The sequence below is a fragment of the Coccinella septempunctata genome, chromosome 3 (assembly GCF_907165205.1).
Source record: "Coccinella septempunctata chromosome 3, icCocSept1.1, whole genome shotgun sequence".
Lineage (NCBI taxonomy): Eukaryota > Metazoa > Arthropoda > Insecta > Coleoptera > Coccinellidae > Coccinella > Coccinella septempunctata.
In genome coordinates this window covers 22114138-22245886 of record NC_058191.1, presented here as the reverse complement: position 1 = coordinate 22245886, position 131749 = coordinate 22114138, and the positions used below count along the sequence as shown (strand labels likewise).

Below are 131749 nucleotides of genomic sequence, written 5' to 3'. Positions count from 1 at the left end.
TTAAATATTAATTTGAGGGCCATTTGCAGAAACATGAAATTTTGTAAGATTTCAGATGGCCATTTTGATCAAAAAGGTTTTGAATGTTTTTATTCTCGTAGCGCTTATTTTGTATCTAGCTCCTTCTTGTTGCTGAATATTAAATTTTTTGGTCTAAGTTCTTGGAGAAAACTCCAAAATATCGTTCGAAAGTTATTGCATGGTAAAAAACTGGATCGAATAAAACGGATTCTTCGAAATTGAGTTTTTTACTCTACTGAGGAAAATGGAAATGTAAGTTTGTATTACAACTTGTAACATATGACTCGGTCATTCATTGATTTTTATCTCTTTTAAATACAGACAAAGAAATACTGGGCACAAAACGCTCCCGAAAATCCCCAGACTGGTTCGCCGACAGCGAAACTCATATCACACCCCTTTTGGAGGCAAAACACGAAGAATGAAAACAGCAATTAACAAGTCTGGCGATATTGTAGCCGAAAACAGTCTTATAAACATAAAACGCGAGGTCCGTCAAGAAATAAGAAAAATCAAGGATAGTGGAGAGAAAAAGCTAGGGAAATACACGCTTACGCCGATAACCATGAAAACAAGCGTTTTTTCGAAGCTATTAGAACTGTTTATGGTTCAAGCAGAAAAGCTAACTTTTCTATAAGAGATGCTAATGGAGTTATCCTAACTGATGATTGAAAAATTCTCGAAGATGGAAGGAGCATTTTAGACCGGCTCCCCGCGTATAGACCAAGACATCGCTTGATGACGAAATCTCAATGTCGGAAAACATACATAAGTGTGATAAAAAATATGAAAAATAATAAAATCACCAGGTCTAGACGGCGTTCCAGCGGAGATATTCAAAGCCCTAGATGAAGACATTGTCAATAGTCTCCTAACACTATTCCGCAAGATCTGGCAACAAGGAGATGTGCCACAAGACTTCAGAGACGCTTTAGTTATCAACCTCTATAAGAACGAAGGCGATACGTCATATTGCAACAATTACATGGGCATATCGTTGCTTAGTGTAGCCGGTAAAATTATCTCGAAGATTATGGCTAATCGTCTGATTCCACTCTCAAAAAAGCTGTAGCCTGAATCCCAGTGCGGCTTTCGACCCAATCGAGGTACGGTGGACCTAATTTTTACACTGCGACAGCTGCAAGAGAAGATATCAGCCTGGAGGATGAAAATCTGGATCAGGTCGAGCAGTTCAAATATTTGGGAAGCTTCATAAATACTAGGGCTAACCTGGACACAGAAATACACAACCATATCAATTCGGCATCACGGGCATTCTGGAAGTTAAAGGATAGAGTGTTTCAAAATCACGACCTCAATTTGAAGACCAAGACAGCTGTTAACAAAGTAGTGGTCGTCACAACGCTTCTTTACGGAAGCGAAAGATGAACGCCCTACAGAACACATATTACACAGCTTGAATAAACGCAACAACGTCATCTAAGACAAATAATGCACATCAGAAAACAAAGTTTCAAATGCAGAAGTTTTCCAGCGCGCTAGTTGTATAACAATTGAGACTCAAATAACGGAGCCCGACTCAGATGGAGAGGCCACATTCTGAGGATGCAAGACACAATGCTCCCTAAAAGAGAGCTGTATGGCGAATTCACAGGGGGAGCTCCGAAACCAGGAGGCCAGTATAAGCGGTTTGAGGATATACTACATCAATCCCTAAAATCAATTAATGCCAATCATAACTGGGAACAACTAGCGCTAGACAGGTCACAGTGGAGGTCTTTTGTACATAGTTATAATGGAGACTCGAGAAGGATATAGTGGCGGCCAGATCTGGTTGGTGACTATCCATGCCCGTAGTGTGGAAGGATCTGTAGGTCACGGCTGGGTCTCTTCAGTCACAGGAGGGCACACAGTCGCAAGTAGCCCTAAGAAATTATAAGTTTGATCGGACAGTGTTTGAGTCTGTAGATTTATTCTCAGTAACGGGATACAGCAATGACGATAACTATTATTTTTATTTTCAGTCCTGCGAAGTGGATAAAATTTTCAGACAATGACTTCAGCAAACACTACTGACTACACTATGTGAGTGAACATTTTACTGCAAGTCAATTGAGAACTGTTCATCCACGTTAATTGTTGTATGCAGGAAGCATCCCTTGCATGAAGGATCCATTTAGGGGAAATTATGTCCTTTATTCGTCTATCCAATAATTCTCATCGCAAAAACAAAACATAAACATATGGCTGGACAATGAATGGTTCAGTACCAAGTTCATCGGATTAGATGCATCAGGTCACTGTTGATAAAATCATAATTGTTGTATCGTGGAATTTAGGCCATTTAGGGTGAGAAAAAATGTAGAAAATCGAGGCAGTGCTATGAGGTTTCCCCATTTCATCCCATTTTTACGACGATTGTTGAAATGTTCGAACAAGAAGATTGTGATGTCCACTGTGAAAAAATTAGTTAATAACTTAGAAATTTAGACAAATTTTACTGGTGAGATTTTGAAGTATTATTCTATTTTTTACACTTGTGTCCTAGAGGTCTCTTCTGTCACTTGGCATCGAAATGAGCCATTTCATAAAATCGTGTAAGTCCTTAGTTTTCATTACCATGTAAATATCGAACGAGCCAATATCCTAAACGAAACTACATGGTCGAATCAGGAGCTAAGTTTTTTCCCACTGCTTTGCTAAAATTCAGCCAACAAACGGTCTAGGGTCGTATTAGGATCTATTTCAGTAATCATTTTCAATTTTTTTTCAACTTTGTTATTTTGAAAGTTTTGTATAGGTGATTTTTGGTGGAACGCTTTTTTCACCAGTTCTACCTTCTGTTGAAAAAAAAGCCTCCCCTTCAAATGCACCCTGTATATATTTTTCTGATATTTACTATTTATTAAAATAAAATAAGAACTGTCCTTTCGTGGACATAATGAAGGAAGCTACTCTTTCAATGCCGGCAATTTCAAAGAAACTCTCAATCTATTAGCTATTAGTTGAGTGTGATTCAGAGATACAACAGCATTCGAAACGGCGTTAACGCACCTCACGGGCCGCCCCGGGCTTGCACAGGTAAGAACCAAAGGTTATAGTTATATAGTCTTTGGTAATAACCTCATTTTTGTTTCTATATGAAGATTGTATCATGCACTTATGCCACCACAGATACAGTAAGCTCAGAGACAACTGGTCTCTGGTATGCTGTTAATCTAAATGACAGAATTCATGTCATGCATCTGAGTATACATCAGTTTTCTGGTTTCACAGTCTATGGATTCGAGCACTTCATGGACAGATCCATATCTATTCGTTTTATGGCATATTATTTTTTGATCATTCTAAATTTCCTTTCGAAATAGAGCAGTGATCTATAAACTTCCACCGAACAATTTTCAATTTACCCCCTTCAACTAAAAACAGTCAAATAGTTGATAGAGCAATCAAAATTTTGTCAATCCCATCTTAAGAAAGGAACAATAATTAACACTTTAATTACTTTCAAAGAAGTTATTCTTAAGTAGGATTTATAATTATGGAGGTTGATATTCTGTGTCTAAACATAGTGCTTAGACAACGCAGAGTAATATGTTATATGAAAACTTTTTAAGAAAAATTTCTAGCAGATTCTCGCAAAACACGCACTTATTTCACACAAATAAAAGATATCAATCTTCAAAATTTCACACCCATTTTATTACTTTTTTTTAAGAAATGCAATTCATTACAAAGCACACTACCTATATTTATTTCTGTTACACATTTTTAATTATTTTCATGTTTCCTGTTTCCTTCCAAATGGGTTGATTTTTTGCAGCCAAGATGATGGTGAATCACTGTGAATATCAATTAATTATATATATAAACAATATTATTGATAAGAATTTTACTCTGTTTTGAAAGGATTGTTACCTAAGTCTTAAATTTGCAAATTAGAGCTTACCTGACTTTAATTCCTTCAGGGTCATTTTCCTTCGAAATTTTTTCAGCTTTAAGCTTCTCAAAAAGTTCCATCCTATAAATATTTTTCAATGGAACTGGTTTGTTTTGTTCAGCTAGTATAGCTTCCATTTTCTTGCAAGCTTCCGGAAAGGTATAACCATACCACTCTACTTCTTCCCTGGTAAACTGAAAGAATTTTTGTTTTATTTTGATTTTTAATGATAAATATGACAACTTACAGAGGATAAATATTTCCCATATTCTTGCATGATACGCTTTTGTTTTTCAGAACCTTTTTCATAGGCAGGACATTCATTATAAAGGTCTTTCAATATCCTTCTCTTCAATCTTAATGCCAAAAGTGATTTCAGGTCACAGGCAGAAGTCTAAAAACATGCTAATTATTTTTGATCCAAGAAGTTGAAATGAACTACCTTCAGTAAGTAATGATCAAATCCATAATTGGAATTTATTAGATTTATTGCTCTATCAGTAACCACAACTGACATATATTTATCAAGTACTTCACTATAAACAACTGATCTTCTCAATGTGGGTACCCAAAAATGGGGGACTCTCCTTTTTAATTCTGACCTTTTTTGAAAGCCTTGAACAATACCTTCTCCACCCCATAATTGATTGTTATACTCTACAGGAAATATTAGTGGAATAGGATTATCCTGGACAGGCTTCCTAGAAGAGGTGTATCAATCGAAATATACAGGGTTAGAACTATTTAGAGGGGGACTGCAGGGATATCAAAAACCGTTAGAAATACAGGGTAGCTAAAATTACAAAAAAGTTGCGTTATTTAAGGATGAGTGGGTTGGTATAAACAGTTTCAGAATATCTCTGATTGTTCCTGAGATATCTTGAAAAAACTGAAAATTAAGATTATCATTTTTCTTCATTACTCATTTGTTTTTGGACATAACTACACGAAATTTGGTGTGTAATCATAATTCTATATAGCGATTATACTGGTGTACTACTTTTTTGTAATTTAAGCCATTCCTATAGTCAGTGTCTAAATAGTTCTAACCCTGTATAATAAAATTATAAATGATGAAATTCAACCAGCATTCCATTTATTGAATTTTGTGAATAATCTGTATATTTCATATTATATACTACTTCAGTGAAAAATCGTTTGAACACTCCCTTAATACTTACACTTCCCCAGTTAATTCATTCCGTTTCCATTTTTCAACTTCTGGTATATAGTGAACTGAAGCAGGCTTTTGAATAATCCATTCTTTAAAGAATTTTTTATAAGCTTCAGGAAGGAGAGCACCAGTACCTTTCTCAAAGACTGCTAGTGTATTGAGTTTTCCCAAGGATTTGAAGACCTACCAAATGAAATGTCAACAATAAATAATGGAATTCCATTTATGGCTTACTCTAGAATTCATTTGATCACAATTTTCGTAAATATCAACAAGGATTCCTCTTTGGTATCAAATTCAAATTATTGTCATATAACCTAAAAACGTGTATTTCCATAGAAATTGAAACTTGTTAGGTTAGTATATCCAAAGAGGATCCTCTATGCGTATTTCATAGCTATCATCCTTGTTTATATAACCCTATGTCTATAAACAAGGCTATCATCACAGAACACTAATATACATCTATCATCATGTGGTACTACATGATGAATTCTAGTAGGCTCATAGCCTACAAGAACTAAAACTTCTAGTAGGCTATGGCTAGGCTCAGATCAATAAATTTATTATTGATCTGAGGCTGAGGGTCGTACTAAAAAGGTGTCTCCAAAAACGGTGAAAATAGAAGTCGCTGCGATCGCTAGATTGATCGATAAAGGGTGTGGATTTAAGCGAATGAACAGCCTTCATTTTATTTTAGGTTATAGCCAAAAAGTTATAGTTCCTATATCTCCTTGGTTGCGTTCACAAAATTACTCTGAGCATGCCACATAGTTATATACACTATTACCGGAAATTATGGAACAAAGTCATTTTAGCTGAACAGACCGTTTTAAGAAATAATCCTGAAACACGTCGATTTTTGATTTTAATTTATCGTATTTTGAAATAATAATCTAAATATACAGGGCTGCAGTTCGAACATTTATAAAGTCATGTATTCCATCAATAATATTACTATTATCATAATATTGTATTTTTGCCCACTCTGTACCAATTGGAATCAACATGTGATACATTTTTGGAATCAGCTCAGCTAGAGTAATCCGAAAATTGAAAAATTGAGACAAAATGGGGGTGTTCCATTTAAAAAAAATACGGTGACGTCATTACTCGGAAGTAATTCACCCTGTATATTAGAATTATTATTTTAAAATACGGTAAATTAAAATAAAAAATCAAAGTGTTTCTGAACTATTTCTTAAAACTGTCTGTTCAGCTGAAAATGACTTTGTTTCATACTTTACGGACACAGTGTAGTTATAGTTATAGTGAGAAGCGATCTTAAGGTTTATTGTGCCCCCTAACAGAGCTGTTTTCATCGCGCCCTTTACAGCTCGCCTTCCAGTTTCAGCGATCTGATGATCTGGGACGGCTTCAACGAGGATAATTCCACACTCCTACAAGTTTCTTGTCCAAAGCACTCTTTCCTTTGGTTTGAAATGGCATAGTGTTCCGTAAACAGGTGAATAGGAGTTTCTTCCTCCTCCCCACAGAATCTACACTCGTCAGTGTCCGACAAACCCATTCTCAACAGATGCTTCTTTAGGCGACAATGTCCTGTGGGAAAGCCAGTGAGTAGGTGTAGTTGGTTCTTACTGAGATCCAGATATTTTTTGAATCTAGCAGTTTCAAAGTTCTGAAGGAACTTTTTGGCGTGATCCATCCCTGGCAGATTTCGCCAGAGTATTTTCCTTTCGGCATTTTCCTGCATTTTCCTATACCACAGAATGGTTCTGGGCCAGTGAGTGGCGTTTGTGCGTTCTCTCTAGCAAGTGTATTGGCCTTCTCGTTTCCTGCTATTCCCGAATGACCGGGAACCCAGATTAAAGAGACCTTATTTTTCTTGCCTTCCTCATTGAGTTTGTTCCGGCACTCCAAAATCAGCTTTGAATCAATGACATAGGAGCTCAGTGCTTTAACGGCAGCTTGACTATGTGTATGATTAGCTATGTCACACTTCTGATAGTTTCTTTCTAGATTTACGGGTACATATCTTCCGATTGCTAGTATTTCCGTTTGAAGGACGCTTGTACAGGAGACTAACGATAGTGCACACTTGGTACTTGCCCCGTAGGCCCGTAAATCCCAGCGCTAGCTCCTGTAGCGGCTTTAGGGCCATCTGTATACCATTTCAATGTATTTTCTTTAAGATTGTAGTCGGTGTACTCCCGTTCCCAATCTTTTCTTTTACTTAGCATTGTACTGAATGCGTGTTTTCGTTTGTTTTTTTCGGTTTTATTTACCTTGGAAATCTGAATATAAACAATTTTGTTTCTAATTGTAGATCACTAAATTCACGAATGAGGCTAATTTCCTCAATCTGTTTCCATATTAGAGTATATCAAAGTTGAGCCAATTTTCAGAGATATTTTGTCCATGACCAAGAAATGGTCTAGGTCCTATGACATGACGTTTTAAAACTGAAAAATTAAATGGAACACTACACATTACACTATTTGTGTAATGAGACAAATTCAAGTTTTTCATTAGTCCAAATTAATTCAGGGTTCTCTAGTATGGTGCTAAAAAGAAATGAACGCGTGCTTTCAATCGATGTGAAAATCAATGCTTTACAACTTTTTTATGTGACACTCCTACTTCATTCACTTTTATTTTTGCACTCGGTTGGCCATGGAATAATTTCCTCAAGCTATTGTAACTAGAATATGGAGTAAGGTTGCATGGCATTAAGATGTCTAAAACATTGGGTGTGTGCACTTGTCACTTTTTGCAAGCATCAACATTTCAGCAAATCGGGGATATGATAACAGTTTCGTTGCGGCGCCACCATATCATTTGCTTCGTTCTATCCTTGTTCTACCAAAGGAAGAATTTCAAATTGTTTTTTCTCGATTTTTTCAAATGTAACAACCTGTATTTTTTCCATGATGATGTATACAGTTTAAAACCTTAAATTTTTTTAGAAGTAACCAAAGGGCTATTTTCAATTTCGTCTGTAAACAAAGAATAATTATTATTGTTTTTTATTCACCATATCTGGGGTGAAGTCTTGCAACGCGGGGGTTGTACAACAATTGAGACTCAAGTAACGAGGGCCTGACTCAGATGGAGCGGCCACATTCTGAGGATGCAAGACACAAGACTCCCCAAAATAGCTCTGTATGGCGAATTGGCAGAGGGAACCCGGAAACCAGGAGGCCAGTATAAGCGGTTTAAGGATACACTACATCAATCCCTAAAATCAATAAATGCCAATCATAACTGGGAACAACTAGCGTTAGACAGGTCACAGTGGAGATCTATGGTGCACAGATATGATATGGAGACTCGAGAAGAATTCAGCGGCGGCCAGATCTGGTTGGTGTCTATCCATGCCTGGAGTGTGGAAGGATCTGTAGGTCACGATTGGGTCTCTTCAGTCACAGGAGGGCACACAGTCGCAATTATCCCTAAGAAATTATAAGTCTGTTCTTTTTTTATGTCTTTTTGTAGATTAATTCCAGCTAACGGGATACAGCAATGAATGAATGAATGATTGCCTTGTTCGCAATTACCCCAAATGACATTTCAAAAATAATAAAACAAATTTGAGTCTAGTTTAATATTTTGGTGAATGTTATTTGAGCATCACCTCTTTTGAAACAAAACAATCGATAGAAATTATAAACTATTCGATATACACCACAAGCGAAATAAAAAATCCTCAAAATTAGATCATGAGTCACAAAATTTTTTGAAATGACTTATCTTGAAAACTATGAATGATCACCGGTAGTAACTGTGTAACGTGGTTACCTCGGAGAAAACTTATCTCTAGCGCCAGCTATTCTTTTCACTAGGAAGAATAGCAAACCTACCAGAGTAGCTGCTAGTCGGAGACAGAGTTCGCTGTTATCTAAGGTGGTAGCGATAACGAAGTAGTTAAAATCAAATTATGTATTAGTTTATTCACACCTTCGGAAACTGATTATATGTACAACGGAGATATGTGTAGGTATGAAATATGCGCGAATCTATCAGCAAACATACATTCGGGAAATTCTATCCGGTCACGAGCACTTTATAAAGTTTAGACCGGGCACAATGAAAAATCAAAGGTTGTTCAATAAAATGCGCCAACCAGAACTGACGAAATGAATACTAAGTGCGAAGTGAAATGACTTGCTATACGGTATTGGGATGTAATTGTATTTCTCCAGAATGAAAGAAACACAACCAGGGCGGATCTATTCGAGACTTTTATTTGCTACCCCAAGGGCTATAACGCTCCATGACTGATACCGAAGAAAAGGTCTATTTTTAGCGCAACTACGGGATTTCACTGACGACGAGCGGTATCTCTTATTCTCTACCCCAAGGGCTTACGCGCCATGACTGATAGAAAAGAAGAGATTTCGGATTCAACACTTATGACGCGGAACACGGACAGGGGGTGGCCGGGACTTTCCCTTCAGTACCCCAAGGGCTTACGCGCCATGACTGATAGCGAAGGGAAAAGTCAGACTCGCGAAACAGGGTAAAGAACGATAAAATATAACAGAAAGCGATACAGTACAGCAGTGTCAAAGAAGTAACCGGTGTAGGTCTAATTAAGAAACTGAACGGTAAAGACGGGGACCTACCTCCTTTATTTCAGGCACTCGCGGAAAACAAATGAAAAATTAAAAATTAATTCCTATAATAGCACTGATACTAGCAACACAAAATTATTCTTAAAATTATTGAACGGCTTGTCGGGCACACAATTAACTTCGAATCGCAGAAAGCACGGAGCGTAAACTAACTAAAGAGACTGAAGTAAAAGAGCAGAAAAAGCAAAAGCGACTGAAGTAACAGAGAATCAAAAGTCAAAAGTGACCGTCGCGGGGGAAAATCTGCTTTTATAGGCAAATCCCCCCACACGCTAAAAATCTGAAAATTCCAGAATGCGACAAGAATGAAAAACGTCGTCAGCTCCGGTTTATCGCATATCAACATCAGAAAAACGTCGAAATCTTCAACGGCACGCAAGAAAAACAACGTTAAACACAGATAAACGGTTTTTTACATTTACTCTGCCTATCGGAATGAATGTACTGAATATTTGAGAATTAAATATTTTCAAAGGCGGAAATATGAAATGAAAGAAATGCACTAAAATGAACTCCAATTTTCCTCAGAAAACTGGGATTCATTACAACTGTTTTTCTTCGCACTAAAGATGATTGAAACTAGATTACTTGGTCATGATAACTGAGCGCATGTAGAAGGATCTAGTAGATATTCCTGTGTCCGCTTTTACCCCGCGTCCGCAATTACCCCATTGTCCCCTACTCTTATAAGTTTTCGAAAAGGTTAACTACTGTTAATCTTTTTGAAAATTCTCGTTATCTTATGTGACAATCCAGGTATAAAGGGAAACCTACAATACAATGTAGGTTCAAAACCACTTTGGAAATCCTCTCGTTTGTTAGTTACTTTCTGTTTTGCCTTTGATAATATTTCGTAAATATTGACAGCAGATTTTGCCGTAGGTCGAACCGCAAATCGCTTGTCATCATATCGCGATGTGAAGATTCCAAAACTATTCATTCTGCCGAAGAACTAGTGACGTCCCACAGAATATACAGGGTGTCTGTAAACAAATGCGAAAGACTTTAGGAGATGATTCCGCGATGAAAATAAGCAGGGGTAGTTCCTATAAATTTTTTTCGAAATCCACCTCCCTTCCTAGTATTGATACAGCCTTTGGAAGGCGATGACTAGTTGACAGTTTTTAATTTTTTTACGGGTTATAAAAAACACCAAGTCATAAAACTATACATAATATGAAGCACTAAGTAGATTTAACTCACACAAGTTTTTCAGATCTCATAACTTTATTACTAGGGGTTGAAAATAACAACCCCTTATGATTTTCCTTCAAAAATTGTTTTCGTGGGATAGATTTTCGAAAAATAAATTCTCTTATGGTTTTCCATTCAATTCTGGAGAAAAAAATATTTTGCTCTTGCAAAATTTCGATACAGCCGATACTTTTCTCGGAATAAATAAAAACTTCTCCTAGGGAGTTCTGATCATTGTTCATACCATTTCATCGTATAAGTGTTCCATAGAATCACTACCTCCGTCTAAAATACATGCATAATAGACCTTAGTATACTGCTTGTAAGTTTTTATTTATTCCGAGAAAAGTATCAACTGTATCGAAATTTTGCCACAGACCTTTATTCTTCAGAATTGAATGGGAAATCATAAGAGAATTTTATTTTTCGAAAATCTATCCCATGAAAACAATTTTTGAGGAAACTCATAAGATGTTGTTATTTTCAACCCCTAATAATGAAGTTATGAGATCTAAAAAAATTGTGTGAGTATAACATCTACATACTGCTTTATAGTATGTATAGTTTTATGACACAGTGTTTTTAGAACTCGTAAAAATGATTAAAAACAAACAAAAAGGAACGGAAGGGAGGTCGATTTTGAAAAAAATTTATAGGAACTACCCCTGCTTATTTTCATCGAGGAATCATCTCCTAAAGTCCTTCGCATTTGTTTACAGACACCCTATATTTTGAAAATAGTTCGTAGACCTAATAATATATTATTAGGTCCATAGACATAGAGACATGGACTGAACAACTCCAACGCAAGCATGAAATTGGTTATTTTATAGAAAGACAGAAATGATCGTCGGGCCATTATCTGTCTCTTTTGTGTTCACATAGAGGTGAGTGCGGACCAATCAAAATTCTAGAAAAAGACAATTAGCATGCCCGGAGTTCAGTTTCTGTCTGTCACTTTTTTTGACCGTATTTCATGCATAGATAGAAAGGAAAGGCACAGTCGATGTCTCTATGTCTATGATTAGGTCTAATTTAATAACGCACTCCATTGCGTGACCACAGATCGAATGAATTTCGATACTCATCTGGGTGGTGGTAAATACTCCCATTACAGATTCAAAACTTATTAATATTCAGCTCGTTTAATTACTACGTTGTTTCAAGATCTGACCAAAGGGGTCTTTGATCTAACAAACTTACTAGGTCCTTCGTGCTTGGCTTCGATTTTTGTAACCACAGACCACTCGTCAATCATCGAGGAAAGCATATATTTCAGTTATTTTTTCTTGTTCCTATACAGAGTGGAATGCCTCAAATTTCCATGGCCAACCGCAGTGCGGGTTTAAGGTTCTTTCGGGCCCTGGGCGCAGGAGATCTACGGGCCCCTTTGGCATTGACGAATCTCTTGAATGCGAACATATCAACAAAAATAAACCAATATATTTTTATGTTCAGATTTGAATGTAAAAATAAATATATGAGAAGAAATAGCATTTTTATGGAAAATAAATGAAAAATTGAAAATTCTGAAATAGGTATATATATGTATATCACAAGAAACAAATCATATACTTGTTCTCTGAGCACGATTAATATTTCTTACTTATTCAAGCCTAGAAATATAGTATATGTCGGAAGCCGGAATATTATAATACCTAAGGAGGATAAATACCTTTTTTCACTACTAGCTCTTCGCCGTCCAAAAAAATTTTCATTTGTCCGGCATTCTTCAATGTTTGTGAAGTTGGCCCAGCACTTTTTGATTTTGGAAATAAAAATTTCTCCTTAATTGGGCTTGGTTGTACGTATACCATTTATTCCGTTGAAATTTTTTCTATTCCACACGGTTCTCTTCTATACAACTTATGTCGTTTGACTGTACCTCTTATTTCCTGGAATATGTAAAATTAAAAAAAAAACTGAGCTAAGCATTCTTGTTGTACGCAAAGGCGTAGATGTGGGATATGCAAATTATTATTTGAAAAAATTGTCAGCTATCGAAGTAATGAAATTTTTGTTAGACCTAGGTCCTTTTGGGCCCCTCTCTGCTCCGGGCCCCTGGGCTCCCGCCCCAAGCGGCCAGTGGATAAACCGGCACTGGGCAGCCGAGTGCTTTTACAAAAATGAATGGATATGCGTCTAAACTCGTTTCCTGTTTCAGATTCAAGATCGTCCACATTCAACTTACTTACATATACCATTTTGGATTCAAATTATAGTGTTTCATCATCGATTCCAATAGCGAAAAACGACTGTATTTTTGTTAATTTTCCAACAGCCGGTAGGAAACATATTTTTATATTTTTTTTTGAATTACCATTTTATGGGAACTTCAATATGAAAGCTATACGATAAAAAATATTAAAAAAATTTTTTCATTGCTCTTTTTTATAGTTTTAGACATGAAAAATGTTCAGGGAAAATTTCTTGCCCATACATACTCACAAAATTCGAAACGATGAAACTCAATAATTTTATAAAATTTTGAAGATGAAAAAAAAAATTTTTGTAGAAGTAGAAGCCAAGTATTACGTTCAAGCATTGAATATCAACCTTTAAAATTCAATAGGTTTTTCGAATCGCTTAAAGAATATTAATTTTCACGGGAACGAGGACAAATCAAAACGTTGACGTTTCGTCTGTATTTTCATACTTAAAAGGAGACATAAAGTAAAGTCAGACTAGAACAAGAAATATCACAGATTCAGCAGACTTACCCTGAATAAATATCGTGAAAATTAGATGTATATGTTACGGCTAAAGATAGGTGTGAGCATAAACTTAAGATTAGCCGGCTTTGGTTTATATTCGAGGATCGGCTAAAGTTCGATAAAATATTCAACTGCGTCAGGGCATTTCATCTTTAGCCGGCTAATGTGCACATTACCCAAAACGGAACGGCTAAAAATGTATTCGATGGACACGCGGAGAGGTGATGTCCCATGAATGGTCGGATGGGAGAGGACGAACGCACACGGCCACTTTTTTGTTTAAATTTTTAGAATTGAAATATGCAAAAGAGCATCGAATGTATTAGGGTTGTATTACATAACTCCCATGGATTTTGAATTCAACATTTAACGAGTTATTTTCATCTGTTTAGGACATTAATGCTCTTCAAACCGAGCCTAATTTGTGAAAAACCATAATATGACCTCACAAAAAATGAGATATTAGACATAGAAATTTTTTTCCGTAAGCAAAAGTATATTTTCCCTACCATTCAATAATTGGGTTTATGGAAAAATTACGAAATAGGAACTATAGTTCCTAACGTTGCAATTTCTTTCCAACCAATTCTTTCGCAAAAAAGAACAAAAAAAAAACTATGAACATGAACATAGTTGAAAACACTTTCTCTAGCAGATTTTGTTAAATTTCTTCACGAGTCATTGAACATACGGGTTCCAAAATATGGCCTGTCGCCACCCTTGATGAATCATCCCAGGGGATACAAGTGCATTCATCGTAAAGCTTATCAGCCAAATCAAAGATTATAGAGTTAACTCTATAATCTTTGAGCCAAATAGTCCGGTTAACTACAAACAAGATTGGGTACTCCTACTTATATTTTTCTAGAATTTAACCTTTGGTATTTTGATGAAGAAGTTTGCGGCATCATTCTTGTCTTCATTATCTCCTTCTGCTCATTCAATTTCCCTCAAATTATGAATAATAACAAGATGAAAAATATTCATTAACACTACAGTTTTCCCTCACACTCAAAATAGTATGTCATGAATTTTGTCATCAAGCGTTTAGATTTTTAGATTCGTCAATAAGAATTCGTTGAGACACAGTTATGTTCATTCTCCAATTTCTCAACTGCTTAACAGAATGCTTTTCTGCTATTGAAATATGTGAAATTCATACAAAAAATGCATTGCATTAATAGTTTGATTATACTCGTATTACTATTTCTTTACATTCTCTTAATTGCCGAAAATTTTCGCCCCTTAAGCGTTCTACATTTTTAGCCATTAGCAAATACCCAAAGCTAAACCTAAGTTTAGCTGGCTAATCTTAAGTTTATGTTCACACCTATCATATACATAAAATCAGTGCAATACATGAAGATATAGGAAGAGAATATACAACTTTATATCTTCTTTAGAGTCCTGATATGAAGTCTGACGAAACGTCGACTTTTAAATAACGTTTTGTTAACATTTTGATTTGTTCTCGTTCCCGTAAAATCCCCATATCTATTAATTAAGGACGTGATCTATTATGAATTAATTATGATATCCAAATCATTTTCATTTTAAAATTCGATAACTTTCATAAGCGTCTCTCTTGGAAATCTCAATAAAAACAGGTGCCTACAGATTACAACATTTAAGTGTAGAAATCGAATCACTTGGAATGAAAAACGTTTTCCATTTGTTCTTTCATCAATTCTAGGTATGAACACTGTGCATTCGTATTTGTATTTTCCATTATCCACCAACAAAAAATAAAATGAATCCCATCAGGGAAACAATGATAATTCTTGCGTGCCGTTTGACATCCAACAACGACGATTTGCGTCATTGCATTATTTGAAAGCAGACAGAAGGTTTGGAGATTGCGCTAATTAGGAAATAAATACGACTGATCGGATAACCGACACTTTGACCTCATCCTTCTGTTCCGCTTGCATTAAAGGTGTCCATGGAATATCATTTTAGGTGACTTTTTATATGCGGTTGAAGGAAACCTTCTACGTGTTTTTCAGATTCCCTGTGCACAATACCAGAACGGAAAATTATTTAGCTATAATAGATGTTGCAAGAACGTGCAAATTTTTACTGGTTGAAGAAATAATCAAGAGGTTTCATTTATTCATTGCTGTATCCCGTAACCGGAAATAAATCTACAAAAAGACAAAAAAAGAAAAAAGAAAAAAAATTAAGGTGCGAATAGACTTACAATTTCTTAGGGCCAATTGCGTCTGTGTGCCCTCCTGTGACTGTGGAACCATCTGATGTGCATTATCTCAAAGATTATAGAGTGAGATCAGCTCTATGATCTTTGCATTATCTGTCTTAGATGACGTTGTTGCGTTTGTTCGAGTTGTTTAATATGTCGCCTGTAGGGCGTTATTCAGCTTTCGCTTCCGTAAAGAAGCGTTGGGAGGACCACTGCTTTGTAAACAGCTTTGGTCTTCAGATTGAGGTCGTGATTTTGAAATACTCTGTCCTTTAGCCTCCAGAATGCCTGCGATGCCGAATTGATACGGTTGTGTATTTCCGTGTCTAGGTTAGCCCTAGTGTTTATGAAGCTTCCCAAGCATAATATTTGAACTGCTCGACCTGTTCTAGAGTTTCATTCTCCAGGCTGCTATCTGTTTGAAGGCTTTCTGGCGTACTTACCAAGAGGTTTAGGTACTACACACAATACATAAAAAGAGAATTTCACTTTCGATTCGTTCTGCTGCTTTTACTGTTCATTTTTATTTGATGGTTGGAAAACGCTTGAAATCAATGAGGTATCGGTGCCTAATTTATTATTTTCTCCGGAGAAATGTGGAAAATAATTTTCTTTCACCTTTCCGATTGGCCTTGCCAATCATATTAAATTCATGTATCATGAACTATATCCTTGAAAATCACGTATCGATAGGAAGACTGCAGCGGGAGAAAAATTTAAAATTTCATGGGGTGTGGGTTGCAATACCCTCTTAAGGTGCGTTCCCCTCGAGATCATTATCACTGATGTCCTCTATAACGATAGTCCTGTGAAGCACACAAGTAGTGCTTCATGGCCGTCATTGGAGGACAGTCGTCTCAAAGAAAACTCACGTTTAGGCCTTAAAAATCGAAAACTCGAAACTTCTGGTATACTTAATTTCCAGATTAAGATCCAACAAACGCTAAAGGTATGGATTAGGTAATGTGTCGGATTCAAGCAGTGGCTGCAGAATGTGACTGCTGCGTCTGTTGCACTATAACATGCCATGGGCGTAGCCAGGGTTGAGTTTCGGGGGGAAGTTTTAAATGAAATTTTTCTGATTTTGACATATAAAGTGAGACTTTTTGAAAATGATATTATGTATACCTACCTATATAATTTGGGGGGGGCGGGGTTTGAATGCTTGAAGTAACATCAGAATTAACTCAAATATCAAGTCGGCGCGGCGGTACAGTGAGATGATAAAATTCTCAAGATATCAGTAAAAACCGATACAATTTTACTACGAAAAAAATATGCCAAAATTATTGAGATAACATCATACTTGTGATATTATAAATATTGCCGGATTGGCAAATTTCTTCAGATTCTGTATGCAAAACGTCTTCAAATCTGATCTTGACAAAAGCCTCTTCAAATAAGTCCTATCCCAATAATATTCTATATTCGGAAAGGAAAACGTTCAGTTGAACGTATGTGAACACTGGTGGAATTTAAGATCTGGGGAAGTGTAAGTATTAAGGGTGTGTTCAAACGATTTTTCACTGAACAAGATCATATTTCAACTAGACGATCGTATTATTTCTCCGTTAGTTTTCATTGCTTTGCCTTTCAATTAATTGATAGTAAACTGAGGATTTTTGAAACTCCTGTTCAACTGCTCCTGTAAGTGCTTCTGTACTGATTATCCGACTCTTGATCTATTATTCATAAAAAAAGTTGCACGAACGATTTAATCGAATATAATATAGTTTTTCATTGATGTGATGAATCTTGACCAAACACAAGGTTTCACCCACATCACTCAGATTCTTCATTCGCCACGTACCATAAAAATATCAAAAATTCAAACAAACCAACTCTTGAATGTAAGTGGAACGCTCACTAATAAGTATTTGACCACTTATAAAAGTAATTCTTCATATTTTCTCGCATAATAATGCGTCGTTTTCGAGTATTTAATATTCATAGAGCATTATATTATTTAATTACAGATGTGCGGTGCGTATAGCGTCCATTAGCTTCATATTTGTTATTCTGAAGAGAATTTTGTTGTTGTTGCAACATTTGAACGTCAAGAAAAAATATCATTTATTCATTCATATGAAAATATTGAAAATGAAAGAATAATAATGAGTTATGTTTGAATCTGGTAACTCTGGTAGGAAATGAAAAAATAACTATAATTTAATATGTTTATCTACATATTGGAGATTAATATCAGAGCTAATAGATATGGGTGGTTGCAAGCTGAATTCGTTATTATTATCGAAAAAAATTTTAAATAAGAGAAAAATATTCAAACATTTTTCACCAACGAAATTGCGGAAACTCATTTATTTTATTACAAATTGAACTTCGTTCACCAAATAAAATGAAATTATTTATTTGTTATTTATTTATTATTTGTTCTTCTAATATAGTGGCTTATTTCCAAGGTTGAAATGGTTATATCTAAACTTCAGTGTCAAGTTTCCATAGCCCATTATGAAAACATAAAATGGCTATATCTTCTTATCTAGGCCAAATCGAAATTTATTTAAGAAAAAACAGGAAAATTGGGGTCCATCAAGTCACTCGTTCAACTATTTAAACGTTCTAAGGAATTATATGACTTGTACAGGGTGACAATTTGAAAACTTGCCAGGCCAATTAGGTCTCGACAAGGATGTTTTCAAAAAATAAGCTGGAACAGGTCAATTTTTATAGAGAGGGGGACATATTTTGAGCAGAATTGTAAGCCGAAATCTCCTCAACCCCCAAATTCTCAATAGGGAATAGGGGGTGAGCTATAATACCTCAATTGAAAAATCACTTGACCCTCTACATGAATACAATGGTTTGCAAATTTTTATTGAGTCCTTGAAGTAGTTACAAGGGCTTACAATTTGAAAACTTGCCAGGCCAATTATGTCACGACAAGGATGTTTTCGAAGAAATTGCCGGAAGAGATCAATTTTTAAAGGGAGGGGGACATATTATGAGCAACATTGTAAGCCGAAATCTCCTCAATCTTAGGTGTAGGGGTTGTCACCCCTAAATTCTCAGCAGGGAATAGAGGGTGAGCTATACCTCAATTGGAAGACAATAGTATTATGTAGAGGGACATATTGTCTTTAGCTCACCCTCTATTCCCTATGAAGAATTTAGGGGTGATAGCCCCTACACCTAGCTTTAAGGAGATTTCGGCTTACAATTTTGCTCAAAATATGCCCCCCCCTTTAAAAATTGACCTGTTCCGGCTTTTCCTTTGAAAACATCCTTGTCGAGACATAATTGGCCTGGCAAGTTTTCAAATTGCCACCTCCTGTAACTACTTCAAGGAATCAATAAAAATTTGCAAACCACAGTATTCATGTAGAGGGAAAAGTGACCTTTCAATTGAGGTAAATCTCACCCCCTATTCTCTTTTAAGAATCTAGGGGCGCTAGCCTCTACACCTAGGGTTGAGGAGTTTTCGGCTTACAATTCTGCTCAAAATATGTCCACCTCCGAATAACAATTGACCTGTTCCGGCATTTTCTCTGAAAACATCCTTGTCGCGACATAATTGGCCTGGCAAGTGTATAAATTGTCACCCTGTATATATACACTGTGTTGCAGTGATGGGTCTCATCATTTTTAATTTTTGATTAACCACCTTATGGCATGAAAAATTTTACTTATGACGTCATTCATTTTTACAGAATAACATTTTTTTTCAATTGACTACCCGAATTTTTTTTGCCGCTTTATTAGAACTTACTTAAATGATGATGTGAACAATGCGTATCGCCGATAATAAAATTTCTTTGGAAAAATAAAATTAATTCAATGAAGTCATAAGGACAATTTTTAAGCCATAAGGTGGTTCATTAAAAACTAAAATTGACCTGTCCAAGCATTTTGCTTGACAATATTCAATAACGCAGTTATTGATTTGGTTCCTCACTTTAACCACACACTGTATATACATATTTACCTGGCGCTAAAACGTTTAGTTCGTGGTCCGCTTCAGCAAGGACAGGATTCGCTGGAAGTAGTGGCTCAAAACCAGCGCCGCTGACAAAGCGGTGAGACGGCAACGTCGCATCAATTTCCCATTTCAGGATTTTCAGGCAGAGTTTCGTAGGGGAAATGTTCGCGTTTTCAGTGGCTATCACAGTCGCTTTTCAGACACGGTCGCGAGGAGCCGAATCGGAAAAGCGCTTGGTTCGTCTCCGTTCCTGATAATGCCAAAAAGATAGATATCTGGCATGTCCGCTTATTAGTAGGAATCCGACGGTGCTTTCGTGGGATCCTGGTGGTATTTTGGGGGTGTGTTTAAGTCATCACATCAGTGAAAATGGGGGAAAGAGAGAGGTGCACGAAAACGGCGATCCGTGTGGGTTTCTACGATATCGAACGGACTATTGGAAAAGGAAATTTTGCCGTTGTTAAGTTAGCCAGACACAGGATAACCAAGACGGAGGTAGGAATTTTCACGATCAATCCAAATTATTTTATTTATACGATAATCTTTATTTTATATTATAAATTAATTTATTACAATCAACAAAATCGTAACTTATGAAACAAAAAACAATAAAAAAAATACGTGACTTTTCTCAAAAAATATTCTGACTGACTATCCTCCATAATTTTTTTTGTTTCCATGCCATCCAAAATTTCCTAACACAACAGCATCAATGATGAATAAATTTTCTTTAAATTAACAAAAAATTTCTTCTAGTTCCTAATACTCATTGAGCAAACTGAACTAAACAATATTATTTTGGGAAAACTCAAACCATAACAGTACCTACTCACTCTGTAAAACGGAAAATCCTTATGACATGTTCAAGCAATTATTCTCTCAACTGTATAGAATACAATTTTCCCCCCGTTTGGATCTTTCATGCTGAATGAATATCAACTCAGTTGGACCAATTTGAATCTGAATTAAACAATTTTGTCATTGCAGTGCTGAATTTGTTCGAGACAGTGAAAAATCATCTACGAAAAAAACATTACTTTTATTTTGTGCTTTTCTTTCTTTGAGTACTTTGAACTGAAAATAATGTGAATTCATTTCAGTCATTATACTTAAATATGCACCAGAAATCATAATATTTATCTTCTAGATGTTTTCAATTTGGTTTGTGAGTGCGAAAATAGATCACATCAGGTGTTAAATGAAGACTATACAGTCCCTGGCCATATTATTAGACGCATTGATTCGATGCAAAATCTCAATATTGAATTATTAAATTGAATGTATATTTTACATATACTTCATCTGTAAATGGTTTCCACATATAATATATCATATTCAATAAAAAATTTTGATTTATTGATGATTAAACATGGAATTCTAAAATTTTGCTGAGCCACCCTGTGTAGCTATGAGAGCTTCATACTATCAATACAGAATTGTTCGGTTTGCTGCATTCGAAGATAATGATTTCATATGTGGATTATCGAAATAACGTCCGAACCTGCAGAATGCAAGACGTCCACTGGAAGACATAGTACTGATTCATACTTAAGTACTAATACTACAACATCAAAAATAAATGCCAAATAGAACAATTTAATGAGAGTCGTAGATGAAACTAACATTCTGTGGAAATGAAATTCAAATATTCTGCTTTTTCCTCGAGCAATACCAGTAAATATAAAAAAAATCCTCAGTGCGTCTAATAAACTGGCCAGGGACTGTATACGATCATTTCTCAATGTTTGGCAAATTTAATGTTATTTCATAATTCGGTTTACTCTTCCGAGACCTGTCTATTTTGATGAAAATCGTCTTTCAGTTTTAAACCTTATAACTACCATTTGCTTTGTCATTTCAAAATATTTGACGGCATTCACGCAGAATATGTGTTCATATCCACAGAGCCAATTCAATATTAAATATTCAAAGATAATAAATCTGTTCACTATTGAGTGAGATATCCTCGTTGCGATACGATACGAAAATGTGAGGTTATGACGCTTGTCAAAACGTTTTTTTGATTTTAAATCAGCGCTATGTTGTCCGTTCTACATGAAAGTCTCAGTAGTTACGTATTTCTCACAATGTGAAATCCGAGGTGAAATCTACTTCAGAAAATATGAATTCGAAAATATATGTGATAAAAATAACTATGTAACGTTTATATATATATATGTGATTCAATGGATTCTTTATCTAGTTATTTGCATAGATAGTTTATTTTTGTTATGAAAGAAAAATAAATTATTGACACACAATATGCACATGCTGGAAAAGAGGACTAAAAGTTGGAGACGTTACCTACATTAGTTTTGATGAAACTTTCATCTAATTCATTTAATATTGTGAAAATTTTCGCAAGAAAGTGATTTTGACTGCAATAACATACTTTTGTTCGCAAAAAATTTTGCGTTCTTTCATCCTTTTGTATTTATAATCCATAGATTTAAAAATTGTGAAAAGTGATCCGTTTCCCCTTATATTTCAATTTATCTTTCGCATAATTAAGTAGTGCGCCAATACTGAAGTATCCACATTTCAAATTATAATTCCAATATTTGTCATTGCTAATCGTTCATAAAATAAAATTCTCAACTGTTACCACCTTTTTGAATATTGTTGTATGATGAAGCGGAATTATACTATAAATAATTTCCCCTGGAAATGATGAAAAAAAAACACGGAATTATTACTAAAGAGTGATAATGAAATATGAACATATCCGATAAAAATGCCTAATTTTCTAAATTTATTGGTGAGGCACTGCCGCACCTCTGCCGCATACGACGAGCCGCCTCTGGTTGAACTGGCGGAAACTGGCGGATTTTTCGAACGATCTGTCAACATGTAATAAGGGTTACAAGAAAGTTTAGTCCAGTTATTACGAATATTATTTGTGATCACGTTCAAATCTGTTTTTTTCAATTTGAACCAAAACCTTCGCTAGTGAGTAATCTCTGGTTTTGCTCTGATAGCAAATAGTCAGAATGATTGAACAATTTTTTCCTGTGAAAGTGGTATGAAGGAATAGTTTTTTGTTTTGAAGAAGTGAAAATATGGAGTGTGCGAAATATGTAGTTCGAATGATTTATTAAAGATAATCAATTCTGAATTTTCATCATAACAATATTTTGAAACGAATGCCCATTTGCATATTCTCTGTATTAAGTTAGGTGTCTACATATGGTTAACTTGCCCTTACCTGTAGGTAAACAAGACTGCTTTAGAACATAGTAGAGATATAAATAAAAAAAAGATTCTAACTGGTGAAGTCTGCAGGCGTAATAAAAGAATCTTCCGTTACAAACACCTTGAAATCGAGGCAAACCCAAATGACAGGGCCGTCGTTTGGGACTAGGTCAACCAAAAATTCACATGCGCAGTAAGTTCAAGGATATACTCGCTGAATCTTTCATACAGGTGTAATAATTTCTATAGAGATTTCTTGTTGTTAAATATTTTCGCCTTGTTATTAATATTCCTTAATTTCTTTATCGTTCCATCTGCATTCTGCAGAGTTGACTTCTGTTAGGTTGCGAATTAGGGGTTTGACGAAGCGCCATTGTGGCAAACGACGACCCTGTCTATAGAGTTGCCTTTTTTGAGCGCATTCTAGGGCGCCAGAAATGCTATTGGCGTTCCTAGGTTTACCAAGTAGCCTCCCTAGCTCTCGTAGTGCTCAATCAATGAGAGTTTGAGGAACGTTTTTCCAAATGCCCGTCAAAACAGTAGCGTGCAATTGTAATGTCGAAAGGGTAAAGGGTGAAGGCGTCTGAATTTAAGAATTTAAAATAAATTTAAATCATTTCAAATGTTATGAATCGTTCGTTGTTTATTTCAACAGAGTTCTTCCTGGGAAAAAGTGTCAAATATCAATTTTCATGATTTCCCTCAAGCTGATGATATCGTGTTCGTTAGAAGATGATTGAAGAGTAAATAGTTGTGTCATCGACAAAAATAATGAAAATAATAATAATAATTTTCATTAGTTGATCAACTATTTACAACCTGTAAAGTGAATGAAAGAAAAACTCAAAAATGCCCCTTAACGTGAGAAATCAACAATCTCTTGAATGTGATCTTGTCAACACACTCCAAATTACATACAATAGATATTCCCTAGATTTAATCCATTTTTATTTTTATCGAAGTAAGCGCGAATTACCTATGAGATATTTGGTTTGTATTTATTGAAATAATTCTTTACAGTTCCAATAACCCATTTTTTTTTCAAAAGAACAGTTTGAATCGGTTATCCTCGAATGTTTTAGTAGTAGAGTCAAAATTGGGGGAAATTTCTAGTCAATCGCGGGTGCCCGGCGAATCTTCTCGATACATTGCCGGAATTATATTATTAGCTATTAATTCGGGATGCTGCGAAGAAGGTCCTGCAGTTAACCACATAAGCCGCTCTTCTGCGAAGGTTGCAGCTTCTGCTCTTCCAACACCGATGGTATATGCACTATTTGCACCAGTATGATAGAGATTCCACGTTCTTCTAAATAATAATAATAATAATTTATTTTCGAAAATCCTACATATAACAAAACTCCATACACATAATCAGAAAGAAAATACAGTCAATAACATGAAAAAATATTCTCAAAAGTAGGCATTTAGGAATTCTTGCAATGTATAGGGCTCAAGAGCAATCAAAATCCTGTGTATTTCTTTTTTGAAGACATTTAGGCCCAGTTGCAGGAACGTCCATCAAGATTTGATGTCCTATAAAAATTTTTGAAGGGGAAAATGGAGGATTAAGATTTTAATGAAGTATTAAATTTTAATGGACTTTCCTGCAACTGGACGTGTACCTATTTATTTGTCTTAATTTTAAGGGCAGTTTATTGAAAAGTTTCATACATACATACACTTTGCGAAACCCGGAAACGGTTAGCAACTTCTTGTTGAGTTGAACCTTCGTTTAACCAACACACTATTTGTGTTATACTCGCGACAATCCACAATTGATACTACAAAACACCAGATGAGTTGAAATGAAATGGCCCATTATCATGTTTCATGAGGACCATATTTTGTGTGTGTGTAATACATACGCCTCACCACTTGGTATGTGTACTAATACTGAAAATTTGATTTTAGTGAAAAAAAAAAAGTTTTCTCTCGAATATTCACTTAAAATTTTCGAACAGGTTATTTCCATTTTCCAATTTGGCGCCGAGTAAAATGTTCTCGAACAACTACTTCCAATACAACCACAAGCAAAGATCGTTCGTCGTGAATGAAATATGGTCACATCATCCGTGACGTATCAATGCCAACGGAACGATCGTGATTTCTAATCTCTGGTGGGTTTTGGTACGTTGTGAGATGTTGACGTCTGCAACATGACTCCTGGATGTCTTCCAGAAATTCTTTTGTCTAATCAGGCAAAAAATTAAACTGTTTCTTTCGAACCTTCTAGGATAACTGGTGCCTACCTATATACAGCTCGTAATACAATGTTATCAAAACGAATTCTGTAAATTTCAACTGATGATTGTTGAGTGTTTTCAGTCACTAATTGTTGAACGAATGAGAATGATCTATAGTTGGACATGAAGACATCGATTGACATTATGAAGTAAAGTAAATTATAAGGGTGTTTTTTAAGGTGAGGCTTTTTTTTTGACAGGTGGTAGAATTCATTAAAAGTGATCATTTCTCCAGCAGCTGCTCATATAAAATATTCAATATAAAAAAAAAATTTGAAAGCCTAGGGCATCAATATTTTGATAGGACTGTGGATCGTAGTATCTGTCTGTTAGAATATATCCCCTGTGATGAATCACGATGACACGATGCCATATGGATTCAGTCAGAATGTTTTCATCAAATAAATAAGGTGCTCCGCTTCCTTTGCGATCTCTTCTCGACACAAGAATTTATAGCAAATTTGTATATTTTTTTTTTCAAAATTTATTAGGTGATTTTTTCTGAAAGGTATAATCATGAAAGTTTAAACTAAGCATAGGAAAAATACCTCAATGGAAAGGCAGTATAAGAAAAAAAAAATAAGGCAGTTCATAAATTCACCGATAAAATTGCTCCGGATTCTTCACACAAATTGTTCGAAGTGATCACCATTCGTTTGATGATCACAAAGTCTTACCCGGTGTAATAACGAATGGTTACATGCAGTAACAAATGGTTACATCAGTTTGCCCACGAATAATTTCACAAGCATTTTCAATGCGTTGTCTTATGGTAAGTGTCCACCTGAGATAAAATCTCGAGAGAAAGTTTCGAGATTAATCTCAAGGCGTTGTTCATCTAAGCACTTGAGACACGTTTAGTCTCGGAGACTAATATTGACTTGTGTCGGAGAGTGCTTGAGACTGCTCTCGAGACTATTTTGTCGCAGGTGGACAGGTACCATTAGTTTGTCCGCACTATCCACCTCACCCTCACTGTACACTAATGTTTACAAATGACCCCAAAGGAAGAAATCACAGGGGCTGAGATCCGGGGATCGTAAAGGCCAAGAAATGGATCCACCACGTCCTATCCACCTATTTGGGAACACATTATTTAAATAGTTTCGAACGTTTCTTCGAAAGTGGGGTGGTGCTCCCCAGAGAAATAATAATGGAATGACCACGCCTAAAGGCAATGAATACAATGAATTAAAGAAAATATGGGACATATGCTATTGTCTTCGTCTTGGTTTCTATCTGGAGGGGATTGAATCGGACACCGTTCCCTATTGGGTGGCGCTCTGGGTAAATGTATAGTACCCAGTAGCGCGTGCCAATATTGAATAAGGTTCCACCAATTCCAAACGTTCTCCATCGGAGAAAAATGCTATGTTGCTTTGAGGTCAAATAAGACCGAAACCACGGTCAGCATCTGCTTTTCTTCGATGGGGCGTACTCCATTTGGGGCCTTGACGATGGCAAATTGGCTAGCTCGATTCAGATCGTAACACTTGTGGATATTCATATCGGCGGGTGGTATGCATCTGAATTTATCCTTATTATTGAGAGAAATCTTCTAGTAATCCTGACAAATGTTCTGGAGAAAATGAGGAAAGTCTTCACCTTACATTCGTGGTGGTAAAAAAACTATCCCAATGAGCATTCCACACAGGAGTCCAATCCAGACAATTAAGGAAAACCTTTGCTGAAAATCTGTTCTTCTGATAGCGTGAGGATTTTCTGTAAACCATATATATTCATTGTGGAAATTGTTTACTACATCTCTTCTGAAAGTGGCTTCTTTAGTAAACATAATAGATGCTGTGAGATATTGGTGATTTAAAAGCCACAGCCAGAATTCTTTCCTTCGAGGATGGTCTTCTGGTTGGAGTGCTTGAGCTTTGTGGAAATGGTAGGGGTACAATTACTCTTGTCTTAGTGTCTTCCAAACTCTAATGTGGCTCACTCCGACGAGGCTGGTTATGGATCTAGTACTAGTACTTGTTGTCGGTTTCGGTTGTTCCTCATCTATGTCCAGAATTTGCTCCTCGATTTCTGCCATTTGCGATGTTACAGCCTTCCAACATTTGCTCCCCGGGATTCGTGCAAACGACCAGTATCCCTTCATCTCTGCACCAAGTTTATGAACATCCTAGGAGTTGGGTGATTTCTTAAAAGAAATCGTCTTCTGTACAACCTGCACGCCGCACCGGAACTCTGTTTGGATTCACCAAAAATTAAAATCATGTCAACAAGTTCATTGTTTGAGTAAACGTGAGACATTTTTCAACTACTTTGCGACACTCCGAAAATTCACTAAAATCATACGCTGACTCTGATGGTTTCCAGTATACTGACCTTTCGCGGGTATAAGCCTACGCATAAAGGAATGATTTCGGTAGTGCGTAGGATGTATGCAGTGGCTGCAGGCTGCAGAATGTGACTACGCATATACAATTACCAGGCTGCACACATTCTGTAGAATTACATGCGAAGAACTACGAACCATACCTTGCATAGGCATGGAGCGGAGAATTTCTCAGATTTTCGAGTAACTTTGGTTTCGAAATACTCAGCCCTGGTGAATATTTTATATAAACGATTTTTGGTACCATGACTTATTTTGAGGGGTTCTATTACCTGTCAAAAAAAAACCTCACCTTTGAGAACACCCTATATTAAGCATGCAACCATCAACAGAGCAAATTTTCTCCATGAGACATCTATTCGCACGGTTATTTGATAATGTATTTAATATAAGGTGACGATCCGTCAACCACTGTCAAGTATTCAAACTAAGGACAAGCCTTTTTGACGTTTCGTATTGAAATACACCACACATTTTCTGATGGATTTCAACAATCCTTTTTTGTCATCCAAGTTTCTGAAGTCTCAGATTTATTCAATTAAAATCGTTGTGGTTTCAGTTCAGTATCGGATTTTAAAGAAGAGTAGCTGCGTCAAGCTGCAGATTCGGCCATCAAGAAGGGAAAACCTATTGAAAGTATTGCATGAGAATTTGAAATTTGCCACATATCCTTACATCGATTTTTGCTAAATTGAAAGTTTAAAAGGTTCCTTCAAGGTTATAGGTAAGCCAAGGTTGTGTTTACCTTGGAACAGGAAAAAGAGTAAACAGGATTGGAGAGTGCTGTGCTGATTGGCTCATCCCTATAAACCCGGAGAAGTGAGCTGTCCTACATCTCCGAGTGAACAAACCCGCCTCCCATATGCCATATGTGGCATACCGTAAGGCATAGCAGTGACAACTTCTTTGAAAGAGTTTTGGGTCGCTGTCACTGCTGTATTTCAACGTTATTTCATCTGATCAAGTGCTATACTAGACGAATTCTTGAGTACTCCTTAAGTCGGATCAGTGTGGGATACTCGTTTCCGCAGAGACTCCGACAGTGTGGAGAGGATACAGAAGAGAGGCGAATGCACTATGAATACAGTAAACCTGGAATACCAAGGAACTGAATACGAATATAGGCTGTACAATCAGTCGAGGTAGTAGATGAGAATCAAATTATTTAGATATACTGCCGAAGTGACCCGAGTATCCTCTCCTATTGCACCTTCACTGCTAAAATTATCTTCTGGTCTAACAGCAGGACAGTTGTCTCTGCCTAATAAGAAGTATAAGCTACAGAAGCGTAGCTGGGTTCAGCTTGTATGTTATAAAATTAAACCAATCGAAAAAAAGTAATTCGACTATAGAATAACTATCATTGCATTAATTACGACAACCTTCTCGTGATTATTTCATCCGCAGTACATCACATTGAAGCCACAGCCGCCTATAGAGAGTATTTGAGAAGGCTCTGTTGAAGCTAAATCAGATTTACTTTATTTGTCAGGGGACATAAATCACTTCCGAATTCGAAGTTATTACAATATAACAATCGATATAAAACGTTCTATCACATTCGTTCATAATTAAGTTAATGAGTTTTATGATTCTTGCGGGTCCATCTTTGACGTCAATGTCTAATTTGTAGATTGATGATTTCCTAACTTCGAAATCATAATCGTTCCATTAGATACTCATGTGTGGAGACCAACTCACTTTTGCTTACTCTGGTGAATGGTGAAAGTATTTACGTGTTTGTTCGTTTGGATGTTTGGATTGTTTTGGATAGGAACCAGGGTTTATAATCGATTAATTTTTTTCTGATAACATATTGGATTTTCGTTTTGTATTAGAATACGATAGCAACAGATATTCAAGGGTAAAAAAGTAGTTTTACTGATGAACTATTGTAAGCACCTCGATCTATTTCTTGTGCTGTATCGTCCATAAAATAAATCTGTAAAAATTTGTTGTCTTCAACTCGTGGTGGCAGTACCTTATGAGCCTCCTCTATGAAATAATTGACCCTGGAACTGTAATGGTAAATGTATGCATTAGGAATGTGCTGAATTGGTCAATGATGTAAAACATCATCTCAATTGAAGTTTGAGGAATATAACAGTATGATTGGTTTTCATTCAAATACATTATCATTCTCTCTGTGAACCGTTTCATATCTAGAATAGGGGTTGGGTACAGTTGAAATTTTTTTCGTGGGTACGGTTTTAAACAGTTTTTTCATCGAATTTTTGTGTTTCTTAGATGCCAAGAGTAAGCCAAAGGAAAACCATGACGATCGGCCAGTTTATCAACTTATGCCTATGCTTATATTCGTTAAAAACGTCGGCAGAACCACTTTTTCCTACTTTTTAGGTAGTACTTGAAGGAGATGCGGCTGGTGCTGATGAAAATCAAGAGATTGGGATATACGGCTCACAATCGAGAGTTTTACCCCAGAAGCAAAAGCGTGGGCAAACTAGATATTCAATTAGTTGAGGAGATATATATATATTTTAACTCAGCTAAAAAAAATTGAAACTTATCAAAGCAAAGAATGACTTAGAATAAGGAAAGAATAAAATAAATGCTAACAGAAAAAAACTAACAGGCAACATGAACCATCATCATCAGAAAAAGAGTGGCTGTTGCCTTGTTTGTATGTTAGTATATTAAGGCTATAGACCAAAGTGAAAATGGATACAACGATAACAATGCAAGTATGTAAAAAGTGAGCTCATGAGGAGTGCACACAAGGAGAACCTATAGTTATATCGATTCCAAATGTTCTCAAACCGCATGTTCACTTGAGCATTTTCGTAAAAAAATTGATTCTCATAGATTTTTCAGTTTATTCTTAATTGGTTTTATATATGAAGTTCTAAAGTTTTTTTTTGAAACTGTCGTTTTGTTTGATCATTCATCTATATATCAAAATGATGCGTGTTTATATAGAAATGTTTTGGAATTTTATTCTAAGTGTTTTGTCACCTTAAATATATTTTATAATGATTAATAGGACATGTCCATTTATTTGATTATGTATGATTTCCATGTGTTTCAAGTGACCCCAGACACTGTCCCCATGTCAGGGTCGGTTGAAACAAACTAGATTTTTTTTAAATTTGATATTACACATGAAATACAATACATTGAAATCAAATAACATTCCCAGTAGTAGACAGATAAATGGTCTTTTGTTTAATATATTTTCGACATCGCTCACTTGAGTATTCCCGATGCTATGGACGATAAACGCAAAAGTGTTTTAACCATACCCAGTCTCCCCTAATCAAAGATGGCAATATTACCTTGCCACTTTACAACAGAATACAAGGGCTTCATGTTTGTATTTTGAATCTCTACAATATGAATATAGAACGTCCATTTCCCATTGGTCCGATAAACACTAACCGAAGTGCACATTGTAGTTGAATGCGGTGTAATTCAACCATAGACTTCCTTTATTGGTCTATGAATTCAACACAATCGCAACATTTGCACGTCCTTAATGAGGGCTACCGCGTGTGAATTCGCCGCTAGATGTGCAGCGCGGCAGCGTCAGGTCCACATCACAGACTCAACTATATGATTAATATTAAGTTTATGGTCTCCACATATCTATTATTCCTATATTGATATTACGTGTTGTGTGCTATGGAAGAAATGAAGCCAAATCGTTTTCAGAAAGAGACTTACATGCTCTAATTAAAAAACCACAGCTATAAAGAGGCATGGCAATTTTTGCTTCATAACAAATCGTGTGGCATATCTCAACGAAGACTCTAGCCACTTGAGATAACACACGAACAGGGGTTCATGGAACCTCTGTCATCATATGTTGAACATTGCTGAATAACTAACTTAACGCTAAGATTTACGTTCAGATACTGAATATCGGCGTTCAAAATTGCATAGCCTACTTGACGACGAATTTTTTCGAACGCACGTTATATGTAGCTTTGTCAAAGCTGCAGAATTAATGTATTGTTGTATTTTTCTAGTTCCTTGTTAGAGAATTCAATGTTTGCTTCATCACAATCCCGATATTATGAATGGAAAGCTGGGTCTATTTATCTTCCTTTGTCATTGGCATGAAAGATTTCATAAAAAATGATTTTTCGTTTGAAATATCTCAGGGGCGTACCATTATATTATATGTTCTTTAAAAATTGAGATCATTATTACCACTATGGGCGTCAGTTTTTAATGAAAACACCACAGAAAACGGACCATTTTCGAACAAAAGTTGTATATAGAATACTGCCATTATTTTTTCATGTATAATCGCCCTTGAAGTTATTTGCACTTATTCTTGAACTTTCTGTATAATAAGCAACAGGGAAACATGAATTATCAAAAAATAATCCATAAAAAAAGACCTCAAATAAAAAATATTCTTGTGTGTCAGTATGAACCGTGTACCTAATAAATTGCATAAAGTGCAATACAACTTCCCCAGATAATGACGATCATATTTTCAGTTGCTCATTTCCATTTGACATTGAGAACATAAGTGCGTGTATTGTTTCGAAACAAATAAACCGATATATCAACTCATCTGAGAGTTCCTTTGTTTTCCGCGCGAATATCAGAGCGAGCACGTGGTCACGATGCCTAACGTAGATTTATCTCAGCAATTTTTACATTTTTGACTGATCTTCCGATTTACGTCATGACATGACTGTATGACGTCAATGCCGGTCATACTGACTCGGTCAGTTTAGATTATTTATATTGCGTGAAATGGGATAGCCTTCTATGAAACGTATATTAAACCTGAGTGATTCATGTTCGATTTTCAATTGCATTTATTCGGAGAGATTAACAAGATAATGAATATGCAGGAAATTCTTATTAGATTTCATTTAGAATTAGACGTAACTTTGAATAAACAAAAATCTTTTGAGAATTTGCGTTGGAAAGGATTTCGTGTGGGTAAAAGTGATTTTGCTTTATATAAATATCTAGTGGCATATACCGAATACATACTTGAGGATGTTGAACATTTAGGTACTTGAGAACGCATAAGTATAATTTCAGCATAATTTCAACATTGACAGAAGAAGTGAATGATAATTTTATTTATTATTAAGGATAGTGAAACACGAGGTAATCCGAGCCACAAGGTAATAAGAACAACTGAAGTTTGTTCTGAATATCAGTGGCGGATCAACCTAACCACAGCCGTCTTTATCTAGTTTAAGAAGGCTGTGACCTAACTAGGGGCCCCAATCGCAAAACAAATCTTTATGATATACGCACAGTGTGTCAATTTGTAAAGGTACCACCCCTAATATCTCGGCCTTCATGCAGAAATCAGAGAAATTGCAAAATGATATGAACTTTGGTACGTAGGGAGACATTTATACGGTTGGTTACAATCCATTTGTGTCAAAAGTGTGTGCTTGATGTCAGCAACCCTTAAAATCTCAAATGGGAAGGAAGGTTAAGTGATACCTTGTTTGAAAGAGAATTCGGTTGCCTACACTTGACCTTCTTTGTACTTCCGAAAAAAATTATAGAAAGAATAGTTACGATAGCAAGCGTTGCAATGAAACATGCAAATAATAAAAAATTTTTACTATAAAAGATTTTCTAAATGCTGTCCATTATTCCTCAGACAAAAATATAACCTATTTTAAAATTCGGCAGTTATCTTTTCGAAAACTTCAACTTGAATTTCTCAGCATGCTGTGTTTCAATTCTTCTACATCTCGGGCTGTGTTTAAAACAGAACAGACTTTCAATGTCTCCAGAGGTGTCAAGTCTGGGTAGCGTGGTGGCCATTCAATCGGCACTCTTCTACCATACGTTTGTTTTTCAAATGATCTGTGTGCCATTGTCACCAAATTTACTACCATATTTACATCCTCATCAAGTTGATCTTCTTCACAACGCTTGATTGAAGGATAAAGAACATTTTGTTTTAAGTCGATAATTGTTATTCAGAATATCATTCTCGAAACAAATTATGATCCATATACCCCATTCACTTCTATAAAAGCTCTCGGTTGGCCATCAGATAATTTTCTATAATAGTTTTTGTAACTAGAATGGAGTAAGGTTGGCACTCATGAAATGTCGTTAATATCAACAGGACGTTGCCACAGCTAATAAATTGATAGAAGCAAAATGCCGACGCGATCGAATGTAAAAGTTTCAGTGATTTCATTTTGGAAACCGAGTGAATGTTAAATAGTTGATCGCGCAATCAAAGATTCGTGAAATATGCTGGCAGTGTTGTTAGCGGGTCTTTTACTACTTCAAGCAGACTTGAGTATTTCTAGAAGTCCACCTCACTGGTAACATCTATTTAAATCTGCTCGAAGAAATACTAGATTCGGCATTTTTCATTAAATTGAATTTTAAACATCTCTTCATTACAATGTGAATATACTCTTCATTACAATGTGAATATAAACTGTCAACATGGAATTGATTGAAATTGAAATTGATTTATTGAAATCAAATGAATACATAAAACAAATAAAAATCGACGTGGCGAAGTCTAAACACATCCTAATATCCCACAAATCACCAAAAATTAATGCACCTAGACCTAGATGTAATTTAAATGAATGAACATATTTCTTTAGCTGAAAATGAAAAACACAGTCGAAACGGATGGAACTATCCAGTATTAACAAACAAAAATCGTTTCCTGTGTTATACCTAATATTCTTTTCCTAAATTTTCTTCCGGTTCCACCTATATAAAAAGAAGAACACGTAATTTTATAAACTCCACATTTTAATCTACCTCATTCATTTGATCTTTATTATTCTTGTAGTGTCTATCTGTTTTTTCCTTTTAAAAGCTGAAAGACTTCCTTCCACTTTCAAAATTGAAGAAATACACAAATTTTCGAAATCGGAAATAATAGGTTCATATTCATAATTATCATTCATTATCTTCTATATAAAGATATACGAAAAACGTCATGAAAATTATAATAACATATGCATATGTATGAAAATTACAATACAAGTACAACATCATAGACTAGCTTCAACAGAAACCATATGAAAATATCACTTTCCAAGAAGTCCTGCACTCTATAGAAAGCAGTACTCAATATCTCAATCCTTCTCATCTCCAGACTGAATAGCATTTTATCTAACCTCTTCGGTTGGAACTCCCTTATAAAAAAACAGTCGATGGTAACTCCAAAGCAGATTTATTTCTTGTATTGAAGGCATGTCTGCTCGTTTTTCTTGGAAATTGTTCAATTTTTTTGTGAAAATAGTTCAAACAGACTAGTATACATGGTGAGACTGCGATTCATACAAATATTTTAACAGTTGATTCTTGAAGTTAAAAGCAACACTATTTTTACACCATTTTTTCCGATTCTGCCCTGATGAAAAGATATAGACATTTTAAGTTTCATCATGAGCTGTGCCACTCTTGGAAAAACAAAATTACCCCCAGAATAACTAGCTAAATCTGTGACACTACACATCTGTGTATCTTTTAAACAGAGTTGTATTCATTCAGTCAAGTATCCAATTCTTCAAATTCCACACACATAAAATTATTCTAAAAAAGCGTATATTATACGAGAAAATATAAAGAATACTTTTACTTCACACAACGTTCGAACATTCATTAGATAGCGTTCAACTTAGTTTCAAGAGTTGGGTTCTTTGAATTTTTGGTATTTTTATGGTACACGTAATGGTCATAAATGAGTAAACTGAAGACGTGGGTGATATCTTGTGTTTGAAAAAGATTCATCACATGAATGAATAACTGAATTCGTAAATTTATTTCATTCGATAAAACCGTTTGTGGGGCAATAATAAAATAACATTTTTTTAATTATTTTTAACAGCCTGTATCTTCTAAACCGATCCGATTCGGAAAAAATGGTAGAAGAAAAAAAATGTGTTCGTTCTCACCTCAAGAATATACTGTTAAAATATTTGTGCAAGTCAGAGACTCACCCTATATACCTGCTTGGTATTGTTAGAATTTCTCTTAATACAAATGAGCTCCTGCAACAGTATCTGCCCCGAAGGCTGCAAAATGTTCTGATTGCCCTCTCTTGCAGAATTAAAACTCTACATGCCTCCGACTTTTCTCCCCAAAAAATTATCTCATATGAGGCTAGGGAATAAAAATGAGCGAAATATGCTAACCTAGCGATATCATGTGGAGGGCACGGATCGATAAAACCGCTGCTGACAACTTTCTGGTTAATATATCTCGATGAGTTCGCCAAACCAACTTACTCTCAAGATGTAGTCCGAGTAACTTCATTAAGGATGCTTGATGTTTTGCATGTGAAAGCGAAACTTGTTGAGTTTTCGAGTTATTCATTTTCAGCCTATTTGTCCGAAACATAGACATATTATCGGGGTAATAAGTATTAAGTCTATGGCACGAAACCATTTATCAAGCTGCTCCAACACAATTTCTAGCATCGATCCTTCACCAACACAGCGGTATTATCAGCATACAAGGTGATCCCATAACATTCCATACTATCCAGGATATTATTGATGGAAATAAGGAATAGTATTCTACCCAGAACAGAACCTTGCTGTACTCCCTAACCGATGTTTCCAGTAACTGATATTCGATCCTTCCCCGCAACCCTTTGCTTTCTGTTTGTAAAATACGAGGATATCAGATCGAGTAATACCTCTCTAATACCAGAATATTTCAGTTTCGAGTAAAATTTCAGGATCGACTTTGTCAAAAGCCTTTAAGTCAACACAGATTAATAGTGCCTTAATAACCTGCTCAATATCATTTCCATCCGTACTTACTAGAAAGTTTTAATTCTTTGTTCATCATACATACATACACAATTGAGATACTCATATACTACGACGCGGAAATATTGTGTTTAGCGAAAAATACTATTAAATTTTGATGTTAATTGATATTTGACAAGAAATGATTATTTATTATTGCCTATTGAAAGTAGTATTTCTATGTCCCATGTTGGTTATCCATATTATGTTCGCAAGAATGGATGTACAAGGGATATCCGTGCAAGAATAACACATATAATGCAGGTCCAAGAGACCTCCGTTTCTGGTCTATATACATATATCCTTATGTACCAAATATGGACCTTAAATAGATTTACTTTTTATGTTTTTTATTTCAATAACCAATCAAGATTGATCACGCCTAAACGGGGAGGCAATCAATACAATAATAAGGATCAATTCTGATGCATACCACCCGATACTGGATAGTACTCAGTAGCGCTTGACAGTATTGAATAGGAGTCCATCAATTCCAAACTTTCTCCATCGGAGAAGAAGCTATTTTGCTCTGACCAAATGTCAAATGAGACCGAAACCATGGTCAGTCAGCATCTGCTCTTCTTCTATGGAGAGTACTCCATTTAGAGCCCTGACAATGACAAATTGACTAGTTCAATTAAGATCGTAAAGCTATGTCCTAGTTGGTAAACGATCGTTCGAGCAGGCGATCGCGTTGGTCGGTCGCATGGCGTCTTGATCGCGCGATGAAAAATGATTGTCCTAATTCGGAACGCCTATTCGAGCAAATAGACGTGGTCGGTCCGATCAACTCACTATCGCGCGATCACCTCACACTGCGCAGTTGCTGTTTTTCAAGTTAAAATGACTTCTAGAAACGAAGATCCTGAATTTTTGCTAGGAAATTTGCACTTTCCTATAATTCTCGCATAATCGGCTCTTTCAAATAAGAGGAAAAAACTAATGAAATTAGTTAAAACCTGATCCGAATTAGATGAATTTCATCATCTTTACCGCGAGCTGAGAAGTCATGAAGATTTGTTTTTTCATTACACGAAAATGCCAACTTCAACATTTGACTACATTTGCAAGGAAATTGAGCGAGAGTGCCGTCATAAAGTTACTAATTTTAAAATACCAGAATGAAATTTTGTTCGTCGTTAGTTACATGTATGCATTTATTTCTCAACTAACTTCTAAAATTTCAACCCAATGAGCATAGTTTCTGTAAAAAATTTCTTGAAATTTATTGAACCTTTTTCATGCAAACACATCATATTGATGATGATACCTTATTTATCCAAATTGGAATATTTTGACAAAAACGAATATATTATATTCAGCTTGTTTGTATATTCAAATATAATAACAATAATATTTATGAAAGGTTTCAAGGATCAAGCTACAAGAAGAATAGGATATTTCATCTGCGATGAGGTTTTCGATTTTGCTCCTAAACCTCAGTTTTTGGACAGCTTCCATTCCCTTGAAATATGAAGCCAACGATTTTAAGAAAAGGGTATCCTCATCGACAGCAGTTGCGTTTTCATATTTCATCTTGAAAGCAGCACTCCATTAATTAGATTTTCCTCAAAGTCCATCCTGTCGAACGTTCGATAGCGCGATCAAAAACAAACTTGCTTGTTCTAGAGCGATCAATCGCATTGACCGCTCGAAGTCGGTAACCAATTCAGTCACAACCCTTCATACGTATAGGTTTGTATCTAGGCGTTGAGGCGATGTACTACACGCAATATCGAAACAAACAAGTGCGAGCGTCCTCCTCTCTCGCGCGAGTCAATTTGGTGGTGTATTAGGACCATAGACATAGAGACATGGACTGAGCAATGCCAGCATGAAATTGGCTATTTATTAGAAAGAGAGAAAAGCTCGTCGGGACATACCTTTCTCTTTTTTGTTCACATAGAGGTGAGTGTAGACCAATCAAAATTCTAGAAAAAGACAACTGCATTCCCGACGTGTTTTTCTCTCTGTCACTTTTTTTGACCGTATTTCATGCATAGATATAAAGGGAAAGCACAGTCCATGTCTCTATGTCTATGATTAGGACATCCAGCTTTATTTGTTCACGTTTGATTTTTTCATCGCGCGATCCAACTACCAACGTCATCGCCTGATCGCGCCATCCTTTGCCAATTAGGACATAGGGTAACACTTGTTGATATTCATATCAGCGGGTGATCAAGGACAATATTAGGACTATGATATGGACCTATATGATTTAGTCTGTATGTATTTTGTCAATCACGAGATATCTGATATGGAGATTTTTTTGACATTACCTATATCAGGTCGGTCAGGTTTAAGGACAATATGGTCCGTATTGTGCCCATCACGGGCACATACTGGATATCCGGTATGGACAGTGTACATTTATGGGACAAACAATGGATATATAACGTGGACGTCCTAACACTGTCCGAAAACAAAAGTCCAAAGGACATACCAAACAATTCCTTGGACGTTCCGACGATAGATGGATATGAATTGTACGTCCCAGGGACGTTGTGTGCTATTAGGAGTAGAACTGGAAGAGATTATATTCCAAATTAACTGAAGTATGCCTTATTTATTTATTTATTTTTTCATCTTCACTTTACATATACCAAGGGTAATTACATGTAAAGATTATCAGCCATAGACTGATATAATATAAGCAACAAAATCAATAAAACAAACAAGTAAAATAAAAGAGGATGAAAATAAGTATAAAGCAGCGAATAGCATATCACATTAAATTGGGTTTACATCTTGATGCAGCAATAAATTGAGCATCTTTTCCCCCATGCCAGTGTTAAAGAAATCAAGTACTATACCATCCGACAGCACCCTATTGCAAACGCTCAGCAGGTGACTATGAGGTGACGGACTCCCTCTGTCAACGCAAAATTAGTCATTCGATTTGTCACCCTTATATTGATTTTTGGTACTCTGAACTTAATGACAATCACAATACTTTTGGTCACTTATAATATGTATTATACACAAATAACACACATTGGGTCCTTCTCCAGGCACCAAGAGAGCAGGGGTGAAATTCTGACAACATAGACCGATTAGAAACCATGAATGGGTGACTGCCATTTCTTTTAACTACATATATCGCAGGAACCGCTTTTGAACCTTCTCAATCGCATTGCAGTGGGTGCAGCAAGTCGGTGACCAGATATTAGCAGCATATTCGAGATGGGGTCTCACAAGGGTTGTATGTTGTTGTTACGATCATAAAAATAGACGATACCAAGGCCCAAGGCGGGACTTAACGTTTCATCAGCGAGATGAGACGAGACTTTAACAAAATATCGTGGGCATCACTATTATGGAGCGACGAAGAATGATTTAAAGCTCACTGCTGCAATGATTTATGAAGATCCCGTATATCGCTTATACATATATCAGATTTACATCTTTTGCCACAATGTAATAGTGATTTTCTTTTTCAGGTCGCTATAAAAATTATAGACAAGTCAAAACTAGACGCTAGCAACTTGCAGAAAGTGTACAGGGAAGTTGACATTATGAAAAGACTTGATCATCCTCACATAGTTAAATTATACCAGGTAAGTTAGTTCCATTGAGCTAGCTCTACTCTGAATTTCATAATATTCTCACAAAAGTCAGAGTTATGAAATGTTGGAATATGAGTTATTATGTTGTGATAAAAAAATGAAACAGTGATTTGATGAAAATAACGGTATAATGTGGTTGTTTAATTCATTGATGTGAAAAAACATGATCATTATATTGGATTCGCGAAATATGATTAAATATCAGTTCATCAATTATTAACAATTAACAATACCCAACATAATCGCATATTATGGCAGTTAAACCCATAGAAACCATGATATACATGTATAATCTTACTTCAGAATTCTCATTCAATAGATAAGAAATGAGACAAAATATTGACAGCTGTCTGTAATGCCAATGCGCACCATTGATTCGATTTCGTTGCCTTGATCAAAGATTATAGAGAAGAAAGATAGGAAATGCCCTCATATCCCTAGAACAAAAAAAACCGACTACATTTTGGCTTGTGTTTGCCACATTTGACAATGAGTTTAGGCGCTGAAATCGCCAAAACAGAAAAACTGTTTAATAACAGTTTTCAGTTTCATAATTGAAGGGCGCGAAATTCGAATTCTATTCTTTGTATTGATTTTCGATATCGACTTTGTTGAGAACAGGAAACAAACATCCTGAGCTCCAATACAAAAGTATGGTTTTGTTTTGTGATCAGGATGTTAATTTCCTTCTGAACATTGTTTGGAATCAATTTAAATCAATGAAATACGCTGTCCGATGTGCTATATTTTTATTTGCAATCTATAAAAAATTCACAAAAATTCAAAATTGTGGACAACAAATAGAGCGTTGAATAGGATAAAAAGTATATGGTGATCTGTTATACGTCAAAGGTGTTATTTCTGTGCAACACATCGTTTTGAATTGATAAACTTTGTCGCATTTCTTCATTTTAAATATCAGTAGAATTTATCAGTTCTTTATATATAAATATAAGTTACAGAATTTTCAGAACCACAATTGAAAAAACCTAAACAGAGGTATAGAGCAAGTCCTATATGTTAGACCTTCACCATAATTTTGCCGTCGTAGCAGCAAAATTTAGGTTTAGAGTTTCTTTATGCTTTTTTTATAATTCCTTTATGATATGGTCTCTTTATGACACAATATACAATTTGATTAATGAACGAACAAAACACTCACAGCAGGTTTCATGAAATTTTGACTATCCAATCACAATCACTCAATTCCCAAAACAAGTCAGTGTCAGGTGAAGTTAGTAGTGTTTGCTCGAGTCATTGTCTTTGCGCTCTGAAAATTTTATCCACTTCGGAGCACTGAAAATAAAACTCAATGAATGACCGAGTCACATGTTGCGAGTTTTAGTACTTATATTTTCATTTTCCTCAGTAAAGTAAAAACTTAATTTCGGAAAATCCATTTTATTTGATCCACACAGTTCTTCATAATGCAATAATTTTCGATATTTTGAGGTTTTTACCAAGAAATAAGAAGAAGAAAAATTTAATAATCATCAACTAGAGGGAGCTAGATAAACAAAAAGCGGTACGAGAATCAAAACATTCAAAACCTCTTTGATCTGAAATCTTAAAAAATGTAACATGTTTCCACAAATGGCCCTCAAATTAATATTTTAACCAGTCTTAGGGTCTTAGTAATACATTTGTAACACAGATAGCTCTCAAATCACTTTTGTCGCTGCGTTTCCCATCTTTCTATTCTCTTATCTTTGGCCGAGATTTCCTCAATCTTATGGTAGGTACCTGTCCACTTGCGACCAAAGCAGTCTCCGACACAAGACAATACTAGTCTCCGAGACTGAATGTGTCTCAAGTGCTCAGATGAGCAATGCCCTGAGATTAATCTAGACTCTTTCCCTCGAGATTTTATCTCAGGTAGACACTCACCATCAAGTCAATTGAACACTCTCGAGTTGATGAGGATAGATAAATAATTTGTCGGATGATGTTCACCGTTCCAATATCACTACTTCCTACATCCAGAAGATGGCATTTTGAGGCAGATTCAGTTCTTTAGGGTGTTTCATGGTTTTTCGATGAATAAGCCCGTTGACGCTTATGAATAGAGCTATTGCTTTGAGATACTGCCATATGTCCCTTATTCGCCTGGCCAATGCCCCATATTTACCGATCTGATAACTTTTAGATAGATTTTTGTCTTGTGGCACCGCAAAGTCGACAATTACAGCAGAATCTTCTTGTTTGTTTCATTTCACCCTGTCAGAGGTTTGTTATGGTCAACACTTTGGTCTGTTATCACAGTCCAGTCCCAATAGAGACATGCACCTAGAAGTCAATGTTTCGCCGATTCCCCGCATAGCCACAGAGGGGTCCTTTCTTCTAGGACCATGGACCATCACTAGCCAGATCAATTGGGTAACATTTCTTTCCTCTTGATTCTTGCAGGGCATTAAATTGACCTCAACACAATTTCAACAGAAAAACAAAACGCAGCTTGGGATGTTCATGTTCAATTCAATTAAAGTTGATCGAACCATAAGTATACTCCATTCACATTTATAAAAGCACTATGAAATAGTTTTCTTGAGTTTTTTTAACTAGAACGATGTAAGGTTGACACTCATGAAATGTCATTAATGTCAAAACTACGTAGCCACAACTAATATTAATCAACACTACAAAAATGACGAAAGTGGTTGAAAAAGAGAGAAAACAGATAATCAGGAAGTGCTATTTAGAATTGAGGGCCGCTTATTCAACATTCAAATAGTAACCCAGATATTCTAAAATCTGCAATAACCCAGACCGTATCGAACATATTCAGTAAGTTTATATTTTGTTTCATCTGAATCCAAATGACTTATATTTTAACCGAATATTTACACAATCAGAAAGATTGTGGAAGAAGGGGATGAAGAGAGAATTTGCTTCTATTGGGAGACCCATAAAGGGGGTGGCATTTGAAGAATTAATTTTCAGAAAAGACCCCCCAACTGCAAATTTGGAATTAAAATTTGAAAAATGAACATTTCAGTAATGAAAAAGTACTTAATTATGCTAATGGGTGTGGAATAAGTAGCACAGAAAACTTTGAGTTCCCTTTGCCTCCGAAATCCCTTTAACTATTTTGACTTCCATTAATGCAAGATGATTTTTCTTGAAGAATTCACTATTCTTGTAATTACCCATAAATTCCCTTGAGAGATACCCATTTCCTACCACTACATCGAATGCATTTCATCTTTGGATTGATTTTTTTGAATTCAAAAACTGATGTATCTTCTTCAACCTTTAGCCAAAGAAGATAACCAACATTAACTCTTCTCAAGCGATTACATATTATGTGTCAATAATTTTCTTCCATGGTGAGAATGAATATATTTAAAAACTGATCTCTTATCCTTTAAATGCGAATAACTGGATTAGGAATCCTTTCAATCAGTTTGTATAAACGTTATGTTCATCACAGATTTTCGAATTTCATTCACTTTCTGACGTAAATTCACATTGCGAGAAATATGTAATTAGTGAGACTTTTACTTGGAACGAATAACATAGCGCTGATTTGAAACACAAAAATGTTTTGACAAGCGTCATAACCTCAAATTTCCATAACCGACCGTGTGCATTCATAGAAGTGAATGGAGTATATAAACATAATATAATACTGTAGGATATTAGGTTTAAAATTAAGTACATAATAACTTCAATTTGTTATTTCAGTGCATCCCAATTCCTACTAGTAGTGATCGTCTGTTTCCATTTCCAACTCGGAAAACTTCTGCTGGGTTTTTTCAAATTACCTCTCCTCATTTTCAGTTTTTTCTCGTTGGTCTCCATATATTTGTAGCGGGAAATGTCCTAGACAGGCGTTTTCCAGGAAATCTGGACATAATAGGACAGACCGTTCGATTTTCCGACGTCGACTATGAAGTTCCTAGACTTGTAGATGTCAGCCAGGCATCGATGGCTTGCAGTTGCCACGCAACGGCCTGTGACGTCATTGTGAAAGGTTAGTCAAGTTGAAGGTGGTGTTAACGAACCTTCTCAGTTTGTCGAGGCGGCTAGACGAGATTGATTACCCAATAGCTCTAACGGATGAGGTTGAAAATCGTTGTACTATTTTGGCCGTCTGCATATGCAGCTGTATGACAAATGATTGAAATAGAATCAAAACTCAACAATTGGATATCGATTTTCTTGGTATTTGATTTACAGTATTTAAGCAGCATGGCTCCTTGGAGATACAACATAGTAGAGTCTGTAGGCTTAAAAAAAGGTTCCTTCTGTTACCAACAGCTTGAAATCAAGGTTTAATATCGAGTTGGTATCTTTGGTAGTGCCCTTAATTTATTCGGCAATGAGGTTATCGATAACTTTGAGCATTGTTTGGACAAGTTTCCGCGAAAGCATCGACGAGTTGTAATACTGTCTGCGGTGGGCTAGGTAAGCGATGTAATTGCTGTGGCATACAGCAATTACATCGCTGTAGCATACCAGACCATACATGCTCAATACAATTTTGGCCAGCAGGGGTAGCGGCCCAACCCATTCGATTAATGCCACTCATTCAATTTAGGTTAGTAAGATTTTTGCGCCCATTAAAACAAATGCCTCTCCAAACGCACACAGAGCTACCGCCTATAAGAGTTTTGGCGTCATGAAATGTTCATTACACCGTGGACCCTGTTCTCGCCACACGAACATTCGCACATCAGACTCATAGATGAAATCTAGACTCATCCGTGAACAGGCAGGATCTTCATCTATATGCATTTCTCTCTCATGTTAGGGAGCCCAACAATATCTTAGAGGCTGGGCTCCGTTGGCTACTTACCGGGTTCATTTCAATTTAAAGCTGCGTTCACACTAGCGAAATTTCCCTCGCGAAATAATTGCGCGAGGAAATTTCGCCTAGTGTAGACGCTTCCCTCACCGCGAGGAATTGCGGGGCGAGGGCCCTCGCTGCGAGCCACAGGTCTGTCGGTTTTTGTCCGCGCATCAAAGGGTTTCGCTCATCGAATTTCGCATAGTGTAAACGTGGTACACAATCTCCGTACTGACTGCGAAACAAAAATTAAAGGCGGCTCGCTCCACTCGCGAAAGATTTCGCTCTTAGTTGCGCTCTGTTTTGGGAACTGCAAAATTTCACTCGATGGGAGTAATTGATGCCCGAGTGATTTTCGCGAGGAAATTTCGCTAATGTAAACGCAGCTTAACGGCTTTCAGGTGAACTCGAATTCTGGATTCTTTATGATTTATGTTTCGACGAAGACTGGATCCAGCGTTGTGCTCGAGCAAAGACAAACAAGGTTGATTCTGGTTGTGAGTGTAATGGATGGGTCTATGAGGGTTATGAGTCATGCTCTGACGTAGAAATGGGTCATACGTAATACAGGTGTGATTATTGTTGAAATTTAGCTTTTTTCAGCAGTATCTACAATTTTTTTTCGTGTCCGATGTTACCCTCAAGTCTTGAAGAAATTTAAAATATTCACTTCATTTTCTTTGAACGATATATGTTTATTTTATGAAGTGTATGTTTGTACCTTTTCAGGACATGTGAAGTATATGTGGAATAACTATTTCATACTAAGTTTGTTGGAAAACTTCCAGAATAAATTTATGTTTTATTATTTTTTCGTATCATGTCCGGTACTACCCGACTTTCCCCTACATGTCATATCTATTAGGACGTCAAATCTACACCTAAAACGGAAAATGGTCGCAATTTCCCCGTAAGACGCAGATGAACAAGAACAAAAAGTCGGTAAAAAGATTTGGTGTGCACCTAATAATCAAAAAGAGGAAAGTTGAAGGTGAATTGTGGACATTATAGAAGAAATTGATCCATATACATATCATGGCTATTTTAAAATGAACAGGAAATCCATTCGATTATATCCTGAATGAAATTTCGCCACTGAAAAAAAAATACTACATTCAAAGAAGCTATACACAAAGAAAAGAAAAGCCGGCGATTGACTGAGTGGAACTCAGAGGTAGTATTCTGGAAGAATAACATCCGACGGCCGCAAGCGTGCCGATAGGTGTCGAAAGGTCGGAGACGGATAGTGTTAATTAGTCCATATACCTAAAACAAATTGAAAGATATTCTGGCGCGGCTGACCTCAACCGAGACGGACCGAAAATATGAACTGGCCTTTATCCGTGTCAGCCTATATTGTGCGACTGTTGCAGCTCTTGCTCTTCCGCCCCAAAGAGTATATGCATTACTTCCACTAGTAAGTAAGCAGTGGTTGAGTGACAACTTCGTTTGATTAATCAGTAATTTTTTTCAATCAAGCCATTAAGTGTCACCAGGACCATATTTTGTTTGTGTAATACACAAGCATACGCCTTTCCATTTGGTATGCATATATACAAATCTCTCTCAAATATCCACATCGATTTTTGAGCAGCGTAGACAAGGTGCGATTAGTTTTCCGGTCATTTTACTAGATCTCATTGGATTAGGTTAATAAAATTCAAAAATCTGAAAATCACTGGTTCGAGATTGCCGTTACCTGAACCCGATTCGGAGCATCTAATTCATAAGTTTATTTTTGATAAACGTGAATTGAAGTATATTTTTCACTCGATCCTGACGTCAAGATACACTTTCTAGCCAAAACAAATATATTTTTGTTTATACGTGGCGCTATTTCCAAGCTGCACGGACTTTTGAGCCTGACACGAAGCTAGCAATCCAACAGGCACTTTGTCCTTTTCCGGAAAATTCAACGTTTCCCAATTATTATTTTCCTGCCTTTTTAAACTATGAAACTTTGTACAGAAATTCAGTGAAGTGAATTTTGAGGTGGCACAGAACGCACGAAGCGCTTTCCAATCGAAAGACGAAAGTTTTCCTCATTATCTCAATTTTTGTTTTGTTCGTGCGAAATGATGGTATCCTAATCAAATTACATAACTCGATATATTTGATGGAGGAATTTTGGTGAATATGTGTTACTCACACACATCTCAACATCTCCTGGTATGAAAAAGCACTCCGGAATCCAGGCAAACCTCAGTAAAATCACATAAGACGGAAACATAAAAGCGGAATGAACTCACTTCTTGATTGCAATGGATGGAATTTTTGAATTATTTCATGAAAATGGTCGTTCTGTGCGATATTGGTGCTGGGAGTGATAGTGTTGCAGCTGACACCTCAATTTCAGGACGTTTACAACAATTGGGACTTTCTAAGTCAACTGTATGGAGTATTAGGCGAAGCGCAGAAGTTGAAAGCTCACAAAGTCCAATTGATAGGCAATTCTGCCACAATATCATTCCACTCCACTTGGATACTGGTACTAGAAGACGATTTTTCAGTGACGTGATTTGACACCATTAGACTCCTTTCTCTGGGGCTATGTGCATGGATAGTCCTCGAAACGTTGGAAGTATTGAAAACAAATTATTCGAGTTATTAGTGAGAAAGAGCCGCAACTATGCTAGAATGCAATTTTTATGAAATAATCAGATACTGTAACGATGCGGTGGTCACTTGGAAGATATTTTTGAGTGTAAATCATAAAGATTGTATTAATTGAAACTTTATCAGTTTCAATTCAAATTCTATGTCTTGGAATATTTTGAAAATACAATTAGAAAGACCTTTTGTTTTACAAAAAAATGCCCTCATATGTATATTTTTGAGGGGAATCAAAGATTCAATATTTAAAGAAGTACACTGGATATATTTTCGGCTCTTTTCCCATGAGGAGGTTCTAACTATTGAATTAGGATCATATAAAGCATGTTTGAATAAACCTCTTGATAGAAAACAGTAGAAGATCCTCAAAAAAACCCTGGAAACATAATATTCCTAATCGATTTTAATATTGTGGACATGAAAACCTGTATATCGGGAAATGATCGAAGTCGTCATAGAACAGCCTATATAAGAAGGTTTCCATAACGTCATTATGATATCTTCATAGAAGAAAACTTGAAAATTATTACAGAACCAAAACCTTTTATTAATCCCTTTGTAAATCGGGAAATAATCCATGTCTTTATAGAACACCCTGAACCTGTATCGGATTTAAATTAAATAAAATTCCTACTTTAAAATGGGAAGTAAGCGAAAAATATATTAAAAATATTACCCTGCCCTTCTACGCATTCGTGTTACTTTCTCCGCCAGCTCTCATCAATTTTTCTGGTGTTTAGACTGTCTCCTCTTATTATCTTCGGAAGTGGAAGTAGCGCTGTTTCGATAATGTTATTTTAATCACACTTTGAAATTTGCTCTGCCGCGCCGTTTCCTGAGCTGTCATCTGCAGCAGCAAAATCTCGCTAAGGAACGAACGTATATTCATGGCCGTATATTGCCTTAATTGCCAAGTCACGGAGAAGGAGGCGGAGGCCTAAATGAAAACGTCGGAGGCGAGGAAACGTAACTACTCCAAGATGAATTCTGTGAAAGATTTCACGCCTTTGGAATATTTGCCTGCAGAATTGATGGTTTTTGGGGTTTGAAAAACCGAGGTGTTCTAATAGAAGAAGAAGGACAGATATTGGTTGACTATTGTCAATATTGATGTTCTGGAAATGATGAGAAGTAGGGATATGAGTTCATTAAATTTTCATGGTACATGAAGAATACAAGACCCATTGAAGGAAGAATAGATGTATAACTTTGGATTTACAAAGCAATCTACGGCGAAGTTTTTGCGTATCTACAGTATATACGTATATGCCTTATTTCGAGTGGGAAAAAAGTTGAAAATGTTAGAATTCGATTTTTCAAGAGGTTACCGTGCCCCGTTACCTCTGTTACCCCAACTTCTGTTAACAGTCATTATTATTCCTAAGAGCCGCTTCTCATTTCGTGCTTATTTCAATAGTGAAAATTGAATGTTAACGAAACACATGCGCGAATCGTTGCGACAGTCGAATAAACAGTAAGAAAATCAGATGAACACACTGGAACCAGTGTGTTCATCTTTTCTTACTATAATCTACACGCGGATGGAGAAATACATCAATGGGGGCTACCGTTTTTTTGCTCACCAGTTGGCGCCTTTGTAGAGTGAGGTCCTGAACATAGACAAACTAATGCAAGATTTGTTTATCTACGATGACGGGAACTTGTCATTTCACAGATCAAAATATTGGAGAAATTGAATATATAAATATTTGGTTACTAATCAATATCTTGTTCGTCATGTGTGTAAGTCCCTTTCTGACAATGATTTGGCTTCACTTATTTTATAGCATTAAACACGTAATATCAATAAAAGTATTATAGATATATGAAAACCATAAACTTAATATTAATCATATAGTTGAGTCTATGATTTGGACCTCACGCTACACTAGCACATCTAGCGGCGAATTCACACGCGGTAGCCCTCATTTCAATCGAATAAACAGTTTTTTCAGTACCACCAGGAGCATAAAAAAAATTTCTCCAGTTCTATCGGTAGCAGATTTCATCAGACTGTCGTGAGCATACTCATATATCATTTAATACTCATATATCATTTAAAAGCGGAATACTACTTGAAATTCGTTATTTCAATCAATTATATTGAGTTTCGCGTCTCATCTATTGATTGAATGGGGCGAGCATTGGATTAGGTGAAATTCTGCCTTACTTAATACCTTCAATTCGTATCTGAGCTTTGTTGTGAATTTATTCGCTAATCTTCATAATTACTAGGGTTTTTATTTATCATTTTCGTATTTGTTCCACGAATGCATAGGACAAGGCGCTTGGTAAACTCGTTGCAATGCAGTAGTAAAATGAACTTCAAATGTACATACAAGTAAACAATAGTTGGATGTCTGTCAAATTGCTTCGTTACTGCTTTCATAACGCCCCATTTGGTATTGAGTAACTTCATCGTGGGGATTCTGCGATCCAACTTCAACCTTATCCTTGAATGCAGATATATTTGATGGTTAAATCGAAATGGCAAAATTATACATTTATGTCCAATTTAAACGTTTCAGACAGTAAAAGCGAATACGGGATTATCCAACGAATAACAACTTCTACGTCATGTTGTTTGACTCTGACAATTAATGATCTACCTGCATCTACTTTCATTTCCGGTAATAATTTCAGCAACCGCTATCAAAGAGTAGCGTTTCGAACACTTTCCAGAAGAAAAATTCTGATTGAATATAACATATGTGTCATGAATCATATTTTTCCAACGAACCAAATGAGAATATGTGCATGTGCCACTACACGTTTCTGCCAGTCAACTAATAATATTAAGCAAGGGCGTTGCCAATAAATTCCATAAGCAACTTAAATTTTTAAGTAAATAATATTTAGACGCATAACAGCTGCCTATTTAAAAATCTGCAAATGTTACGATCTTAATTGAACTAGCTCTCCACCATTACTGAAGGTGCCCAAAGAAAGACCGTCTTATCAAGGAAATGTAGATGCTAACCATGGTATCGATCTGGTTTGATCTCGTCAGAGCAACACAATCCCATCCTTGATGAGAATAGTAACGAAACTTCTTGACTATATTAAATGCTGGCAAGTTCTACATAGTATCAACATCCTCGAGGGCCATCCAGCAGCCAACGAGCTAAGATTGAATCTTGTCTTGTTTCAATCTTGACGTAGACATTGACGGCTTATTGTTGAAATAGACGTCAACATTTCAAAATGTGGGGTGAATTTTTTGCCTCTTTCGGCTCTCAAATGAATAAATAAGGAGTAAAATTAATACGGCAAAGTAAAAAAAATGTGCATAAAGTTATGAAGTATTCCAGATTTTTCACAGGATATAGGAAACGTGGATGGTCCAAAAACTAAACCCAACTAATGCCGACGTTTCGCAGATATATTTCCACTTCTTCAGGGCTACAAAAGATACAATTTTTCAAAGATCTTGTCTTACATAAATCTAATCACATAAAATCCATCAACACAGAATGCAATAAAGGCTGAAATAACATTTAAAATTTCCAAGAGTACGAAATAAAATTCAAAAAATTTTTGAATTTTTATTGCATTCTGTGTTGATGGATTTTATATGATTAGATTTATGTAAGATAAGATCTTTGAAAAATAGTATCTTTTGTAGCCCTGAAGAAGTGGAAATATATCCGCGAAACGTCGGCATTAGTTGGGTTTAGTTTTTGGACCATCTTGAGAGAAAAGTGTTATCACGTTTTCACCTCGCCAAAATAAAATAGGGTACTGTAGAGTATCATATAAACTGTGTGTTTCATACACTTGCTGCATCTGATCGTTTCGCCGATAAGAAACAATATCACGGGACTCCAAGTTATCACTCACGACAATTATAGCAACTTCATCAATTTTCGGCGCCTTAATGCCCACGAAGTGTTCTTCAACAGTTTTTCAGTCACCATACGGTTTACGATCTATCGCATTTTCGAATAAATAAACTGATTCATATTGTGTTGGTGGAAACAAGTTTTTCCAAAATCGGCCGCTTTACTGAACTATTGTAAGCACAACGTTAATATTCCCATCGTGCTGAATCGCCCATGGAATGAATCTGCATCTGAATAATGATGTTGCAATCATTTGGAAAGTACTTCTTGTATTATATCGATCGCACGCGAAAGCAACTAATCGAGATATTTTATAACAGGAAAATTTTTAGTAGTTGAAAACTGGAAACAGACATTAGTTAAATCTTTGATCATGCATGGAACAACAAGAAAAGACACCTTTTCAATTACATATACAACTTTCACACCCTACACGACTAGTTTCCGACAGAGGCCATCTTCAGTTCAGTTGAAAGGACGAACAGAGCCCATCATACAAACAAATAAAAAGACGGACATTAGGTAAAAGCTGATCTTCTGTTGAAACTTTTTCGAGCGAAACAAGGAGAGCAGCGAGCATAACTGGACAAAGTACAGGGCATTCGAATGCACAAGAGAGAGATCGTTTAATTTTCATATGACATCGCTAGTTCAGATTTTCAAATGTATGCCCTGTTTTTTGTGAGGTTATGTGCTCGCCCTAATACTTATTTCTGTCAATGAAAAAATGTTCTAAGTTTCAAACGAGGATCAGCCTTTAGTCTATGTATTTTATGTATGTTATAACATCTGTTCATCTTTCCAGCTAACCTAAGGATGGCCACCAGTCGAAACTAATAGTGCATAAGTATTGTATAATTAAAACAACGGTATTTCTCTGTTCCCTGTAAGATCGGAGCTTCAAGCCTCTGGCCGAAACTAGTCGTGTATTTTCTTGCTGTTCATGATTGGATAGTTTTTCTAACGGGTTTTTTTGCATTCTGGGGATGTGTAAAACAAACGCTATAAGCTCCGAAGGAGCTAATGTTTGTTAACAAGAGAATCCGAAAAGTTAGACAGCACAATGCAAAATGATGGAAATTGCCTAATGAATCCTTACTATGCTCGAAGATATAATAATCATAAACTTTGAATATTTCATGAGATTTTTCGGTAACCATTGACAAAGGTCCATTATTGATTAGTCAAAACCTATTTTCTTCCAATCCTCCGAGATCGATTTATTCACAACCGAAATTAGTTCTCCAACATAATTCATTCTAATTTAGTGTTCTCTATTCGTTGCAGGTCATGGAGACAAAAAACATGATCTATTTGGTTTCGGAATATGCCAGCCAGGGAGAAATTTTTGGTGAGTGTGAATCAGGCTCGTATTATCAATCAATATTTATGCCATACCGAATAGCGTATTAAACTTTATGTTTTCACCTAAAAAGCTTCGAAAAAATAATTAAAGCTCGACTTGAAAGTTCAATTGGCTAGAACATACCCCCTTCACTATTTCGATTCAAGAAAAATCATTCAACCGTCCACAGATTAGTAGCTTTAATGGCAAATGTACAAACTACAATGAGAAAGAAAGAGTCACAAGTCAGCAGACATATTTAAGGACAAAAAAACATTCGATATTGTGTGGCACGATGGTCTTCTACACAAACTGCAGCAATTGGATAGGAGCATGATCATGAAAATCAACAAGAATCTCTTTCTCCCCAACAAGGTGTAACACAAGGCAAGTTACTTAGGAGTAACTGTAATGTTACATCCTCTAATACGCTGATGATACTGCACTCATAACGCACAACAAGAATCTGAAAGATACTATGGGGAAATTACAAAACTACCACAAAATATTAGACAACTCACCAACAGTCAAAATGCTTGAACACAATTCAAAACCACTTCAATCAACTTCAATAATTGCTGGTTCAGGGCACTTCAAACCAATCACCTATAAAAACCGCGGCATAAACCATGCTACAGCTTCAAGAATCTATCAAACCATATGGAGACCGATATTAAAATATGAACATCTAATATACAGTGTGATCTAACGAAAATTTAACAACGGATGTTGATATACCTCATGTTGAAGATCTTATCGAATGGGTACTATCTGCTCTTGAAATTTCGCTTCAAAATTTTCATCGATAACGAAATGATAGGTAAAATAGTGGAAGAGTACTTTTGTGATTAGTTTATTAAATGCTGGAAATGGGCACTAGCCACTTCCATGGAGTAATATAAGTTTTACTGAAAACGTTCACGTACATTACTCAAGATTTCTGATGTTATTTGACGGCATTCCGTAATGATCCGAGTTCACAAATCATCCAGTGACTCAGGCTGGGTAGCGTAAGGCTAGCTACACATTGAGGGCAGTCCAGCACAGTACAGCAGAGTCTAGCCTAGTAGAGGATTTTGCAACAAATATAATTAAATAGAACGCCGCATATTGAACGTAGCAGCGCGGAGGCCTACGCGACGTAGTAACAGTGTACTCTGTCCATCCTGCGTCGGTTGTGGAGTTCGCACAGTTTCCTCTGCAGAGTGACCACGTTTTTCCAAATGTAATGGTTAAATTTTATGAAAATGGAAAATTCAATACGAGTAACGACTACATGCATACAAAGTAAAAATATGTAATCTGGGAGGAGATTAGCAGAAATTTGGACAAACTAGGTATATAAAAACAAAATATTTTCTGAATCTGATTTCGAATCCAAAAGTAGGTTCAGCTGAGCGGCTGGATCCACATTTTTGTAAGAAACTAGCTAAGGACACAGAAATAACTAACTATTTAAAGGCAATATGAGCGCATCGCTCATATGGATCACATAATTAGTTTTTCTCTATAGTTCCATGGTACCTCCCCTATGCTGTGCTAGGCTACGCTACTCTCAATATGCGGTCGTCGTTCAGGCAGGGCACAGTAATAGTTTTCCTATGTAGTTACTCCGCTGTGCTGTGCTAGGCTACACTGGCTTCAATGTGAGGCTAGCCTTAATCTTGGATTTCAGGTGACCCCATATTATAATTGTTATTTGAACCGGCGTCGTTGTAGCTCGATTAGCCTTTCGGGAACTACGACCATTTAGATCTTTTATTCTCTACCCTACTCATTCATAGGAACCCAAGGAGGTCGTCAATGATGTTGATAAGGTGACCCAAGAGAAAAAAGTACAGTCGAGCCAGATCAAGTGATCTGTGTGGTCCCTCATTATGTCCCCTTCTTCCGATCTCGGCGTGAGGAAATTTTTCATCATAGAACTAACGCACCTTTTGAACGAAATGAGCCATCTTATTGCAAAATGATCGTTTGAGGGTCTTCTGCATTCTCCAATAATTGCACGAGGGCTGGATTAATAGTGTTTTCCAATAGATCTAAATAAATTTGGCCAGTGGGAACCGGGTATAAAAAAGGGCCGATTATGTGATTTCCATAAACATTTAATTTTTGGGGAAGCTGAGTATGCACCTCATGAAATAATCTTGGATTTTCATCTTACTAATACCGACAGTTATAGCGGTTTTCAATGTCCTTAAGGTAAAATGAACACTCAGCAGAGAAACATATATCGAACATGTAGTTTTGATTAGCGTTGAACATTACACCACTTCACAGAACTGAAGTCGGTGATCGGGGCCATCCCCATTCAGTTCCTGAACCAATCCCATCTTGTAAGGGTAGAATTCATGTTGTTTGAGGATTCTCATGATTGTTGTGCGTGAAACACCAGATACCTTGGATAATTTCCAAGTACTAAAGGTTGAATCCATTGCTACATGAACTAAGAGCGGCACGTCCCTCGCTTCGTCTCTTTCATGCACCTGCTTTTTGTTTCCGACTGAACCAGCAGCGTCAAATTTGGCAACCAGTTGCACAACGTAAGCAGTGGATACATTTTTTCAAGGCTGTCGTTAAATAAAGACGCTTTTGTTCGCGCAGAGTCGTAATTTCTAAAAAATTATTTTATCATTTCCACATTTCCTTCTACGGAATACACCATTTCAATTCTACTACAAATTTACAATCGCTTTGACACACTGAAACGTTCTTAAAAATTCACGATAGACTGGGGTAAACCAAAAATATGATCCGTTTACTTTTTTGGACGACAGATTAACTACTAAATACCTTCGAAATGTGTTAGATAGGATTGATAGGAATAATATTCTCGAGATAAATTCCACAATGCCACTTTCACTATTTTCGGTGTTATTTCATTATGGATATGGCTATTTTGAAGCAAAATTTTACGGTTAGATAGTACTAGTACGATCTTCAAAATCAATTATCGCAACACCCCTCATACTTATTCAGAATCAAGGGGTTGTGCTCCCCCGTTAGTTGGTTGAAGTTACGGGGATGAAAAAGCGGAAAAGTTGTTCCACTCGAATCAGAAATTGACGGGTCCTAGCGATTTTCCACATTTTTATTTCAATATCGGAAAATCTAGGTGTTAAGCTTTCGTTGGACCACTCTGTATATGGTATGTAATATTTGATTTCATATTATGAATTATTTCATTACCTTTTGTTGAAAAAAATGAATTTCTATTATAGTTTGTAATAAAAAGTATTTTAATACATATTTATTTTGTTGACTATCATTTCTGAAAGCAAGAATTACAAGAAAAAAATCTCGTTGAAGATTGATTTTTATTCAACATTTAAATAGGGAATATTCCTTCTGACGAAAATGATGTAGTTTTGATGAAATATCTTTGGAATGTCACATTTAGAAATAGCCATTTCAACCGTTTCCCAAAAAAAAAAATTATTTTAAGCACTTAATAATGAAAAATAAAAATGGGTATTTAAAATTTAAAGCGTTTCATTTCGATTGCACAAGTTGGCAACATCGACTGAAATATGCCTTGATAATAAAGGACAACAAATACATTATCTTGATGAGATAGGCAAAGATGGCTGTCTATGAAGTCTGCGACGAACGAGGAAGGTCGTAAAATTTTATGGGATTTTTATGGCCGGTTGCAGTTAAGGCTCGCCAGTAAGTAAGCACCTGTAAATCAACAGCTGTAATTTTATAAACAAGCTGATCGGACATTGTTTGGTTCATTGTCTAGTAGGCGCTGTTGGCATATCGTAAACTCGAAACCAAGCGATTTAAATTTTAAAACCCATATTTGAAAAATGATTTCGAATAGTTTCTGCGGTGCATTTGAAAAAATCATGAATGAAACTCATAATTATTCAGTTTAAACTTGCATATGCAGTGATAACCCAAAGTGAGGAGAATTCCCCATTGTTTCAAAATATTATTTGAGGCGCCAAACTACGAACTCAAAACGAGCAATCGCCACCTGGTGTCAATATTCATAACACCTGATAAGTATTTTTGTTGGAATCGTTGAGAATTCATCAACAATTCATGAAATGTCAAAAATATTCATGGGAACATCGAATTTCACCATTTTCTATGGTTTATAGAAGTCAAAGAATAATCAAGTCTGTTTTCCCTTATTTCAAGTCTCTCTTTGATATTTCTGAAAGTCAAAACTAACTACCATGTTTAAATCACTTATAAAGATCCAGTATAGAATAAGACAATTTTCTCAGTTACGTAATTCCGGAGTATTACGCACTGCCTACGCAGAAAGCAGAAAGCAGTTACCTCCCACCTGACTTTCCACAATCCCAAAGGCCGAAACCACCAGATAACGTAACGTTCAATCACTTAGTGCTAACCCGGAAAGTCCTTGAAGCGCCGGAAGCATCCGGAGCAGCGCCAGATCCAGGTTCGGGCCGGGCAGGGTCAGGCCAGGGTCGACGTCGCGAAAACCCGAATTTCGATGGCTTTCTCTCTCTTTTCATTGTGCTCGTAGTTCACGCTGTGACGTCAGAGCGGCAAGGTCTTGAACGGCAACGCGTGGGCGTCCCGAAATAAATATCCGTCGCAGTAATATCGAGTTCTCAGAGATTTGAAGACCGCTCCCGAATGACGAGGAGAAGCGTCCTAAGATTTTTTTATTCTGTCCTTGTCTCCTATTACCATTCAACAATTCCTTGATGCTAAATCCGTGAGGTTTAATAGAAAATGTATACCTATTATGTTCACTATTTAGAATTTTGTTTGTTATCGAGCTTTGTTATTTACTCAAAAACACTGCTCGAAAAGTGAATGATAATACATTTTTTCAATCAACTGATGTATTATGTTAGGTGTCTACATAAGGTTAACACGTCTGTAACGGCAACAGTAACCAAGGCTGCTTTAGAGAGAAATGAACACAAAGAAGATCCTCCCTGGTGGAGCCTGTAGGCTTAAAATTGAAAAAAGTTGCTTTTGTTTCAATATTTTGAATCACATGCCAATTTTGTCAATTCCCCTGTTATAAGAATGCCGCAATCTATCGTACACTCATATACAAGAAGCAACAGAGGAATTCAATAAATTTTTCGCTAATGCAGCACCATCATTTTTAAAAAATCACCCAAAGAAACCACAGAATAGAAAAATAAAGCAGGAAAACATAAAAAATTCCTTTTTTGCATTTGACATTACTGAGGCAGAATTGATGTCATCATTGAAAAAATTGAAGAACACTAATGCATGTTATGACGACATTCCTATCAGCTTGTTAAAAGCTTGCATCTTTCAGATACTATATACATTAACTCATATCTTGAATTGTTTTCTAAAGTAAGGTATTTTTCCGGATGCTCTGAAGGTAGCTATTGGGAGATCTATATTCAAGGAAAGTGAGGAGGAATTTGGGAATTACAGACCCATACTTAGTTCCTTTTCAAAGATTATTGAAAAGGTTATAGCAGTGAGGTTAATAAAGTTCTTCAGGAAATTCAATCATTTCATTTCAAACTTTCAACATGGCTATATAGGAAATATGAACGCAGAAACCTGCTAAGATAGCTAACATTAGCTATCTTAGACGCTTTGTAGGGGGGAGAGGTGGCCTTGGGCTTGTTTCTTGATCTCTCTAAAGCCTTTGATTGTGTAGACCATCAACTGCTTTTGGACGAGCTTGAGAGATCTGGTATTAGGGGCAAACAACTTATCCTAATGAGAAGTTATCTGCAAAATAGGAAACAGAGAGTGGTCATATCCAGAAATGGTGAAAAGTATAACTCAGAAGACATTGACGTGTCCATAGGCATCCCACAGGGCAGCATACTAGGGCCTTTACTTTTTCTAGTGTATATTAACGACATAGGACGAGCACTACCTGAAAAATGTGATCTCGTGAATTTTGCTGATAACACTAACATCTTGATAACGTGTAACAGCCTCCAAGCATCTATGGCTTTGTTCAACTCAATGCTGGATGAGTTATGAGGTTGGTGTTGTGAAAACAAGCTAATCTTGAATATGCAGGAACTGTTTGCACCTACTCCTGTACTGATCGATCTACACAAGTCTTTCCGAACGAAGATAGTGATGCTTATGTCAGGGATGTGGTGTCTTTCCTAGGAGTTGCAGTGGATCAAAATTTGGACTGGAAAGATCAGGTGGACCAGCTGGGTAAGAGGCTGAACTCGGTCATTTATTCTCTGGATGCTTTGAGGAGACTCGTTGATGATGAGGTGCTGAGAATGGTATACTTCTACAATTTTCAGTCGTTAAAAACTTACAGCATCTTATTTTGGGGTTGTTCCACAGTAATAAATGAAATCTTCTTAAAACAAAAATGGGCGATAAGAGTAATGTATGGTGGAAAATATCGAGAGAGTTTGTTGTATTATTAGAATATGAAATACAGAGAAAACATACAATACTTCAGTGTGACTTTTATATATTTTTTTATCAATTGTTTTTTAACACATAGGTGATAATTTAAATTCTAATTATTTACATAGAACTAAAAACTATATCTATGTTTCGACCACAAAACTGTCACAATTATATTATGCCTCTACATTACTCCCCTCCCAGGAGCTGCAATAAATTTGAAAGAATGAATTGCAAGTGACGAGATACTAATGTTAATGTCGAATATACAAAAATGCTAATTACAATAAATGAACAAATGACACTTTTTACAACAACATTTGCTCATATACTTTTTGTAGACACCATATCACTATAACGAGCCGGAAAATGTACATGTCGTCCACTTCGCGTAGTCTTAAATGATATTGACAGAAATCTAGCAAAATCTTTAGAAATATCAGGATATAAATGACTGTCTGATTCAGTAGTGACGTCCGTATCATCTGTCATTAAATATGCTGGCTTAAGTCTGTCGATTGAAATAGTATCTTGTTTATCTTTCATTTGAATTTTGAAATATTTGTCCGTACGTTCGATCACCAAAAATGGACCTTCATAAACAGGCTCGAGAGGCTTTTTAACCCTATCTATTTTAACAAAAACATGGGAGCATACGGACAAATCTTTATGAACAAAAATACGTGCCTTAGTCTTTTGTTGAATGCTACACGGTCTTAATGTACGCATTTTCTTTTGTAAATCTGTCACAAACGTTTCCGAGTATACTTTTGTTTTGGAATTTTCAAAGAATTCACCTGGCATTCGTATTGACGTCCCGTAGACCATCTGTGCTGTAGTGAAGTTGGAATCTGCTTTCAAAGAAGCTCGAATACCTAGCAACACTGTTGGCAGTGTATCGGTCCATTTGGTGGAATTATGCGCCCGTATGGCTGCTTTTATTGTACGGTGTTGTCGTTCAATTTTTCCATTGCATTGTGGGTGATAAGCAGTGGTATGACAGAGTTTCACTCCACAAAAGGAAGTGAGGTGATGAAAAAGTGAGGATGTGAATTGACTTCCTCGATCGGTTATGACACAGGATGGTGTTCCAAACCTAGTAATCCAATTTTGATAGAAAGCACGAGCAACTGTTTCTGCAGATATGTCTCCTAAGGGAATTGCCTCAACCCAATTAGTAAATCGGTCTATACAAGTTAAAATGTATTTTTTACCATCTGAAACAGGTAAAGGGCCAACAAGATCTATATGAACTATAGAAAAACGTTCATCTGGATCAGAGAATTTGGATATCTCAGATTTTGTATGCTTCGAAATTTTATTTTTTTGGCAATTTATGCATGATCGCGTCCAATTCTTAACATCTCCTTTGATTCCAGGCCAAACATATCTGGCAGACATGTTTTTTACAGTTGCTTTCACCCCTTGATGAGCACAACCATGAACGTGTTCAAAAACTGATTTCCGAAATTTTTTGGGAATGTATGGTCTAATACGATCCGTTGAAGTATCGCACCATAAAACTATCCCGGATTGAAGCTGGTGTTGTTTCAGTTGCAGAGCAGTATTGCTCTCCTTAAGTTCTGCCAATTCAGTGTCAGTCTTTTGTGCCTCTGCAATTCTTTTAAAATCAATAGCTTCGATGCTATCAATTCGGGACAACGCATCTGCAACGACGTTAGCGTTGCCGCTGATATGTTGAATATCAGTGGTAAACTCTGATATGTATTGGAGCTGCCGTAATTGCCTGAAATTTGCCTTTCCATTTTTTTGTCGGAAGGCATAAGTCAGGGGTTTATGGTCTGTATATATGACAAATTCTCTACCTTGAAGTAAATGTTTGAAATATTTGACTGCCAAATACACACCTAACAGTTCACGATCGTATGTACTATAAACCTTCTGCGCTGAATTTAATTTTTTTGAAAAAAACGCTAAGGGTTTCCACTCTGATCCGTCATACTGCTGCAAAGCTGCGCCTACTGCACAATCTGATGCATCAGTAAATAATGCTATCGGCAATTCTGGATCAGGAATAGTAAGTAATGCTGCATTAGCTAGATCCGCTTTGCATTTTTCGAAATCTTCTTCTAATTTCGGTGTCCAGATAATCGGTCTATTATCTTTTTTACGCGCACCCTTTAGTAGTTCATTTAAGCCTGCTTGGGTGTGAGCTGCATTTTTAATGAAAGGTCTATAAAAATTTATTATGCCTAAAAACTGTCGCAACTCATGAATTGTTTTTGGTCGTTGCAAGTCAACAATAGTATGTACTTTATCTGGCAGTGGTTTTGATCCTTCTGGAGTAATAAAATATCCCAAAAATTCAATTGCGTGGACACCAAATTGTGATTTTGCAACATTGATTCTAAGACCGTATTTCAAAAGTCTATCTAAAACCAATTTTAAATGTAGAATATGTTCTTCTTCAGAGGTAGACGCTATAAGTATATCATCAATATAAGAAAATACAAATTCTAAACCTGCCAAAATGAATAAACCGTTGAAATGTTGAAGGGGCATTTTGTAGTCCGAATGGCATAGCTATAAATTCAAATAATCCGAATGGAGTTGTAATGGCGGTTTTATGTCTATCTTCTTCGGCTATTGGTATATGGAAATAAGCCTTATGAAGGTCAATTTTTGAAAAAAATTGTTTTTTACCCAATATATGATTGAAATCTTCGATTCGAGGAATAGGATATCGATCGGGAAGAGTTCTTTCGTTCAATCGCCTATAGTCTCCACATGGACGCCAGGAACCGTCTTTCTTCTTGACTAAATGTAAAGGACTAGCCCATTGTGACTTTGATGGTTGAATAATACCATTCTCCAACATAAACTGAAATTCTTTCTTAGCTATAGTCAATTTTTGGTTATCAAGACGTCTAGGTTTCGAAAATACTGGCTGTCCTGTTGTAACGATATGGTGTTTAAATTTGGTCGAGTTAACTCAGAATAATTGTTCAATAGTACACTGAATTTATCAAGTTTTTCACTGACTAAAGTACTCACTACATCTTCTGATGTGATGGACGCCAATTCACCTTTTCTGCAAAGCTTAGTGTCGCCATCCACCAACTGTTGTCTCTTCAGATCGACGAGTAGGTTGAATTTTTTCAAAAAGTCAGCACCCAGAATGCCTCTTGATGTTTTGGCGATGATGAAAGGCCATCTAAATGCACGCCTTAGACCTAAATCGATTTCCATAATTATGATGCCATAGGTGGGTATCCGAGTACCATTAGCAGCATACAAGATGAAGTCATTGTTCGAATTTACCTGTGCTGAAGTTTTCTGACCATATGGAATAATTGATACGTCAGCACCGCTGTCCACTAAAAATTGCAAACCCGTGTTCCTGTCTAACATGAATAAACGAGAGTTGCAGCAAGTAACTGAATCAGTAGTAGATGTTGCTGCACTTTCCACTACTGACTGGAGTTTTCCGGCTTTTTCCAAGCACAAGGACCAGTACATTTTTCAGGGCGGCATTTTTTACCATATCTGTAGTGAAAATAACAGTATTTTCCTTCTGGATTGAATTTTTGTCTTGATTTCGATCTATCTCGGCCTCTCCCAGGGGTTAGACTTCGCCTAGTAGGTCTTTTTTCATAACTTATACTGAACTGTTTGATAGTTCCGCTACTTCTGTTCTCAATTCTTCAAGTTCATTGGAAGTACTTTTAGTTGCATTGGAACCTGAACCTTTAATACCATACAATTTATTTGGTGGGTTTAACTCATAAATTTTATCAGCCATGATTGCAAGACGATTAACACCTTCTTCACTTGTGATCACTACATTTTTTATATTGATTGGTAGATTTTCCAACCACAAGGTTTTTATTACTCTTTCTGATATATCAGTACCTGCTAGAGTTTTCAATTTCCTTAACAGTTGACTTGGTTTCAGATCACCAAGGTTTTGCCCTGTTAATAATCTCTTTATTCGTTTTTCTTCACTTTCTGCGAATATGCTCGTCAATCTTTCTTTGGCAAGCTGATATTTATTATCATCTGAACCGGTTGCTATATCCCAAATATTGTCTATTAAGGAAGGTTCCAGCTGGGATATTAAATAGTCGAATTTCAGTGAGTCCTTTCTGATACCATTAATTCTAAATTGAGCATCTATTTGATAATACCAACGTTCCGGTTTCTCTGACCAAAAAGGTGGAATTTTAACTGAGATTTTGTTGATTTCTGGTAGATTGTTTTCTGGAACTTGATTTTCTTCCACACTTGGGGATTCAGCTTGCGACATTTCAGCGAGTTTACTTCGCACCTCGGGGTCACCAATGTTGTATTATTAGAATATGAAATACAGAGAAAACATACAATACTTCAGTGTGACTTTTATATATTTTTTTATCAATTGTTTTTTAACACATAGGTGATAATTTAAATTCTAATTATTTACATAGAACTAAAAACTATATCTATGTTTCGACCACAAAACTGTCACAATTATATTATGCCTCTACAAGTTGTAGATCTCTTTTCAAGAAAAACAATATATTAACTGTTCCAGGTCTATATTTATATCGATTAATGTTTGTATTCCATAAGCATAATGACTATTATTTTAAATTCAAAAAACACAATAATACAAGACGTATGTGTCCTTGGTTCTTTCCAGAGCCCAATTTAACATCGCTTGAGAAGTATCCATTATATATGGCAATTAAGGTCTTTAACGTGTTACCAAGAAGATTGCAGAAAATTCAAGATTATAATGTATTCAGAAAGGAGATGTATAAACTTATAATGAATTGTGAACCTTATGATATTGAATAGTTTTTTAGTTTTGTAGTTAGCTGAGGCTAATTTGAATTGTTTCAGTCTTTGTAACATGTAATTGTTTTCAGTTATTGAAATACACTGCGCAAAAATTAACGCACATTCTGAAAATGTCAATTTTAATGAAAGTTAACTCTACATTGACTTTATAACTTATTTTGTATGTTCTCTCGGAAGGTTTTGAACGAAACAAGACACAGAGTGATCTTAAAATGTTCTGATCTAATCCTTCCCAGATTTCTCCGAGTTGGATTCCTGAGTCATTAAGAGTAGCTGTATTATTTTCTGAACTTCTCAGCCATCTATTGAGGTTGTCCCAAACCTGCTCAATCGGATTGAGATCTGGACTTCTTGCTGGCCATTCTATTCGAGAGACTTCAACCTCTTCAGGTACTCCTGAACGATGCGCGCACGATGGGGTCTGGCATTATCGTCCATAATTCTATACGCCTCTGTAATAAAATTGGACAAATTGAAACCTCTATTGGTAACGATTTGGATGTCAAATAATGAATCAGAGCTAAGTTAGATTTGAAATATTGGCTACTTTGGCTGAAGACAACTCTGTGTAAAAGATCCACAGATGTGTAGTGTCACAGATTAAGTTAGTTATTCTGAAGGTTGAAGTTTTGCTTTTTCAGGGGTGGTACAGCTCATTATGAAAACATAACATGGATATATATTTTTATCAGGCCCGAATCGGAAAATATGAAAATATGGTTTGAGAAAAAAATGTTTCTTTTGACCTCAAGAATCTACTGTTAAAAAATTTGTACGAGTCAAAGACTCGTTTGTATAATAGAAGGCGACAGTCGCTCGACTCTTAGTTCATTCATTGATTTCGGCATTATACTATTCGAACTAATAAGATTGATTAAAGTCTAGTCTATCATTAAAGTACTATTATCCGTTTCAAGTTTAGCAAACATTTTCAACAGAACGAAAAAAACTCGTTTTTATTCGAGAGAAATAGCTATTCTAGCTCATTTTTTTTCCAGACTACATAGCAAGGTATGGCCGTATGTCCGAAGATCAAGCTAGGCAGAAATTTTGGCAGATATTGTCAGCAGTAGAATACTGCCACAATCGTAACATAGTACATCGAGATTTAAAGGTAAGAATACTCTATGTACAAATGCACGTGTATTATACGTTGATATCCGTTAGGGATATTGATTAGAAGTTAATCGTTAAATTTATTAACTAGTATTTCGGATGTTAATTCAACATTGATTTCGCCTTTAATCATCGTATTTGATAGGACTCTTTACTATAGCCAGCAATAAAAACGCCTCCTCATCATGCCTCCGCAACGTATAGTCAACAAGAAGTTAGAAACGATACATCAACATTGAATAAGAAATCATTATCACCAACAAAAAACCTTATCGAGCTTGCTCCACCTATATTCAATAAAAAGTAAGAAATATTACATCAATTAGATAAAATTAAACGACAACTTCCACAAAATATTTTATTTCAATAATTTCACAACAATTGTTTCGCTAACACTGTAGCTTCATCAGGTTATTACAAAAATAATATTTCTTATACATCAAATTTCGAATATACAGGCAGAGGGGACAGTACAAAGTAGGTAAAAGAATTGGGGTAGTATGCTGGAAATTCCAAAATTACAAGAAGATATTCAAGAGAGGAGACCTATCTATGTCGGTTTGTTCGTTCAAAAGGATTTCCCTAGAATTGAACCTATTGATTTCAAGTGCTTCTAGGAGTGTTAGTCTCATGCTTTTATGATTCATTATTATTTACGAATCAATCAAATATTACATCAGCATTCATTGAATACGGAACTATTTCCACAACTCCTTACTGAAGTAACCATTATAAAATTGAGTTATCGTTGTCATGTATCCTCAACGTTTATTCAATAAGATGTAAAAAACGTATTATCAACGTATTGTATTTGCACAACAGTAATTGTGCTAGCTTCTACTATACCATATTAGAGTTTGTTCAATTATGTGCCTCCATTCATTGAAGTCGGAGGCTCATTAAAGCTGACGAAACGTACACACTACATTTCATCAAAATCTATCCTGCCTTTGAGAAACTATGCTTTTGTTCATTGAAGTGGCGTATGTCGAGTTATATAAGGTTTTTTTTCAAACACCTGGGACGATTTTTTTGCAAAATGGAATTTGTTTGACACTTAACTGAAAATGCAATGTGTGTAACCTGTCAAAGAATTGTGGAATGGCGAAAACATTTCACAGGAATGCAAATTAATCATGTGGAATGAATGTACGATGGCACATCAAAAAATTTGGAAGTGATCCTGTTGCAGCTTTAACGGACTATAATTAGCAGCATTACACACTACTCGATGGAGTTTTGATGAAGCAGCCTTATTCAGGGAATATTCTCGAAGTCCTTCAATTTTCTGAGACATGCAGTTAGACAAATCAACGATTCCTGGACCTCCAAGATGTCGTGGCAGCTCTGTTCGTTCAATCTAGCTTTTAGAATGTTTATGGTGTTTCGTCAGCATTGTTCATATTTTGCTCTGTAGGCTCTACATGAATGATGTTCATTGTTCCAAGATATTATACCGAATGAGTAGCTCAGTGCTGAGGAAGCGTAGTGTTAATTACTTCGATCAGATTATTGCTGTTAATATCAGTTGTCATTATCCTTCTCAATTTCTAGTGAAGTCCTTCGTTAATTCTCACTTCATCTGGCTCTGATTGATTCTTCTAGCCTGTTTGATCTCTAGATACTTGTACGTATCTCCTTCCCTTAAGATGGGTCTGCACCGTTTTGGTGGTCAGTTCAAAAAGAGAAAATGAATATTTTACGTCAGAAACCACTAATTTATATGGGGTTTTCATTGTAATTCAATTCAATCAGTTCGTCATCTCAGAAAGTCAGAAATTTTTTTATTCCTCAAACGGAAAAAAATATTTTTTTTTTCATTGAAGAACGAGTATTCATTCATGTTATTAACTTTCCGATGTGCAATTATCTCTTCTATGAATTTCTACATGAAAAAATTTCTCAAAAAGTTTCGCCATTGGCTACAATTTGTATCCTGGTAATATTGAAAGAAGACGATTGTTAAGTGCTTGATCTGCCTCCGCTGCTGATAGCAAATCCGTAGTCTCAGAATTCAATCTATGAGACAAGGGATTCTGAGCCAGAACCTTAGTGGGTTAAGCGAGTCTTATTGAAAAATTCCGCGTTTTATTGGGATAGGTCCAGTTGTGATGGAGGAGCCACCTGCTGCTTTCATTTGTAGACTGGTGCGCCAGGATGACATGACTTAAAATACTGGGATCCACTTTGTAAATCCTTAAGACCTTAAGAACATCAAGAGCCATTCCTGGGGAATGGAATCGAATGCTTTTTTGTAGTCTACATACGAAGCGTAAAGATTCCTCCGTTTGAAAATGCTTGATTGCAGATAACTGAATTTATTATGAGTTGTTGTTTGCATCCTTGGCTGTCTTTGGTGCATCCAACATTATGTGTTGTGTGGCGATAATGTGTTGTGAATACGATTTGACTGCACGATGTTATTAATTTATAGCGTTGGAAGGCATGTGATTCGTCGATATTTGGTTGGATCTATATATTCCTTTGGTCTTCAGGTGAAAGGGATGTTGTGCCATGTGTTAAAAATATTGGCATCCTTCCAGGGTTTATTATGAGATCGTTCATTGCGAGGGTTAATTTTTTATGCATGAATCAAAATTTCTTGATCCAGAAGTTTTGTTAACCATCAGGTCAAGGTGTTTGTCAGTTGAGTAGTTCTTGGATATCTGATTTCACTTCTTGAATTTCGATTATGTCATGCTGCATAACAATCCATACCATTAAAAATACGCTTTCGCAATTTGGGTGTGTTGTCCAGAAAATGCACCGAAAAACTCATTTTTCCATATCTGTCAAACGGTGCCTGGACAGAAGAAAAGAAAGGGTGGACAAACAAGGACTTATAATAGGATCGACAAAAAACGACTCTGAAATTTTGGTTTCAAAATTCGAATTTGGGGGTACCAACTTCCAGTTTCCAAAATTTTCAAAGATTGATTTCTACGCTTCTGTATGTGGATAAATGATATAATTGGGTGGACAAAAGTAGACTTAAGTTGGACAAACGATCTATACCATTCGAAATACGTTTTCGGAATTTGGGGGTGCTGCTCAGAAGTTGCACCGAAAAAACTACTTCTTCCATATCTCTCAAACGAAGCCTGGACAATTGAAAAAATAAGGGATGACCTTCTGTGCCAGTGAGTGTGTTTGTGTTGGCCTTTTCGTTTTCTTTGATTATGTGGTCATCAAGAATCCAGACTGAAGAGACCTTGTTGTTCTTGCCTATTTCATTAAAATTCTTTCAGCAGTCCCATCTTAGCTTTGGGAACATAGGACATTAGTGCTTTGATAATGGATCACGGATCAGTATGTTTCTTTCCAGGTTTATTTCTACGCATCTTTCGATTGCAAGTAGATTATCGCACAAATGGACCACAAAAAATCATCATGTACCTGCAAGAAATGAGTTTCTTGCAATTTTTTTTTTAAATTAAGCCATTAAGTGTCAGTAGGACCATATTTTATGTGTGTGTAATACGTATTTATGCATAGTCCTCTCCACATGGTATGTAGAGCAACACAACAACACAAAATTTGACACAAGTGGATAATTAGGCACCTCAATTTTTCAGTACCTAGTTACTAGTGTATAATTCTCGAATGAAGTATTGTTGAAAAACTTCTGATGCGAACCTCGTATGGAGTAAATTACCGTGAGTACCGAGAATTTTCTCTATTTCCGTTTGTTTTCTGACAAATTCGTATTACCTTCGATTTCTCCGAAGACTTTCTTTGCGGCACGTGAAACGAATAATGAATCACATTTCGCGAGGTCCCGGGTTGACCCTCGAAGTTAGCGTCGTCTTTGCTTAGCGGCATCCTTATCACTCCGAAAACTGTTTCCCTCAGGCTATTCGGTGGCGCCGTACCATATATCTCATAGAGCCCATTCTTGTGCTCGAGTGTTGAGCCTGAATAGAGCACTTGAAAAAGTGGATAGAAGAAGTTTCACGGAATTCAGTCGAGCACACTTCTGGGATTTCTAGTGGACGCTTTCGTTAGCTGGATAGGATTCGTGCATCTCCTTATGCACCCGAACGAAAGTTTTGTAAAATTTACAGCCTTTTGCCATCTCATTGAACGAATGAACTGATCAGAATATTTTTGACAGAATAGAAAAGGGCATTATAGAGTGGTATAGGATAGTTTTATCTTCTGTGTGGTAAGTCTCCAGGGCCGTAGGCCCGTAGCTCGGTGTAGGGCGGTTGCCTAGCCATATATTTTGGGACAACCAAAAATTCACATATTTTATGTAGCAATTATTCAAAGAACCCAACTGCAGTGTGCTCTTTTTATTTTTTTTTTACAAATTACTTATAGCTTTGCAAGCTGGTTGGCTCGTATTTGATAAACGTCACCCTCTGTTGTTCGGTTTTTACAGCAGATTCTATGATATTTTAGAAGACAGGTGCGAAATATTTGAGAAACAATTCTTTCTCATTTTCATATATTCTTATTCTGCAGGAATCAAGAGATCAATTTATATTACCATAACGTTCGTTTTTTCTGCGAAATGTGAAATGAATATTATTAAATATTCTTATTCTTTTTTTATATGGAAATTTCATGTTTCAAGTCGAGCTATTAGTCTGAGAGCCAGTGGCCGGCAAACCACAAATATTTTAGGTGATCCTGGAATTTCTTCAGTTAGTTTATTGTACCTACCATTCATAAAACGCAGTCTATCTAAGTCTAGTTGCTAAGCCCAATTCAGCGAAAAAAAAGGTATTTTAGGAAAGCAGCCGTTTGTGCCACTACTGTACAAGATAGTTTGCCTAGAATGGTGCGACTAGTGAGACTTCTGTCGTTTCTGGCGATCAGCCCGACATATCCTATTCTGTAAGAAGGATGCTTTGTGGTCACTCTTTTGGGTTCTTCCCGTTTGTGTCCCGAAGTAAAAATGAATAAACAAATCTGGCAACAAATCGCCATCCCAGCACAACAACATCGACATTAAGTTTGTGAGTGGTATCGTCACTATAGTCCAGGTCCAAACCAATTTTACAAACCTGAATTGAAGAAAAATTCTTAGCAGTTTGTGGTTGGTCGGAGTATTTAGTAGAAGTTATAAGTGAATTGATATAAAAGAACGAGGAGGTGGTTTTAAGGCGTGAAAAATAATTTTTACGATTTCCGGCTAAACTAAACCTCATATCGAAAATTTTTGAGGGTGAGAGTTGTAAATAACTGTTATATCTACAACATTTTCATTTACTAATTTTTATACATGGTGAAAAATGCAAAAAATTGATTTTTCATTTTCAATAAAATTTGAATGAAAAACACTGAAAATATAGCTTTCCATATTTTTAATGCTTTAATGATTTTTTGTAAACGACATATAAGTTTTTCTCTTCTTAACGACTTGAAATAAAATGAAGAACATGAAAAATTTGGGTAGAGATTTTGAAAAATCTCTTTACCAAGCCAAAAACTATAAGCGAGAAAAATTTCAGTCAGAATTGATAAACCATCCTGTATTGGCGAGGAAGAGAAAACATCTCTTGAACGGACCCTATATACAGGATGTATTTATAGGTGAGTTTTTTTAACAGAAAGTAGAACTAGTCAAAATAAAGAGTTTCACCAAATATCACCTAAGTAGGTATACAAAACTGATCATTATTTGTCATCTGAATTATCGCGAAGCAATAGGAGAAACTTATCTCGTGATGACAGCATCAAACCAAATGGTTTCGTTTTCGTATTGGTCTCTTCGATTCTTACGTGGGAATGAAAATGGAAACTCAGGATTGCCGAATTTTTCTCATTATTTAGTATCTAGCTTAAACGATTTTATGAAATGGCTCACTTCGATAACAACTGACAGAAAGATACGTAGGACTAAGAGCGAGTTTCATAAAACTTTGATTGTCCGACACACGATTTGACAGTCACTCGATTTCTAAAACGAAATCACTGCAACCTTATCATTTCTGAATATATTGGAGAAGTAGCAATTGAGAATAATAGAATGGACGTATAAACTTCATAATTTGATGCGAGAATTATATTCTGAATGATCATGACTGAATTATAGATTGAAAACAAATTGTGGTCTATTCGTCAATCAAGCGTGGATTTCACGATCAAGCTTGATGAAACCCGCGGTAAGTGTAAAAAATAGAATATATTAGTTCAAAATAACACCAATTAAATTCGTCTAAATTATTTATAATTCTTAATAATAATAATAATAAAAGTGGTTTATTGTAAACATTGTTACAAATGGCCATCGACCGAGGTCCTTCAGCCTGTTAGTCAATTATACTTTTTTTTTAACAATTAATTGAGTGAAATTACAACCTTAGATATAATATAGAAAGTTTTTGTTGCTAATTTGTGGTGTCTTCGTTGTTGATCTGTTGCAGTGTCTCCCATAGAGTCATAGCGGGGTATCTGAATCTGTTGTGATTTTCTTCGCGTTGAATGCAGAACTGTTTTAAAATGCTGAAGTTTTTCTTATTCCTGCAGAATTTCTTAGCTAGTAGTTGTAGTCTTTGATCTATAGGAGTAATTTTGGTAGTCTGATATAAGAGGTTGTTGGACGGATTATAGAGAGGGTTTGATGGGTGCCTCAGCTTTGTGAGTTTTCTCAGTGCTGTTGTTTCTGTCACTTGTAACTTTTTTTGTACTGGATTTCTGCTGTTGAGGAATAATATGTGTCCATATTCAACAAGAGGTCTACAGATCATTTTATATATTTTGCTAGCTGTATTATGGTTTATGCCCTTTTGTTTATACGTAAGTCCTCTGAATTGGGTTGCTCTGGAAACCGTGGCTTTTTTGATTAATCCTGTGTGGAGGTTGAAATTGAGTTTACTGTCGAGATTGATTCCAAGATATTTTACACTATTTTTGGGTTGGATTGTTTGATTGTATAGTGTTATATTCGGAGAGGTACTTCTTAATCTATGATTGCAGATCAGGAAATGGCTTTTTGATGGATTGGGACGGAGTCTCCATTTATTAAACCATAAGGATGTCTTGTCTGTTAAAGCTTGTAGTTGTTCCATGGCATCTTTTATATTGTTGGCATGACTTACCAACACTGTATCAACTGCAAATTGTAACATATAGCATCTTCGGTTAATATATTTGGGATCGCTGTTGAAAATATCAGCACAGTATAAGTTGTAGAGAGTAGGGGATAATGGAGAACCTTGTGGTAGTCCTCTTTCTGGTGTGAACTCGCCTGATAGTTGGTCGTCGATCTTCACTCTCAGAGATCTATTCTCAAGCATATTCATTATTATACGTGTGAGGTAGTCAGGGGCATCGAAGGTATAGAGTTTGTAAATCAGACCTGAATGCCATACGCTGTCGAATGCTTTGTTGATGTCCAAAAAGAGTGCTGCACTTTTCCCTCCTTTTTGTCTCGTTGCTTGTAGATTGTTACTTAGGACTATCAAAGGGTGTATGGTTGAGTGATGGTCTTTAAAGCCGAACTGATAGTCAGGAATTTTATTGCCCATTGTTGTTTTCAATCTATCTAAAATTATTTTTTCTAAGTTTTTGCCCAAGTTCGAAAGTAGAGTGATTGGTCTGTAGTTTGATAATTTGGTTTGATCAGATTGTTTCTTAGGTATTGTGATGATAGTCCCTGTCTTCCATTCCTTTGGAAAGTAGTGATTTGAAAGGCAGTACTCGTATATTTTGATGATGAAATCGTGTACTTCTTGGTCTAGTTTTCTCAGTATGTCTTTTGTTATATGGTCATGACCAGGAGATGTGTTTTTGCCCCTTTTCAAGATTCTGAAGTATGTGTCGGGATCTATAGTTTGCTCTTGTTTTACCACTTTCTGATTTTTAAAAATTTCCATCCATTTTTCTATGTTGTTGTAGTGTTCTAGTGAAAAGTTGGGGTCGTTTTCCTTGGTATATTGTTTCTGATAGTATTTGGCAAAAGCCGCTAGTTTCTCTTCAGTAGTTTGGTATCTGATACCATTTTCTACAAGGTCTGTTTTTGGTCTGTTCTCATTGTTTTTATATTTGCTCAACTTCCTAATCTCGTTCCAAAAATTCTTGCCCTTTTGTCTGTTAATTTGTTCACATGCTGCAACCCATGTGTGAGCTTTGTAGTCTTGAATCATTCGCTGTATGTTTTTGTTGTAGTGGTTAATATTCTTCTTAATTTGGTCATCTCCTTGTGCTAAGTATTCCCTGTACATTCTTCTTTTTTTCTTTATAAGCTCAATTATATATGGTGGGAGTTCTTGGGTGCAATAAGTTTTGTAATATGTAGGTGAATTTCGTAATATCCCTTCAGAAAATAGGTTGTTGAACTTGTTTATGCATTCTTCATCTATAGTATCTACCTGTTCTATAAAGCTTCTCAGTTCCTTGTTGACCTTTTTCACATCACATTTTTTTAAATTGTATCTTGGTGGTTTTACAGTATTTCTCGGTGGTGTTCCAAGATCAAATCTGATATCTACAGCAAGATGTTCTCCTCCTAGGTCCGGAATAAGATTTATATTTTTGAAGTTGTGACTTATATTCTCCGTGCACAATATTATATCTGGTGTGCTATCTATGCCGTTGGCCCTTAGAAATGTGGGTGGTGTATTTTTCTGTATGAATGTTGAATTTTGTAGAAAGCTGGAAATTTGTTTTTTTTTCTGTCTGTTCATGTTGAAATCACCTATAATGATAGTAAATTTGTATAAGGATGCCATTGTGAGAATAGTTTCTTCTATTTTTGCGGAAGGGTGGATATAAACTAAGAAGATGTGTAAACGATCATTTTGAAATGGCACTGTGATATGTAGACATTCATTAAGCTTTTCACAATGGTCATCACAATCTTTTTCCTTTTCGAACACTAGAATAATTGTCTTAAAATGGGATGAAATAGGGTAACAATAATAGTACAATGTCAACATAAGCACTTCAAATACACTGTCCCAATTTTCTACACTGTTTTCACCCCAAATCGCACGATATAACAGTTTTTTCAAGTGACCTGATGCAACTAATCAGGTAGACTCAGATCTACTGAACCATGTTTTGTTTCGTTATTCCGATACCAGAGTCACCTTCCACAGTCCCGTACTTGACATCTAATGAAATTTATTTTTTCGAAATTCTAGAGGTAGTAGCCCAGCCATCTTGAATATTTTATATAGAAATTTTTTGGTGAAATGACCTATTTTGACGACTTCTACTTTTTGTCAAAATAAACCTCACCTTTGAGAACACTCTATATCGTAAGAGTCCGTAAAGTTTTTTTTTTTGCCATCCTGTATAAGATTAATAACTCAGTAAAAATCTCTTGATTCGTATTTTTTTCAGGCTGAGAATCTACTTTTGGATTCAAACAATAATATTAAGATAGCAGATTTCGGTTTTTCGAATTTTTATTCAACCACTGGACAACTATCAACTTGGTGTGGATCGCCCCCTTACGCAGCGCCTGAAGTATTTGAGGGCAAGAAGTATGTTGGTCCTGAAATTGATATATGGGTAAGTATACTGAAACTGGTTCTGAGTTTAATAGGATCAGAAACTTTCGAGAGGAAATTATGAATACATGTGTTTCAGAGCCTTGGGGTTGTCCTGTACGTGTTGGTTTGTGGTGCTTTGCCCTTCGATGGCAGTTCCCTTCAGGCGTTGAGAGACAGGGTGTTGTCTGGAAGGTTTAGGATACCATACTTTATGAGCTCTGGTAAGATAATTGATTTTTCAGTTTCACATGCTATGAATTCCTTCTTATCCTTTGAATAATGGAAGATATACAGTGGCCGCGATCCATAATATGTACAAGCGCCAGATTCACTTGTGAATCATTAGAAGAGTTCAATATTTCTTGAAATGTCGAAACATTCACAACGGCTGAATAGGCTTTATCCTTTATCTCGTCTAGTTTCAAACGAACTCCCGAAAGGTAGTATATCTTTAGGAAGGACATGACCTCACCTACTTTCAAACCAACAGAATTGTTCGAAAAAAATATTGTGAAAATATTAGCATTTTCGACGGCTACCTACCATGACCCTTTTAAAAAACAGAGGAAGAATTGCAAACAAGACCTTTCTGGAGCCAAATCTTATCAGTCTGGCATTTGATGGTAGATGTGCTAGCGTGATGTGAAGATTGATGACGTAATTAATTCTTCAACGATAGTGGTGCACACCGTCTGGGTTCCAGTGTATAACAACTCGAATTCGCTGTCAGTAGTGACTTATACCCGTTTGCACCGACTTATTAACGCAGGCTCAACGTTTCGGTAATTACCATGCTAGAAAATTCAGAGAAACAAGTAAGCCTTAACGTTGAGCCTGCCATCAGTTGGTGCAAACGAGCACAAATCACTCAAATTTTATTAATTGCTTCATGCTAATTCGTTTGTACCAACCTCAATTCCGATTGACTAACCTAAGTATCGAATTTTGGACGCAAAGCTGAACAAAAAGTTCGAAAGATCACATGATGAAAACTTATATGTTTCCTCAGAAAATTCATTATCTCCGAACTGCCAAATGACGGCATAGAGGGGGTAGTCAAATGCATTCAATAAAGCAAACTCTTATTGAATATAGAAAAAAAAAATAAATTTATATTGCGTTCTCGATCACTTACTCAACTAGACCTTTAGGTCTACATGAGCAGTTCAATTATTGAATCAAAAAGCACGAAATATCTTGGTTATACTATAATACTATTGTTTACAATCTCAGATGTGACGACCAAACAGGGTGTTCCTGAATTTCAGGTACATACGAAAAGAGGTGTTTCCTTGAGTTATTTTAAGGAAAAAAAGTCTCATGAATATGAGACCCCAAACGATTCGTTTTCGAGAAACAGGGTCTTACACTTAGAAGTTTTTCTCTTATGGTATCTACACTTCATATGATTTTCAACTGAAATTTGGCATAAATATTATAATTTATTGATAGTTCACACCATGTGACATGCCAATTTCGACAGCAAATCCACAGGTTGATATTTTTTCTAGAACACTGTCGCCTGTTTTCCTCAAGAATTTTTTTTGGTGAGCCACTGTTTATTTGAAAAAATTTGAAAAAAGCTTTGTCATAAAAATTCAGTGAGTAAACTGTGGTGAATGAATCATTCATCAAATCAAACTCGGTATTTAAGATAATAAATGTTTTTTCAGAATTCGTTTTGATACCAATCCCAAACACCTGTATCTCGAAAACGAAACGTTTGCTATCCCATGTTTAGGGGATTATTTTTGTTGAAATTACTTAAGGAATGTCCCCTCTTCGTTTTACCTTCAATTTAGGAACACCCTGTGACCATGTTTATCAGACTCGACAAAAAGTCACGAGTCTTGTAGGTATATAAGTACATAATATATAAGGAGACTTTGTATATGAGTTCTTCATTTTGCGCTGCTTTCTCGATAAGAAAATCCTCGCTATTGCATAAAATTCTTTGGTAGTATCAATAACATGCTAGGGAATGCTATAAAACAATTGAACGTAGCACATAATTATATTCTAAAGGTATTCAACACCAAAGGAAAATTATCTGCGGCGAGCAGACTTCTGAACGAAGATATCTTCAATTGCGAATTGCAAATTCATATTCGAACGCAGAAGACAAAATACAACATTTATAACAAACCGGGAATAAAGCATTATACCATTTATCACAAAGGATGCTAGTAACAAATTTCCAACAATAAATACTCACAAAATATGTAGGTAACAGTTTGCTTGAGTACTAGAGGCGTGCTCAGAATAACAAGGCTTTCATAAGCGAATGTGAATTTTCACCAATGCATGCATGCATTTATAGGAGTGAATTTTCGTTTTTTGGAGGCAAAGAAAGTTTATCAACCTTTTTGGAAAATTGAAAGATCTAGAATACATGTTTGTCTCTTTCTGTGCAGAGGTATGCCAGCATCTAGGTGCATTATGAGTATGACTTTAGCTTTACGGCTTTACAGTCCTTTCCAGAGGAACATTCACTTTTCCCAGATAACAAAAGGATTAATCTCTGTTGGAGCCCTTTCCCGGTTTTCGGGATGTCGATATAGTCCTTCCTCCTCCCCTTGTCCCTGGTTTTCGTTGGGTTCCTTATTTCTCTGCATCTCTTGACGAAGTGGATGGTGTTCTTTTTCATGTTCTGCACTCCTCAGGAACTTGCGGTCCGTTCTCGCCGTTCCTAGCAGTACCGCTTTCTGCATGACCCTATAGATAGTATCGTTTCATCAGATTCTCTGTCAGTTCCTTCGGTATCAGGCCTGTTGATGAAATGACAATAGGTTATAGTCTTGATATCTTTCAAATTCCACTACCTCCTGGTTTGTTCCTTGAGGTCTCTGTATTTTGAAATTTTTTCGCTGTGCCTATCTAGTAGCTTGTTGTTATTTGGAATCGCCACGTCGATGAACAGTGCTCTATTCTCATCTTCATTCAGTAATATGAGGTCAGGTCTATTGTGCGTGATTTTCCGGTCTGTGAGATTCCAGTAGAGCTTGTAGTGATCATTGTCCACTACAGAATCTGTATGGTTATTGTAATAAGGAACCTTTTTTTGACGTTAGAAGTTTGTATTTTATAGCCAATTCTTGGTGTGAAATCTTGGCAACAGCATCATGCCATGTATATTCTTGTACTCCGTACCTGTGAACTTCTGGCATCCCCCGATGATGTGCAGAATAGTTTCATATGTCGCACAGCCATAACTACAGCTATCGTCCGCCACTGAGGTATCCTTGGAATCACATGATCTTGGATGGCAATGATGAATCCCTCTGTTTCAGGAAACAACTTTCCAGAAGTCAACCAGTAGTTCGACGCAGATATGTCGACATAATCATGAGTGGTCTCGTTCTGGTGTCTCCCATGTAAAGGTTTGCCAATCAGCAAGGCATTTTGCCTTCTGCAGAGTGTTCTCGATTTCTAGGTGATCCTGTTGCAGCTTCAATTAAGTAGAATTATGACAAACTGCTTGATGAAGTTTCGATGTAGAAGTTTCGTTCAGGAAATATTCCCGTCCTTCAATTTCTTGGGACATACAAATCAATAATTCCTCGATGTCTTGGTAGCTCTGTTCGTTTTATTGAGCTTTTGGGGTGATATTTTTGATGCATTCTTCATATTTCTCTAGCCCTACAGAGGGCTGCCATATCGGTGGTGGTCCAAGTGATGATACCGAATGAGTAGGTAGTTCAGTGCTGAGCAAGGTATCAATCGCTTTGATCAGATTTTTGCTGTTTAGAACATTATTATTCTCAGTCTCCTAGTTAACTCCTCAGTGTCTTTAGCCAAAAGGCTTAAGCTCTGTAGGAGCCCTTTCCAGGTTTTCGGGCTCGTGGAGGTGGTCGGGTTGGGGCCGCTCCTCGGCTCCTTGTTGTTGGTTGGATTCCTGATCCACCCGCACTTCCTGTCGAAGCAGACGGTCGGTGTTCCTCTGTAAGCATTCCCCATGTACTTGCGTACAGTTCTCGCCGTTCCCAGCAGTACCGCCTTCTGCATAACTCTATTTTCATCCAACTGAAGTTTCCGCAAGCTCTCTGGTAGTTTTTTTGGTATCAGGCCTGTAGATGAAATGGCAATAGGAGGGTCTTGATCTCTTTTAACTTCCACTGTCCCTGGTTTGATCCTCTAGATCTGTGTATTTTGAAATTGTTTCGGTGTGCCTATCTAGAAGATTGTTATTATTTGGAATCGCCACGTCGATGAATAGTGCTCTGTTCTCATCCTTACTCAGCAATACGAGGGCAGGTCTAGTGTGAGTTATTTTCCGGTCTGTGAGCACCGTGCGTTCCCAGTAGAGCTTGTGATGATCACTTTCCAATACAGCATCCGGATGATAATTTTAATGGGGAACATTTTCTGACGTTAGAAGTTGGTATTTTATAGCCAATTCTATGTGAAGAATCTTGGGAACAGCATCGTGTCTACTTTTGTACTCCGTGCCTGCGAACTTCTGACATCCTCCAGTGATGTGCTGGATAGTTTCATGTGTCGCATAGCCATAACGACAGCTATTGTTTTTCACTGAGGCATATTTGGCGATATATTTCATGTAGTTCCTTGTCGGATTGTCGGATTCCCTCTCGTTATGTTCAGCAGTCGACATTTTTCTAGTCCAAGCTTCATTTTGATGTTTCCCAAGAATCCTTCCACCATTTTCAGCATCTGTTGCATTTGTTTTTTGGTAGATGCGAAGAGTTTCAAATCGTCCATTTAAAGGAGATGATTCAGTTTCATCATAGTTCTACTGCCGCTCTTGATGCCAAATCAGTAGTCCGTAGAATTCAATCTATGAGACAAGGGATTCAGGGCCACGCAGAACCAAGAGGGCTCAGCGAATCTCCTTGGAAAATTCCGCGTCTTATTGGAATAGGTCCTGTTGTAATGGAGCCACCTGCTGCTTTCATTTGAAGACTAGTACGCCAGGTTGACAAGGCGTTTTTCAGGAACTTAATAATATTGGGATCCAACTTGTAAATCTTCAGGATCGTCAAGAGCCATTCGTGAGGTATGGAATCGAGTGCTTTTTTTTTATCTATGTACGCAGCGTAAAAATTCCTTCGCTTGGAGTTATTATTATTAATGAAAATAGGAGCTGAGGCAAAACCTATAAACTCAATACAAAATAAAAATATGAATTCTCGAAACTTGAACATAAAACAATGAAATTCAACACATATCTATTTTGACTTGTGTTGTTTCTGTAGTCTTGTTATATCTATATAATCTTATGTTATTATATAATTTTGTGATAATCATACGAAAACTAGAAAATTCATAGCTTACGTTTTTATGTGAAATAGTGTGATGGAGACGGAGTGATGATCGAGTGAAGAGACCGAGTGTATTACTTGAATTTAGAAAATCTTCTAACATGTTCATCTCGATTACAAAGAGCGCTACAGATTCCTTTTCAATTTAATTTTGTCCCAAGTTAGTACCCAATTGTACCTGTATGAAGACAAAACTCGTTAACCACAGAAAATGATTGATAGCAGCAGTGTATCATCTATGTAGGTAAAATTGCAGCATTTTTGCATTCAGTATAGAAATAGAGATAAAAAATCTGTTTTGGTGTCTTTGTTCTCGTTCACCTGCTAAACAAGTAAATCTGAATAACATAACGTCTCTCCTGGCCATGAACTCGATATTCATCACTGGTATCTATGGAGTGTTTACTCTTTGCTCCCTGTTAGTCTCGCAATCATAGAACTGCCTATTTTTAACTCTCCCGATCTACATCCTTTCATCTCCAAGACCTAATGGCTAAATTTCACGGTCACATTTATAACGGTGTCAATAAAGTAGGGGGTTATTTTCTCGTTCAAGTGATCATTTATTTGTTGCGTGCATAAGATGACGCACGGGAGAGGTGTATGACGTCAATCCTTTGATTTCTGAGCCGCCGTGATCCTTTTTTAATTATTTATTATATACCCGAAGGAAACATAATTGGCCAGTCGGAGAATTTCATATGCCATCAATTCAAACTGAATTCAATGCGCAGAAAGGATTCGCTTCTCCGAATCTATATACAGGGTGTCCTTTATTAAACAGTCCAGCCGAATATTTGCATACGAGTTTTTTCGGGAAACACCAAGACGGTTTCTATTTTTCTTTGCAGAGGGATATCCTTTGATTTTAAATTTTTTAATGTTTCTAAATTTTAATTTTCATTCGTCTAAACGGAGTAGCAACCACCTCTAATCACTGAAATGGCGATTGGAACCGACTGAAGGTATTGTAATTATTTTTATAAATATGTTGGATACATATGTTAGAAATTTTCTCTTCAAAGAAAAACGATGTCCTATTGGTTCTGGTGTAAAAAAATCGGTTTTAGTGAACTGCATTAATTTTGTTTTTTAAATGGAATGATCAATAAATTTTCACTTTTTGGGATTTTTCATCTAATTTCGATGTGATGTCGATCATGATATGACCTTGGAACATAGATACAAGGAATGGAAAATAAACATTTGTTGTTGTCCGAAGACCAAAGTCCAAAGACATCCGAGTGATAGTTGCTTAGTGTCGCCAATCACAATTGAGATCATTCAATCTGACATCATTGTCACGTCAATTTTCCGTAAAAGTAGGTAGGAGCTATATAAATGTATTTATTTTACGCCACTGCCTTAGTGGCGCGCTAGACAGAGAAGCATCGAATGTTTGTACCCCAACAAATACATTGTACATGTATTTATGTTCTAAGGATATGACTGATATTCCAGATATATTTCGGCTGTTAGACAAATATTCTATGTTTCATATTTGATATTTTTGTGACAATATTTCTTGTATTCTTGAATACTCAGAGATAAATAAATTCTATTCTATTCTATTCTCGAGTCAGTATCACAAGCATGGTCATGGCAAGCGCTTTTGACATCAGACGAATTAAACTTGCAGGAATTATTATTGAAACCGTTTTTGCCTTAGATTTCGATGATGAATTTTCATAGGTAATTCACAAACAGGCCGAATTTCGATTTGAATTTTCATTAAAAAAATCATCAAATGGGAACTCACATTTTTCATAGAAATATGACTAAAAACAGTCCCATCACCACATGTCTAAAATTAACCATAGAGATATTCCATAAATAATAATAACTCTTCAGTAACGCGTTTAATCATCACAAAATTACAGTTACTTATTGCATCTCTTCGAAGAAAACTCAGAAATGATTTCAGTGATGATGATTACGATCAAGGAATCAATTAGAAAATTTATCTATCTATCTTTATCACAGAGCTGGCATTACTGGATTCCGAATTTGAATCATGAATATGTTGTGAAAAAAATAGAAAAATTTCCATATTTCTGTCTATTTTCAAGAGACAACAGCTCCCCTACTTAGTATTTCTGTAAACATGTCAAATTTAACTTTGTGTCTTAGTTTTACCTGGGGCATGGCCCCCTAAAACAAAGAAACAATTTCCACGGACGCCCTGACAGAGTGTCTCAAGTTCAGGTGCCAATTAGACGTTTCTGGAGAACTGGATATTTGAAATCTGAAAATTGGGATCATGATATTGTTCGAAGTTCTTTAGTGAGCTGAAATATTTTTGGAGCCTGAGCACTTTCAGTTATACAAGGAGTGTATTCTGTGTGTGTTTCTGATAACATTCAACGCCGAATACATTTCTGTTAAAACCATTTAATTCATTGAAATAGTTTTCGAAATATCGAAAAAAAACTGAAAAGAGAAGGAAGATATGCTTACACCAGTATTATGTTTGTTATTCCTATTCTAAATATCTTAATCACAAACCGTTTTCACATTTGCAGTCGAAAAATGTGCAGAAATATTGTACATTTCCTGTAATTAAAAAAAAATTGTCACAAGGTTTTTCCAATGTTGTTTCGAAAAACTTCGTTTTAAAATTTTTTTTATTATTGCGTTTAATTCTGCGAAGAAAAATAATAATATGTGTTCTAACACGTTAATTCTCCTAAAATGAACAATTCCCCAGTTATTTAGGATTTTCTGAATTTATGTCGTGCGTAGAGTCAAAAATTAATAAAATCTGCCTCTTATCAATAATCTATGATCATAGAAGATAAATTATCCAAATAAATCATAAGTGACAGATCTAATAATCTTATCTGAAAATTTCGTGTCATTCATTCAAATTCTGCATTTTGCGTTTTTTTTTTCCAAATAAATAAACTCGGAAAGAAGATCTGTCACTTTATTGTGACAGGTTATTGGGAAAATTTATCTTCTATGACCATAGATTATTGATATGAAACAGATTCCATGAATTATTGTACTCTACGTACGACATAAATTCAGAAAATTCCAAATAACTTTAATTATTTTTTTTCTGATCGAACCAATATTGAGCTATATCGCCTTAGTTACCATGTGTCATAACACACTCATATTTCCCTAGGGAAATATGGAATGTCAGTTCATATTTCCCTAGGGAAATATGAAACGTCAAATCATATTTCTTTCAAAACGTCAAATCATATTTTATTTCTTTATTTAGTAACAAAATGGAAACTGCAATTGTTGAAATTTCCACTGAAAGTTTTTCCACCAGATACAAAGGAAGAAGAAATATCTTGTTCATAATTATTCGTCGACGAGACTACAGTTTTCTTGAGAACATTCCGTGCAGCAGCAGTCTCGGACGATTCTCCCAAAACGGTCTTCAAAGACTGTGATGCTGCAGATGGCTCTCCCTCCACACCTGCTATCATCTTCGCTACCTTATTTTTGTGCAGCATACTGTCAGCCAGATAGCCTTCTGCAACAGACGAACTTTTCCAACCACCATGTCTCTTGAGTGTTGTCATTGAGGCTCCCGCATCGGCAACCAAAGTCGCGGATGTTCGTCTTCCACAATGGCCTGTATACATTTTCGGATTATATAATCCCAACCATTCAGCAACCTTACTCGGAATTTTTCCGAAGGTATTTTTGCCGACAGGCTGAAGAGTACACTTCTTATCTCTATAAGCTACGAAGAACCTAAGAACGCCTTGCGGACGCAACGCCGAATACTCCCGCACCAAACGAGCAGCACCCAGATCTTCTTCATCAATTATAGTGAATATTCTGTTTATATCACTCTTAGTTTTTGAGACTTTAATTATGATTACCGACCCACGATCTTCGATATCTGAAGATAGCATATTCACCAGCTCTTGTGTTCTGCAGGCGCCAAAGATTTCCATTATTAAAACAACCTTCAAAATTGTGAATGTGAAAATCTTATAAACAGAGGAAATCAAAATTAAACTTTTACCTTATACATCAAAAAAACGTCATTAGGAGCTTCACTCAAGAATGTCTTGAGCTGCTCCCGGGACAACACTGCTGATTTTTTAGGAACGTATCCTTTATTTTTGTTCTTAACAAATGCTTCGACTTCATCGAATAATTTGACATCAGTTTTTTCCTTCAAATGTAGCATTGATCTTAACATCGATAGTTTCGGCCATAACGTGTTTGGTGAATATTTCTGCGACTGGGGATCGAATGAATTAATCATACATCAAGAATAACAAGAATCAGAGCAACATACCAAATCTTGGAAATATGCTAACAAAATATTATCGCTCACACCGTCCACCAAATTTTTTCTTTTCCACTCCTGAAAGCAATCGTACTCTCTACTGTAGGCAGCTTGAGATTTGGCCGGAACCAAAGATTCACGGGCTTTTGCCGATTGAGTTTCGACGTAGTTCGACATTATTTCAATAATTTTATTTCTGACAAGACGTCAAAATGAAACCAGTCAACCATGATTTTCAGAAACATGGCCCATAGCAACGTTAAAAATTTAATTATTACAAACATATACAATCTAACAATGATTTCCCCATAACAGATTATTTCAATCAGAAAAAAACTATTGATTACACCACGGGAAATATGAATATATTTCCCTCGGTTGTCTATACATCCCTCGGGCTCCGCCCTCGGGATGTAACTTTGACAACCTCGGGAAATATACTGTTCATATTTCCCTAGTTGTAATAATAGCTATATTTCGAGAGTATTGACTTATTAGAACACTATCATTATTTTTCTTCGCAGACGCCAATACAATCATAAGAAATTTGATTTCTAATTTGAAAAACGAAAGTTATTGGCAAATCTTGATCCCAATTTTTGACGCGCAACATTTGCAACAGCCTGTTAAAGTTTTCCAAAATTCAGAAAATATTCCCACATTTTTCGACTTCAAAAATGTGAAAACGGGTTGTGCCTAAGATATTTAGAATAGGAATAATAACGCATATAATACTGAATGAGTATATCTCCTTTTTTTTAAGTTTTTTTCGATATTTTGAAAACTATTTTAATGAATACAATAGTTTCAAAAGAAATTTATTCTGTATTGAATACTCATTCATATCAGAAACGAAAAAATGATAAAAAAATTTTAACAAATTTATTTTCACTCTTCGTATTACCGGAAGTGCTCAGACTTCTCCTTCTCTTCACGTCTAATAGGCACTGGAACTTGGGACAGCCTGTATTTGCAAAAACATCTTTGACCTCTGAATTGGCGTCTCATAATAAAACGCCTCAGTTCAATCATAAAACTCGAATCGTCCGCGTATGAGAAGCTAATAAACTGAAAATCCCCATGTCTATAATAAAATCGCCTGAGATTGAAAACGTAAGCAGCGTTAAGCGCCTCCCCTTCTTGTCGTGACGTCAACCGACGATGGCGGTAAATGACGTCAATCAGAGGATCTAGAGGTCGGGGGCCGAAATTTCCCTCCTGCACCAGGGTTATTTTCCCCAATGACGGAAACTGAAATGGCGTTATTTTTACGGATAGGATGAAAATAATTTATTGCGTCTATCCCAATCTCAAAAAGTCACTTCGCAACCAACATGCAAGTTAGCAGCAGCGAGTTAGCATATTTTCTTGAACGCAAAGCAAAACAGATTTAAGTTCAATTATGGATTTTCAATTATCGGCCACATCAATTCAATCATATTTTTTTCGATTCGTCCCTGAGAAAAAGATATAACCATTTTAAGTTTTCATATTGAGCTGTGCCACCCCTGGAGAAACAAAATTACCATTAGAATAACTACCTACTTTTAAGTAGTTCATTGAATAATCAATAATGCGTTACTGATGAGCCCAGATAAAAGCGAAACCGGTCTATCGCTACTCTTAATCGATTTCTGCACCTTCTCTATTATATACTCTGAATGAAGATTACTTCTAGTCCAATTCCTTTCATAAAAAATAAACCTCAATAATATATCTTCAACAATTATGTATTGAAATCACTTATATTTCTGCTACAGACTGTGAATCACTCATACGAAAAATGTTGGTGTTAGAACCAACCAAACGGTACTCCGTGGCTCAGATGAAAAAGCACCGATGGATGCAAATAGCTGTACCGCCAACTGTCACTCCCATCATCCTTGCTTCTAACAAGCAACCGAATGAACAGATACTGAGACTTATGCAGAGTTTGGGGATAGATAGCTCGAAGACAAGAGAGGTCAGTATATCCACGGTACAAAATAGTCTTTTTTACAAAAAAACCGTTATCAATTCTATATGAAAAGTTCATGGATTGCCAATTTCAAAATTGAGACCAAGAGGAATATCCTATTTTTGGTGCTATTCTTCTTCAGTACAAATTAATTTGTGTGAGATTATTAATAATGGCCTTCCTGTTGATATCCGAGTGATGGTGGGTGGCTAATTTGGTTTAGATTCAATTTTTAATTTAAACAATATGCAGTTCCTACAAACTCAGAGTTTGGATCCAATGGATAATATTCGCTGCCATCGTCACTCTGAGAGCTAGGCGCTGGGGTATATTCATATATCAAATCGTCTGTTGGCATCGAATAAAAGGATTAGGATTAATTCGTTCGATTTCCGTCGAGAATTGAGTTGCGCTGCTCTAACCGACCAAAAAAGATCGAAACCCAGCTCAGCATATTTTCTTCCCCGACGGAATGGTCTTTCTGTTGAAGGCATGATTCTATTTCTGATCAGTAGTAACTCTGGATAGTACATGAATTTTTCAAAATGATATTAATATTTTTTTCTGTATAATTCTTATATTTATCTGAATTTGCAGTCGATAAGACAAGGAAGTTACGATCATCATGCAGCAATCTACTTCTTACTACTTGATAAGCTTAGGATTCAGCTAGCTGGAGTCGAAAATCAAGTAGCGGTGAGGGAAGTTCAAAGAAGGCGGCCTTCAAATATCGCAGAGCAAGCCATGAGAAAAATTGGCAGAGCCAACACTAGCGAAGATTGTAGGTAGGCCAGTTTTACACAGATATCTTGGTTAATATAACGGAACTTCAAATAAACCATTTTATGGCACATTTGTGGCGTACCTCGCTCGAACTCCCTCATTTTTGTAGATTATATTTTATTGTATATTGTTGAATGAAGGTGGGATATCTTTTTTACAGGAGGTACAAAATGAATATTTCACCAAAAATCATGTATATAAAACATTCAAGATGGCGGAGCTATCACCCCCTGAATTAAAAAGGGATGTAATGAAATTTCGAATGCGGGATTGATCATTCCCAAGATAAACTCCGCGCCGCGCTAGCTTACTTTACTACGCCTTCTTCGAAATGAGTTTGCGCAAGCGCAGTGTAACTCTTTTACCGCACGCCGTTGCGGCGTGCGCAACATTCAACTTAAGATAGTCGCTCAGGCATATTTACTGCTCCTTTCATCTCAGTGATACCGTAACCGTACCTACTCAGGAATAACAATAATGAAAATCAGGTCAGGTAAACTAGAAAAGGTTCTCAGGACAATTACAAGCAGCTTTGAATATAATAGTACCTACGTGCCGATGATGCTAAATTTGTTCATTTTTTTAGATTTGAACACCGAAAAATAGTTATTTACTACAAATGACAATGAGTTATTGGACATCGATCCTAATGAGCCAACAGCTGCAAGTTCAACTTTCGACTGAATCGAATAATAATAATAAATGTTTATTCATAATAAAATCACCAATTATAATATATCAAGTCTATGCGAATAAACAGTATCCCACTAAAGTGCGCTTCAGTTACTGTCTTAGGCTTAGTACACATGAGGGCGTTAGACGCCGCGTTGAGCGCGCGTACATCTGTACGCTCCAATGCCCAGTCTAGTAACTCGAATCGCGCTGCAAACGCGACGGTCCAAGTAAAAACTACAAACGCGGCGTCTAACGCGCTCATGTGGACTAAGCCTCAGCCCAAGAAATTTTACTGAGTTACATATCTCTACTGAGAATTCGTCCATGTCCGCGAATGTTCATTACTTTTCTAAGTTTAGCCACACTTCCATTACAAAAAAAAATAATTTCATGAAATCAAATTTGTTTGTTTTAGGCATCGAGAAGGCTACTAGTTTGCCCATTTAACCCAATTCGTAGCCTCAATAATAACGGAGTCGGCAATGGTGCCGACTTATTTGAACACCCTGATATTTTCGAGCGCTTGTAGAAAAAGTGTCTTTCCGCACGGAAAATAACTATTTCCCATGCTCTTGATTCACAAAATCACAAATGTTATCCAGAACAGAATAAACATGGAAAATTCAAAGTGGCCTAACTTTGGAACCACTTTTTTTTCAACTAGGCTCGTCGCAAAACTTAAGCACAGAAAAAATTGCCTTCCTTTGAACTTTAGACGAACCTTCATCGTTCGTCGTATTGTCATGAGCAATATAAACCTTCTCAAAAACGAAAAGGGATAAAACTTCTCGCAGGCATAAAACAAAAAAATGTAATTTTTATTGATGTATGTCTTGTGATGAGCATTAATGGAATCTGTAGGTATATAGCGATGAGCTTATGTACAATCGACCATAAGAAGAACTTTGATGTTTTCAAAACAGCTAAGAATATTTGGAAGGATACAAAGCCTAGAGCTTAGTTCTAATATCGGTACAATAGCTCTTATTCACTGTGTTTCTTAAAGATATAGTAGATACCATTTTAGTCAATATGTCAGGAGGATTTTGTATATGCTTTTCGACCTAAACTATTCATTTTGTTTTTTTATTCAATTCTTGTCTCAAAAGAGCAGAAACAATTAAAATACCATAAAGTTACAAGTACCGCAATTTTCTTGCAAAGAAAACTCATAGCACAACTCCGTTGTCAAATTTGTTGAGATTTCAATATTCCAGTCAATTACTGCCTTTCGAACGCCAATTTCACCAAAGATATAAATCGAAATTAGACGAAAGTGGCGTTAAGTGTGTCTTTGTTTTGTGACCTCTTTATCTTCCTTGCTTCACTTCATAGATAAAGCAGATGTCAATGTTAGAAAGACGATTATCGTATATTCGAGGCGAGAATCTCTCCCCGTGTAAATGACACCTTTAATCCTATCTAATATATTTATCGTTTGAAACGGAGTGAAACAGTTTGTGATTGGAAGGTTCGAAGTTCGATTGCTGTTTTTGAAACACCCTGTATAATGACAAGAACATTTCAAAATCTATATATAATAGGTAGTTATTCACACCACTTAAAAATTGAATATTTTATCGGGAGTGCTTCTTCATAGACAATAATTGTGAATATTTTTGCAAATTATTTATCGAATCTGGATAGATACATTAATTAAATTCCTCTTGTAGACGCCTTTTGCAACAGTGCTCATCTGCGACTCCTACAGCGAGCAACAGCAAAATAAGCTCCGGATCCTGCATCAATAGAACTTGTGAATCCTCCCCAATTCATGGTATCGATTCAGCCAAGCTGTTAGCCGCTACTAATCCTGAAGATGCGTTAAAAATCCTGAATCAGGCTTCCACCACCACCTTCAGTATGTGCAACGAGGCTACAAAGCTGATGTCCACGCTGCAAATGAGTGCCGTACCTTGCCCGTCTGTGGTTTCTTCTGCCTCTGGAGAATCAACCCCTTCTACATTTCGAGACCCTCTCAACTTATATACTTACACTCATAATGCGATCAACCCACAGCCTTTCGAGGTAATGGGCAGCAAGGGATCTCTGAACAGGTTTTCAGCAAGGTGAGCTAGTACTAGATATTGCTAACTTCAAAATCTGGAAAATCCTAAAATTATTAATTCCGTATTCATTTAGTGGTTTCAGAAGTGGAGAGATCCAAACTCAATATTCAAGTTCTACAGACGAAGGGGTCGAAACTGATTTAGAGGACCATATTCCTAGGCTAAGTTACGCATCATCGAGTTCTTCCAGTGGGATGGCCGGAACTTTCAACGCTTCTAAGAGCCTCAGTCAGAATTTGAGCTGTGATAGTAATTTCGAAAGTTTAGAATATTCTTTGACTGATTCCAACGATCTGGCGAGCAGTTTACCTAGTTGCACAGCCAGTGATCAGAAATCGGATATGAGGGGAGGCAGCATTGTTACTTCAAATCATTCAATGATACCAAGGTATGTAGTACCCACGTGAGGGGAATTCTAATACTTTTACCGATTTTTTTTATGTTGTTTAATATTCAGGTTAGTTACAACGAAGCACAACCCTTTAGTGCATATGTCGAGTTATAAGACAACCCAAAGAGGACTAACAAGATCACCTATCGATTTTCGAGAAGGAAGAAGAGCCAGTGATGGTTTGGTAGCACAACAATGCGCTGAAGGAGGAACGAATAACGTCATTGCCTTTAATTCCCAGAAGTTCAGTGAAAACTGCAAAACTAAAGGAGTTTTGGACATGAATTTAGTACAAAGGTGAATGAACCGTTGTTAGAACCTTGATTGAATCCATTGTGTTTCAGTATATTAGTAGTTTTCATTTATCTTTAGCATCATGGTCTCAATACTCACTGAGTGATTTGAATTCCTATAGAGAAGCTCAACGTTTGCAGTCGAAATATCAATCCAAAGAACCGGCAGAAGAATCCAACCAAAAGCAGAAACAACACATTCAATATCTTCAACCCCGTGCTAGTAAAAGAATTAGTCTACCCGACAATTTCAGCTATACACCTAATGTACAGGAGCCACTACACCTTCAAACGGCTATGCAGCACAGGTTATTGCAGCAGAAAAGGCAAATATTACAAAAACAATGCGCAATGACACATCAAGCCAGTAATAATGTTGGAGTTTCATCAGATAACCACAGTTTGAGTAGGAGACAAATGTTGAGGCAAGCTAGTTACAAGATCGCTCAACAACAGCCGGTCCTACCTCCTCTTCCACTCAACGAAACTGAAAACAAAGACTTGCTAACATTTCAAGTGAGTGTAATTTCGAAAAGAAGTTAATGAATCAATGTCTGAGATTGCATTTTTAGACGATTGTAGAGAATCCATCTGAAGCAGCTTGGACTACACTACCGGGAAACTTGCAGAATTCTTGCCAAATAGGAGATACTAGTACTGCACCACTACACTGGCAAACTCCTTCAACTTGGAGTCAACAGGTACCAGCCCCATATTTGTAGATTTCTTTGGCTTAGTCTTATAAGCAGAGAACTATTTGTTTTCGATGTTGTATAAAAACCTCAGAAGGGGGATCTTTTCCTACCATCAATTGGTACATCTACTACTATTCAGAAGCGGGTTTGATTATAACCGTACACTGTCTAAACTTTTTTTGAGGTTGTTCTTATTTAGTTTTATTATTTATTGAATTAATGTAACTTAGACTGATTGGCATCTGAAAGAAATGTGTTTGCACTCACTAATGCAGATGAAAACAGCTAGAGCTTGAAGCAGCTTCTCCTGTTTTGTTAGTATTATTTTTCTAGTCCTTCAAGTTCTTCAAGTTCAAGCTTTATGTAATTACATATATATTTATATTCATATTTCATAAAAATAAACTTTTTTAATTTCGCTTTTTATTTTTTTTTTTGTTGTGCATGTTTTTTGGTTTGTAGTTATTCGGGAAAGAAATACATAGGTTTTTCTAAGCAGGCAACACAGTTTCTTGTAAATCCTTGGCCACCATTACTTCCGCTGAGCGAAAGTCCACTTTTGGAGCTCACAGAGCAAATGGAGTCAATGTGAATAATTTTAACAGTGGGTGATTTCAAGTGGATTTTTTCCATGGAAGAAACAATATATTAAGTAGAGGTTTGTAAATGAACTATGTGATTGTTTTTGGGTCACGGATATCTGTTTATGAATATTCTCAGTCCAAGAGAATTAATGAAATATAAGAAGTAAGTTATATTATGTATTTGAGTCCCATATTATAATTAGTTGCTGTGATAATTCTTGAAGAGAATGTTTTTCTGTTACGAATGCTCAGTTGTAAATCTAAAAATGAACGGATTGAAATAAAATTATTATATTAATTTTATTACTGATCACGTTCGGAAATAAATTTAATATGAAAAGCATATCAGGGAATAATGGATTAATAATTTATTCGAACTAGGAATGAATCAAATGTTAGGTGGAAAATACTTAAGTAGAATTTTTCTTCGAGTTCTTGATCATCACGAAATCCATATGACAAAATTAAATAGTTTTGATGACATTTTTTGATTGAAGTTCTGGATGGTTCAGACAATGTTCAAAAAACATACAATAATCATTCAATAGTTTTTCTCTGACATGATTCTTTATATAACTGTTACGTTCGGCTAAATCCTGGTAATGAATTTCATTCCGTCAGGCCCGGGTTAGGCCGCACTACGCTTTTCATGAGCAAGCTGTGTTAACCTATATACCTCCAGAACGTTCGAAAAGGTCGAAACGCACACATAACGATTAAAATCCGTGAAACTGCCTAAGATTTGAAGATGTATTCAAAGACAGTAGTGTAAGGATGTTACCAAATAGAAAGTTTTAGGGGATTAAAATCCCAGGGGTAAAGTTACACGCATTCGCAAATGAGTAAAAAAATTTTATTATTTCAAGTGCTGGAAAGTTGAAGAAATGGCATTTTGTAGGCATATACTACCAATAAAAAGGCTACCTATGAGTATTTTTCACATTTTTTGTGATCTTGCATTATGCCCTTATAAAAGCAATAGTTTCCTGATAAAAGAATGAAATATAACATTTTGAATGCAACGGATATATTCTAGTATATGTGGCTGTCAAGTTACTTTGATTTCTATTGTAACCTTCCATGCAAAGTTTGTCCAAAAAAATTCTTATTTTGCAACACTTTCGAGGAGAAATAACGCTAATTTTTGACAGTGTGCAGCTTTTCCAGATTTTCCAGGATAGATCGAAGAGCTTTAGTTTACATTAAAGACCCCCTTGGATTTGAATCACCCTTTCGCACTTATTTGGCAACACCCTGTATATTCTATGACTAATTAAAACGGAAAATCTCCATCAACTCGCTATCCGTAGGTTTTTTCAAGAAATACTGAAACTTTAAACTCATTTCCATGGATTGCGAATTAGGAGTTTTTCTTGCGAACCATTTGAAATTCACAGTATTAAAATCAGGAGGAAGAAAAAACTGCAAATGTGGCAGCTTGTCGTCTCGTTAGACCCCTCGGCAGCTTAGCCGTAGTGCGGCCTGAGAAAACTATACGATATCTTTGAAACTCGCGAATAGGCTTAGGCAATATTTTCTTAGTGATCACTAGAATAGAAAACCGATATTTTTAGATTAGTGTGTAAACATGCGAAACCGGATTGAATGGCTCACTTTGCTATTGGTGTTAGGAGTTGTATCTTTCACATTGTAAGGTAGAGATGATATTCAACTGCCAAAATGTTGTTCAATATATTGTAATATTGATTTGTTGATAGGAAAGAGAAAATGTTTTACTCCTACATAACATTATGGAAGCTTTTCTCTCTTCTTTGTGAGAAATCCCAAAAGGAACGTTGAAATTGTCGAACACTAAAGAGAGAAAAATTAATGAAGGTTGATTCTCACTATACATTCCTTCCCCTTTCCGCACCCCCCCCCCCCATTGCATCTTCATAAAATATTGTTTTCAGTGGCGTAGCATGCCTTAGAGGGGCCCTGTATCAAAATGTGTTGAGGGGCCCTAAGGAAGGGTGAAGTAAAAATAAAAGTAGCAAAAAATGTTCGATTAGTATCGAAATGATTATATAATTAAAAGTTCTAACTCATACTTGGTGCTGGGAGCGAAATAATACACAAACAAATAACATACAAACAATAAAAAATAATATACAAACAACATAAAATGAGAAACAAACAAATAATAAACAAAAAATACCAAAAATTAAAGATACGCTTTTCTAGCATTTATTTCAGCAAAATCTATTTATCAAATCAGCCATAGCTGATGACGATTTCAGTTTTTTAAGTTGTTGTTTCCCCTCTATTGACAATAACGACATGTCTGACAGCCGTTCCTGTCCCATAGCGAAGTCCTCAGATAATTTTTTATGAGTTTTAATTTTGAAAAACTCCTTTCAGCGATTGCAGTTGTAACCGGAAGGGTCTAAAATAAAAGGCATGCAGTAATATCGTCCGGAAAACTGGATGCAAGCCTATTGAATTTTATCAGGACTAATTCTAAAAGTTCTCTGATGGCGCGAATTTTCTGAATTTCAGATTTTAAGTATTCGTATCTATATGAATGATCGATTCGGTGTAATGAACGGGATTTTGAAATTAATGGTTGTCTTAGCAGTTATTCTCAAAAATGCTATTGTAAAACCTGTAAAAGGTTTTGGATAACATTTTTAGGAATTTTTTGCTTACAGACATTCGGGTGCCCCTAAAGCCTGGGGCCCCCGTATCGCACTGATACCGCTGATACCGCGGTAGCTACGCCCCTGATTGTTTTCTATGAATGAATGGATGTATGCATACTGTCCCCCAACACGATGCGGCGTATCGGCGGATAGAGTCAGAAGACTATTCGTACTATTAGTTACGGTTCATTCCTTCTCAGCCTTTCCTTCAAAAGGTGAAGAAACCAAAAAATATTTTTATACAATCTACCGGTGCAACCACACCCACATATGTAGGGGAGACTTCCTTTGAATTGGACAGCCCATGAACCGGACGCTACAGTTTTCTACTACACTCGATAGTAAGCTCCCCTAGCTTCTTACTCTGTTTATTTCTTTTGACAAATTTCAAAGGCAATTCTAACCTGCTGATAGGAAGCCAAAATAGCATTACAGATATACCGATTGACCTGACAAAACCGCTAATTCATTTTTCTTGTCGTTCCGAAGATATTGGCATTGATAAAATGACAATATCAATGCCACCAACTGATTCTGGTCACCACCCATAATGAATCACCTGATATGTATTCAAAAGATATACTGTTATATGTTCGGCGAATGACTGTACAAACTTATACGACAAATACAACTCATCAAATCAAGAGGAACTAACTTGTTAACTGTCTATCCTGATTAAAATATCATGCTATTTGGTTCCGTATAATATTATGGCAATATTTTCAGTTTTCTATTTAAATGGTGTCACAAAAATGTAATAAGCACCACCTTTAAAAGCAGAACATTCAAAATATCATAGGTGTTCTGACCATGAAATTTTTCGAACGCACGTTATATTCAAATTTTATCTGATCCGACTTTTATTTAGCCTCAGCCTACAGCGTAGGCGAACGAGACTGATCGATGATAGAGAATAGTGGGATTATGGTTATGGAAGTGAGACGGCAGGTATGGTGAGAATCAACCCCTCGTTTCATGAAATATTGACATCTCGACACAGATCACGAATAATCTCGGTCGGCTGAGGAAAATCGAAATTAAAGATTATAGAGTTAACTCTATAATATGAGTATTTCTTCAGTTCCACTACTTTTATAGATCAAATTCATGTTAATTATTTCTATAATTGAAATTACAGAACTTATTAGTCATCTTTTGTAATCACATAAAACTTCGTCGGCACTTGCAAGGCCTGTTTCGATGTCAATAATTCTTGGAGCCAGTATTGTGTCATCTCTCAGTGGTTTCAACCAATATCTAATTTCGGTGTCATAATATGCAACGTGATAAAAAAGCTGTGAAATGCTGAAACTTTTATTCCACAGATGGATTCTATGAACTATAAATTCATCTCCATATGAACTCAAATGAAACAAGATTTCTTTGTATGGGGTTTTCCAATAAATGATTTCATTTTGGAATGAAATATGGAAATAAATTTAAATAATATTTCATATTCACCCAGATGCGGAAGAAAATTATAAGGAATAAACAAACAAAAAATTGTTTGCAATAGTTAGAGTGTGCCCTGTGCTCACTGAACTGATAAAACGAAGACCATTGAAAATTGAAGTCGATAAAGAAATGGAAGGGACTCTCGGGTCAGGGAAAGTGAGGAGTGAGGCCTGAAATAGACCAATAATTGGTCTTACTTTAATTATTGAAGTATGAAGTATCCCTGCTATCGCACTCTGACTCACTGCGTAAACAGTGTAGAGAAGATATCGCATTGCGCAGCTACGAAGGAGAATTTTCTGTATCCAACATCAACATGTTTTGTCATTTTTTTCAGCATATTTGCCACAAATTAGACAATTTCCAAGCTTGTCGACAACGAAATTATCGTCTTACGTCTTAAAACGAACGAAACACTATTACAATGTTTGTTTATGGAGTAGATGTAAACATAAACATAGAGATGTTGGAGATGGAGATGTTGTTGTTTACGTTATCTTTCCATTCCTCTTTGTAGTAACTGATTGCAGAACGAATTTGTCAGACAGCTGATCTCATAAACCCATTGAACTCTAACAGAACTTTTAGAGTTCGATGCATAAACCCAATGCTCAAGAAAGAGACCGTGATACTCCAATGTGTCTATTTCAGTCCCACACTTTTGGAATTTAAATTTAAATAAAAACAAAATACGCTGTACAGTGTATGGCAACGTGTAATTACCACAGGAAGAAACGTAATACATATTTGGGTATATTGTGTCCCAGAATTATTAGTCTATATGGACCTACATTAGGTATTAACCATTCTACTCTGATATCAAAAATATTGTCCGAGGTTCAATCAATTTTTTTTCGAAAAATGCTTCTCGACGGAGCTGCAGCTCTGCGGAGGTACCTTTATTCAGAGGCCCTCTCTATCGAGAAAGCATATTAAAAAAAATTCGAACTTCCCTGAAAAAATTTTATCGTAGAATACGGTGATGACTTATTGAACCCTAATTCTGGTATACCTCATATATAATTTTTGTTGAATTGACTAGCTGACTACATATTTTTCCGGAAGGAAGGCGCTGATAGGCCAATAATAAGTTTTGGAACCTCTAGTCTACACCTACAGCCTAGTCAAATTCAGAATATCAAACTTCTGAATTGCTCTAATACGGTTTTCTTGAAATTCTCTATAAATAAAGCCGTTATTACTGCTTACTACAAAAAATTTGCCGACGTTTCGAGGAAATGTATCCTCTTTTTCAAGGCTGTAAAAATACAATTATTCTTAGACTATCAGTATATATTAAACTATTACCAATATTTTGTGCTATTTAATGCAGTCTAAACTAAGAAGATCCGAGAACATCACTACGAAATCTCGAAACTCTACCAAGAATATTCCCAATGTCAAAACGATCTTCTTAGTTTACACTGCATTAAATAGCACAAAATATTGGTAATCGTCTCAAATAGTTTAGCATATACTGATAGTCTAAGAATAATTGTATTTTTACAGCCTTGAAAAAGAGGATAGATTTCTTCGAAACGTCGCAAATTTTTTGTAGTAAGCAGTAATAAAATAAAATGATAAGGTCCACATGCCTGACAATCTTTCGATTTATTTTTAAAATGGATGAAAATATACGACCAAATTCTTTATAGATTTTCTCTCCCAGCATCTGGAACACATAAAAATGAAAAAAAATTTGATGCTTCATTAGAAGTTATATACACCATTTCTGAAATGCAATGTCTACATGGCTTATAAGCTTCATAAATGACTTCATATTTGTAAAATTCTACTTGTCTTTTCATTACTTATTTTTTTATGAATGACATAGTCTGTGATTTTCGATAGATACCTGAAATGAAACCTTTATTGGAAAACTTTTCATACCAGTAACTATATAAATAGGAAAAACTCAATTCTTCGCGACAATACATTTTATATAAAATTGTATGTATGCCATGACTCGAGTCTTGTGGTCTTTTTCATAAACTGGAAAATATCAAAACTAAAACTTGTTAGAAGACTGCCATTACTATTTAAGCGAATGTATTATTATTACCAGTAGTTTATAGGGATTGTGAGCTTTACAATATATGAATATATGTATTTTAGAAAGCTTATTTATCTAGTCACCAGATGCAATCAATGATATTCATAATTCAATCTGAACTGTAATACATAAGATAATAATTTATTGAATGAATGTCTTAGTTTGTAGGGAAGAGATGTTTTTTGAACTCTAGGAGTTAGTACCGAAAAAAAAATCAGAATAATAATTCTGTAGTAAGATATGCTCATTGAATGTTTGCACACTAAAGTAACCACAAAATAAGGGGAGTAAACCGAAACCAATTTTTTTATAAAGTTACGTTTTCTTTGCGACGTTTTTTTGTCAATGTCGATATAAAGTGCGAGAGTTTTCCCAGAGACCGTATTTCACGTCAACACAGTTTCGATTTTGGACTGTGACGTGTACAGCTTTGTACAATTGCCGCCAATGCAAAAATAAAAAATTCAGTCTGACCTGTGAACATAAGATTATTTCTTGTGCATGGATGGAAATGTGAAATTACAGCTCTTGAATATGTAACACATGATTTAGAATTCAGTTCTCAGACTCATTCTATCGATGGCATATCTAACGAAACTGCAGTTTCACCTACGAACATTGTGCGTTGGGGGAAAGAGAAATTTGCAGGTTAAAATGGCTAAATATGGTCATCGATCGAAAGAGTAAATTGTAATTTTTGCATTCGTGGAAATTCGAAATTTCAGGTTCAGATTTCACCCTTCTGCGATATAGACATGATTGTACATTAGTTCGGTTCCACGCTGCGGGGAAAAACCCGTCGCTAGGAAAATGAAAACTCTTATTCTATATGGCGCCAATTCTCAAAATGCCTATATGAGTAATGTCGAATTTCACAAAACGTTTACCTACTCATTAAAAATCTCGTATATAGTTATGAGATTGGAAAAAAGAAACTTATATTTTTCCTTCAAATTCAAACAAAACATCGGAGAAAAATTAGGTTATTATAATGAAAATATCGACAAGACCAGTTGTCAATTAATATTGACATATTAATTGACATTGTTATATATACAGAATCAATGAGTATACATACCTCTATAGAGAAAGTTATATGAGAATCAATGAACTGCATATCATTGTCCTGCTAGTTTCTCAAAATTCATATAGTTTTATGCCAACTAGGATCGCAGTGCTCTGAATAGCAGACCTACACGTTGGACTTCCTCATCAATTCATATTTTATAATGGACGATTTTTTTAAGAAGAAATTTATCCATGAATTCACAATCTCCTTTGAAAGAAAACACACTTCACATTATAGTGATGACCACGAGACCAACGAGACTTAGTCTCGTCTCGTCTCCTATGCGAAAGCATAGGTATATCTATATTAGTTTTAGAATGTCAGAAAAATGTTCCTCTGTTGCTGAATGTGATTTCTTCTTGTGAATTATTTTTGCTGTGACATTAAAATCTATTGCCATTAAAAAAAATGCAGGGTGTTGAAATCCTGTATTTTTTTCCACAGCAATAGCTTTTCAAAGCATATTTGGTGTCCTATTTTTCGATCCTTTAGTGTATGTCCCAATAGTTATGAATCACCATGTACATATAGTACACATTGAATGCTCACTAAAAAACATACTGTCCCTAGGAAATCGTCAACAAGTAGAGAATAGTCTCATTTCACCAATTTATTGAAAGCCGACAGAGTGTTTTCGTTTTGCTGCAAAATGCAAGATCCCAACTCAGTTGAATCGAATTATTATTTGTTTAGGCCACAATTACATCTCTTTACGTTACGATCCATTCAGAGTGAACGCACAAATGAATGGAATATTAATGAAATATGCGAAAACCACCGACTCGTGTTTTATATAAACATACCCTAAAAGTTTTAACGAAATGCTTTCGTCTTGGTATGTTTACTGTAGTATATCAATTCTTGTCTCGAGACTTGAACAGCCTCCCAAAAATGATACTCTCGTGGGCATCACTACTTCATAAAAATATCACTTCATCCTCACTGCGGCATCTAAATGATATAATTGGATTGCCCCTAGGTCTACAAATATCTGATGAATGGATAAATCATATATACCTCTCGGGATATCAGGACCACGAATTCACTGCAGTATCTGCAATAACGAAAAAAATATTCTACTTTAAAAGTTTGTTTAGCAGATTCTGCATAGGCACATCTTCTCCCTAGTACTCGCACATTCTTCCTTTTTTTCGCTGCCTTTCTTCTTTGAACTAGACCCAGAGTTCCATGGTTCTCTTGCTTTCAATGTTGCCGCCTTCAACTCAAAGTTGTGAAAAAACTGTTTTTGCTTACAGTGCACACCATAACATAGATATAGATAGGGCTGCTAAGATAAAAAGTTATAGTTATATACCTACTCATTTAAATCATAACCGATCGTGCTTAACTATTGGCTTTGGATCGTCAATAACCTCAGCTAGTTCAACTAAAACAGAATGAACCTACGTACCACAAGCTCACGACAAGCGCACAACTCGACAGTAATCTCGTTTTCTCCTTTTTTCCCTACCTTATCTTTAATAAGTCGAGTAGGTGGAAGTGGAAATTTGTACCACAGCTGATCGGTTTCCTTTGTATGAACATCTTAACGTTTACACGAAAACTGTCGGGTGTAATTAGATTGCCGACAATGTCCTATCGAATCCGACATCGATAAGTTGTAGATAGATTGTCGATACATCTTGGTATCACCGCTGGTTTCTAAATTTGATATCGAAGCGTTTTTAAGCTTTCCAGTTTACTTTCCCATCGGGTATAACAGAACCTTTCTAAAGTCAGCTACGGTACATTTTCCATTAAAATTTCCCACCGAATTTTCGATGCGGAAAAAAGTAGAAGAAATTTGGAAACAAACAAAAAACGACGTATAGCTTTAGGGGAACATTTTGATGGGCCACAAATTAACCCTCTAATACCCAAGTCCGCCTTGAGACTGGTTGCCTATAAGTGGATACAAAATTATTCTGCCCATGTCCGCCTTCAGTATAGGTTCATTTTGTGAGAACAGGTGTTAATGTAAATCAGTTAACTACCTATTTGCGAAAAAAAGATGTAGATTACTTAAGCTAATTTGAAACTATACGGAAATAATTATAAAAAAGGAAAAAAAACTTGGGCATTAGAGGGTTAAGTGGTTTTGAGGCTATGGCTAGCGCAGGATATGTAATGATTTTTTTCTCATGGCACTTCCATCAATGATTATTACAAATTGTTATTTCTAGGCTGCTATACAGTTTTCGAACTATTTAATATACATGATCCTTTTCCAGACTATTGCAAGAAATATCAAAGAAAAGTTTTAAGGAAAAATATCTTCCAAAAACCGATGTATATTGAAAAATTGTTATAATTGAACATATTGGACATTTCGATGAAGGTATGTTCTTGTTGGCATATTCATGAATACGCGAAGTTTTTAAAATGGGTCGATAATCTCGCGCTATCACACTCGGATAGATATTTGAGAATTGGTCCGTTCCATCAAGCAATATTCACGATTCCCGGGGGACTCCTCTCAGTGACAATTCATGAAGGAGAAATACATTCCACTGCCTCCACATTTCACGTACCACCACCCCCCAAGAGCCGGAAGGCTAACCGATTTAGCAAAACGGTATTCATCCAGCATGCAGCTATGTGTGAACCCCCCTCCATAATATCTGCCTTTCACCATGTTTCCCGGTTAATTTTATAATGTGAAGAAGCGAATACCCACTCTACTACCACTGCAACGAATATAACGACAGGTCACTCCGAAACGTTTTAACCCTTCGATGTAACTTCGGTAACGCCGCATTTCATTTCGCAGTAGCCTACCGGCCTCCTTCTTTCTAGTCTAGTTAGATGGATTTTTTTCACCCAGACTGCTTAATTCGTTTTTCTGGCGCAAGTGTTAATTTGATACGGACTTGACTATTTTCAGAATGATGATATTCAGAGTAATAATATGTAGGAGTAACCAGCGAATCGTGATAGCGGCAACACCACCCCACGAAAGTTGTTTTATCTATAAACATCAATTGATATTCTCCCCAAAGTTTGTGGTTCCAAGTAACAAACAATTGATCGTTACTTGATGTTTATAAATCATGTAGAGACAGACATATCAACATTTTCATGTTATTTTTTCAACACTACAGGGTGTTCTGAAAGCAATGTTCACTTTAATTGAAGTGTTTTACATTTCAGCTTCAAGATGGCACGTTCTTAGCAAAACATTTACTTGGTCGAAATTTTCAATGTAGAGAGATTGAAACAACGAATATAATTTCGATGTTTAGTAGTCAAATTCATAATATTTTGATGTATCAATTCAGAAATTCCGAAATGTATTTTCACAGGAGAAAACGTGCCCATTGCGTTGATGTCATTATATATTGATAATTATATATTGATAATAAAAATAAGATCATGAAGTTTGTTTGATTTATTCATTGCCAAGGAATTTTCAGGGAATTTTAGAAATAAAGACTCGAAAATAATAAAAATATGAGTGTATTATAACACTTTTTTATATAGTGCAATCAGTTTGATAACAAATTACATACAGAGCTGCAAATTAGCTACTTTTCAACAACAATATATGATACAATTTGTATAATCAATTCTTTCAAAATTATGGTATATATATAATGGTATAATAATTTTACAATTTTTAATGATATGATATGAATATATGAAATCAACTACCATTCAAGTTGGTTCAATCCTATGAAATTTTAAAATATCAATCACTATAAGTCACACTTCTTCAGTAATTCAATAAGGAATCTTAAATTCAAATGCTCACCTCAAAGCTTAAGGCACAATAATGGACGGCAATATTCTAAACTATAATACTGCTAGATAATTTCAATGTCAAAATAATCTCTGAACTGAGAAATGATTTAGTCAACTCAAACTGAGTTCTGTCATGAATATATTTGTTAATGATTCACAAATTCATCAAGTTAAACCGATTATGATTTTTCAAACAGTCCTTGAATTCTTAAGTTTTATCATCTCAAATTTTCAGAATGAAACGTCACTGCTTTGCTTTAAAAAATGAAGACGATCAAACAGAAAATTGTCTACAATTCTTCAAGATTTAAGTACTAAGCTGCAAAAGGAGCATATTTACAGGTAAATATCATATCATAATTACAAATAAGTTATTGGATCCTGATCTACAATTTCTAATTGTTAACTCATGCAAACAAGCTGATTGTTTCTGTGAATTAAACGATGAACCAATTCAAATAAAATCTGAACATACAACTGTAAATTGACCAATCCTTAAATAATTCTTAACAATATTTCCAGCTCTTAATTTCAAGAAACTTTGGTACTTATTTTCACCCACTTTTCACGAGAAGGAATATTAATGCAAATAAGCAAATTTAAAATTGACCTATTTCAATAATTTGAATGTTTTACTCCTCTCATCAAGGGAACCAGAAGAGCTGGTGGTCCAGCTTGTCTTAAGAAGGGATGTGAGAGGAGTTCTTGCGCTGACGCACGTTGGGTAGGATCCCTTACCAACATTCTATCTAAGAAGGTCTGGAGACGAGGTGAAACTTTGTGTATGTTCTTTAGTTTGGGAGGTGGAAGTTCCCTTATTCTTCTCATTGCTTGAAGAGGAGGTTCATTGAAAAATGGTGGCTCACCATCAACCATTTCAATAACCATGATACCAAGGGACCATATATCCACTTCTGGACCATAAGGAAGTCTAGAAATAACCTCTGGAGACATCCAATATGGAGTTCCGACTAACGACTTTCTTTTTGGGAGCTCTTGAGATACCTAAAATGAATGTACATTATGAAAATGAAATTAAAAGTTATTTCACTTGAGCTATACCTGAGCACAAAAGCCAAAATCTGAAAGTTTTACTCTTCCATCAGGAGCCAAAAGAATAGAATCTGATTTTATATCTCTGTGGATAACACCTTGCGAATGTAAATAAGCTAAAGCTTTCAAACACTGCTTACACACAGTTGCTATTTGTTCCTCATCCATTCTAGAGTGTGTTACAATATCTGTTAATGCTCCACCTGAAAATATTTTCGTAAGATTTTTATCTTCACAGTTAGGAACATTTCAAGGAATGTTCCAGTATATGCATTACTGCCCTTAACACATAGGGAGGTATTTTTCAATAAATACACTCGTTTCGTCCGTTAAACTTTGTTGAATAAGTAAGCTGTTGCTCGACCAGCTCATGACCGTTCAGAATATCAGTATTTCACGTAAATGAAAATCTCACTGTTCTCGGGATAATCGACGTTTTCTAAATTGCTAGAAAAACGCTACCCCACCTTGGTTTATCACGTTACAAAATAAGATTGCAGCGCTATGGTGGGCAGTTAAGGAACTATACTAAGACTGTTGTTGTTATTGCTTTCATGACCTTAAAAGCTAATCGTTTCATAATGAAAATAAAACGAAGGTGTAAGTGTTGAGATTTTGAATTTATACCAAAAATTTTAGTAAATTGTTGTATAAATAGTATTTCACGTAAAATTTTGAAGTTTGAATTGTCAAGCTTTTTGACGATCAGTCAACTTCTTAGTGCCCGCTTTCTATGGTTACAGCCATATTCGGATTTCTCTCGAATATGGGCGAATTGCTCATTTCGCAGCGCGTATAGAATATTTTCATACTAATCAAATCATAATATCCACTTTTCCAGACGAAGGAAAAATTTTCAACGCCGCGCACCGCCGAAGGCAGGATTTTCAACTTCACAGTCTGTTTATTTTTCTATAGGTAACATATCTTTCTACTATAAATCTATAAAATGTATAAACTTCTGTCTAGAAATCAACGGCAATAAAGAGTTTTTATAATAAGGTTTGCCCTTAAAAGATTTCTGCTCTCACGCAGACCAAAAGAAATAGTAATAATAATATAAAACAATGGGCTCCTAAATTTTAAAATACATGTCCTTAAAATCCTTATACCTCAAATATATCAAAATATATTTTTTTCGTATTTCAACATATTGCATTTCACTTCTGATTTCAGAAGAGCTCTTTTATGAACATTATACGTCGTCTTCACAATCCGGCAACGCCCATCGAGTTAATAATGGCCATGAAAGTTTTCTGATCACCATAGACTTAACAAATATTAAGTTTGGTGATCAAATTTGACAAGACAAACAAACAATGACACAAAATGTAATCGGTTTTATTAATATGGAGAGCAGGTAGAAGGAGAACGATCCCCGTAATAATTATGTGCCTCCAGAAAAGCGGAGAGAGACACATTTTTGTGTTCAGCGGAACATAGGAGTCGCTGCGATCGATAAGGGGTGGAGATTTAAGCGTCAATTTGAAATGAGCCTTCATTTTATTTTAAGTTAGGTTAGGTAAAACGAACAGCCTTCATTTGTACTGTAATCTTCAAAATTATATACATTCGCAGTGAGGAGTAGTACACATCAAGACAGCAATAGGTAGCAATCTCAGATTTATCACTTAGGTATTGGAGTAGATTCTGTTTCCAATACTCAGCTGGGAACCGTTATAAACCATATATTATGTTATGCCAACAAAATTCTTCAAGAATATCTACTTCTGAACCATGTAGTTTTATTGCCTAGATATTCTTATTCAGAAGAGCCCACTTCTCACGAGAAATGACAATTTAGATTTCGTTTATATTGAATACATCATCTTTTTGATATCTTCATCGCAAAAGTGCTCTTGACACATAAATTGATTCCGAGTCGATTCTTGGAGTAAGGTTTTTCCCAATTTTCTTTCAAAAATGCACTCGGAAATTTTATCTCTTCTCCTTTTCTTTCTGATGCCAAAACACTATCACACTAGAGCATGCTTCAACATTTCACCATGGTCATGTTGTTCTCTTATGAAAAATCGAAAATAATTGTAATATAATATAATAATAAAATTCAACTAGTTTAAATCAAAATTTCGTCATCCCGTGATCGCCAGCGCGCCTATTGGCGAATGCAAAAAATCTAGACGCCCTCTGCCGACTGAATTCCGAAACTACTTTGTCAGTACTGCAAAGTCAAAACAAGTTTTGTTTCTTATGTTTTCTCTTGTCTCACGTTTTCCAACAATGTATTATAATTATTATTTGGAGAAGTTATATTGGGATTATTTTCTGGGTTTCTGAATAGAAATATTGATTCCGAAAAAATATTCGAAAAGGTATTTATACCAGTGCTTCCAACTGACAGGAGTTGACGATTTAGAAATACAATTTCATAATTTCCGTACTTCCAAATGAATGCTTTTTCTCATCTGTAGAACTTGTTCCATGAGCTTAATCATATTTATGTCTCATGAGATTTCAGTATGAGGAATATCTATATCATAACATGGAATTGAAATATTTTAAATGGAAACTTTAAAAGTTCCACATAAACGCTGTACTTATCAATGTGTTTAGTTTCTACCTCCTTCACAAACTCAGTATATGCTACCTCAACATTATTACCTAGGTTTACTTCAAGAAAAAATCTGTTGAATAATAGGAATTTGTGTTTAGGTTCAGTGGATTATCAATATCATCGCTCGATTTTATTCCACAATTCATCCCTTTCAAATGAAGTATTTCCAAAGAATGTTGATATTTCTTTACGAAACTAAATCAATCAGTTCACTTCCGGTAAATATCTTGATTTACTAGAAAAACTCTGTTAGGCCGTACAAATCTCGAAAAGAGTACGGACAAACTTCAAAGTTTGTTTACATTTCGCAGCGCCCTCAACGGTAATTGAATTCGCGAATTGGCAAAAACATGAGCTACTCTATTGGCACATATTTTAGGGGACAAAAAATATATGGTCTCCAAGCAGCGATCGTTCTCCTTCTCTCTACTCTCCATAGGTTTTAAGAAGGTTTAGAAACATTTTTTTGTAATCTGTGGATATAGAATTCTAATCTTCTTTGGCGGTTTCACTGTTGTCGAATTAACAAAAATTACTAGACTCTAGTAAAGGCATTCTACGTCACAAGCTTTTACATATTCGAATGTTTACTGATTACTGATTGCTGGGTGTGTTGGACGGATAAACCAAACCTGACACTGCGACCAAGCGGTCTATTGTAGCACACAAGCAAGCTCGTAGAGATAGACCTCTCCCTCCAGTCCCATCCTGCTCAAAAAGGAGATGATGTCGGAGAGGGAGTGATGCTTGAAGCTTGAGTTCCTCCAGGATCATCTTCGGAGAACCAAAGACTCCAAGTCTGACTCCTGACTGCCGCCGGGCCAGTCACAGGGGATGTGCTCAATCGTTTCGTTCTCCTCTAAGCAGAGTCTGCAGAGCGGGTCATTGACGATGCTGAGTTTTTTAAGATGGTCTCTGAGTCTACAATGTCCTGTGAAAACTGCCATTATGGATCTCAGATTGGTTCTAGAAAATCCTAGCCAACGAGTGGTGTACGGGCTGGGAGGCACTGAAATGGCCCTGGGCGAGTGACGCAGTCCAGGACGGTTGCGCCAGTATTCCAGCACCTTTTGCCTTATCCAGCTGTGGTTCCGTTCCCTGATTAAGGAACTGGAAACTCCTATACTTGGTTCCGGGCCAATAAGCGCTGATGTTGCGCCTTCTTTGGCTAGAGCATCCGATACTTCGTTGCCTCTGAAGCCCGAGTGTCCAGGTGCCCAAATCAGTTGCAGGGTGTTTAAACTTCCCAATTTGGAGAGTTTTAGATCTGCATTCAAATACCAATTGCATGAATTGCATTTGTCTGCTGCAAGAGATTTAATGACTATCCCTTAGGATTTTTATTGACCTACAAATTCAACCCATATCAAGAAAATGGTTGGCGCATAGATCAATGGCTCCTGAAATGCTGTCGCCAACTTTCCCAGACTAGCACTGAGTTCAGTCAGCGGTCTACGACTGTAGACTCCGGCTCTAGAACCGTGACTAATTCTGGAGCCATCAGTGAACCAACAAGGTCCTTGTAAATAGAATTCCTCGTGACGCAGTCATTCGTCTCTGCTTGGAATCAGAGAACTGAAGGTTCCGTGCTGGTTTTAGTGATTTTCTGATCAGTTCTCATGCCCATTCGAATGTTTACTAAGTTTCGAAGGGTGTATTTCTGAAATTTCTGAATTTTGAAGCGAATCGTTCACATTTTGGATTACTAATGGAAAAGGGATCGCATAAATAATCTTAAACTCGATTTTGGAGTTTTAGGAAACTTGCCCATTCTCCGTTATCAATATATACCTCTCCAGTTTTTCTGTTTTTCATGGAAATTTCCAAGTTTGGCGGTTTCTTTTATTCAGTATGTATACTAGAGACAAATAATTTTTGCCCACTTTTTCAAAATCATTCCACATTAATTCCTTCCGAATTTCACGACACTGGTGGAATTGCAATTTTATCATAAACAATATTTCGATACTCCAATACTTAAATACAAGTTGAGAGCCACATCATGAGCTGCGCGGTAAGCTGATGTCTTCGATCACCAGTTATTGCACCGTTAAAAATCATGGAATCTCTCCTCCATTGTTGTTCCTTCATTGGTCTATTCCTCGAACGAATACGCAAGAAGATAAGCGAATGAAGCCGAAAGTATCCGGTGCAATTCAATGCTTCGAGAGCCAAACAACCACTCTTTCCCCAAATACCCAATTTGTAACTTCTGAGTTGATGGAAGGTCCTTCAAACATGGTAATATATATAGACTTACTGAAGGAGGTAGCTTGCTACACCTCAATAATCCCTGGGACGAAGTTTTACACTTCACAATACAGGTGTGAAGGCAACGGTTTTTTCATATTCCCTTTTACCATATAGAATGTAAAAATACCCGTTGTTCGGAGTTTTTCGATACAAATGGGTTATTTTGAACATTACAAATTGAGTCTATAGGGTGAAATAATTTGTGCATCGAAAACAACCCCCACCAGCATCCCGAAATTGAACTATCTTGATACACTGAAAAAAACCCGCTGCCCGGAGTTTTTCCATAGAAATAGGTTGTTACCTGTTGGTTTTAAAATAACTGAACACGATCTATAGGGTGAAACAATTTGTGCATCAAAAACTACCCCCCTCCAATCCTCTGAAGTTGAACTATTTTGATGCAATAAGAAGTTAAAAAAAAACCGTTGCTCGAAGCTTTTTGATGTTAATGGGTTGTCACTAACATACTGAACACGACCTATAGGGTGAAATGAATTTGTGCATCAAAAACTAGCCCCCCTCCAACCCTCTGAAGTTGAACTAACTTGATGACAAAGCTCCTGAGGATGCCTAGCAGACAAAACTGGTCTAGTAGATTTTAAAATGAAAATCCAGTGAGTACAAACTTCCTTTTTCACTCAATGTTCATTTAAAATAATGTCAACCAGATGTCACCCTTGATTTTGATTCTTCTAGAGATGTTGTTACAAACATTACTTATAAGGTAGGTATCCCAAAGGAAATAGTGTATTGGGGATAAGTTTGTGCTACGAGCTGGCTACAACCTGTGAGCACACACGGCTTGGATTTTCTACGGATGGAAATGTAAGAATGGAGCTTCATTTTCGGGCCGAAATAACCAAAAATCGTCATTTCGATAATATTCACGTTCGCAGAACGCAGGTTGTTACGTTGTTCTTCAGTGAACGACGCCATGGCACTAAATTCCCATTGGCCGCGGTTTCGATGCATAACCTCTACACCGCCGTCGCTATGCGACGCACCTCCTGATTTAAATTTTTATGGACTTTTAGTCCATTCTGTATAATTGATTCTGTCGCAGCCTAAATTGTTTTTTTATTTTTTATTCTATGTAAACTTAAAATTCTTCTTTCAGGCATTAGACTTTTCATTTAAAGAATCATAATATTGAGTTACAAAAATCTTACCTTCCAAAAATTCCATCACAACCCAAAGCTCATCATCAACGAGGTAACTATCAAACATTTCAACAATATTAGGGTGATGATAATCCCTCATTATAACAACTTCATTGAACAATAGTTCTCTTCTTTGCTGTTTCCTGAGATCCATTTTTTTAACTGCTACCTGTCTACCTGTGCTTCTATCACGAGCTATACAAACTGTACCAGTTGAACCTTCACCAATTTTCACAAACTGCTCAAGATTTTCCCTTGGATCTTTGGAGGAAACCACCATTTGTAAAGCAGCACGAAACTAAAACAAAAATTAGGGATAGAAAAAGGCGATTAATGAAAGCAAAGAACAAACCTGTTCATGTGTTAATCGTTGTTCATGGTGTTTACTAGCTGTAGACTGTGTAATTACAGGTGGAGGAGGGGCAGGGCTCGGAAAATGATTGCTGTTTTTCACATTTTGATTTTGATCTGGCCTAGGATATGTCTGTGGTATACTCGAATGAGAGCCACTACTGTGACTACCATGACTTGAATGAGAATGATGAGTACCCATTTGAGTATGAATTGGTAACTGAGGCGGGCCTCCTGATGCCATACTTCCAGCCGGAGATACCTGTATAGGGTCTCGTCCATAACCTAAAAATGAATTTAATATTGAATTGATGTGGCCAAAACTTTGCGAAATTCAATTGAAAAAATTGAACTAAAGAACATCATTTTCACTAAGAATCACTTTTTCACAGAAATCACCCGATAAAGATATTGTAATGTAGAGTGAGTTCCATAATTTAACCTTAATGGCCAGTTTTATAATCAAACCTAAAGTCCCTTTAATTTTAAAACTTCCTTCAACCCTACTATGACAGTTAAAGAAGCTTCGAGATTAAAGTGACTTTATATTTGATTATGAAACTAGCTGTTAGCTATATTCATGAATTTTATGTTACAAGAGAGATAATTCCTTTCACTCAGACTGCATTAAGTTAAGCGATTGCTCACATTCATGGTGTTAATAATATAAGTCTTACTTGTATAGGGCTCTGGTATATTTCCATTCATATGAAGAGTCATAGCAACTTCCTGATTAACTGAAGGTTTTTCAATGTGAGAATTAGAATTATCCAGGACTTGTGGTTTACTAACACTGGGATCCCTTCTAATGCTTGGATACTGCATAACTTGTTCTTCGGGAACAGCTGGTGGAACATTTGTGTTGTTTCTGTGATCTCTCCTCAGTCTTGGTGGACTAGAGGATCTTAGACTATTGGACCTTGCAACATTTGAAGTCTTAGGAAGAACAATACCATTTGAAGTATTCGCATTATTCAGTTTGTGTGATTGGCTCAGCCTATGCTCAGATTTATGGTCACCTCGTACAATTGTTTTTAAATCCAATATTTCAGTTGGTGTGATCTCCGAAGGATCAACAAGAGGTAAGGGACGGTTAGTCGATTTCAGTATTTGATTATTACCCACAATGGAGGCCCACTGAAGCGGCAGGCCTACATATTTGCCTTCGCGTTTGTCGAAACCTGTGTGCACCCTGTGTTCAAAGTTTGTTGGGGGCGATATTTGGGGCTTCTTCTTTTTCTTCAAGAACATTCTCAATTGTTGTCTCAATCCAGGTGAATTCAAATCTAGGTTACTCCGCCACTTTTATTTTTCGGATAACCGTGTCAACATCTACATACCTGGTCACACATAACCTGACTATTTTCGATATTTATTATTTTGATCGATATGAAATATATTAATTTATCCTACTCAAAGATTATAGAGTAGAAAGATAGGAAACGCCCTCATATCGCTAGTACTAAAAACCGACTACATTTTGGCCAGTGAAAACACGCGTGACAATGAGATGGAGCTAAAAACGCACTGTCAATACAGGAATACTTTTTGATAACAGTTTTCTGTTTTTTGATTGAGGGGCGCGAAATTCGAATTCTATTTCTCGTATTGCATTCCAATATTGACTTTGTTTCTATCAGAAAACAAACATCCTGAGCGACAAAACAAAAGTATGGTTTTGCTTTGTGATCAGGATGTTAGTTTTCATCTAAACATTGTTTGGAATCAATTGATATCAACGAAAAACGCTGTTGGTTGTGCTATATGTTTATTTGCAATTCATAAAAAATTTACAGAAATTGAAATAGTGGGCAATAAATGAAGCTTTTCCTAGGACACTAAAGTATATGGTGATCTGCTATACGTCGAAGGTGTTGTTTCTGTACAATAGGTTGTTCTGAATTAATGAACTTAGTTGAATTTGTAAAATATACAAATATTGCAGACATATGCAAGACCTGTATGTCAGTATAGTTTCTTGGTGCTTTTTTTATGATTTCCTATGATATGGTCTCTTCATGACACAATATACAAATTGATTAATGAATGAACAGAACACTCACAGCAGGTTTCATAAAACTTTGACTTTCTAAACAACAATTTGACAGTCACTTGGTTCCCAAATGGAAATCAATAAAACCTCTGCATTTCTGAATATATTGAAAGTGTAGCAATTGAGAATCATTGAATGGACCTATAAAGATCATCATATTCACTTAATAGGCCGTTTATGCAAGGGATGCTTTCTGCATACAACAATTTACGTCGATGAACAGTTCTCAATTGACCTGCAGTAAAATGTTCATTGCACATGGTGTAGTAGTGTTTGCTGAAGTAATTGTCTTCAAGCCCTGAGAATTTTATCCACTTCGGAGCACTGAAAATAAGAATCAATGAATGACCGATTCACATGTTACGACTTTTAATACTTACGCTTCCATTTTCCTTAGTTGAGTGAAAAACTTAATCACGTAAAATACATTTTATTATTTTATCCACCGTTCTTCACCATTCAATAATTTTCGAACAATATTTTGAAGTTTTCACCAAGAAATAAGGCAAAAAACTCCAAAAATCGGCAACTAGAACGAGCCAGATAAACAAAAAGCGTTTGAGAGTCAAAACATTCAAAACCTCTTTGATCAAAATTGACGTCTGAAATCTTAAAAAATGTCATATATTTCTGCAAATGGCACTCAAATTAATATTTTAACCAGTCCTAGCGTTTTAATAACACGCGTGACACACAGATGTCGCTCAAATCGCTTTAGTCGCCTCGTTTCCCATCTTTCTACTCTATAATCTTTGATCCTACTCATATCTGGTGCTATGATCTTGTCACCTAGGAAAACATCATAGAGAATTGTTCAAACAACTATCAGGGTAAATAAATATCCAAAATAAATAATGGGATATATACAACTATTTACGTCTTTCGAAGTTGTAAAATTCTTAACCAGCCGCAAGTAGCGCTACCGTGGTGACATTCTGAACCCTTGAAGGAATTCAGGTAAACTGCGGGGTTGTCACTTTTACACAAATTACAACCATAGACTTATAATACATGTTATTTTAAGTCTATGATTACAACATACAAATTTGAGAAGACTTCTTGATAAAAAATTTAATTCATTAATTTTTGACAATTCGACATATAAATCAAAAATACTGTGTATGGAGTCATTTTATGACCGGCTTTCATAAAGTTATCGATTACGTTTTTAGTTCTTCTGAGCTTATGAAAAATTTTGCTAATAATGTTGCACGGAATGATTCCTGCCGCCTTTTTCGCGACGCTACTACGAAGATACCTGGATAGTCTTTCAGAATGTTCCGAATATACAACCCCTGTAAGTATATTATGCAAAGATTATGGAGTTTAGCTCTATAATCTTTGGCTCTGTATGTACCTTCTACCACTAAATAAGTCTCTTCTGGTGGTAGCCTCCGTCCAGTGTTGGTTGTCTGGGAACCTCTGCAGCGATTGCAACTGTTGGTATGGCGATATATGGTCTATCTCGTCTTTCTAAAAAGAAAGTACAACTCCAGGTACCGGAAAACAATGAAATGATCAGGCCTCCGACTCCTCAAAAGAAAGAGCCTAGTTTGCGCGTGAATAGAAAACCAACTCCTAAGAAAGTTACAAGGTACTAGTACAAAGTTTGTAATATTTTTATCAGATTATTCTCGCACCTATAACTAATATTTATCAGCACTTTTGTCTATAATAAATAGACCTATATGTTTATTCGATTTTGAAACCTATCAATAATAGGTATCTTTGCGTTTCATTATTTAACATTCGATTTTTAGCAATGGTGCTCTAGGACAAAAATAACCAACGAATTCGAAGCGGAATTGAAAGAAGAAGCATATATTATAATATTTGCTTATCAATTCGCATTTCACGTGCAGCATATATCCTGCGTTCGGTCGTGTTTCACAACCCAGTCAACCAGTTACAGTCACAGGGAAGTTGTCGGGAATTATTATCACTGCGAAAATGCGACTTCACAATGTTGATTTGAAAAAAAGTCGAGTTATTAATGTCCGCAACATCGCATATCGCATACCTATCGCGGGTAATAACCCAATAGGTACATCACATTGTAGGTCTAAAAAAAGCACCAAAGACAGCAACATTGCAAGTTCTCATGTTGGAAGTTTTCGGAACGATTTTATTTGATAGAATAAACTCTCAAAGTGTATTCCTCTTGGAGTTATATTCATGTTCAATTCGATAATTATTACCATCGTGACAATCAATTTGCATATTATATTTGACATGGTGATCAGATAATCAGATAATAACAACCAAACGGGGTTGAGTCTAATGACTAAATACCGCTTCGGCTTGGTTCTTACAATATCTCATATTATTATGTTCATGTGTATCTGTACACTTTCTATAGGTGGAAATAAAGTCGATTAATTATTATTATGCCTTTAGCCTCGTGGCTTTCACACTCCTCTCCAGAAGAACATTCACTTATCCCAGATATCTCAGATATCAAAAGGATTAAGCTCTGTTGGAGCCCTTTCCAGATTTTCGGGCTCGTGGTGGTGATCGGGTCCGGGTTGCTCCTCTGCTCCCTGCCGTCGGTTGGATTCCTGCTCCACCCGCACTTCCTGTAGGAGCAGACGGTGTTTCTCTGCATTCCCATGTACTTCCGTACAGTTCTCGCCGTTCCCAGCAGTACCGCCGACTGCATGACTCTATAGACATTTTCGTCCAACTGAAGTTTCCTCAAGTTCTCTAGTAGTTTCTTCGGTATCAGGCCTGTAGATGATATGACAATAGGGATGGTGTTAATATCTTTCAGTTTCCACTGTCTTCTGGTTTGTTTATCGAGATCTCTGTATTTTGAAATTTTTTCAGTGTGCCTATCTAGAAGATTGTTATTATTTGGAATCGCCACGTCGATGAATAGTAGCTCTGTCCTCATTGAGCAATATGAGGTCTGGTCTATTGTGGGTTATTTTCCGGTCTGCGAGAAACGTGCGATGCCAGTAGAGCCCGTGATGTTCATTTTCCAATACAGTATCCGGATGTAATAAGGAACTTTTTTCAAACTTAGGAGTTGGTGTTTTAGTGACAATTCTTGGTGAAGAATCTTGGCTACAGCATCATGTCTTTTTTGGTCCTCCGTGTCCACGAACTTCTGACATCCCCTGGTGATGTGCTGGATATAGTGTCTTGTGTCGCACAGCCATAACCACATCAGCTATCGTCCGCCATCGAGGCAACCTTGGCGATATATTTCATGTAGTTGGAATCACCTGATCCTGGATGGCGAGCATGAAGCCCTCTGTGTCAGGAAACAACCTTCCGGAAGTCAAACAGTACCAGTAGTTCGACGCAGATATGTCGACGTAATCATGGTTGACCTCGTTCTGGTGCCTCCCATGCAAAGGTTTGCCAATCAGTTTCTGCATTTTGCTTTCTGCAGAGTGTTCGACTATCAGCAACACAAACTACTCGATGGAGATCTGACGGAGTAGCCTTGCTCAAGAAATATTGTCGAAGTCCTTCAATTTCCTGGGACATACGGTTGGACAAATCAACAATTCCTCTACCCCCAAGATGTTGTGGCAGCTCTGTCCGTTCTATTGAGCTTTTGGGGTGATGTTTATTATGTTTTGTCAGCATCATCTTTATTTTTCTCTGTAAGGCTGCTAAATCGGTGGTGGTCCAAGAGATGATACCGAATGAGTACCTCAGCGCCGAGAAAGCGTAGGTATTAATCGCTTTTATTAGATTCTTGTTGTTGAGGCCAGTTCTCATTATTCTTCTCAATCTTCGGATAAACTCCTTCGTTAGTGTTTTCTTCATCCTCTGATTGATTTTTCTTGCCTGTTTTATGCCTAGATACTTGTATGTGTCTCCTTCCTTTAATGCTTCAATTTCTGCACCTTCCCTGAATTTGAACGTACCATCTTCTATTTTTCCTTTCGTTATATTCAGCTGTCGACATTTTTCTAGTCCAAACTTCATTTTGATGTCTTCCGAGAATCCTTCCACCATTCAGCAGATGCGAAGAGTTTCAAATCGTCCATGATAAGGAGATGATTTAGTTTCATCATAGTTCTACTGCCGCTCTTGATGGCAAATCCTTAGTTCGTAGAATTCAATCTGTGAGACGAGGGATCCAGGGCCATGCAGAACCATAGAGGGCTCAGCGAATCTCCTTGGAAAATTCCGCGTCTTATTGGAATAGGTCCTGTAGTAACGGAGCCATCTGCTGCTTTCATTTGAAGACCATTACGCCAGGTTGATATGGCGTTTTTCAGGAACTCAACAATATTGGGATCCACCTTGTAAATCTTCAAGATCGTCAAGAGCCATTCGTGAGATATGGAATCGAATGCTTATTTCTTGTAGTCTATGTATGCAGCGTGAAGATTTCTTCGCAATGAGAACGCTAGATTGCAGATAACTGAATCAATTAGTTTTTCTTTGCACCCTCGGCTGTCTTTGGTGCATCCTTCCTGTTGCATGGCGATGATGTTATTCCTTTCGCAATGGTTGTGAATTCGGTTTGAAATGCACGATGTGATTAATTTGTACATCGTTGGAAGACATGTGATTGGTCGGTACTTGGATGGATCTTCTGTATTCCTTTGGTCTTTAGGTAACAGGTATGTTATACCATATGTAAAGAATACTGGCATTCTTTCAGGAATTTCAATGACATCATTTATTGCGGAGGTCAATTTGTCATGCATGATCCAAAGTTTCTTGATCCAGAAGTTCTGTAATCCATCAGGCCCAGGTGTTTTCCAGTTGTGTAGTCCTCTGATAGCTGATTTTACTTCTTCAATTGTGATCATGTCATGCTGCATTGGCTTATATTTCATAGCCTCAGATTTTTCATCTTCAATCCATCCGGTATCTCCATTGAACTGAGGTTTCGTTGATAATAGTTCGGTCCAGAATTGTTCAATGGCTTCCTTTGGTGGTAACTTTCCATTTTCTCCATCAGAAGATGTGAGTGACCGGTAGAAAGTTTCTTCCGACTTTTCGAATGAATTATTTTCTCTTTTCCGGCTATTATTGCCTTCATATCTGCTCAGGCGTTCTGCATATACAGACTTAACTTTTGCTTCAGAGTGTCGAGGCAGTGGTGAGCTGTAGCATTCTCCGTATCTCGTCCTGTGTGTGTCCTGTTTCTATCCATGATTTCTTTGGCAGCTTTCACAACTTTTCTTTCGCGAATTCCGTTTAAGTACTCCGTTAATCGTCCAATGTCTCTTCTTAGCCTCTCTGTTTTGTGTTGAAGACGTTTCTGCCATGGTGGCGTATGTAATTTGTGCAATTTTGGACCATCGTTGTTCGTTAGGCGAATTTTCGCCCCTGTTGTTTTCGCTATTGTTAGCGGTGCACAGTAAAAAAACTAGATGCAGATATTCCAATGAACTTCCGTTCTGTAGGTACCTACTTAGGTAAAACATCCTTATTCAAGTTGTCGATTATGAGTGACAGTTTCTTGGATGTATTGAGTCGGGGACGTGCTATTCGATGAAGAGGATCTGTTCCTTCCAGTTCGGCAAAGTACCTATCTTCTCATGTCTGAGTCAACTTGTCGGTAGAGCTCTTCCCTATCTTCCTGGTGTTCAGGTTCACTTGCGTTGCAAGATGGACTTTCAGTATCAATTTCTTCTGGCTGTTGTTGCCCAGGCTTGTGAATTTCATCAGAGGTGTTGGTGTTGCTTTCTATTGCTAGCGGATGCTGAAATTCTTGTTTAATTGCGTCGATTCGGGATGCGCACAATAGTTTCATTCAAGGACGTTGTCCACTTCATGCGCTTTCTAACTAACCCCGCTTGGGTGAGCACTTACTGAATATCTTGCGCTGCACCTTCAGCGGTTCGAGTGGGCAATTGAATTGAACTCGTTGGTTGCTGTTGTTGCTGTAGCTTCTTTTGCAGCAGGAGCCCGATTCCCCAATATCCTGCCACCGACGTCTCGCATGCTGTCATGTCCAGTGCCGGCTCCAGACATGCCCTGACGATCCCCAGGCAGCGACTTGTTTCCGAGGCTTCTCGTTATCACCATTTCCATGGGTTTGTGCTCCCCTTTCTCGGTTTGGGTGAGGGGTAGAGAAATGGGAGCAGAAAGAGCACCCCTATAAAGGATGTGAAAGAGAGAGGAATAAGAAATGGGACTGCGTACAGCAGGCGTGGCTGGCTGCATCGTCTACGTCGTTACGATGGCTACCCGACAGGCCATCTACCAGATAGCTGCCAGGCAGGCCAGACATATGTTATTATTATTATCAAAATTGACCTCAGAGTTCCGATGAGAGTTCTGAGTACCGATCGATAAATTCTACAAAATATGTCAAGAGAATTCAATCGAAATAACTAAGTGTAGTTATTCCGATTGAACAACAAAATTGTTCTGAGATCCATTTTCACCACCATATGATTTTTTTTTACAAATTTTGACCTTAATATAGCTGATAAATTGAAAAGTTTCGTTTTTTCCACTAAACTCTCTTGACATATTTTGTAGAACTCACCTAGCGTTAGTTAGAACACTTATCAGAACTCTTCTGCTATCAATTTTTGCCATCATATGAAATATCGCCTTTTACAATTTTTTATCTTTTTATAGCTGAAAAATTGAAAAGTTTCGTTTTCTCGTTCAAATTTTCTTGACATATTTTGTAGAACTCATCGAGCGCTACTCAGAACTCTCATCATATCTCGTCTGAGATCAATTTTGACCACCATATATGAAATATTTTTTTCGAATGTTTGACCTTATTAGAAGCTGATAAAATGAAAAGTTGCGTTTTTTTCAATTAAAATCTCCTGACATATTTTGGGGAGCTCACCTAGCGCTACTTAGAACTCTTACCAGACCTCTTCTGCTATCAAATTTGACCGCATATGATATATTATATTGATTTTCAGAATTTTCGATTTTTTATAGTTGATGAATTGGCATATTTGTAGAACTAATCGAGCGCTACTCAGAACACTCATCAGAACTCTTCTGAGGTAAATTTTGGCCACCATATATATAATATATGAAATATTTGTTTTTCGAATTTTTGACCTTATTATAGTTGATAAATTAAAATGTATCGTTTGTTCGATTAAACTCTCTCGTCATACTCGTAGAACTCACAGAGCTCTGCTCAGAATATTAGTTTTCAAATTTCTGACCTAAATATTGCTGATAAATTGAAAAGTTTAGTTTGCGCTTAATGAGCGCTATTCAGAACTCTCATCAGAACTCTTCTGAGATCAAGTTTTTCTAACATAGGAAATATTCGTTTTAAAATTTCTGACCTTATTATCGCTGATAAATTAAAAAGTTTTGTTTTTTCTTGTCAAAATCTTAGTGCCACATGCTAAGAATTTTTGCATTTCAAACCATTGTCAGGTAATTATTGAAAGAGAAAAATACGCAAGTGGTAGATTGTTGTGTTTTCATCAATTTGGCGTCGTTATATGAATTATACTGACATGTTGTTACTTTATGGATTTTGTAAGTGCGACGGCCGTGAAGCTACTAGTGAATATCGAAGTTTATATCCGTGTTTCACTTACTAGAAGAAATAATTCGAAGTTGAATAATTCGAAGATGAGTATTTTTCAAAGGCGGTCCTAGACTGAATTTCTGGGGGGAGGGGGTAATGATTGAATGAACAAATCAAATTTCAAATTGAAACTTCAAGTAACAGCCTGTAGGTATCTTGAATAAGAATCATTTGCAGTCCCATAAGCACTTTTTTCTTACAATTGTAAGGAATCTCTAGTTCTCATTTCATTATTATATTATTTTTTGTTAGTTTTTTCCTGAATGAAATTCAAAAAATCGAATTGTTTGTAGTGCTCTGGAGGGGAGGGAGTAATTGCTCCCCCTTTACCCCCCCCCCCGTAAAACCACCTATGGTAATTCTATCATTTCTATTTTAATCGATGTAATCAAATGTGGAACCCCTACATTCATGTATTGGATGGAATAAGATGCAGCCCAATAAGTCATGTCACTGAGAACACCTGCGCTATCGACAAGTCAATGGGCCATATGCATAAAGAAGTAGTGAATGCTTTCACTTCAGTTTATTGAAAGGAAACTATACACTTTATAAGCAACTGACAAAGATAGTATTATAGTAAAAGCAAATGCTTTTCTTTATGCATACGACTCATTATGTGCAAATATTTGGCACTGGCCCATACTCGTTCCTACAGTGACTATATACCCCCACAGTGGCGACATAAAACTGTCAAAAATCCGCCATATGTCAAGGCCGTAGACAAATAATCATATTATAGAAATAATAATATAGATAAGAATGTAAGGAAGGTTTTTAACGGCATTCAGACATGAATTGAATTCTGAAAAAAGTACCACCCAGAGCAGGATTCGAACCTACGACCCCCCGATTACCGGTCAGGTACTCTCCCAACTGAGCTACCCGGGCTGACGTGAGGATGGTTTCCAGACAATGCAGATGGATCCTCACGTCAGCCCGGGTAGCTCAGTTGGGAGAGTACCTGACCGGTAATCGGGGGGTCGTAGGTTCGAATCCTGCTCTGGGTGGTACTTTTTTCAGAATTCAATTCCTGTCTGAATGCCGTTAAAAACCTTCCTTACATTATATTTCCAGACATTGAAACTATCATTACAATAGATAAGAATTTCTATGCAAATACCATTCATTTTGACGTCTGACAAAACATGGCGGATCAACCAATAGTAAATGAGACAGCCTATGTCGCCACTATGGGGGGTATATAGTCACTGTACTCGTTCCCTGAAATTTTCATGAAGATCCATGCAGGCTTTCATGAGTTATGGCTATTGAAAGTTTTTGACAAAATACATAAAACATCCTGTATCTCTTGAACGAATATAATTCGGACATTTTTCGAACACTGATTCAGACCTACTAAATTGTCCTGCATCTGCTCTGTAAGCCTGACAATTATTCGTGAAACACCCTGTATTGTATTTAGTTCACAGACGGACAGGAAAATTTGATTTTGACTACGGATTTTTCATTACGAATCATAATCACCATTTTCTGCTTGAAATTTGGAAATTATAGTCATTTGAGAAAAATAAAAAGTTATATTTCCTATAGAAAGGAGCGCCTAAAAATTCTAGCCATAACTGAATGAAGCAGATTAGAACTGAATGCCCTGATAGATATCAGACTGCCCTGATGGGCAGTCCATATTATGTGAATTGAACACTATTGCAGATACAAATACTTAGGCGATTTAGGTAATTATTTTTTCACCACTGCCCTATTCAAATGATAATACTTCGGTTGGTACCCTGAAACTTTTCCTTTTAGTATACTCTATAGTAATTTCAAGGGGAACCATTTTTGATCATTTGCATGACTTCAGAGCTATTTTCTGTGAATTGTTTTTGAAGAATTTTATGTTGATTCCTTCACGACATTCTACCTTTTTCATTCAATTATTTTATCACTTGATTATACCTTCTATTACTTTGCAATTATTAAACTGCTTTAAACTAATGCTCTCTTAACTGTTTTATATTATTAACTTTTAAATGACTTTTATGTAACTTTTTGCACTAGTTTTTTAATTCTTGTGGCTTTTTCGCCCCTCGAAACATGTTGAGTATTAATTAAATCACCTAAGCATTTGTATCTAGAATAGTGTTTCATTCACCTACCATATAAATAAAACAGCTTGTTTTTTCAGAAGACCGCACAGAAAGGGTAAGAAGTGGTTCATGAAACACATGAGACACTATAAATCAAAATACGGACGTCAGATCGGTAAATTCATGAATCAGATCTTGGGTGTGCCATTTACTGAACCTTCCATAACAGAACCCTTGGATCTGGGTGGGTCTGACGAAGATGACTGCGAAGAAGATTCATCTGAGGTTTTCGACATTTCATCATATAACGAGGATACCGATGATCGATGCGCTATTGCAAATAAAACTTTCATCGAGGAAAACAAGATGACACCGCCCAAAGAGCTTTTTGATGATAACTACGAAGACATGAATAATGAACCTGACACACACGCTGATACTGTTAGAAAAAAAAACAGTTCCTTGGACTTGAAGGACCTTCTGAGGGATAATTTCGAGATGCAGAAAAAGAGACGAAACGAAAGAAGGGAATCTTCTGGAAGGTTAGTAAACAAACAACCAGTACGTGTTTCTATTAAATTACAGTTGAAGGTATTATTATAATTTTGTACATCGTGTTATGAGCTTGATAAGCACGATAAGCACGATAAGCAAATCCATTATTTCAAATAATTCCAATAACGTCCTTTTGTAATTGAACCGAATAGTTGTTTTCCTAAAATGTGCGGTAGTGCGGAAAGTGATACTTTCCCCCACACCCCCACGCGACTGCCGTTGACTGAGTAAGACACTTTACGCATAAGTTGGAAACACTCTATTTCTCTACGACAATAATTTCTAGATTTTCCTTCACCCATTTCAGTTTTCGTAATATCACTCTCCCAAACTAGTGCGACAAAAAATCACCTTCCACAAATAGCAGGAAAGAATAGTTATTTTCCTAACAAGTGTGGAAAGTGATACTTTCCCGAATGAAACTACCGTTGCCCGAACGATGCGAAGTAGATTTCTGGCAAGTAGTTGAGTGTAAATGACAGAATTCAATTTACTCTATAATATTTGAGTGCGGGAAAAACACCTGCTATTTTTCGCACCGTTCGGAAAAGTGATTATTTGCAACTTGAAATGCGTGCGAAAAAAGGGCTGAACGTGCACGCTTGTATAAAATAGTTATTTTCCTAACAAGTCTGGAGAGTGATACTTTCAGATATGTAGATTTAAAAAACTGAATGAAAAAATTTTGTTCGACTTCTAGGATTATTCTTGGGAATACTGGACGAATCTCACTAGATCGTTCCTTCAGCTTTGGCTTTGATCTCGGGTAGATAATTAGGTAAAGCATAAATTAGGTATAGTTTGACGAAAGAGTTGATGACGGAATCTTGAAACTCAATGCCTACTGCTAATTCACACAATATTAGCTGATACTCAAATTGTCATGCTGTATATGTGCATTATTTAATTGATATAGGTACTATAAATTTCTTTGAAGTGAAGGCCACCACTACTATTATACAGAGTGTCCCAAAACTAGTGAATCAAACGTCACACCACGATAGAGTAGATCAAATACTATCGAATGACACCAACATTAGTTGAGCGAAAATGTACCGTTTCTGAAAAAATCTAACCTGAAGTTGCCGATTTTCGAACAATTTTTTCAATCACAAGGCCAATTTGTGATTAAGGATAGCGTTTTTCTCCCATATTGTCACCCCTATAGAGGGGGTTTATTCTGAGTAATATAAGTCATGTAGAAAAACAATTGTTTTAATTTACATTTACTTAGGTTATCGATTAACTACTTGAAAAAATTTCAATTAGGGGAGATAAAACAATAATCTTAGTTCAATATAATTTAAAATCGATATCCTTTTTCACAAACTGGCCCTGTGATTAGGAAAAATAGTTCAAAAATCAGCAACTTTAGGTATTTTAATAAAATTCTGATTATTTTGGAAACGGTACATTTTCGTTGAACTAATGTTGGTGTCATTCGATAATATTTGGTCTACTCTATCGTGGTGTGACGTTTGATTCACTAGTTTTGGGACAACCTGTATATTGGCTTTCTTATTTTTTCTCAGCTTCCAAAGCCGATCTTCAACAGGAAGTTACCTCTCGAGATGTAGTGAAGACACTTTGATCCGCCATAGCAGATCATCATCTAAAAAAAACATTTTGTCATCCAAAAGGAGCAGATCGTCTAGTAGATCAAGATCAAAAAAGAGCAGTAAAAGATTCAAGAGCAAAAGGCAACGATCAACCAGTATACCGAGAAAGACGAGAAGCGGAAGATGCTACAACAATTCCATTTCATGATGTACTAAGGTCAATATAGAATCCTAAAGTGGATTTTGTTTTGTTTTTATCCTTACTAAAGTTTATATCCCAAAAAAATAAGTTGAAATAAAATCGGCAACTTAGTTTTTCAAAGATTATTACTAATGTCTTATTATTCGTACTGATGTGTGAGAAATTTATTCTTGTTTGAAAGTCCTTATAGTTTTTTATAATATATAAATATAAGTCAGATATGATGTCTTATACAACAAAGAGAATTGTCGTAGTGGAATCACTGTTCGTTGTTTCTTCTTTCGTCTATACGAGGGAAACAATGATCAGATATTTCTCGTCCTATACAATTTAAAACTTCAACACCCAGTCATTGAGGAATGAAATTGACAGAGTCACATTTTTTTATGAACAATTAAACTTGGCATTGCTAGTTACCGAACAGTAAGTAGTTCTCAAACGAATTAATTGAAAGAGAAAAAATCCAAAATTATCCGCCGATGAGTTCGTTCTGTCGTGTTGAGTCATGGTGTGGTGGCACAGCAATATTCGTCAGAAAAGTGCTGCCCTTGACTTCCAAATAAAATCATTTAGCATAGAGAAAACAATTGAAAAAGTAGCAGTGACCAACTTTGAGTCTCGTTATGATCGGCCGCCGTCTGGAGATTTTTCAATTTTCACGTCGGTGCTCACACCGGTGCTGAATGGCTGTTTTGGGAATTCAGCAGACAAGATGATATTCATTGGGGATTTTAACGTAGATAATATTATCTTATTAAGACGTCAAACATATCTTAAAGAACTGTTCAGTATGTTTGGTTTTGATATCGACGTCATCACCTTTCCAACGAATTGCTGAATTGCACCTTCTTTTCTATTTCTTCTTGGTCTTGACTATATTTGAACAGATGCATCCCACGTCAATAAATGTACCATTAGCTGCTTAGATAATATCTACACAACTCGAAAAATGACTATAAAAAAACTGGATTTTTTTAATTTTCAATAGATTTTTCCTGAAAAGAAACTGAGAATTGAAACACGAAGAAATATGTTGAGGAAAAAAAACAATTTTTGAAATAACGAAAGATGAAAAACTTGTTAAAAAACAAATAGTGAAAAAAGTGAGATCAAAAGAGCAGAAACAAAATTCTTCAAGCGTAAATTAAACTAAGGCTGTGTGATCCTTGATCGAACAGGAAACTGGGAAGAAAAAGGGACATTCTATGGCTGACATCGATATGAATACGTTTTTCACTTTAGTTGGAAAGAAAATTCAGGACAACCATCAGAGCAATCATATGAACTATTACAAAATGTTTCAGGTTCTATGTTTTCCGCACCAATCACAGATGTGGAAGCATTAAATATAAAAGTGAAAATGAGAAACAAGTACACTAACGGACCCTTTTATAACCAACCTATTAATTTTAAAAATTGTCGTACTGTCAATACAGAAAAAACTGTTTGGAAACAGTTCTCTGTTTTATAATTGAAGGGCGCGAAATTCGAATTCTATTCCTTCTATTCAATTTCAATATCGACTTTGTTGAGACTGGGAAACAAACAGCCTGAGCGACAAAACAAAAGTATGGTTTTGTTTTGTGACCAGGATGTTTTCATCTGAACATTGTTTGGAATCAATTGATATCAATGAAATACGCCGTCGGATGTGCCATATTTTTATTTGCAATGAATAAAAAATTAACAAAAATTTAAAATTATGGACAACAAATAGAGCTTTGACTAATACACAAAAGTATATAGTTGTTTTGAATTAATAAACTAAGTTGATTTTGTATAATTTATATGAGAAATTAATATGAACCAATATTCAATATACCATCATAGCATACACATTTCAGTTACTTACAGAATTTTCACAGAATTATAAGAACCACAATTGGCGAATCCAAAAATCTAGACGCCCTCTGCCGACTGAATTACGAAACTACTTTGTCAGTACTGCAAAGTCAAAACAAGTTTAGTTCCTTATGATTTTTCTTATCTCACGTTGTCCAACAAAGTATTAAAACAATTATTTGGAGAAGTTATATTGGGATTATTGTCTGGGTTTCTGAATAGAAATATTGATTCCGAAAAAATATTGGAAAAGGTATTTATACCAGTGCTTTCAACATGCAGGAGTTAGGTTAAACGATTTTTCTTTGCGAGAGTTTTCAGTTTTCTGCTAAATTCAATCGACGATTTAGAAATACAATTTCATAATTTTCGTACTTCCAAATGAAATCTTTATCTCATCTGTAGAACTTGTTCCATGAGCTGAATCATATTTATGTCTCTTGAGATTTCAGTATGAGGAATACCTATATCATAACATGGAATTGAAATACTTCAAATAGAAACTTCACAAACTCAGTATATGCTGCCTCAACATTATTAGCTAGGTTTAATTCAAGAAAGAATCTGTGAAATAATAGGATTTTGTGTCTAGGTACGGTGGATCACCAATATATCGCTCGATTTTATTCCACAATTCATCCTTTTCGAATGAAATATTTCCAAATATGTTGGTCTTTCTTTACGAAACTAAATCAATCAATTCAATTCCGATAAATATCTAGATTTTCTAGAAAAACTCTGTTAGGCCGTACAAATCTCGAAAAAAGCACTGACAAACGTCAAAGTTTGTTTTCATTTCGCAGCGCCCTCAACGGTAATTGGATTCGCGAATAAAAGAAAACCATACAAGACCTGATGTTAGTCCATCAGTATGACATAATCATAGACATAGACACATGGACTGAGCAATGTCAGCATGAAATTGGTTTTTTTTATAGAAAGAGAGAAATGATCGTCGGGAATTTACCTGTCTCTTTTTTGTTCACATAGAGGTGAGTGTAGACCAATCAAAATTCTAGAAAGAGACAACTGCATTCCCGACGTGCGTTTCTCTCTGTCACTTTTTTTGACCGTATTTGATGCATAGATAGAAAGGGAAGGCACTGTCCATGTCTATATGTCTATGGACATAATATACAAATTGATTAATGAATTAACCTTCACGCCCTGTAAATTTGATACACTTCGGAGCACTGAAAATAACAATCAATGAATGACCGAGTCACCATGTTACCAGTTTAAGTGGCGGCTCGTGGTCATGAGAGCTGAGGAGGCTAATAGTTTTCGAGGAGTGTTGGAACAAACTCTTATCAGTCAATAAAGTATACTTCTTCAACATAATGAAAAGTTGTCAGTTCTAAGATTAATTTTGAATGCAAGAGGATGCTATATGCTCCTTTTACTTGTTATGCCTTTCGATAGATCGCGGTAAATTTTTCAAATCTGAAAACCCCGTTTTGAACCATGAAGTATATTCTGTTTGATGAGAAAAAAGAAAATATGGCCAGCAAAATAATTTTTTCCGTTTGATCGATCCAGTAAACCAATCACATTTATCGTACCAAACAACACTGAAACTTCTATTCTGACGCTTTCGGTAGACTTTAGTGTAATTAAATTTGGTGGAGGTCTTGTAAAGGTTTTAACAACGTGTACAGTTAATTCTCAATATTCAATTCCATTTTATTTTTTGATCCGTATCAGTACTTACCCCTAACGCCCTAACAAAACAACCTATCTCAACAAGAATATATCACAAATTTCCCGAAGTTCCAGTTCTCCACGTTACATTCAAATTGAAAATTGAAATCATAACAACTACCGCCGGACAACGCCCCTACCGTCGGAGATCAAGCGAATATAGTCGAAGACGGCACGAAAGAATCAATGGAGAACAGGGGAGCTGTGCCTCCTCTGGTACATTTTACGGGCGGATATGGTACAGTAAGTCAGCTGAATTCTTGTTTGGCTAGTACGTGAGTCCAGAGAACGTATGCGTGAGTTACACTATCAACGGAGGCAGCAGGCCCAACAGCCTCCGTCCGAATAGGCAGTACCTACTAGGAAATATTCACATTCGACGCGGCGGACGCGTACGCAGCCGGTGGATTGTATGATTGTTATGCTGGATTTTTATGAGCGGAGGACCGAAAAATGAACTAATTTTTATCTGAATATCTAGTTCAGGTGTTCGGAAAATTTATATGCAAATTACTTTCTGAAAATGAGGACATGCCCGAAGTGAATGTATTTTAGCTCTAAGCTTTATGAGGAGGCTTAGCCTCCCTTGCCTCCTCTGACGAGCCGCCCTTGCCAGTTTTAGAACATACATCCATTTTCCACAATAAAGTGAAAAACTTAATTTTGGAAAATCCATTTTATTTGATCCACAGTTCTTCGGACAATGATTTTCGAACGATATTTAGAGGTTTTCACCAAGAAATTATGATAATAATGATAATAATGATAATCATGAACTAGAAAGAGCTAGATATAAACAAAAGGCGGTAGGAGAATCAAAACATTCAAAACCTCTCTTGGTAAAATGAGCCCTTTATGGGTTCATTATTAGAGGTCGTTATGAGCTGTTATTTTGTTGAGTATCAACTGAGATAGGACTTGGGACCCGTTTTGAGATCTGATTGTTAATACGGGCCTCAAGGTGCGCCTACAGATTACTCTGACGTGACGTGGGACCACGTCATAATGCGCATGATTCAAATATATGTGGGAATGCATCGGATAATGGAATCTGACCCAACGCGCCTTATGACGCATGAGACGAATATCCAAGAGCGGTTAAAGATATAATTCAGAATGACAAAAACTGAATTCTATCATATCCTAAGCTTAGTTGGTCCGAAAATAGACAAATGCTCCACTCAACTCAGGGAAAGCATTCCGTCTGAGATACGACTTGCAGTTTGCTTGAAGTGAGTGCTGACGGACATTTGCGAGGAAAATAAATTATGGCAGTAGCTTCAAAAATGTTTCAATTTTATTGATTTATTTTCACAAGTTAATGAAATTTTGTTGCTCTCTTTCTTGCTTTGTGCCTGAGAAGGTTTGGTCCACTGAGCAGTCCAAGCTGTGCTCAGATGGCGTAAGAGATGGTGAAGAGGGGTATTGCTGAAATGATTCCGTCCTATGACTAGAGTTCTCGGGAAATGATCTCCTACGTGCGGCTTCCAACGCTGCCCCCAAAACAATATTGCCCACTTCCATTTTCACCCGTATCTTTTATCATTTATTTCACATTATGTCAAAGTAATCTCGATCTCATTATTCACTATTTGGATGAAGACATAGTATCTAAAGAAAGTGCCAAATTTCTTGACATCTAATTGGACAGTGGTTTGAAGTGGTCCACTCACAGTGATTCATTGTGTAATAAGCTCAAAAGTTCTTATTTTGCTATAAGTGAGGTAAAAAATCTTTTTCCTCCTTAAACTCTGCAAAATATATATTATGGTTTATTTTATAGCCAGTTATCATATAATGTTCATCTGTGGGGAAATTCCTCGGATGTTGGCTGGGCTTTCATACTGCAGAAACGCATTCTGCGTATGATGTAGAATATACCTCCACGTCAGTCATGCAGAACATTGTTTGTTGAAAGGAGTATCCTCACCTTGTACCCCATTTTCATACTCAAATGCCTTTTGTATGTGAAAGAAAATGAACAAAGCATGATTAAACTAACCAGCTTTCACAATCATAAAACTAGAGGTGAGGGATTGCTATATATCCCCAAACCAAACATAGAACTGCTGGGTTTGAAATGTCTCCCATGTACCAGTCCGTAAAGCTTTACTATCATCTACCATATAGTTTAAGAAATCTTAATTATAAGGAAAAATGTTATTATACTGTAAGTGAATACTTATGATTGTATCAGAACCTAGGTCATTTGGTATTTTGACTAACTTGTCCTATGCATGTATAAAGTTGTCCAAAAGGATCAATAAATTATTATTATTAAACTTCCTTATATACTTCTTTATATACTTTCCGAGATACTTTCTATACCACTATACTGCTTTACTCAATGCACGGGCGTAGCCGGGGGGGGGGGGTTTGGGGGTTCAAACCTCCCCCGAAATAATATAGGTACATAGTATTAGTTTCAAAGAGTCTCACTTTATATGTCAAAATCAGAAAAATTTCATTTCAAACCCCCCCTGAAACTCAACCCTGGCTACGCCTATCACTCAATGGTTATGTACCGACTACTTTCTCCATCGTTTTCAATAGAAACAATGTTCAACAAATTGGTCTGAAAGATCGGGGATCAGTACCATCTTTCTACCCAATTTTTTATATGGAAGTTACTTTTTCCCTTCTGCATTTTCTAAGTATATATGACCCCATAAGTTCTAAGCAACTTCTGCTCAAATTCAAGAGATGCGGAAGCTTCTGAATATTTCCTTCTGCTGGAGTACTGGGAAAATTACATCTAAAGAAATGTGATTGTGACTGTTGATTGTTCTCATTATGTTAAGATTGGGCCTGAAGATGACCTCCTAAGAGGTCAAAACATGTTGTTACATTACATCAAAGTGTTTGAAGTTGACACAGAATTGTTCCTTTCGTTATGAATATTACATCCACTCTTGATGATTTAAATAGTGAAAAGCAGTTTATTACCCACTCCAACCTTTGTCACGTGAATATTTTCTTAGCAATTTCCCAATCTTCCTTACGAGAAATCTTGGCCTATATCGATGTATCGATATCTACTAGTTATGGGTTCACTGCCCAGGAAGACCGTTTTGAGAGACTTTTGGGTTCTCATAAACCTTCACATTCAAGGCAAAACCACAGTAAAAATTTGTTGGTTTCTTGGTTCGTCCCATGCTCGTGGATCAACGAAGATACTCGGTCTGCATATTGCCCTACCTACACGATGTCATTACCATCAAGTTTTAACACTTTTCTTTACGAGTTAGTATTGTATTTCGAGAGTCGATTTCCTTCAGTTATCGGTACATATTCAATACGGTCGGGCCGAGTGTGTGTGTGTTTTTTACAATGACAGCTATAAAGAGATCGACCTCATCACCTTATATTCCTTTTCCTATTCAATTTCCATTATTACTTTCGATGGAATCTAAGCAGAACACTACTGACAAGAGTGTAGAAAATGAAACTACCCTCTAGTGCAACAGTTTCGTCAACATTTGGTTATGATAAATTAAAAATCTTGTCGAACTTAGTGAGTACATCCCTGTACATATTTTATTTGAAAATGACACATAATACACATCCTCTGAATACCGAGTAAAGTAACGGGGAGCTTTTTTTTGTCTGAAAAGCTAATGAATGTAGAAATTTTTTTTGCAGATCATTTTAGATGCTTGTTTTCAACTTTTCGTGCTTTTAATTATCATTTCTTTTTGGTTTGGAATGGTGCTATCTTAGATTTTTCATGATCGGTGATGTTATTTTTGAAATTAGTCAATTAAGGACATGCACAATCTGTAATCTTTAAATGACACTATATTTTTCAACCACATTTCGCTGGTTTATTCGTAATACTTTCGGAAAAAATTGTAAGCGGCATGTGGAAAGCAACAAATCAACAGAGTGTTTTCAAAGGTGAGTGTTTTTTGTTGACAGAAGGTAGAACTCATCAAATTTTATCATTCATCATTTCACCCAAAATTGCATTCATTAAATGTTCAAGGTGGCGGACTTATAATCCTCCTAAGTTTAATGCCGCTCGTCGCGGGAAAAATCAAATATATTACAGAATCGTCATTGTATATCTACAATGGATCTAAACTATCTGATCGATTGCTGGGTGTTTTATGAAAAAATTGATAAAAGGTGAAAACAACGAGTTACTGTAGGTATTGAAATTCTTGGAATATAGATACCAGGAATGGAAAATAAACATTTGTTGTTGTCCAAAGACTGGAGTGAGATAGTTGCTTAGTGTCGCCAATCACAACTGAGATAGTTGAATCTGACATCATTGTCAAGTCATTTTTCCGTACAAAAAGGCAGGAGCTACCTTAGAACATAGATACATGGAATGCTCATTCAGTGCTACAAATGAATGTTTTGTAGTACACACATTCGATGTTTCTCTGTCTAGTGCGACACTAAGACATTGGCGTTATATTGAAAAATTTATATACTTCCTATCTATTCGTAGTGGAAATTGATGTGACACTGATCTCCGAAACAAATATCTCAATTGTGATTGGCGACACTAAGCAACTATCTCACTCCAGTCTTCGGAATGTTTATTTTCCATTCCATGTATCTATGTTCTAAGGGAGCTACATTAATTTATTTATTTTACGCCACTGCCTTAGTGTCACGCTAGACAGAAAAACATCGAATGGTTGTACCACAACAAATACATTCATAGCACGTCAATGTCCATTTCATGTATGTATTTATGTTCTGAATTGAAATCAGGGCTTGTCACATTGTGCTTTTATTGCTTATTATTTCTGCCCCTCTTTTACATTGG

General features: G+C 36.2%; 4 protein-coding genes and 1 long non-coding RNA gene across 6 annotated transcripts; 3 read left to right on the top strand and 2 right to left on the bottom strand.

Annotated features, from left to right (window-relative positions):
* Positions 1-3699: 3699 nt before the first annotated feature.
* On the bottom strand, positions 3700-5455 carry LOC123309431 (39S ribosomal protein L28, mitochondrial). The gene is made up of 6 exons (XM_044892554.1): positions 5331-5455; positions 5104-5279; positions 4365-4623; positions 4170-4316; positions 3932-4116; positions 3700-3824 (listed from the first exon to the last, which is right to left on the bottom strand). The coding sequence occupies exons 1-6, from the start codon at positions 5340-5342 to the stop codon at positions 3764-3766; spliced, it is 840 nt and encodes a 279-aa protein (XP_044748489.1). The 5' UTR covers positions 5343-5455; the 3' UTR covers positions 3700-3763.
* Positions 5456-19860: 14405 nt separating this feature from the next.
* On the top strand, positions 19861-91513 carry LOC123309453 (serine/threonine-protein kinase SIK2). The gene is made up of 14 exons (XM_044892586.1): positions 19861-20231; positions 39715-39831; positions 52372-52435; positions 64597-64712; positions 74012-74182; positions 74261-74384; positions 85464-85666; positions 86258-86445; positions 88792-89187; positions 89261-89575; positions 89645-89875; positions 89994-90387; positions 90444-90578; positions 91075-91513. Exons 1-14 carry the CDS (start codon positions 20106-20108, stop codon positions 91156-91158), a joined length of 2664 nt encoding a protein of 887 aa, XP_044748521.1. The 5' UTR covers positions 19861-20105; the 3' UTR covers positions 91159-91513.
* A 10296-nt stretch (positions 91514-101809) lies between these two features.
* On the bottom strand, positions 101810-112477 carry LOC123309398 (serine/threonine-protein kinase PAK mbt). The gene is made up of 6 exons (XM_044892502.1): positions 112321-112477; positions 110183-110864; positions 109507-109790; positions 109164-109452; positions 103173-103366; positions 101810-103115 (listed from the first exon to the last, which is right to left on the bottom strand). The coding sequence occupies exons 2-6, from the start codon at positions 110754-110756 to the stop codon at positions 102726-102728; spliced, it is 1731 nt and encodes a 576-aa protein (XP_044748437.1). The 5' UTR covers positions 110757-110864; positions 112321-112477; the 3' UTR covers positions 101810-102725.
* Positions 112478-112629: 152 nt separating this feature from the next.
* On the top strand, positions 112630-123462 carry LOC123309399. 2 transcript variants are annotated; one of them, XM_044892504.1, is made up of 4 exons: positions 112630-112855; positions 112950-113152; positions 121209-121649; positions 123195-123462. In XM_044892504.1, the coding sequence occupies exons 1-4, from the start codon at positions 112763-112765 to the stop codon at positions 123427-123429; spliced, it is 972 nt and encodes a 323-aa protein (XP_044748439.1). In that variant the 5' UTR covers positions 112630-112762; the 3' UTR covers positions 123430-123462. The 2 variants fall into 2 exon arrangements, with proteins under 2 accessions (XP_044748439.1, XP_044748438.1); XM_044892503.1 differs by having other exon boundaries at positions 112631-112855; positions 121206-121649.
* A 6747-nt stretch (positions 123463-130209) lies between these two features.
* On the top strand, positions 130210-130721 carry LOC123310044. The gene is made up of 2 exons (XR_006537320.1): positions 130210-130480; positions 130609-130721. It is a non-coding gene; the product is annotated as an uncharacterized LOC123310044 (long non-coding RNA).
* Positions 130722-131749: the final 1028 nt, after the last annotated feature.

Excerpts from the sequence above, each read along its gene's own strand:
- LOC123309431 (XM_044892554.1), bottom strand. Across the intron at positions 4,624-5,103 it reads AATGAATTAACTGGGGAAGT|GAAGCCTGTCCAGGATAATC; the intron begins GTAAGTATTAAG and ends CACCTCTTCTAG. Across the intron at positions 4,317-4,364 it reads TTGATCATTACTTACTGAAG|ACTTCTGCCTGTGACCTGAA; the intron begins GTAGTTCATTTC and ends GCATGTTTTTAG.
- LOC123309453 (XM_044892586.1), top strand. The coding sequence starts at position 20,106 with ATGGGGGAAAGAGAGAGGTGCACGAAAACGGCGATCCGTGTGGGTTTC. Across the intron at positions 89,188-89,260 it reads CTGAACAGGTTTTCAGCAAG|TGGTTTCAGAAGTGGAGAGA; the intron begins GTGAGCTAGTAC and ends GTATTCATTTAG. Across the intron at positions 90,579-91,074 it reads CTTGGAGTCAACAGGTACCA|TTTCTTGTAAATCCTTGGCC; the intron begins GCCCCATATTTG and ends CAGGCAACACAG.
- LOC123309398 (XM_044892502.1), bottom strand. The coding sequence starts at position 110,756 with ATGTTCTTGAAGAAAAAGAAGAAGCCCCAAATATCGCCCCCAACAAAC. Across the intron at positions 109,791-110,182 it reads TATACCAGAGCCCTATACAA|GTTATGGACGAGACCCTATA; the intron begins GTAAGACTTATA and ends ATTCATTTTTAG. Across the intron at positions 103,367-109,163 it reads TGTGATGGAATTTTTGGAAG|GTGGAGCATTAACAGATATT; the intron begins GTAAGATTTTTG and ends AAATATTTTCAG.
- LOC123309399 (XM_044892503.1), top strand. The coding sequence starts at position 112,763 with ATGTTGCACGGAATGATTCCTGCCGCCTTTTTCGCGACGCTACTACGA. Across the intron at positions 112,856-112,949 it reads GTTCCGAATATACAACCCCT|CCTCCGTCCAGTGTTGGTTG; the intron begins GTAAGTATATTA and ends TTCTGGTGGTAG. Across the intron at positions 121,650-123,194 it reads AGAAGGGAATCTTCTGGAAG|CTTCCAAAGCCGATCTTCAA; the intron begins GTTAGTAAACAA and ends ATTTTTTCTCAG.